Source organism: Sminthopsis crassicaudata, chromosome 3 (genome assembly GCF_048593235.1).
Source record: "Sminthopsis crassicaudata isolate SCR6 chromosome 3, ASM4859323v1, whole genome shotgun sequence".
NCBI lineage: Eukaryota > Metazoa > Chordata > Mammalia > Dasyuromorphia > Dasyuridae > Sminthopsis > Sminthopsis crassicaudata.
The window spans coordinates 459,055,457-459,199,635 of NC_133619.1; the positions used below are offsets into that span (position 1 = coordinate 459,055,457).

Genomic DNA, 144,179 nt, shown 5'->3' on the forward strand with positions numbered 1-144,179 from the left:
TATTTCCTTATTGTAGTCTTCACTGATAATCTTCAAAATTGTGTCTCTGTCTCAAGTTCTCTCTTCTTTAATCCATTCTCCACAAACAACCTAAGTCACTTTTTAAAGTGTAAGTAACACTGTATCACTGAGGAATATGCTATTGACTCCCTATTACCTCTGGTTTTAACTATCTAATCCTTTGTTAGGTATTTAAAGCTCTTCACAACCTAGACCCTTACTTCTTTCCAATTTTCTTACATTTTACTGCCCAATGTATTTATTATCTATTGCCCAAATATACTGATCTGCTTGCTATTCTTCCTACACATGATTTCATTTTCTATTTCAATGTCTTGTCATTGACTGTCCTTTGTATCTAAACTATTCTTACTTCCATTCACAGAATTCTTCTTTTCCTTAAAAGATCAGCACATGTAATACCTTCTTCTGGAGTCCTTTCTTGAACTCTCCGATTTAGTGCATTTTCCTTTAGTTGACTTTCATCTACTCTATGTGTATCATACTATATATATATAAAATCTAAAAGAAGAGATTTTATATATATATATATATATATATATATATATATATATATATATATATATATATATATATAATCTCATCTGTTAGAATGTAAACTTCTTGAGGGTAAGGACTATTTTCTTTCTTTCTTTCTTTCTTTCTTTCTTTCTTTCTTTCTTTCTTTCTTTCTATCTTTCTATCTTTCTTTCTTTCTTTCTTTCTTTCTTTCTTTCTTTCTTTCTTTCTATCTTTCTCTCTCTCTTTCTCTCCTTCCTTCCTTCCTTCCTTCCTTCCTTCCTTCCTTCCTTCCTTCCTTCCTTCCTTCCTTCCTTCCTTCCTTCCTTCCTTCCTTCCTTCCTTCCTTCCTTCCTTCCTTTCTTTCCTAGAATTCTTTTTTGTATTCCTAGAACTTAGCACAGTTTTTGGTATATTTGTTGTTTCTGTTCAGTCATTTCAGTTGTGTCTAAGTCCTTGTGACGAAGTCCTTGGCAAAGATACAGGAATAATTTGCCATTTTCTTCTTCAGTTCATTTTTTACAAATAAGGAAACTGAGGCAAACAAGTTTAAGTGACTTTCTCAGAGTCATACAATTAGTAAGTGTCTTGGGCCAGATTTAAACTCGTTTTCTTGACTTCAGGCCCTGTACTCTATCTACTGTGCCACTTAGCTCCTCACTTGGTACATAGTAAACACTTAATAATTGTTTATTGATTGGTTGATTGATTAAAGTACAAACCTATAAACTTGGCTTTATATCAAAATTTCAGAACATAAAACTGAAATTGTTGACCAAATTTCTTAAAATTAAGTTCTCTTCAGAAGAAAATATAGCATCTCTGACATTGGCAAGAAATGAGAACAAGAAATAAATTAAAATTGACAGTTGGCACGAAATTATGTACAGAAATTTACCACCATTATTACATTAGAACATTCTTGTGCCAGGTATCTAAAGTGGCAAAAATGTTATTTTTAAGATAATCCTATATGTGTGTCCTTTTTTGAAATGACCTGTTCAATGTTTTGATCATTTTTTAAAATCTAGAAAAGGAGACTACAGTACAACATGTATACCAAGTAGCTCTATTGTGGGGTTTATTCTACAGTGCTGTTTTGAGATTTAGATATTCAGAACAGAAACAAAGTGAATTGGCAGATAACATCATCATTTAATTGTGAGGATTAGATAGCATGCTGTTAGGAGAAGTAAATTTTCTTTTAAAGTGGTAGAAAAATCAACTCCTGCTCATTTCACTTTTTTCTTTAATTATTTTCTCCTTTCCTTGATACATTTTTCCATCATTGGCTTCTTTTTTTGTTTCCATTACTTCATTATACTAGTAATAACTGATAGTTCCATAGTACTTAAGCTTTTTTATACATCATCTCATTTAGTCACTCAACAACCTGCTGGGATAGATACTACTGTTTGATGCTATTGTTGTCCCACACATGGAGATTAACAAACTGAATCTCAAAAATGTTAAGTGATTTACCTGTGGTCACTTAAGAAGTGACAGAAATAAAATATGAATTCAGGTCTTCCTGGTCCCAATGCCAATAATCTGTCAACCATGTCATGTTGCTTCCAAATGAATTCTTTTTTACTCCTAGTCTCAACTCTATATTTAGGATAAAGGAGAAAGCGAAACAATCCTTCATCTCTTATTAGAATGGACTTTAAAATTACTTAAACTGTAAAGTGTGGATAATCATGCTTCTTCATGGTGAATTGCCAGTACAAGTCTTTTATTGCTATTTAGTCATTTCATCCTGTCTTACTTAGTGACCCCATAGATTTGCAGGTCCTCCATGCCTTTCTGGCCTCCATTATCTTCAGAAGTCCTTCCAAGTTCATGTTTGTTGTTTCCATGATACTCTCTCTCCATCGTCCCCTACCCTTCCCTTTTCCTTTTGCCTTCAGTCTTTCCCAACATCAAGGTTTTTTCAATTAGTTCTGTATTTTTATTTTGTCACCAAAGTAGTTAAGCTCCAGTTTCAGTATTTGATCGTCTAGTGAATAACCTGGGTTAATTTCTTTAAGTATTATCTCTCCTTGCTGTTTAAGAAATTCTCAAAAGCTTCTCCAGCACCACAATTTGATTGCAGTGATTCTGTGGTTCTCAGCTTTTCTTTACTTCTACTCTCATAGTCATTCATCGCTAATGAAATAAGCCATTTGATTCTACAGACCTTTTGTCAGCAAGGTAGTGTCTCTGCTATTTAGTATGTTGTCCAAATTTCCATAGCTTTCCTTCTAAGGAGCAAATATCTTTTATTATCATTATGGTTGTCGTCTCTATCTGCAGTAATTAATCTACAAATTAAATCTGTAAAAGCTGACACTATATCCATTTCTTTTTCTACTTTCCAGTCCATTTGCCAGGATGTGATAGGACTAATTGACAATATTTTAGGTTTTTGATATTAAGCTTCAAGACAGCTATTACATTTTCCATTTTCACTCTCATCAAAAGGCTTCTTATTTCCTTTTCCTTTTCTGCCATCAGTGTGGTATAACCTGAATATCTAACATTGTTAATATTTCTTTCTTGCAACCTTAATTCTGGCTTTTGATACATCTAGCCTGGTACTTTGCATACTGTACTTTGCATATACGTTAAATAAAACAAAAATAGTTGTTTTTTGTTTTGTTTTATTTTGCTTTTTTAATGAGACAACAATATACAGTCTTGTTGTATTCCTTTCCCAATTATAAACCAATCAATTGTTCCATGGTTGATTCTAACTATTGCTTCTTGGTCCACTTATAGGTTCCTCAAAAAAAAAAAAAAAAGGCAGAAATATAGTTGGGTCCTTTTATCTCTTTGAGGACTTGCCACATTTTGTTATGTTCTACATAGTCAAAGGATTTAGTGTGGTTAATTAAGCAGAAGTAGATTTTTTTTCCTGAAACCCTTATTTCCTCCATTATCCAACAAATATTGGCAATTTGGTCTCTAGTTCCTTTGCCTCTTAGAAAATCAACCTGTTCTTCTGGTAATAGTTGGTTCATGTATTGCTGAAGCCTAGCTTGCAGATTCAAGAATAACTTTAATATTTTGTGAAATGAGCACAATTGTTCAGCAATGTGAATATTCCTTGGCATTGCCCTTCTTTATGATTGGGATGTAAATGATCTTTTCCAATACAGTAACCACTGTTCTACTTATCAAATTCATTGGCCTATTGAGTTCAGCATTTTAATAGCATCATCTTTTGAAGTTTTAAATAGTTTAACTGGAATTTCATCACCTCCACTAGCCTTATTGTTAGCAGTGCTTTCTAAGGCATCTTTGACTTCATTCTCCAGAATGTCTGTCTCTAGAATAGTAACCACACCACCATGATTATTGGTGATATTAAGAATTTTCTTGTCTTAGTACAAGTTTAAATACAGATGCTAGTTGTTTCATTCCTCCCCACCCACTCTCTATCTCACCTTGATAAAAATTCTTCACTAAAGAAATTCCATATTGCCAGTGCTCCACTTAGTCTGCCTCATTCCTTAATTCCTATCTCTTCTTCCTTTTGCTTGATTCTGTCCATTGAACATATTTCTATCCTTGTCCATATTTTTTCCTAAACAAGACTTTGACTTCCCATGGATGGCTAATTTTTCAATTAGGCATTATATTTAATGTAAAATCTAGATATTTGTTGGTAATTTTATTTTAATATTTAAGTATGTTTGAAGTAGTTTTAAATATTTTTTTTTGTCTGAGAAAAGTCTTCCCTTGATTTGTTCCCTAAATCTCATTACAGGTCAACTCTTAGTATAGAAAAGTGGAAATTATTACCTGAATTGTGATGTGTATAGTGTGTGTATGTATTCATATATGTGTATACATAAATATATATATATATATGTATATATATATATATATATATGTGTGTGTGTGTGTGTTTCATACTTTAACCTTTTTTGATATTAATGACCACATATTCAACCATTATGCCGTGTTGTTTGGACCTTACAAAAATTTAATAATCCCCAATATATGAATTTCATTTTTTAGAAAATTAATTTCAAGTATATTGTACATATAATTTTAAAGTTAACAAAAATTGGGAGAGAAATTAAATCTCCTTCATTGTATACTTCTTTCTTTATATTAAGGAATTATTTACTTAATCTGACCAGTAGGATGTGCTATTATACATCAAATATCTGTACAAGTTTAACAATATTAGACATTGAAACATCCCAGACAGAGTAATTACTAAGAACACAACTGTAGGAAGAAATTTGTATTGCATGTTTTGAAACAAAAAAAAAGGGGGGGGGTGTAAAAAGATTTGAAAATTAGGCCTATATCTGTAAACTAAATGATGATGATATGCAATCCTTCCATTTTTATCATTTTTGTTAACATGTAAGACATTTATAATCCTATAGCTTTCATTTATTGTGTAGCCATGATTATTTGTTATGCCTGAAAAGGATATGTTATTTATTGCAAAGTTTGAATGACTGAATATTGGTAAAAAACATTGTCCAAATAAATTATGTCTTTATGCTAGTCTAACTGAATTGATAGCTTTTATACATTTTTAAAGCTTATTTTTTCAAATAATGATTATCTGTGAGCATGAATTGCCATTGCCAGGCTGATCAACAATCTATTCATTCACTACTCTTAGCCTATACTGGAGAAGATTGTTCCAGATGGGTTTTCTTCAGTTGCATTTCATGTTTCAAAAGTGTCCTAAAAAAAATCACAAAAATTAATTTTAGACTCTAATGAAGAGTTTTGGAATGGATTCTAAGGCACTAATAAAAATAACATTTTTCCCCTAGACTAATTTCTTATGCAGCTGTAGCATAACTGTATAAGACTCACACTGTTTTGATATAAAAGCCATTTTATTTTGATGTTGCAAAATATTTCTTGACCTACTATTATAAAGATCATTATTTAGACAATTTAAAGAAAATTATTCAATTAAAACTCTTAGTAACACAGAAGATATTGCATTTTAACAGATAAGTCAGAGCAAATGCATAAGAGGAATTTGAAAATGTACAATATGTTTTTAAATTATAAATGTGTAATAAATCACATCTAAGAGAACTGTATATATTTTCTGCACAGATGGGAATTTTAGTAGTTGCTAACTTTTTAATTGTTTAATTGAAAGGCAACATAAATTTCAAAGATAAGTGAATGATGATTAAATGTTTCATTGATTTATGACTTTGTGTAAAAACTTTGCAGAGTTTTGCAGTTTTATACAGTTATATAATGCTAATCTTTTTACTTAGAAATGACAGTATTTTAGAACTCAGTAACAGCTCAGTGACACATTGAAAATGTGTAAACATACAGCAAGTCATAAAAATATTTATTTTAGACCATTTAATTTTATTGCTTAACATTTCAACTGCCTCTAGATGTAAATAATTATCTGCCTAAATGTTATATTTTATATGTTCACATTTTCTGAAAATGTATTGTTTTGTAAAGTGTCAAAGATAATAAATTAAGTACTCCCTGCACTTGTTTCTGTGAAGCAGAAAGCTCTATTTTAAATTAAAAAAATACAAAAGTTTTTGTGTCTTATCATTTGTTATTTCATGACTTCTTGAAATCATGCATATTGGTATATTTTTGTGGGGAAGATTTTTAAAAAGTCACCCAGTTTATATTTGGCAGAAACACTTAGGCAATGGAAATTTGCTTTTTTTCTCCCTTTCCACTGAGAATACTTTTCCTAACCAAAAGCTTTTCATTGCCTTTCCAAGTCCTAATTCAGTTCACAGATCAAAGCTCTTTGAATAGCTGTCATTTGAAAGTCAGGCTTCTTGTCCTCAGTCCCTTTTTTTCAGACATTGGAGAAATCCAGAAATACACACAATAATTTAGAAAATATGAAAAGAGAACTTTAATTTCATCAGTTAGAGAAGGCACTTTTTGCTCACACTATCTTCAACCCTAATTTAATGATTTGGGGATCGGCTGTTTAATATTATTACATTCTAACTCCTAGTACAATGCTTAAAAATAGAAGGGACATTAATGTTCATTAAAATTAATCTAACTAATGTTTTCATCATGCTCAAGTAATCTTGTTTGTTTTAGAGAAAAATTTGTGCCTCCTATCAGATGCCTCATTGCTATAATAGGAGTAAATATGGGGGGGGAAGCTGTTAAAAATATTTGTGTTTTGATTTAAAAAGAGGTGTCTTAATTCATTAAATAATATAGCATACTCAAATTAAACCAAATGGTAGTAGGTATTTCTCCTTCCAAATGTTTTAATTAGAAATTTAACAAATTCCTGGAGATCATAAACTCATTAGATTCCAACTGCCTCACCAGTCATTAAAGTTGTAGTTACAGAGAAAATAGTCCAAAATTTCTGGAAAATAAATTGATTTTTAACAGGTATTTTGGGATAAGAATTTCAGGAAAGATCTTCAGGACCAGGCTTGTAAATTGTTACTATTCTTTGTAAATTCTCTATAAGCAAAGAATGAGTTCAGTGTCAAAATATAGAAAAATATCAGCAACATATTCTGATGTGACCTCAAAGTATCCCATAATGTGACCAGGAATTCTCTTTAAGTCTGTGAATTAGAAACATGATTACAACTTGAATTGATCTCTTTTCTATGTGTCAAAAATGGCATATCTATTGGTACTTTAATTTTAGGTAACATTCAGATGTTTTATATTCCTTTTGGATATTGGGGAGGATTTTTAAAATTTTCATTTAATTAGAAATCATTTTCCTTTGGGATTAGATATGTAAGTTAAATAATTACTGAAGTGCCAAATATAATAATTTCCATAATATATTCAAGCTGAAATATAAAATCAAGTATTATATTTTCAACTACACCATTCTTAATAATGGGGATATAAAGAAATACATAATCTCTTTTCTTTAATAAGTTATAACCTATTTAGAGATACACATGCAAAAAAGGCTAGATGAAAAGAATACATGATATGTATACAGGCAGTATTTGATTAGTGCCAAATGAATGAATATATGTAAGAATTCAGAGAAAGGAAACATTAGTGTAAGCTAGAATAATTAGAAAAAATTCATGGTGAAAGTAGAATTTGAGCTTTACATTCTAGCATGAATGTCATTTGGATAAGTGGAGAAGAGAAAGAAAGGACCTACTTGATAGAGGGAATGGTGGGAGAAAAGCAGATGCAGCATATGCACAATGAAGAGACTAGAATGCCTAGAGCAGAATGTGTATGCGTGTGCGTGTGCATGTATGTGTGTGTATGTGTTTATATGACTGAATAGCAGAAAAGTTGACTAGGATGAGTTTATGAAAGACCTTAAGTACTAGGGTAAAGATTTTGACATTAAAAATATAAATAAGGTTTTTAAGATGAGCAATATGATGTAAACATTATTTCCAGAAAATTAATCTATTAATGTGTAGGATAGATGAGAGTAAAGGAAGCCTATTGTATTAGACTGCTGGCTTACTTGAAATTGAACTAGCACTTGAAATCCCACTCTGATTTCAACAGTAGGGTGGTAGTAACAAGGCAAAAGAGAGGAGCAGTTGTACATATTCTCCAAGGTCTTTTTCAGCTCTAAAATTGATTCTGAGACCTACTACTCAAAGCAATTTAGTAATTATATCAACATTTACTAAATAATGGTACTATTTCTTTGGATATGTGAGGCTCAGAGCACTGGACTTTGAATCAGGAAGACTCATCTTCTGAGTTCAAATATGGCTTCAGATAAGTGTTACTGCCTGTTTGACGCTGGGGATGTCACTTAATTCATTTGCTCTGATTTCTCATCTATAAAAATGAGCTGGAGAAAGAAATGGCAAATCCCTCCAGTATTTTTACCAAGAAAATTGGAAAAGGGCATCACAAAAAGTTGGACACAACTTGCAGAACAATCTAACAGCAACAAAAAATTTCATTTCTTTATTTTCAGCCTTTGAGAAAGATTTGGAGTTATTAAGTGGATTTGGAATTTAGGAATGAGCCTTGTCTATTTATCTATTTATTTAGCCTATTAATGTATTTTAATAGCAAAGAAAGAGCCAGTCATTTGATATAATGAAAACGAGAATGTTGCCACTTCATATTTAATAACTTAAAATGGTCTTTTAAAAAAGATTATTTGATTCATAAGATAAAAGGTTTAACAAAAAGTTATTCAGAAAGTTATAGTTAAGTATCTATTATCTTCACATGGATGCAATTCCATGCTCTGAAATAGGTACCTTGAATTTTAAAGACCATCATTAGGTTTGGCAATTATTAATGATGGTTTTGTAAAACTATGGGCCTACAATTTACATTTCACTATGAAACTGTACTTGATTTTTTTTTTTTTTTAGTTTTACTCAATTGTGTTTAGAATTGGTTATTTGCCCCTTTGAAACAAAAGGATAGATGGTAGACTATGATATGATTAACTAGTACTCTTTAGGAATAAGTATGAGATATCCTCTGCCTTTTTCATTTGTACCCCTCGAACTCCTCCTCCACTCTCTTTAGTTTCCCTATGGGAACTATGCAGGAAAGTGTTTCAGAATGTGTGCACTTTTCCAATAGCAGAAATATTTTTATTAACATCTTGATAAAGATTTACTCATGGTAACTACCAAAAGATTTTTGAGGCCATTGAAAGATTATTGAAGCATGTAGATAAGAAGCTCACTGGTGAACACTTTTATATAGGTAGACTGGATGACACAGAATCACTTTCAAAATAAGTGAGCAGAAGCAAGAATACGGGTTAGGCTTTCTGTAAAATGAAAAACCAGACTTTTTTATTAAAGTTTTTTTTTTAATTTTTAAAAACATATGCATGGATAATTCTTCAAGATTAACCCTGGCAAAATCTTGTGTTCCAATTTTTCCCCCTTCCCTCACCTTTCCTAGATGGCCAGCAGTCCAATATATGTTAAACATGGTAGAAATATATGTTAAATTCAATATATGTAAACACATTTATACAATTATCTTGCTGCATAAGATAAATGAAATAAAACTAGGAAAAATGTGACAAAGAAAACAAAATGCAAGCAAAAAAAAAAAAAAAAAAAAAAAGAGTGAAAATGCTATATTGTGAACCACACTCAGTTTCCCACAATCCTCTCTCTGGGTATAGATGACTGTCTTTATCACAAGACCATTGGAACTGGTCTGAATCATCTCATTGTTGAAGAGAGCCACTTCATCAGAATTGATCATTGTATAATCTTGTTGTTACCCTGTGCAATGATCTCCTGGTTCTGCTCATTTCATTTAGCATCAGTTCTCTCCAGACCTCTCTGAAATCATCCTGCTGGTCGTTTCTTGCAGAACAATAGTATTCCATAACATTCACATATCATAATTTATTCAGCTATTCTCTAATTGATGTGCATCCATTCAATTTCCAGTTTCTTGCCACTACAAAGAGAGCTGCAACAAACATTTTTGCACATGTGGGTCCCTTTCCCTCCTTTAAGATCTCTTTGGGATATAAGCCCAGTAGAAACACTTCTGGATCAAAAGGTATGTACAGTTTGGTAGCTCTTTGGGCATAGTTTCAAACTGCTCTCCAGAATGGTTGGATCTATTCACGGTTCCACAAACAATGTATTAGTGTCCCAGTTTCCCACTTCTCTTCAAACATTCGTCATTATCTTTTCCTGTCATCTTAGCCAATCTGAGAGGTATGTAGTAGTGTCTCAGAGATGTCTTAATTTGCATTTCTCTGATCAATAGTGATTTAGAGCACCTTTTCATATGACTAGAAATGGTTTGTTTTTTTTTTTATCTGAAAATTGTCTGTTCATATCTTTTGACCATTTATCAATTGGAGAATAACTTAAATTCTTATAAATTTGAGGCAGTTCTCTATATGTTTTAGAAATGAGGCCTTTATCAGAACCCTTGAATGTAAAAATGGTTTCCTAGTTTATTGCTTCCCTTCTAATCTTGTCTGCATTGGTTTTGTTTGTATAAACACTTTTTAACTTAATATAATCAAAATTATCTATTTTGTGTTCAATAATAATCTCCAGTTCTTCTTTAGTCACAAATTCCTTCTTCCTCCATGGAACTGAGAGGTAAACTATCCTATGTTCTTCTAACTTAAAACCAGTCTTCTTACATTTTAATTACTACAGAGTATAGAAACCCAATATGTTCAAGTGGGAAGGGACCTGAGAGAGCAAGACCAGTAAAAGGGGTAATTTTGTAAATGTAAACATTGTAAATGGCTTGTCTTAAGGAAGCTAGTTAATGGCAGAATGAGGATTAGAAAGCATATCTACTAGGGAAGCAACAAGTTGGAGTGGAAAAAACAATGAATGATATCAGATCTTGGCTTTGATAACTGTAATTATCCCTACTAGTTATCATCTTGGATATTTCACTTTCCTGAGTTTTACTTTCCTTGCCTGTGAAATGAAGAAACAATGATGATGATGATGAGAATGATGATGATGATGACTGTTCCTACCCACTTCACAGAGTTGTTGGGAGAAAAGTATTTTAGACTTGATAGGAATGAAGAACTGTGAATTATTAATTATCTAATTGATTTCTATTTATCATATTACCACCACCCCACTTCTCCACTCCCATTCAATTTATTCAGTGGCTCCCTATTGCCCCCAGGAACAAATATACAAAATGCTCTGCTTAATGTTCAAAATCTTTCATAACTCATCACTCCTTACCTTTCTCCCCTATCTTTTTTCCCAATGAATCCTTTTGAATTTGCTATTAAATAAACAAGATATTCTGTCTCTCTCTATTCTGGGATTTCTGTCTTCCATTTTGGATGCTCTCCCTTTTCTGCTCTGACTACTGACCTACTTTACTTTTTTTTAAGTCTTACCTTCCACAGGAAGACTTCCCCAACCCCTCAATTCCAGTATCTTCCCTTTGTTAATTATTTCTATTTTCTCCTGTGAATAACTTCCTTTCCCTCTTCCTCTCCCTCTCCTTCTTCTCCCTCCTCCCCCCCTCTCTCTCTCTTTCTCTCTCTCTGTTTCTTCTCTCTGTCTCTTCTCTCTGTCTCTGTCTCTCTGTCTCTTCTCTCTCTCTCTCCTTCTCTCTCTCTCTCTCTCTGTCTGTCTCTCTCTCTTTCTCTCTCTCTGTCTCTCTCTCTGTCTCTCTGTCTCTGTCTCTCTCTCTTTCTCTCTCTCTGTCTTTCTCTCTTTCTCTCTGTCTCTTTCTCTCTCTCTCTTCTCTCTCTCTCTGTCTCTTCTCTATCTCTTTCTGTCTCTTCTCTCTCTCTCTTTCTGTCTCTCTGTCTCTTCTCTCTCTGTCTCTGTCTCTCTCTGTCTCTGTCTCTGTCTCTCTCTCTGTCTCTCTCTCTCTGTCTCTGTCTCTGTCTCTCTCTCTCTCTTTCTCTGTCATTGTTTCTCTCATTAGATTGTGAGCTCTTTAGGTGCAGGGGCTGTCTTTAGCTTTTTGTATCTTTAGTGCTTAAAAAATTGACACATAGTGAGTGCTTTATAAATGTTTATTGGTTGATTATTTTCCATTTTGCTAATATATTAGCTATATCAATGCATGAGATGCAGAATTTTATCTTATGGATTTTTTAAAAAAATACAAATATAAGGATTTTCTTCATCATTAAATTCTTATTAGGTATGACACTGAATTAGGTATTAAGAATCAAATAGCTTCAGAAGATATTCTTTGCCACTCAATGAAATCTTTGTAACTTATTCTATAGTCTCTCTGGTGGAACAAAAGACAGAGATACTTTGTATATGATGGTACTGGTAGAGTGTGTTCCTATTACTGTACTGAATGCAAAAAAAAAAAAAATACACTTGGAAAACAATACCCCCCCCCTAGTTCATTTACTTTTCAGAGTTCAGCCTAGTGGATATATTCAGTAATATATATTCGTTTATTACCAAAATAAAAAAAATGAATCAGTTAGCTTGTTTCCATTCCCAAGAACTGGCTTCCCTCATTAATTTTGATTCCCTAATCTCAGAGGATTTTATATTTCCTTGTTAATGACCACGTGTTTTAACAATGTGTAGAATAACAGAAAACCTAAATGGATATTAAAAAAGAAACAGTGTTTCCAAATAATGTTGTCACCTTTGATTTTTATTTTATTTTATATGATTGATTTTATGCTCCCTTTTACTAGATCCCCTGTCTCAATTTCACTTCCACAAAGGTTAGAAGGGCATAGAAAGGAAAGTGATTGAGATTTAAAACATTTGTAGAAATTTCTCAGCACATAGCTGAAGAAACAGAGGACAAAAGAAGTTGTGATTTAGATCAAGAACTTCTCTAGATTGAAACTTCTTTCATATTAGCAAAGTTGCCCCAAGTCCCCAGGAGATCAAATACAAAATTTCTACTTGAAAGCAATTAATGCATATTCACTCCTTCTTTATTTTATTCTACCTAACTCTATTTATCTCTCACCACTTTTCAACTTACACTCTTTCAATGTAACCCAAAACATGTTTCCATCAGGGGCAGCTAGGAGGCACAGTGGATAGAGCACCAGCCCTGAAGTCAGGAGGACCAGAGTTCAAATCTGGTCTCAGACACTTACACTTCCTAGCTGTGTGACCCTGGGCAAGTCACTTAACCCTAGCCTCAGGGGGAAAAAAAAAACAAACATATTTCTATCCTCATGCATGAGGCTCTCTCATTAATTTCTAATAATTTGCCTTGTTTCTCCTTCAAATCTTTCTTCCTCTATATGACATCATACCTCTCTAGTCATCCCTCGTGAACTCAAATCCACTTATTTCACTCATTATCCCAGGTATTTCAAGCTTCTCTGCTTTGAGGAAGCAAAACCTCTATATATGTGTTTTTGAGTCTTACTTTTCACTTTTTTAAAGATATTATGAGACTAAAGAGCAGAGTGATTTGGATTGTATGGGCACATTACCTGGATTATTGGCAAGTTATCTTGACCATAAAAGAACTTCTGCATGGGCCTTTTAAGGATGTTAACAGGGAGATAAAGTGAAAGAAGAGGAATAAGACCTACGTAAACTCTATATTTGCCTAAAATTTCAATGAATTAAAAAAAAAAAAAAAACTTCTGGGAGTCTTTGTTGTATATCATTCTCCCCTTAACAATCTGATGAAACTTATGGACCCCTTCTCAGGATAATATTTTAAATGCATAAAACAAAATACACAGGATTACAAAAGAAACCAATTACTTTGATTTAAAAAATCAGATCATGAACCCTCCGAAATTTATCCACAGATCCCAGGTTAAAAAGTACTGTTCAAAGCAATCAAAACCTAGCATCTTTCTTGCATTCAACCCATAGGAATGAACCAGTTCCTTTTCCTAGGCCTGTCTCACATACATTTTCACAGATATATTCCTGAAGAAAGTACAATGTCTGTAGAAAAAGAAAGTATTGTTTTCATATAAGCATCCCCACTGGGCACATGAAATGTATTGAAGTTGAAATCTTTTATTTCAACAAAGAATGAGAAAAAAAAAAAAAAACATATTTTATAGTTTCCTTGATACCTGTAATTGTCCAGCATCTAGAAAGAAAATTGAGAACCAAAGGTAGGAATCAGAGGTGACTTTCCAACCTGAACTCTAATATTTCTAAATTTATAGTAATGAAAAAAAAAATGACTTCAATACTTCAATACTATTTTTTTTGACCATTCTTTTGTTTGTTTGTTTGTTTGTTTTTGTCTTCTCACATTATAATATAAGATTTTTGAGGGCAGGGATTATCTTGTTTACTTGTTTGTATCCTTAGCACCATTGCCTGGAGCATAGTTAAAAGAGCAAAATAAATGCTTTATTTGTTATCTTCTGTAATTGCAAATAGAAAGTGTTTTATGTTAGGGAGAAATTTTATAGAATTAGTGTTCACAGTTCAATTTATGATGTTTTACAAGTTATTTCTTTAGTGCCATTTTTGTTAATTGTTAAACATTGTTAAACAGACAAAAAATGGTTTTTCTTCAACTTATAGGGTGATAGGGTCATAGATTTAGAATTAAGAAGTCATTAGAGGTCATTTTTATCAAACTCTTAGTTTTGTATATGAAAAAAATTAAACCTAGGAGAGGCAATTAATTAGGATCACATATATAAAGAGGTATTTGAGATAGCATTTGAACCCAGGTCTTTCTGATTCAAAATCTAACTCTGCATATAATATTTCATGCTGCATCTTTGTTTTGGAATTTATAGCTGAATAATTACAGAAGAATATATAAGCTAAGATTTTTAACTGTCTATACACGATTGTTTAGGGATATAATAGAATCACAGATTTGCATCTAGAAGAAAGCTTAGAGATCACAGAGCCTATTCTCTTTATTTTACAGATTAAAAAAAAACAAAATAAAACAAAACCAAAAAACTTAGATTAGAAAAGTTAAGTGATTTGATTAAGATCACAGAGAAAATAAAATTCAGGATTCAAATACTAGTCCTATGACTCTACAATATAGGATCTTCACAAATAATGGCAAGTGACATGTCTCCATTTTTTTGGTCATATACAAATCTTGACATAGGTGAAGACAAGTATTCTGTGTAACTGCTATAATTTTTATCCTGTAATTCTGAGAAGATGTAAACCTTTCTAATATATACTTTTCACTTTCTCCTTTCAAACTTTCTTCTTTTTTTCTTTCTATCTTATCACAATTAGTGATTGAACAAAACTGGTTTGAGCCAGAGGCAAGACTGAACCTAAGTTGTCCTGATCCTGAGGTCTGCTATTCACTGACTTCCTCACAAGATCTCTCATCCTTTTCTTCCTCTCTTCTACTTTCTGTTGTCATCTCTTCCTCACTTTCCTTCACACTTTTTCTTTCTCTGTGGGTGGTAGGGGTTATGGAGGAGAGCTGAGGGCACTAGGAAAATGACAATCTTTTTAAAATCCTGGTTTCCTCAGGTAGACTTAGACTAGACTGTTCATTTAGTCACTCTTATATAAAACCAATACCTTTTCATGTAAGTTTGTTAAGCAATTAGGTGAAAAACAGGTTTTAAATGTTCTAATTAATTACAATTATCAGTATTTCTTCTTGATCCCTTTAATGGAGTAGGAATGCTGAAAGACCATGAATTGATTTCAGTATTAGAGGCTTGTGGTAGAAGTAACACCTTGGAAGCAGAATAGTGCAATAAGGAATTCTGGATTAGAACAGGACAATTAGGACAGCTATATAGTCACATGAAGGAAATGGGTAAAAAAAAAACATTCAAAAAATCATTTTTAGTATGTTATTAGGGACATTAGAAACTCACAGATTTTAGAATTAGACAGGACCTCAGAGCATCACAGATATACATCTGGAAAAGATCTTAGGGATCCTTGTTTTGCAAATTAAGAAACTGAGGACCCAGAAATCTATTCTAGCCCAGACTTTTATGGGACAGTTTTCTAATATTTCCAATATTCACTTGAAAACCTCTACTGGGAGGAAACATGCTCTTTCAAGACAGCTCATTCTATTTTTTCATATTTCCAATTACTGCAACCTTTTTTTAACTGTTTATACTGAATTTTCTTCTATATGACAGCCTATCAAATAATAAATAATAGTCACTATCTCCCAGAAACCTTTTCTTCTCTAGGTAAAAAGATCAAGTTCCCTAAACCATTGCATGGCCTCAAGGTTGCCAATATCTTGGTCAGCACTCTTTGGCTTTCTATTCAGATTGTCAGGTCCATTCTGAAAATAGCCTAATCAGAACTAAACACAACATTATAGATGTGCTTTTTTTTTTTTTTTTTTTTTTTTTTTTTTTTAGGGCTGGGTACTATGTCTCTCAACATATGTTAAGATTAACTTGGGTTTTGTGGTTGTTACTTAACATTGTTGACTCATACCACATTTTCAGCCCATCTCCCTGTTCTATTTTTTATGCTACTCTAATTACCCTCTGGGTAAAGTGCAGTCTCACTAATCTGGTCTTCAAAAGCCTCTACAGTCTGGTCCTTATCTATCTATTAGATTATTTTCCCCTGTTCCTCTAAGGACACTGTCTTTTAACTAACAAAGTCAATTTATTCTATAAGCATGTCTGTTTCATTGTCAGTTTCAGGCATATAGTAGGCACTTAACAAATAATTATCTAATTGAATTTTTCCGGGACATCTTGCTTGATGTACCATCACTCTCCTCTACCCTCTTTCTCTCTCTTTGCTTTTTTTTTTTTAAATTCTAAACTTAGCAAACAAATAAAATGAGTGTTTCCATATGTGCATATGTGTGTATATACATATGTATATATGTATATATACATATATATATATATAATAGAACAGGAGAAGATTTTACATGAAATTACAAGTCTCTTATATACAGCATGCTTTTCTTTTTAAAATATATAATGCATTTCAACATGTAACTTTCAAAGCTGTCTTGTTTGTAATTCCTTCTGGCCTTCCTTCTGTTCTCCTTTATTTTTTTTTTTTTTTTTTTTTTTTGTGGAGAAAACTTATCAGTAGCCCCCCCCTCTCCAACATCTCCTCTCATTAGAAAAAAAAAATAAAATTTACAACAAGTACACATCACCAAGCAAAGTAAATTCACATTGATAAAAAAAAAATACTGCATGTGTCATTCTTCATGTTGATTTTACTTTCTTTCTTTTGGAAGGTAGGTTGCCTTCCTTATCAGAATTCTAAAATCTTGGTCATTGATTTAGGCTGTTAAGCCTTTCAAAGCTGCCTTTATTTGTGTTATAGTTGTGATATAGAAATTGTTCTGGTTCCATTCACTTTATTCTGCATAGTTAACATAAGTCTTCCAAAGTTTCTCTGAAACTTGTTATGGTACAATAACACTTCATTATATTCATATACTGTAACTTGCCCAGTTATTCCTTGGTTGATGAGCACTCAACTTCCAGTTCTTAAACACTGCCCAAAAAAGCTGTCCCAGAAATATTTGTAAGTATGTTTCTTTCCTCTTCCTTTAATAGTTTTTGGGGTATAGACCTACTAATAGAAGGAGTGGATCATAGAAAGTGCAAAGATTAGTGACTTTAGGAAGATTAGAGAGATCATTCTGAATTGTTTTCTAGAATAAGTACATCAATTCACAGCTGCATCAACAATGTATCCATGTTCCTGTTTTCCTATAGTCCTTTTAACATATCTTGTTTTCCCCTTTAGTCATTTTTTCCATCTAAAAGGTTTAAAGCCTCCCCTCTCTTTCCTACTTGCTTAGTTTTACCTTTCCTTTAAATGCTAATTCAAGTCCCAAGGCCCTCCCTGAATGTTGCAGACTTCAGTGATAAGGTCCTTTGAATTCCTGGAAAATTCATTTTTTGGGTCATTCACTGGCACTCAGCTTAAGCCATTTTGTTTAATCTTTTCCCGGACATGTGCTGTATCTCTAACTGAAGTACAGTAATACTCATAACACATTACATTTTATAAACTGCTTTCCTCACAATACTACTGTGAGGAACTATGAGCATTATTATCCCATTTTATAGGTGAGGAAACTGAGTCTCAGATATTAAGTGACATGGTATAGTTTCAGAGAAGGGTCAGAACGCATGATATTATGACTTAGTATTTGGTACTTTATGTTACATTGCTTTTTTTCAGCTTCTTCAGAGCAAGAAATTGGTCTGATAATAATCTTTGCATTCCCAGGGCCTGGCACAGTGTTCCCTATTCACATATAGTAGATACTTAATAGATGTTTATTGGTGAGGTTAACAATGATGATCTATGCAAGTAAGAATAGTCAGGAAAGGAATCCAGCTTGGAACTTTTATTAGATGTTGCATGAAAGCTTTAAGAGCAAAGAGTAATTCATTTCAGGCAAAAAAAAAAAAAAAAAAAAAAAAAAAGAAAGGCATATTTTGGTAACATTGAGTAGATCCATTTGAAGATTGCAGAAAAGAATAGTAGATGAACAAAAGTGGATTTGTAAAGTGGAACTATAAGGTGCCTTTGAATTTTGGACTAAGGAGTTTGGGCTTTAGCCTATCGATAATGGGGAGCCATGTCAAGTATTTGAGAAAGGAAGAGGATTTGATAATCCAAATATATATAATAGGTTTAAAGTAAGAGATAGTTAGAAGGCTAGTTGACTTAGTTATGAGATGTTAAGGGCTTAATGACAAGGTAAAAATGGATGCTTTGTTTTGTAAATTGGTTGTTTTATTTGATTTCTTTAGCAAAATACTCCAAGAGGATAATTAAGTGGACTCCTCTATTATTTTTTTTTGATCATTCTTTGTGCACCACGAAGTGCAAATCATAAATTTAAGAGAGAAAGAGATTATCATCTTCTAATAAAACTTTATGCTTTCTCAGGCTTTTTGACCATTAATAACCATTATATATGGGATTTCAAGTTGAAAGGCACTGTAGTCCAACCTTCTCATTTTATGGATGAAAAAACTGATGTCTGAAGAGCCATAAGTATACTCCGCCCTTATTATTTTACTTTAAAATTATTGTGCCAGTTCGATATCATAGAAATACCAAGTTATTTGTATCCTAGAACATTAATTCTTAGCAAATCTTGTTTGGCAGACTGGCTGATGGTGAAAACAGTCTGCCCCCTTGTGGATCAAAGGTGAAAAGTACATCCTATGTTCTGTCTACTTAATGACAGAAGCTGGATGCAAGATTTTAGTTCAGATGAAAACAAAATATTTGTAAGAATTGGAAAGCATTTTTGTTATGAAATATATTCCTTAAACTATGCCTGAATCTTGTTAGCTGAATTTTCAAGTATGCAATAGAACAACAATTATGTATTATGCAAAAGATTTTTATGTAAAGTTCTTGCATATAAACTGTCAAAGTGAGAGTATACAGAATACTTGAAAACATGCCAGGAGTCAGTACTGCTATTATTTAAGAATCATATGTAAAATAAGGTTTCATAAGAATAGGGTGAAGAATACTTTTCTCCAAGTTATAAGGTTTGAAAAAACTATTTTTAAGTGTATAATTAAGGAATATTATTTACAGAACTTTGAGTTTCATGTTACTGGGTAGAACATTTTTAATTATTGATTTCAAAATAAAATATATTTTGAAAATCATTTTTAGAGAAGCAATGAGGACTTGGGGGAGGCTTTTAATCTGAAGACAGGAATCTCAACAGTTACTATATTGGCTGTCCCCCATTTCTGGAATTATTCTTTTCTCATTGCCGCCTCCTGGCTTTCCTAGCTTTCTTCAAGTTCCAATTAATAACCTACTTTTTGTGAGAAGTCTTTCCTGATCTCCTTTAAAACTACGTTCTTTCCTTTGCTGATTATCTCCAGTTTATTCTGTCCACAATTTGTTTGTATATAGCTTTATACATTGCTTCCTCGTTTAGACTATGGTTCCTTGAAAGCAGGGACTATCTTTTGCCTTTGTACCCCTAAATCTTGGCACAGTGCCTACCTAGGATATTAGTTCTTAAAGTATTATTATTGGTATTTATCCTTCATTTTCAAAGAAGACCAATGACAACATGGGGTGATGACTTGTATGTGAATTGGATTTAAATGAGGATGAGTTGCACTAATTTGTCAGCCTCAATCTCTCTTCCAGAGTCTTTGAAATGCAAGGCAAGACAAAAGTCAAAACAATGGGCAATGGGATGCAGTAGATAACCTTGATATCTTTCAATACCACAACGCTTGTGTCAGCTTTCATGGCTATTGGACCAAACTGTTGTCATCTGCCCATTCCATTGAAGGAAGTCTTTATGTACTTGGGTAGACACTACACTAACTCACCAAATGGTTTGTGGCATGTCTGTTACTTTCGAACTGATTAAGCCATCAACCAAGATAGTTTACCAGGGCATGGCCACTATACATACTATAGTTTATCAGAACTCCAGGTGAGAGTTGAATGCCAGGTAGAGTAGACACCAAAGGTAGATGAGAAACCCTTGAACAAATGTAAATTCCATTGACAGATATTTGTTGATTAATTAATCTCCCCTTCTTTTCTTAAATTCTTTAGAAATAAGTTCATATTCAAAACTAGTTTTGTCCTTTGTCTGCCATATCTTTCTAAGGAATCCAGATGTTTCTGTGATTGAGGTGGTTTCTATACTTTTAAAAATCTCATCATGGCACTTATTTAATTAATTCCATTAGACTGGGAGGTCTTTGACCATTATATTAGAATGTTAGCTAACAAGACTTTCTTCAGATTTTAAGGATATAAGATGTTCTGGAGGCAGGCTAACTTTCTTTATTAATTATCTATCAGTATGTGTTATTTTCTATGAATTAGAATGTTTTTTAAAAAAGTTTCTTAGGAATTTCTTAATTTTCTAGTTGTTGTTGTTGCTGTTGTTGTTCTTAAACGTATCCACAAAATTTTAAACTAATTTTGGACTTCTTTGATTTGTCTGGCAGCCCCTCATTTTGGGATTTCTTTGGCTTGTCTACCATGCCCTCACCAGGTGCCTTCCTCCTAGTTTACTTGCCAGTTTTCTTCTGTGTATTGTCTTTCTGTATTAAATTGGAAATTCCTTGGAGGAAGGTACTGTCTTTCTTTTTCAGATTTGTATGTGTATCTCCAATACTTAGAATAGTACCTGGAACATGGTAGCATCTTAATAAATTTTTATTGGCTATTGGCAAAAATGAATTCAGCCAAAAGGCTTTCATTTTTTCATTTTGCACTCATTGGGCACTTACTGACTGGCAAGGAACTATATTGTGAGACATGGGAAGAAACAAAGATGGAAAACTGTTAAGGGACAAGTCAATTCTCCTAGAGACTCCACAGCTATGGATCATAACATCTGAAGGAGGTGCATCTTGCTGACACAGGTGTTGTGGACTGGGAATGAGATAAATTGGAGGCAGAAGGAAGAGGAGAGAGGTCAGACAATGCAATGGCCTCTCAGTCAGAGAGGTCAGAAAACAGCAACTGCCTCTCAGTCTCCTTGTATCATCCTCTCACAAGAGGAGATCCATTCTAGACTGGATCTCCAGCAGCCACTGTCAGGTGGCTTCCATGCATTCCAACAGAAAACCACGACTTGGTCTTGCCCTCTTGGAACTTACTGCCTTATTAGCAGAGATAAATATTGCAAGGATATAATTGAGTTTAAAATAAAATAGTGGTACAGTGAATAGAATATTAGACTGAAAATTTGGGAAGACCTGAGTTCCAATCTTCCTTGAGGCACTTAGTAGCCTTGTTAAAAATTTCCATTTTTATAATGTTGGTGTTGTAGAATAAATTGTTCTTCTGATTCTGCTCATTTCACTTAGCATCTGTTCATAGGAGTCTTTCCATGTCTTTTTCAAATTCATAATCACATACCATAACTTAGATATTATTTAATTAATGAGCATCCTTTTAACTTCTAGCTTCTTGATTCAACAAAAAGAGCTGTCATAAGTATTTTTTTACATTTTTTACTTTTTCCTTCCTATTTCTTAGCTCTCTCTTGAGTGTAAGCCTAGCAGCAATACAATTGGAAAATATTCTGGAAAATTATTTGAAATCGTATACAGCATGCCAATAAACACTGAATATCCTTTGATTCAGTGACATCACTGAAAACCTGGGTTTGACTCCCTGCTTCCTGTTTGCTATCTGTGCAACTTCATCCAATTTCCATTCTGTTCCTAATTCCCCCGTTGGTGAAACGAGCAGTTTGAGTTTGATGATCTATGAGGTCTCTGTGCTTCTAAATCCTAGTATTCTATGAATGAGAAATCATTCAAGATGATAGAATACCTTCCATGCACTGGTTATGGGTAAGCTGAAGTAGCACAGAGGGCAGTTTTTGCACTCCAAAAAGTTATTTTAGAATTCATTAAAAAGGGCACCTGTTAATTAGCAATTTGTCCATATCATATTTCCAGATAACATATTTTCAAAGGTGTCACTGAAGTTCAGTGGCTGGAGCCCTGGATTATAAAGGAAAACATACTCATTGAGTTTTAATGTACTCTGAGCACTGATTAATTGAACTTTGGCAAGTAAACTCAGGCACTGAGTTTGATTATCTTAAGATATGGAACAAAGAGATAATATTTGCTCCTCCCTTTACTTAAGCGTTTGGATGGCTTAATAAGTTAATGTTCAAAGTACTTTTAAGAACTTGGAAGAAAAATTATATTATGATTGGCACTCAGTCATGTTTGAAATGGCATACAAAACTTCCCTCCCTCCTGCTGCTCTGGCTGTTCCCTCCCCTCAGCCTCACTCTGAGCCTCACATCTTCCTGTTGCACCTGTCGCCATTCCCTGCACCTTGCTCAGTGTCCCAGACAGGTAAGAGCTTCAGAAGTTGGGGGAAGAGTGCTTTAAGGTCCTTGTGGCACAGGCCCCTCCCTTCCATAAAAATGGAAATTTTGCCAAGGGATAGGAGGAAAGAGGGACAGAAGCATTGACTGAAGGGGGCACGGGAAGAAGGAAAGGATTCTAAAAAAAGCCAGTCCAGTCCAGAATGGATCAAGGAGAATAAAGAGTAGCATACAGACAGCAAGGAGGAAATATTTAGTAAAAACACCTAAATCATCTAGAATTTTTTTCTCAATCGTAATTGCCTTGACTAGCAGTTGGAAGCACCAAATACTAGAGCACCCAAAAGACAAGCAGGGTTTACTTTACAAGTGTGATGCATTCAGCTTTTTGCCATTCCCATGCCTATAACATTTTGAATCTTTTTTGGTAGGAGTTAATGGAGTCAATCACAAATTCTGTGACAGTATCTCTTATGGTATGTTTTCCTCATATAATAAGCAGTTGTTATATTTAGGATAGTAACAAGTAAATTGCCCAGAAGAAACCTGTAAAATGAATTGTTTTTGTTATTGGGAACAAATTTCCTCTCTGTACAAAAATGTAGGGAATGTAGGTGAGAATGGTCTTCTGATTTTTCAAAAGCCCTAACTTGCCAACTGCTAATTCTCAATACCATAGTTAAATAGAAATTTTCAAGTGTCAGAAAATTTTCCACATTATATGCCACCTTAAGGGCAAAGTCCTTAACTTGTGGAAGTTCTGAAATTACTTCCTTTCCAAACCACACCTGTTAGATTTATTTTTTTTAAGTGTGTGTGGGAATTTTTCATTTGATTAGGCTTGTCTTGTGTGTTTAATGTTTCTGGTGAATTATATGCTGAAGAAAATAAATGGATTCAGTGGAAAGAGTACTAGATCTGGAGTCAGAAAGTCCTTAGTTTAAATTTTACCAGAGATACTAGTTGTGTGACCCAAGACTGCAAGTAAATTAGTCACTCTAAGTATCAGTTTTCTCATCTATAAAGTGGGAATAATAATAATATCTATCCACAGACTTGTAAGAATCAAATGAAATATTTCTAAAGTGCCTTGCAAATCTTAAACTATGTAAATGTTATCTATTATTATTTTTAAAAGAATGAGCTAATTAAAAGTAAACTGATTTTGCTTGGAAAAAAATTCTTAGGTAAGTATGACTTTAATTGGGTCATACAGCTATATAGAAAATATAAAATGTTATAAGAATGCAGAGTAGAATTTAGTTGACATTAGCTGCTACATAAGAAATGGGGCTTGGGCTTAAAAAATAAGAAAGATGACTGGAGAAAAGAATCTTACAATAAGCTGATCTTTTAAAATCAACTCTGCAGTGAGATTATATGAAGTAAAATATGTATCTTGGTTATAGGAAGTAGTCTTCAAAACAGACTTTTCTGTGGGCCTTGAGTCATTGTAAACATTGGGAACAAAACACTTTCTTGTTAGTAGACTTTAGAAAGAGACTGATTTTTTCCTTCCTGGTATATGTTATAAGATGGAACAGTTTTTCCCTTTTCTAGATAATAATAATAATTCTTGGGTTTCTTAGAAGCTCACATCAACTTTCCCCTCACCCTTTAGTAGTCGTATGTTTGGAGTGCTTTTCAATAGGTTTCCTACTCAGTGGAATGAGAAACTGGAAGCCAAGATGCCTTAATTCAGGAAAGCAGAATGATTAGATATAACTTTTGGATGAGGTCGTGTTTCTTTTCCAGTTTGATAAATCATCTTATTTCACAGCAGGTGATATGATTGCACACTCATCCAGAACTGAGAAAAATCCCGAGACTTTGGCTTGGACAAACAGAAAAATCCCTTTCTTGAGTTTGCAAGGACAAGTTCTATGGTATGTGGAAAATATTGAATATAGAATGGGTGGATTGATTTTCATGGGCAATATTGTTTTCCTTAGTTTATGTACATTTCATGGATTCAGAATGAAGAACCATATATATATATATATATATATGTATATCTATCTATCTATTTCTAAATAGATAAGATCATTAATCCTACTCAAATAGTTAAAATATAAGTTAATTTGATTTTCCCTTTTTTCCTAAGTATGTTAAGTAAGTTAGTCCTATTTGTAACTTACTAATCTATTTACATTTAAATAAGAGTTCTCCCTTCTAGGATGGATACAGACAAGTGTTGGATCTGGAGTTATTGTCCATAGGGAACTCTCTCTATCAATGCATTTTGGCAACTTGCCTGAATCTTACAGTCTTAGAGAGCTGCCTACAGCACTGAAGTAAAATAACTTACTCAGGAGTCACAAAGTCAGTATATGTGAGATAAACTACTTGATTCCATGATTTTTCTTGCTCTAAGGTTAGCTCTCTATCCACTAGATCATGCTGTCACCTTTTAATCATAAGTTAATTTTTTTCTATTTTACCACTGCTTCATAAATATTTAATGAATGGTGGTATTGCTACTAATATGACTGAAAAAGTAAGGTTCCTAATATCAGAATTATCTTGGCTGTATCTGACAGAAATGTTTTAACTATGCACATATGAGATTTCTATAGTAATACTCAGAAGGAAAGTGGGGAACATAATGGAAAGAAGCTGTTAAATAATGCCATGAAGTTATATAGAAATTTAAATTACTCTTCTGAGTGATCTATCTCTAGATATATAATCCATCAGTGTAATGTCCAGGGTAGTTTTCTGGGGGACCTCCAGATGAACCTTGGTCTTAGCAGGATAGACACCACTAGGATAGTTAGGAATAGAGTCTAAAGTCTTTTATTATCTCCTTCAAAGTCTGTATTTGTCACAGCCTGACCCAATCTTGATCTTAGTGGAGGAGTGCAGGAGGCAGGAGAGCTACCAGGAGGATAGTAAAAAATGGAATATCTCATTTCTGGTCCTCTTAGCCCTTAAATACCCTATTTACAATTATATCATTATATCCACCATAACACATTTCCTCAGGCAAATCATGTAAAGCCACTCTCTTCATTGCTCTCCAATTGTAATCTCTTTTCCCCCATCACGTTTCTTCTCAGCTGATTGATCATGTTGGAGTATTGAACCTCTAGAGACTCTCTGGATGTAACATTGGTTGCCATTATGCCCCAAGTGTTTTTTGCCTGGGGCCCTGGAACTGGGACTTGCTTCCTATTTCCTTGAGTCAAGATTCTGATGCTCAATAGAAGCCTTTGTTGTATTTTGGACATAGGGTTTTGGGTCTTATTCTCCCACCCTACCTCATATGCCAACATTGAGCTTTCAAATGCCCTACTTTACCACATTGGAAGACTGACAAGTCTCTCTGGAAGTCCCTTGCCAAAAGAGATCCTGTCTTCCCATGTTCAGATCTTGAGAAGTCTCCATCATAACCTATGCATAAAAGGTATTTGTGCCCACTATGGCACAGTGTCTTATGATCTTCTCTTAAGGAACATCCTTGTGTAGTCTTAGTATAATTTTTCTACAAACCTCATTAGCATTTTCTCTAGCAAGTTGCCTTTTCATAATTTCTGTTGCTGCATTTTCACCAATAATTGGTATGACAGTTGTCTGCAGAATTCCCACAAAATCAGCAAAGGGTTCATTTGGACCTTGTGCTATTTTCATGAAGCCTTCTCCTCTGTCCTATTTACCTGGGATAAAGCCCCATGCTTTGATAGCAACAGAAGCAATTTGCCCATATGCTGCTATAATTACTCTATAGTAGTAATTAGTAGAGAGTAATTAATCTGTACTAAAGTGTCTGCATAAGGACCTATACCTGCTAGTTGATTAAAGGTGACTGGTATATTAACTTCAGGTTAACTATTTCATTAGGCTTGTATTCTACAGAGTTCATTATATTCAGAAAGCCACAACTAGTTTTGTCTAGGTTCTAAACATATCTTTGCTATATAATTCCAATCACTAGGGATTAAAATTTCATAAGACAAATTCTCTAATACCATCTTAACATAAAAGATATAGACCCATAAAGAACACAAGCCTTTTTCAGATCTTTGATAGTTTCCAAATTAAAAGGAGTATATCTTTGGGGCAGCCAGGTGGCGCAGTGGATAGAGCAACAGCCCTGAAGTCAGGAAGACTGGAGTTTAAATATGGTCTCAGACACTTAACACTTCCTGGCTGTGTGCTGTGTGACCCTGGGCAAATCACTTAACCCCAATTGCCTTAAAAAAAAAAAAAAAAAAAAAAAAGGAGTATATCTTCCCTTGTGAAGGAGGAGGTGTCACTTTTGGTCAGTGATATAACCTGAATATGCTATGATTGTAGAGACATGAGAAATGCCCTAGGGTGGCTCAGTAGCCCAGAAGCTGCTTTGCTTTCCCTTTGCTTTCCCACATCAGTAATTTACTGCTATAGTGAAGTTAAGGTGCTTTAACATTCATCAGACTTGAATAGATCAAAGAAAATACAGAGAAGAATAGACAGAAATTTAGGCCTAGTGTTCGAAGAAAATATACATATATACACTATACATATATATATATACATACACATATATCTATATATACCTATATATATGTATGTGTATATACACATACATACACATTCAAGGAGAGAATACAGGAGTGTGAGAAAGGTCAAAGAAACTGGATGGAGCAGGGATTGAGTAAGTTTGAAGGGATGCTAATAACTAGAAGTCATAGACTTCCTTCAGCTTTGAGGGACATGGGGAAGCTGCCCAGAGTAGAGGTGAGATACACAATGATTTACAAGAGTATTTTCAGTTAAGAAAACCAGTGTCTTAAGAGTAGAGAAAACCTTACGTATTTAGAGAATTAGGACAGAGAGGTAGGGTTGCAGTCAGAAACCCATGGGAACCAAAGATGCCAAAGAAAAAGGGCAGAGTAACTAGAGTCCCTCACTGTACAACACATGGAAAGAATCAAAAGTCAGGAGCGATGACAGAGACTGGGAGCTGCTCAAGATGAGAAAACATTCTGGAACTAGCTCATGTTGTTGGCAGAACCCTTCTGTATATTACTGGAGCAGGCAATGAAAAAATGAGGAAACCAAATGCTTCTACCTCCATCCAGAGGGAGTATTCTTATTTCTGGGAAGGCTGAGTAAAATTAATCTGGATGGAAATACAACTTTCGATTTCAGTGATTTAGGAAATTCTTAGGTAAGGAAGCTATCTCTACCAATGCAAGTCAAAACCTTCTCTGCAATTTATCATCCTAATGATGATAAATCCTAAAGGATTTTCTAGAATACCCAGAGATTATGTGATTTGCCTATGGCCACATAACTATGGTGCATCAAATCTGGACTTAAACCCAAGTCTTCTTAGATTTGATTGATTGCCTCTTGAAAAGGAAACAGAAAAATATACTTTTGTGGTGGAAGATCAGGACATTATGAAATGTTTGCATGAATCAAAGTTTTTCTGAATTTTTCCTCTAAAAGGAATTAGGACATAACTGACTTCTCCCATCCACGTACTTTCCAACTCTGGTAAATATGTGCATGCCCCCTCTTTCTATATCTTTTAGTATTCTTCATTGTGCCTTGTATTTTGGATTTATTACTGGTCCTGGTCATAGAGAACATCAGGAGCCCTATTATAGAAGGTTTAGGACTTAGCATCAAAGGTACAAACTAGATAAACTAGAATGGTATTTTAGAACTGGAAGAAATTAGGGTCATTTATTCCAATCTTCTCATTTTAGGGTTAAGAAATTTGAGGTTGAGAGTTAAGTGATATATCCAAGGTGACAAAATATGTAGTAAGTTATACATGAGTAAAATAAACAATATGGAGACATGAGTCTTATGATTATAAAGTTCTTCTTTTAATCTATCTATAAAGCATATCATAAAAGGATTTCCTAGATGGGAAAGAGCAATGGAGCCCCTGATAACTTGTGCCCCTACCTTGGATGCCTAGATTTTCTATATCGTCTGTCCTGATATGTGCTGCTGGATATGTACTCACCCACCCTTATATGTTTCTGTTTATTCTTTGTCTATCTTGTTTTATGTCATTTATTTAACACTTTTTTTTTTTATTTGAGAAGCAATGTCCTTATTTCAGCTTTTCTTCTCCAACTCTTGTTTTGACCTTGCTAATATCATATGTGCCCTAAACCTAGATTGATCTTGACATTTAGAAATCAGTTTTTCAGACTCAGCTTTTATCATAACCATGTCTAATACAACAGATCTCTGTTCAGTCTATTCAGGGGTGTGTTGGTAAAATTTAACAAATGTTTTTCTAAATAATGAGCACATGACATACTTTTTTGTTTAATTCATTTTACTAAATTTTTTTCATCATTTCCTTAAGTCTAGATAATTAACAAAATAATTAAGCTGTGATTTGCAAGGTCTGATGATTTCCAAACTGTAAATTCATTCCAAAAATTTAATAATTAGCCATACAAATACCCTCTACTATACCATAGAATGCATCTATGTTTAGATTTCCCCAGTTTTTACCTGCATCTATGGACCAAGATGATCTTCCAGTTCTAGCCATTCTAAGTTAGTCCTAAATCCTAAATCCAAGAGTGAATGGCAATTAATGTACCTCAATTGGAAAAAAAATAAAAGGGATTTAATTTTAAAATTGTAGCAAGAAAAGTAGGGCTGGTTAGAGTATTCTCTGACAGGTAATTTATTTTTATTTTCTTGAAAGCATATTCTCATGCTAATCTAGTTTTCTCTTGAGGTACATATAGAAGGATATATGTCACTTAGAGGGAAATAAATCCAAGTCCTTATTCCTTTCACTTTCCCTTGATCTCAGATTGGGCAGACTTGATTTCTCATTTAGTCCCAGATGTGAGATAATAGGTGTTAGATCACTGTAGTATAATGCCACTGAAGCTTAACTCATACAAGATCATTAATCACCCTGGTGTTTATTATTTGACTATTTTTTTTCTCTGCTAAAGCCAAAGAGATGATACATAGAAATTCACACTCCTCCACAATCACTCTTTTTCATCTCTTATCTCCACCTTTTTTTTCCCTGATGGCAGCCCTAGCTGTCACCCCAAGAGCCAAGTTTCAAATTGCAAATGGTGCCCTGCCAACTTGTAGGAACATCTTGTAGCTTGCTTCAAGTCAGCCCTTGGTGGCAGTTGCTTTCTGGTGGTATAATGATTCATTTGGCTGTGGCTTTGTAAATACAAAAGTCTCATGCAGAACTGAAAATGAGTGATCTATAAAAAAAAAAGTCCAATTAGGTAATACTAAGTCCCTTTGGACCGAGGAAATTTTCTCAATAGAGTTGCTCCAAATGGATTGACCCAAAAAGTTAATGGGTTCCTTCTCACTTGAGGTCATCAGACAAAGGTCTCATGAGTAATTACTTATTTTGATATCATAGAGGAGAGTCTTAAACATGAGCAGATTGGACTAGGAAACACTCATGATTCCTTTCAGTGCAGTAGTCTTAAAATTCTTCAGAAAACTTCTATCCTTATCTATCTTCCATAAGTCCTTCTTGAACTATCTGATAATTCCTAATACTCTTTGCTTCTGTACCCTGCCATTCTCATTTCTAGGATCATCAGGTTAAGATAAATCAAAAAATTTTCTTAAAACTTTTTAATAAAAATTTTAATGTGTGAAGATAGTAAGACAGTAGGGCTTTGTAAAAGGAACTAATTGAAGTACACTACACATTGATGGGTTTCTCCACCATTTTGTTAAGCTGAAAAAGATCATCAGTTGTTCCACATCATGACTTGAAGGTGTGCTGATATACCATAGTTAAAGGTTGACAAGTATAGGTGAACATATTTTATTTATTTAGCAAATATTTGCTGAGCACTTACTATTTTCAGGGCACTCTATTAAGCATGGTGGAAGGTATCGAGATGAACTTGATTCCATCTATGAACTTAAGGGATTTAATGATCTTAAAATATTATCTAAACATCAATAAACACAAACATTCCTATATACAAAGAATCAAAAAGAATATTGCTCATGGAAAAAATGTGAACTATTACAAACCATTAAAAAACAAATATTAATCTTAACAGCATAGTAAAAAAATGTTTTTTTTTGGGATATTTTGAACTTTTTTCTTCTGTGTGTATAGATTTTATTGTGATTTAAATTTTTTTTGAATCACTAACTCACCAATTCCCTTCTCTGAGTGAATTGAAATTTTCCCTTATAACAAATATATTTAGAGCTCACATTCTTATAGTTGAGATGGATATAACTTACACAAAGTAAGGATGAAAGGACTACAAACCAAGTGCAATGATTAGGTGAAAAGTACTTTTAAATAATGCTTCGAAGAGGAAACTGAGGTAGAAATAAGGTTAAATATGTTGCTGAATGCCACACAATCAGTAGTGTCTAAAGGCAGGATTTGAACTCAGGTCTTGATGTCTTGCAGTCTTTCATTCTCTCTACTCTGTCACTTAATTGCCTTAAAAAATGGTGTTGATACTAAAGTTCAACTCAGGGACTCTACCACAGGAATTATGGCCTAAAGAAGCCAAAGACAGAAGGAAATGTTCCATATATACCAAAATATTTATTATAATTTTTTTTCTGGTAGCAAACAACAACTACCAAAAACTAGAAACAAAGTGGGTACCCATCTATTTGGTAATGTCTGAACAAATAATAATTAAGAAATATAATGGATTAATATTGTTATAGTGACCTAAAAATAAACGAAAGTAATTCAGAGAAATACGAACTGATGCAAAGTGAAAACTAGAAAAAAAGGAGAAACTATTCTATAACTACAGTTAAGACAAATAAAAATAATACTGAAAGGTATAAAAATTCAGATGAATTATAGTGACCATCTTTGGTCATGGATAAATAGTCTTTCTCTTAGTAGAGAATGGGGACAACATTTCTGTGGATTTTCAAAATATAAGGAGAGATCAGTTGTTTGGTTAATTTTGCTTTTTTTTTTCAGAGTTGAGGGAGATAGATCTGAGTGTAGTATAAGAGAGAGAAGTCATTGTTTTTTTGTTTGTTTGTTTGTTTGTTTGTTTTTTAAGAAAAGAAAAAAGATATTGATGGCCATCTTTGAAATTTGGAGAGCTACTTCTCCATGTTAGTTAGGGACATCTAATCCAATTCCCTCATTTTATAGATGAGGAAATTGATACACAGAATTATATGACTAACCCAAGTTTACACAGATGGGAGTAAGAATCAAGATTTGATTGTAGGCCCTTTGAATCCAAGGGGCAACTAAGTGGTGTAGTGGATAGAGTGAGAGGCCTGAAGTCAGAAAGACTCATCTTTCTGAGTTCAAATCCAGCTTCAGACTTAATCCTGTTCGCCTCCATTTCCCCATCTGGAGAAGAAAATGCCAATCACTTCAATACCTCTGCCAAGAAAATCCCAAATGAGATTGAGAAGAATCAGACATGATTGAAATAATTGAGCAATATCAGTGCTTTAAGATATGCTACATTTGGGACTTGATTACATTGTCATAGGGCTGTCTGTGTGGGTGTGTGGTGAGGGAAGTAGGATCAAGAATCTGCTAAATAGAATGGACATAACATATAAACAGAGGTTTCTGCAGTCTTTGGGTGGAGGAAAGGGAAGTCAGCTAATACAAAGAGACTGGTTGGAAGGCTTAGAGTCCCTTAGCCAGCACTAACAAACAGGATTAAATTCTAGCTTTAAGGCAATGGTTTTTGGTGTGAAGTTTTTGTTTTTGTCTTTTTCTAAATACTTTCTGCTTAGTGTTGCTGGGTTGGTCCATTCAGTCAGTGGACAATCAGTGTACAGTGGAGAGGACGTCAAAAATGTGGGTTCAAACTAAGAATTCTACCTTTGTGACTTTGGACAAGTCACCTAAAAATCACTCTGGGCCTCAGTTTTCCCCATCTGTATATGAAAACATAGTAGGTGACCTCTGAGGTTTTTGCTATCTCTAAATCTCAGGCATAAGCTCTGTTTGGAAAAAAGATCAGAGCAGGACTATAGATAAACCTACCTGATTGAAAAGGAGGATTTGATATTTAAAATACATAGTGTCCTAAAAGTCTTAAAGCTGGGGATTAAATTTGCATTAAAAAAAAAATCACTGATGTCACTTTATTTCCTTTAACAAAGTTCTATTCTGGTACTGACATTATGGGAATTCAGTCTTCCAAGGCTACATCAGTGAGTTATGTCCTCTGGTCTTGCCAAACTGTAATAGCTTTGAGAAGGGTCTCAAGAGAGTGTGTAATATAGGTCTTTCTCTGAAGACCTGCCGGACTAAGTTTGGAGAGGCACGTTATATTTTGGCCACCGGATGATTTTTTTTTTTTCAAATGAAATAACTTATAATGACTTTAGACTACGATGGAGAAGGGCTGTGATAAACATCTGTGGAAATATTCACTACTGGAGGTGAAAAAAGAAAGTGCCTCAGGAATAAGGGATAACCTATGAAAAGGTGCTGTGACCGCAGATATGATGTCTAGAATGAAAAATTTGGCCAGTGTGTCTGGAATATAATAGATAATAGATAAAAGTTAATATTTATAATTACATGCAAAATAAGCTTACTTAATGACAATTTACATGTAAAATGCTCAGTGAGTAAAAGAATAAAGAAATTTTATACTTAAAAGGGGTGGGAAGTTGTCACTTCTGTTCTTAGTGAAAAAAGGGGAGTATGGAGAAAAGGTATTTCATATGATTTGTGGCCTTGTAAGCTTCAGGGAAGTTTTGATTTGCAGTTAGGTGGCACAGTGGAAGGAATACTGGAATCAGCAAGATCTAAGTTCAAATCTATTTTCAGATGCTTATTAGCCATGTGATCCTAGGCAAATCATTTAACCTTAATATCTCACTTTACTCTTCTGTAAAATGGGGATGATAAAATGCCTCCCAGTGTTGTCATGATGATAAAATGAAGTAATATTTGAAAAATGTTTTGAAAACCTTGGCACACTTTGTAAATACTGGCTAATATTGTTATCATACTATACGTAATTCCCAAACCCCAAATCATTCTGATTTAACCAGTCCTAGAAGTCTCCTAATGTCTGTGCTACTAAGGGACACATAATATGGCCTCCACAAGGGTCACTTACTATTACCCAAACATAGTATTTCTTTTTCCCATGAAACCTCTTCTTGAATCATCATGATGTTATTTCTAGGTAATGTTATTTTCCAGGAACTTCACATAGCTAGTCTTTCATGCTATCTCTTTAAAAAATGATAGTTATCATTATCATGAATGTGTCCATTCCTCCACCATGAAATTACTATCATTTTTAGTTTCTGCTGTTCCACACTAATGAAATGTCCTTATGTAAATCTTAGATGTACCTGTTATAGGATGTTTTTCTATTATTTGGAAGGCTGATGCTTAATGTACTGTTACAAAGATATCTTTTACACACAGAGTCAAATGGTACCAAAAAATGTAGGAAAGTTAGGGGGAAAAAAGGAGAAGATAAATTTGTATGAGAAATACCCTAAATTTATATGAAGTTAACAACTGGTTCAAGGGAAAAATGGGAAAAAAAGGAAAACTTGTTCTTTGGAGTCAAAATTAAATATATCTTGTCACTAAGAGACTTGAGAAAGTTAAACTAAACAGGAAAAAACAAGAGAACCTGAGTCATAGAGGAACTACTCATTACTCATTAGACTTTAGCAGGCAGCTAAATGATGACATAATCATGAAATCTACTAATGTTATATAGAGATAAAGTGAGTGATTGATAAGTAAATACTAAAAGTATGACCTTCTCACATAATTAGTAGAAATTTCCCTGTCTTTTGCTTGCAATATGCCCTCTAGCTCACCCTTTTGTGGACTACCTACCTAGTTGTCTACTTTGTATTTACCTACTAGCCAAACTACCTTATCTAACTTGCCATAAGAAACATATTTACTGGAATTAATAAGAAAATTAATGTAGTTTTAGAAGACATCAGTATCTGCTTGTTACTTAACATATAACCACCAACATTTTGTAAATACTAAAATTCACAGAGAATAACCCATCACTTGAAAGATTAGACAAGTCATCAGCACATTGAACTCTGAGAAAGTAAAAGATATGAATTGTACCATTTTAAATTAAGTTTTTTTTTCTTCAAAAGAAAATATAAATTTTGTACCAATAATTGCAACTAAAATTATTCATATTCTTCCCTTTTTAATTCCTTATTCCTTCAAAAATGATCTTAGGAGGGTTAGCACAAATGCACATACAAAAAGGTTTTGGGCTTTGGTTGTTAGGGTGTTTTGTTTGTTTGTTTTTTGATAGGGCATTTTTTTAGAACTTGCTATTTTCTAGGCATTGGCAACATGAGCAGACAAGACTATCCCTACGTTTAAGAAACTTTTTTTTTTCCTGAGGTAATTAGGATCAAGTGACTTGCCCAAGATCACATAACTAGGAAATGTTAAGTGTCTGAGACCGGATTTTGACCTCAGGTCCTCTTGACTTCGGGGCTGGTGCTCTATCCACTGTACCACCTAGCTGTCCTGAGAAACTTACTTTTACTTATGGTGTAAGACATACTATTACTTGAAAAGATGAAAAGAAAGAGCTTGGAGAGAGTTAAAATAAGAGTGAGGGTCTCCCCTTTTTTTCTCTTTTCTTTTTTTGTATGGTAGAAATAAGAATATCCTTCCAAATTTCAGTACTCTTCCAGATAGAACATCTCTGTTTTCTCTTTACTTTCCTTCCATTACAATGTTCCCATATACTTAATCTGTTCTATATTGCACTGCCATTTATTCTTAAATCTCTTTCTCCCTTGCTTTGCTATAATTACACATTCTGTATATATTTTTATTTGTGTGTATTGTCTCTGACAGTAGAATGTAAGCTCCATGCAGGAAGAAACTGCATCTATTCCTTACTGAAATTTTCCTTCCTTTCTTCCTTTCTCCCTCCCTTCTTTCCTTCTTCTCCTTCCCTCTCTTTCCCTCCCTCTCCTCCTCTCTCTCTCCCTCTTTTCCTCTTTTCCTTCCTTCTTTCCTTCTTTCTTCCTCCCTTCTTTCCTTCCTTTCTCCCTCTTTTTCTCTCTCCCTCCCTCCTTTTCTTCCTTCTTTTTAGTTCAACTTATGAAGAAGAGTTTGCTCTTCTCCTTGACAAGGACTTCTGTCTTGTGGCCTTGATCCTATACTCCCACCTTTTATCTTTCATCTTCAATTATTCTCTCTATATTGATTCCTTTTCTGATAGCTACAAATTATTCCTATATCTCCCCCATCCTTAAAAATTTCAAAAACCTTCATTTGATTTTGTAATTCTTCCAAACTATTAGCTTATTTCTCTCTTACTTTTCACTTCCTAGTTTCTAGGCAGTATTAATTATTTGCTTATTGCTTGGACTTTGTCACTACCAACTCACTTCTTAAACCATTATAATTTGTATTCCATAATTATTCTGATGAAACTGTTCTCTGAAAGGTCAACAAAGATATTTACTAACTGAGCAATTTGATGGTCTTTTCTCTGTCTTCATCCTGCTTTGAATAATCTTTTTGTATTAATGCTGTTGTCCACCCCTTCCTGCAAAACATTTGTTTTTTCCCTTGGCTTCTGTGATGAAATTAGGTAAAAAAAACATTGTGCAAAGCACTAGAGCAAACAAAAGTGATTAAAATAGGTTCTCAAATTCTTAATTTATCAGTATTCTTTCTTCAGTTTGCCTCTGAGACAGTTTTTTTTTTTTAAATTGGGAGATTGTCCTTTTATTTTTTTTGCTAATTTTAATTTCCTTTGTATTTTTTTTTTAAAAAAAACTATTTTTATAAGCATTTATTATATCCCATTTTCACTACCCTTCCCAACTGAACAACTGAAAAAAAAAAAAAAAGAAAACCTTTGTAATACATAATAGTTCAGGAAAACAAGGTCTTTGGGCCACTCTTAGGTTACTGGGGTTTGGGTGTGGTGTGGATAGGTTCTTACCCTGTTCATAATGAATCTAGTAAGCCTAAGCCTGGCTCCCTCTAATTCAAAAGATTTGTAAAGCTACCATGGATCAACTTGTGGATCAACTAATTTATTGGCTTTGTATCAATCTAGGGCAGAGTTTCTTAACATGGAATCTATAAATGGATTTCATAGCATCCTTTTTTAATTGATAATTGTATTTGCATATTATTAGTTTCTTTTGCAAGTTTATATATTTTATTTTATGCATTTAAAAACATTATTCTGAGAATGGATTCATAGGTTCAACCAGACTGTTAAATACAGAAAAAGGTAAAGAATCCTTATACTTTATAAAACTCACTTTAAAGCAAAGCTGTCCTGGAAACAACTCATACACTACAGAGCCCTTGTAACCATGATAAAAGTGATATAGAAGAATAGCCTAGTCTATACTATATGGGACAGAAGCTGATTTACAACCTCACCAAATGCTGGAAGTTAATTGCCAATTTCCTTTGACATATTGTTTGTCAGATCATCCTGTGAGTCAAATAACTGCTTTTTTTTCTCTTTCAAGTTCTTGGGATCAATATTAGAGTTAAAACCAGGATTTATCTGATTTTTAAAAGAATAATTTATTTTTTATAATCCAGTAATCCCTTACTTTAATATGTATCCTGCCCATGGAAGGGTTGATTGGGAGTTGAAGGACCTGGGTTGGAATAATGTCCTTGCCATTTAATGACCCCAAGCAAGTAGCTTTTCCATTCTAGACCTCAATCTCCTCATTTGTAAAATAAATAGGATGGACTGCAAGTCCTTCATTGGCTTTTCCAGATATAAATTTATAATTTTATGATTAATCTTAGTTATTTGGGATTTTCTTTATTTGATCCTTTTGGACCTGGATGGAGGCCACAAATTATAAAATGCCTTTTATATGGATTAGTTGTAGAACTGGGGACACCTGATATTTCTTCTGTCCATATTTGTGCCAACAAGAACAAACTGGTATGTAAGCCAGACTTAACATTAAACAGTAGCTCATTAAAATGCTTATAAAAAAAGTCTTGAAATCTGGTGCATTTGATGTGGAAAGCTGCTTGTAGTGATTTGCTACTCAAAAACCTCATTCTTTTAAATTAATGCTCATAATTAGTTCTTCTGTGCCTTATATCAGTATTTTGTGTATTCTGTTTTCAATCTTGTATAGCCTGAAATTTTTCCATTGGTACCATCAGATGCTTTATTTTTTAAAGTAATGTTATTCATAATGTGCCTGTTACTCAGGCTTCTTCACAGTCTTACTTGTTTCTTCTTGTGGCAGATCTTCCTTTGAAGCAAGTGAGAGTTTCATGCAGAGATGAGATGTGTATTATGGAGAGAACAAGTTGTCTCAACCATCTCTTCTTCCTCTTGCCCCCATTCTCGAATGACTGTGAAACAATATTTTCCATTCCTTTGTTGATAAGAATCTTTTTGGGTGATTTTTCTATATATAACTTCCAGACTAAATGATGTTAATTGACAGCCAAAGTTACCACATCCACCCAGATTAAAAATGAGTCAAATGTTTAACCTGACAAGAACAGACCTTCACAAATTTATAATGATAAATTGATAATGCTCTCCAATCTCCTATCACAGTGGTGTCAATCTTAAATAGAAGTAGGGGTCAATAAGCCCTTTCTACATAAATATCCTTATGGGTCACATAAAGAAAGCCACATATTAGTATCATCAATATTTTATTGTATTTTAATCTAGTTCAAATTACATTAGGGAGTGTTGTTTCTATTAAACTCATGGTTTTGATATTAACATCTTGAACTATGTTCATTCCTCTAATCACAAGATATAAGTAAAACTAACCAGCTTTCCATCTTGCTTTCTGAAAGATTAAAATGATATTGCCCGAGGCAGCTAGGTGGTGCAGTAGATAGAGCACCAGACTTGAATTCAGGAGAACTGGAGTTCAAATCTGGTCTCAGGCACTTAACACTTCCTAGCTGTGTGACCGTTGGCAAGTCACTTAACCCCAGCCTCAGGGGAAAAAAAAATTTTATTGCCCTTTTTTCAGATTTTCAGTTACCAGTTCTAGAAAAAAAGCTCTAAATAGACAGTCGACAAGCATTTATTAACTACCTACCAGCTGTGTTAGACATTGTGCTAAGCACTGAAGTCACAAAGAAAGACCAAAAAAACAAAAACCAGTTTCTGATCTCAAAGACATCACATTTTGATGAAGTAGAAAGTTTGTGATATAATACATAAAAAACAAGATATATTGGCTTAAATTAGAGTGGACAACAGAGGGAAGGCACTAACTAGTGTTAAAAGGGAACAAGAAGAAATAGTTGCCAAAAATAATTCATTGTGCTTGTGTTCAAAAGGACTTCATTTAAAACTTTCTGAGCAGATTTTTTTCTGGTCTATTTGTATTATGAGACAGAGATTCAGCAATCTTCCTTGATAAGCTGCTTCACAGGATCAGAGATTTAGAACTTAAAGGGATCTTAGGGACCCCTCACTTCACAATTAAGGGAGCAGAGGACTGTAGATTAGCCAACAAGGACACTTGTTGGTAATGGTAGGATAATAGCAGCATTTGGTGGAACCAGCTCTCAACTGGCTTGCTTTTCATCTTAGAAATCACCATTAACATATCAAGGCTTGGTTTACTGTTGATTGTTGATTGTCCAAACTAAAGAAAGTATTAATAATGTAGATTAAAGTTAAATGTGTGTGCATTCATTTTTGTTTTTCTTTTTTTCCCCTTGGGGAATCTGTTTGCTAAACATTTACCAGCACACTCCAATATTGCTCTATAAATATCACATGAGCTCATCAGGTATGCAGAAAAGGGTTCAGGGAATAGAGGCATCTCTAGGACTAGTGACAATAGACTAATCATAATCATAATCATAACTGGCACTTCTATGGTGCTTTTAATTCAGGAGGAATACAAGAACTACTGGACTTAATCATCTCTAAACTCTAATATTCCAACTCTCAGATTCTATGACAGACTCAAAAACTGCCTAAAACTTTTTCTTGAAAATTTAATTTCAAATAACTTGTGAAGAGATGCCAGCATTCCCATCAGTGCTATTTTGTTTAGGATGCTTTCCAAGTAACTGCGAAATAATTTTTAAAAGGATAAAATGTCTTCTTGATTTCCTGTAATTAAGATTTAGTATTAAGTTTTATTAGATAGAGTACATTTCTAGAAATTGAGGAAAACGTGAAACTAATCAAAATTTTTTGAGATTACTTTATTGCCAAGCTAGTAAGAGCAGTTCCTACATATTCATCCCCTGGCTGATGGCTGGATGGCAGGCAGTAGGCAGCAGGATTGAGTGCTAAATTAATTGATGTGTCAAACTCCTAAAGTCTTAGTGATTTGATCTGTAAAATGCTGAAGAAAGTATAAAAGAGGAAATATATTCAAGCAATTAATTTAAAACTCAAAGCAGCAGAAAAGTGTTAGTTTTTTTTTTTTTTTTTTTTTTTTTAAGGAAAAAACAAACTAGGGTTAGATAATTGAGATTGTCAATAGCATCAGAAAAATAACTTTAAATTAACTGATAAATTAATTGAATAGTCAAGTGTATGGTTTATGGAATTTAGAAAATTGGGGTACAACTTAAAAAGGATTAATTAAAATATTGGAAGATTGGATTTATCAGGAAATGGAAAAAAGACTAGAGATATATGAGAAAAACTACCAAATTCTTCATAGAATTTGACCCAGAGGTCTCACATGTTGTCACATACCACAAAGAGGATAAAGATAGAAAGTCCTTATACATGTTGACATGATCATCTTAGTACTTTGTGTGATTTCAATAAACCTAACAACAAAGCAACTGAAAAAAAATTGGGTACCCATTGCTTTGGGAAAGGCTGAACTAACTAAAGCATTATGTAGAAAAATATGAGACTAATATAAGAAATGATTAATGTGGGGAATCTAGAAGAAAAAACAACATTGAAAGACATATGACTGATGATGCTGACCAACTTAAACAGAACCAGTAGAGTAGCATACACAATGAGTACAATAAAATAAAAATAGAACCAAAAGTTGGCTGCAGATTGATTGCAATGACCAGTCCTGGTTCTGGAGTACTAACTAATGGAAATACTCTCTCCTCTTGATGACAAAGTGAGGAAATACAAGTATTTAACTTTCATTTATTGTTAGAAGTAATCATTTGCCAGTCAGTTTAATAAGATGTTTTTTTTGTTTTGTTTTGTTTCGTTTTGTTTTATTTTTACTTACATTGAAGAAATGACAGGTATATAAGTATATATATATATATATATATATATATATATTAAAAGATATCAGTGGAACAAACAAAAATGTTAAATGGCTTTTGTTTTTTGTTTGTTAGTTTGTTTTGGTCTTGAGAAAAAGTAGAGGGAGTGATCTAATGCTGGTAATCAAGTGCACAATTGCCTTTTGTAGAAGAAATAGTAGAATTCCCAGTCAGAAAATCTAATTTCAGATTCTAGTTATGTTATTATCTAGTTATGTGCAAATGAATGACTAAGTTTCTTCAACAAATAGTTGTGGTAGTGAGGAGTTATTTATTAATAGCAATAACTTGCATTTCTATGGCACTTTAAGGCTTGCAAGATATTTTATATACACTAATTTATTTTCTTCCCTTATTAGGTAGGTGGTATATTATTCATATTTTACATATGGGGAACTGAAGTCCATAAAGGTAAAATGTTATGCTCAAAGTCACATTGATGGAAGCAATGCTATTTTTAAGACTTTCAGATTCAGTGTCCTGGGTTGTCTAAACCAAGTCTCAGGGAGATAGTTGAGATGCTGGTAGCAGTTTGAATTACTTGTTCAAGTTTGTAAGTCTTTCCCCTGGAGTACTTTGTTATTTCTGCTAAGTTAGTTTTTCCTCCCTGTGTGTGGCAGCTGGATAACAATTGGTGGGGATGACAGCTTACTAGACAATTGTTAATTTTCATTGTGAGCATGTAGCCTTTAGAAATCAGCAGTCACTACAAAATAGGAATTGATTTATTATTTTAATTTTTAGAATTCTAAATCTTAATTCAGATTTTCTTAAATCATTTAAAAAATCTTAATTATTAATCTTAAACCTTAATTTAATTAATCTTAAAAATACATAGATGAATTTTTTTTTTGAGAGCCCTGTTGTTAAACATTTACCAACACACTCCTGAGATGCTCTAAAAACATTGTTCAAGCTCAGCAAAAACATAGTAGAAAGCACAGTGACTGAAATCATTATAGGGCTGAAGGACTGGTGACTATAGAGACTGATAACGATGAAGACTGACATTTATATTGCACTTCAAGGTTTGCAAAGTGCTTTATATCCATTATTTCATTTGGGCCTTACCACACAGACCTTTTCCCAAAGAATTGCTTTCCTGGATGATAGCTAAGAGGTATGGACTGGAAGAGAAGGGAGAAAAGGAACAAATATTTATTAAGCACTTACTATGAGCCAGGCACTGTGCTAAGCACAGTGTTATTCCATGTGATTCTCACAATCTCCCTAGTAAGTGCTATTATTATCTCAGTTTTCCAGTTGAGAAAACTGAGATAGAGTTTAAGTGACTTGCTTAGAACCACACAACTAGTTAATGTCTAAGGCTGGGTTTACACTCAAGTCTTCCTGATTTCAGATCCGGCACATTTTCTACTGCACTGTTTAGCTCTCTAGGTAGAAGGCCTCGTGGACTGGTGGAGCCAGGGGAGATGGGCACAGACATTCCCAAAGGTCCTGTGCCAATCTGTCTGTTGCTAGCAATTGTCAGCTATTGATGCTGGTGATGAGGAAGGCAAGCCCCCTCTCCACATTGGGTTGGAAAGAAGGTCCTGTGATTTGAGAGGCCCTTCTAATTGCCAACATTCTGAGGGAAAAGGGTCATGAAGGCAATGAGTGGTGATTCTACTTTTCCTCCTCAGGGCCTTAGTTGCCTCAGCTTGGTTCACTTCCTTCCCCTGTGTCTGGCAGTTGGTTGACAGTTGGTGGGATAGCTGGACCCTTTCCTGTAGGAATTGCTTCCCTGGTGATAGCTATGAAGGGTGAGAATAATGAAAGTAACTTTAATCTTTTCCTTCATTATATATATAATATTGACTTTTAATTTTAAACAAATTTATTACATTAATAAATAAATGAAAAAAAAGTATTTATAAAGTACTATGTGTCAGATACTTTGCAAAGTATTAATAATATAAATTTAAGCAAACAAGACATTTCCTGGCCTCAAAAAACTTATATTCTAATAAATAACACAGGGACACAGTAAGAAAAAAGGCATGGTGGGCTTAAGCATAGAAAATAACATCTAAATTCACTGATTAGAAGCCAGTGTCCCTAGAATGGAAGTTGGATTTCCAGTAGCTATGAAAGAAGGAAAAAGAGTAGTCTGAAATTCAATGGCATGAAATGGAGATGGTTGGAAAGTAAAATTATATGTGGAAATTGTTTTATTCCTATACTTTAACAAAATACATATTATCAGCTATGTTTTATTTAGTCTTTTCTGAATACATTCATATTATCTATGTATAGATTCCTGTCCCTATTTCCATATTGTTAATAAAGTAGAATAAATCATAATAACATAAGGTTCATAAGATCATGAGTGGGAATTAAAAAGTGAAATAAGGGAAGAAAAAAATGACTTTATTCTCACCTTACATGGGAGATGGTCCAGGACAAGTGAACACCCCATATATGTTCTCTCTTACATAGAAATTAGTGACTCCTATAAATGGCTTGTGATTTTATTACATTTTAGGGAGTAATGATTGAATTAATGGTTTTCCTTTTTTCCCTTTTTTAATTAATAAAATCTTTGTAACATTATACACTATGTCCCTTCAAAGGAAGAATTTACTTCAATATGTTGGAATGACAGATATATATATATATATATATATTTTTCCCCTATATTTCCTTGATAGTATAATCAAAAGTAAGAAAATCATTCAAAATATATAAAACATTTACATCATAATTGTATCAGATATAAAGTATATATATAAAAGTAGACATCTCATTTAAAAATGCATATCAAACAAAAATTCCATTTTCTAATTTCCAATACTTGATTTAATATTTCATTTGAATAGTTTTCATTTGTTTCATAATATAGTTTGAAATATGACAGAATGAATCTGTCAATCAAGTTTTCAACATTCTTAATATTCTTGTCTTTCAATTTTCTTTGAGTTTTGTTAATTAATGATGTTGGTGAATAATTTATCTTCATCATCCTTATTTTTGCTTAATTTGGAATGCAAAACCATTTGTTTTTTTAATATAAAGAATTGGGTAGTACACTTTTTTCTTTTACTAGATCTAGAACCAATTTAAGTGACATAGTAATTATTTATTCTTTGAAAATTTGTGATTATTTCACTTAAGAATTTAGTTTAATCTTGCACTTTTTTCCAGGAAGATCATTAATATATTACCTGATTATTGCATTTAGGGTAATCATTTGTTGTTTTGTTGGTTTTAATATTTTATATTTATATCTATATACATATATATATTCATCTATTTTTAAGTTCTCAAAATTTTAGCATAATAATAATAATAGCTAATAATTACAATAATTTCTGCAAAGTTCTTTAGAATTATTATCTCATTTGATCCTTACAATAGCTCTGAGAGGTAGGTGCTATTATTATTATTCCCACTTTGTGGTTGGGGAAACAGAGGCAAATAGAAATTAAATTATTTCTTCAAAGACACACAATTAATAAGTGTTTGAGGTAAAAGTTGAACTCAGTGCTTTATGACTCCAGGCCTGGTACTTCTGGTACTCAATATACTGAACCACTACCTTCAACATATACTGTGAATTAATAATTGCTAATAAGTTTCTTAATTTCCTTTGTATTCATTATGATTTCCTCTTTTTAAAAGAAGGTATTTAGATCATTTATTTTCTCTCTCCTTTAAAAAAATGAAGCACATTTCTTATTTCTCAGTTTTCTTTTTAAAATGTTCTTAGTTTTATTTATTATATTTTTTTTATTTTCCTATCTCATCCATTCTTTCTCTGATCTTGAAAATGTTTCTTTTTCCTACTCTCCCTTTGTGTTTTTACTTTGTTCTTTTATCAAGTTCTTGAAATGCCAACTCAACTTTGAGTTTCTGTTTTTCTTTTATTATAAACAATTATTGTTATAAGTTTACCCAAGCATTGCTTCGACCACATTCTTTTAGATAATCTGTCATTGTTTTTATAATTTTCTTCTTTCATTCATGCATTACTAAATAAAACATCTTTTTTTAAGAAATTTTTTGTACATACATTTTATGCATTTTATCATGGACCTGTGATCTCATTGGTATAGAATTTTGCAGCATTGATACATATTTTGATCTTATTTTATACATGACTTTTGCTCAGGTTCTTTCATAAGTTCATCACATTATCATGTTTGGTTTCTCTTGATACTATAAGAAAAACAGGGGATGCTGTGATGGGTCACCCTTACCATATGACTAGCCCAGTTTTTTTTTTTTTTCTATCACTTAGTTCTTTGATCTTTTATTCCTGTTCTTTTTTTGAAATTCTTCATTGCTTATATGTCATAGCCTATTTACACTCATCATCTATGCTTTCATGATGAGAGGCATTGAGTAAGACTAATTCTATTATTTTGTTTTTCAAAGAATCTTGAATAATTTTGATGTATGGATAAGAGACACTGTTGGAAGAGAGCTTTTCAGTTAGCATTTTGTTTCAATGAATCAAATGCTTTCTTCATTAATGAGCAAATAAACACAATGGAATTTTTTCCCTATGTCTTTCAGTCAATTGTAATTTGTAATGTTGTGGCCCATTGAGGAAACTTGTTTGTGAAAGCTCTTGTTCCCTACCAATCTTCATATTGAAGAAGACTTTATTTAATCCATTTATAATTTCCATCAAGTTTTTGTACAAGTTGGATATTGAGACATTAAATTGGTGGTTGTTGATATTTTCTTGGTCCCCCATTGAGAATTTTAATAAACTCCAAGCTTCCCCCCCCACTACTTTGGTGACATTCACTTTTTCAATTATTTGGCACTTGGTCAGTGCTCTTTCAGTTGTGATTCCTTTAGCATGAATTTTTTTTTTTTTTATGTATACTTAGTCCAGGATAGTTATATTTCCTTTTCTTTGTTTTATTGATTTTTTTTTTTAATTTCCTTAATAAGTACAACTTGGATTGTGCTATTAGGGTCTAACTGTGGTAGCTCCATTATTCTGGATGGTGAAAACAATTTGATATGGTAATCTTTATTTTTTTTCCCTTTTCCCTTCTATTTGTTTTCCTCATTTAACTTTCATCCTAAAATGCCCTTGGGATTACTTTATTTAATTGGATCTCTTTAGAGCCAAGCTTTATTTAAATTGATTTAAATTTTCATTGCTTCTTATTGCTTTATGAAATAATACTGTTCATAAGTATCCATCATCCTTCTTCCTAATATTTTATGAACAATTTTATATTCTAAACTAGTATTGCCTTTGGCAGCCACCTCTTTTCATTTGGTAAGGAAATCAAATGTTTGCTGACTAAGGTGATTTCTGGTCTCTCTTGGTTTTCTCGTTGTGACAATATATTTTCAGTGATTAAACTTTATATGCAATTATTATAATAGATATTGATGTAATTTCTGAATCCACTCTCAATTCTCATTGCTGATTATTTATTAAAATTGCTCAGGATTGAATTATTTTAATTGTATACCATATCTTTTTCTCACATTATTCATTCTGCTTGCTTTTTGTTAAGCTTTGCTCTGACAAGTCAGTAGTTTGAGTATATCCAGACAATTCTTGAATAAATTTCTATATCAATAATTTTTTCCCATCTGTTAGGATATAATCTAGTTCACTTTTCTAAATATTTTTTGGTAATTGCCATTTTTACTACCTACCAATTTTTTTCTTAAAGTGTTTATGAGACAATTCTATGAAGCTTTTGTTTGGTTTACAAGTTTTTAGCATCCTCATTCCTTTCTTAAAAGATGCTTTCTTATATATTTCTCAGTATTTTCATGTTTTCACATCATTACATTGAAGTCAAATAATACCAGAGTTATTACTTTATTTGGATGCCTTTATTAAATCTTTTGTAAATTTTCTTTGCTTCTTCATTCTCAGTAACTGAAATAGATTCACAAGTTTTAATTATTTTCATGGTAGTATTTTTGCAAATATAATTGGTTATGAAATATAAGATAACCATATATATTATAAAATATTTATTTTTTACTTTGAACACATTATAAAACCAACTCTGTCAATTTTTATCTTTACCTTTCCAAGGAAGGATTCAAGGATCAATTTTTGCATTTTGTTTCAACTTCTTTTTTTTTCTTCCTGTATGTGTGTTTTATAACAAGAATATCAAAATTGATATAATTCTCCTAATAGTAACTGGTCCATTGGCTGGTAGGCAAATATCTCTAATATAGAGTACCAAAGGTCATTTTAAAGTTTATAGATAATTTAAAATTTATGTGATTCTTAACATCTTCTGTCCCCTTATCTTCCATTATGCCATGGAGACTGGAGATGAATAAGAGATTACATGGATATAAGGATGATTTATATTTTCCCATGTTTCCTTGTTTCCATGATCAAAAAACTCATCATGTAATGATTGGCCTTCTGGTGATAAAATTCCAGATTTAGCTGAACCAGTTCTCCAAAAGCATAATGAGTCTTTTACAGTGTCATGCTCAAACTGTATTCAGCATTATTTGTTGTTGTTTTGCAGTGGGTCAGGAACCCTTCCCGTTGCAGGCCCTTAGCAGAGGGTGGAGTTCTTGATTCTGGGTTGCAGGTCATAGTGTAGAGCTGGAGAACTTGAGGCCAGAGGCACCATCCTCCATACCCCAAGATTAGAGATGATCATACCAGCAATCTGCTACAAAATGAACAAGCAAAAGAGAAAGAAGCTAACCAAAGAAAGTAACTATGGGAATAAACAAAACTGGGTTTAATCTTTGGAGGAGAATATTGACATTAAAAGCCTCACCTACCCCAACAACTAATGTTGAATGGTCACATTCCTTGAAAATAATTCATGAAAGAATTCAAAAAAGATTTTAAAAATCAAATGAGAGAGACTGAGAAAAAAGTTTTAAAATTAAGTATAATCCAAGAAAAACAAGATTATATAAAGTCAGCAAATTAGAAAAAGAGATCCAGAGTCTTAAGGAAGAAAATACTCTGGAAGACAAAATCAGGCAAAAGAAAGCCAATGAAATGATAAGATCCAAGAAATAATAAAACAAAATAAAAAGAATGAAAAAATAGAAAAGAATGTGAGACATCTCATAAGAAAAAATAGATCTGGAGAATAGATCTTGAAAAGACAAGATAAAAATAATTGTACTATGATTTAAAAAAATCTTGATATAATAATCAAGAAATAATTTTTAAAAATAGATCTGAAATGTTAGAACAAGAGGGCAAAGCAGAAATAGAAAAAATCCACTGATCAGCACCTGAAAGACATACTACAAGGAAAACATATAGGAACATCATTGCTAAATTCTGAAACCCCTAGATCAAGGAGAAATTATTATGATCAACAAGAAAACAAAATTTAAATACGGCACAGCCACAATTAGACTCAAACTAGAGCTAGCAACAGCTACATTAAAAGACCAAAGGTCTTAGAATATAGAAGAGCAAAAAAGGCAGAATTATGGTGGAAAAAATATTATATCCAGCAAAGATAAGCACAATTTTGAACATTAAAAAAGGATATTCGAGGTAAATATCATGGATTAGTTTCAAGGGACTCAGGACAAACTGTTTATGTTTTATAACTGGAAACATAAACCATATGTCTAAGATTGTCTTTATCAATTGGGTACTTAGAAAGAAAGATTGGGGTAGAGCTGAATATGAAGTGATTCTAAAAATGCAAAACTGTGTACAAAAGGTAAAAAGAGTAATTATGTTATACAAATGATGTGCAAGAGGAAGAACTGATACAGGAATTGGAAGGGGAAGAAGGGCTATTTTTTTTCTAGTCTTATTTAAGAATGGGTTAAAGAGGGAACAATGTGTGTGTGTGTGTGTAAATGTCTTAAGAAATGAGGGGGAGGGAAGAGAATAAGGGTGTAAGGAAGGTATGTAGATTAATGGAAATGGGTCAATGAAGGAGGGAAAGAAGATAAAGGAGGGATCCTTAGAGGGAGGAATAGGTTAAGTAATGATAGTAAGGCAAAGTAGCAGGAAGAACAGAGGAATCAACAGGATAGGAAATAAGAAATTTACACAAACATAACAATTATCAGGAGTAGAATTTATTAGAAAAAAATCTCAGGGATAGTCAAAGTTAAAGCTAAACTAGATTTAATCAAAAGGGAAAAAAAACCCCAGAGAAATCACACTATAGATCAGCCATATTAATCAAATTGTTATAAACTATTTCAAATAACTTGGTAGTATAAGGTTGGAATATTGCTGTGGTATAGGAAATAATGAGTTGCAGATTTTGAAAAACATACAAAGACTTGAATGTATGAAGAATGATGTTATCCACCTACAAAAAAACAGAGGACAAACAAATATCATATAGCTTACATAGATGTATATGAATATGTGTGTGTATATTTATGTTGTTTGTATGTGTATATATGTATATATATACATATGTGTGTTTGTGTAGGATTATAGATAACTATGCATATATACATGTATTGGTATATATGTCTGTGTATGTATATATGTACATATAAATACACACATATGTTTGCACTTAATTGTAGCCCATTTGGGGGTTTGGAGGGGAGAAAAAGGGGGGAAATAAAGTAAAAAGTTTAAAGTAGAGAACAAAAAAAAAGCCTACAAGGAAACAAAGTTGGACAGATCTGAACATGAGTGGTATTTATCATACAGGCTTTCTTGAAATGGAAATTTATCATATATTTTGAATTCTCTATTATGTTCGGCTGTGCACATGAAATTTTTTTTTCTATTTGGTATTCAAGTTTTAAATTTTTTTTTAAAAACAAAAAACCCAGCAATATTGTAATGATGATTACAACTGTGAAAGACTCAGATATTCTGATCAATAAAATGATCCAAGACAATTCCAAATGATTCATAATGAAACATATTATAGACTTCCAAAGAAACAACTGAAAAACTCTTGACTATGAACTGACAATCTTTTTTTCACTTTTTTCCTTTCTTTTTTTTTTTTTTTCAACATGGATAATATGGAATATATTTTAAATGAGTTCACATGTATAATTGCTTCTATATTTCTTGCCTTTTAAGTGGATTAGTAAAGGGGTTGGAAAAAGGAAAATAATTTGGATCTCAAAATTTAAAAATACAAAAATAAATACATAATAATTTTTAAATAAAAAGTAGGTATATGGTTCTGTTAGCAAAATTAGTCAATTTCCCTTTGGCTTATCTTTTTTTTTTTTTTTTTTTTTTTTTTTTGAGGGAGAGAAGGGGTCAATTTAAATTGGTTTGTTTACATGACTTTTTGGCTTTTCAAACAATTTAAATTTTGTTTAAATAAACACAAGCAAACAAAAATAAAGAAAAAGCCAGTCCAATATCACAAGCTGTCATCCAAGAGACATATTATTTAACTTTTAAAACCAATGTGTTTTGCTTTCCTCTCAGCACCCTTCCTCCCCATCTCCAACTCATCTACTGCAGGAGGTAACAAAGATAGCAAAGTCAATAATTAACTAGTACTCTGGAAAGGAGAAAATGTTCCAAAGACTGCATGGCTGTGGAAGAAAGGAATAGGTGACCTTTTAGTCTTACGTTCCTGTGGCATAGTCCTTACTCTTAAGAAACTTCCATTCTGAACTCTGAAATAGAGAACATATCCTAAATAGAATGGACCAAACTTAAGAAATGGAGATCAAATAGTGATATAAATCCACCAGCTCTTAAATAGTTCTTGTTTTCTGGTTGCTAGGACAACTTTACAATTCTGTTTTAAGAGCCAAGCTTTTGGTGGAAAGCAAGCAAGCAACATGTTGGAAAGTGAATTATGATAAATGATAATATTTTGGCATTTATGGATTATTTATTTGATTTTGTCACAGGAATAAAAGACTCTAGGGTACAAATGTAAAAAAGTTGTGTATTAAAATAATTCAATCCGATAGCAATAACAAAAATAAAAACTACCTAAAGCAGCTTTTTGTTTGTTTGTTTTTTAGTTTATCCCTCTTGAACCCATGTCTTCTGGGTAGTTCAAAAGCAATACATTTTAAAGTTGTCCTAGAAATGATTAAACAGATTATAGGTATTCAGGGAAAAATATGTAATATCCCTTGCTTTCTACAATGCAATAAGCAGATTATGTTAATATGAGTGCAAAGAGAGAATACATTTCCTCCCTACTGTCCCTATGTGTTCTGGGACTTCTTTGTTTCTCTTCACACACTATGAATCTTGAGGTGTTTCCTTTCTATATGAAGTTTGAGGCTCCTCCCAAGGCCTCTAAACCCCTCAAATGATTTTTTCTTTATTAACCTTATTAACAATAATGATAACTAATTATTTTCTTTATCATTTATTTATTAATTGATTTCAGAATGCTTTTCCTTCTAGTTGCTCTGTGAACCATAATTGATAGTTATGCTTTTGGTCATTAGGAAAATTGCTGAGGATACATCATTGTCCACATCATTCTCCTTATGTTTTTTTTTTTATCTTTTTAATGTGTTGAAATTACATGCTATCACCAAATATTTTTTTAAAAGTCAAAGGATGTTTGTTTGTTTCACTTTGTGCTTATCTTGGTTAAAACAAAATAATTTGCTGTTCTTATCCTGGTTCTGCTTTTTATTCCCACATGACTTTGGACAAGTTTTCACATCTCTAAAATGAAAGGATTGGATTAGATGACTTCTGAGATCTTTTCTAGCTCTAATCCTCTGATTTTATGAGAGTGGAAATAGTAACAGAAAGCTAAACAACAGTGAACTTCATAAGAAAACTCATTTGATTTATTGTTTTTTATCAGCACATGTTTTTTGTGGGTCCACTACATGCACAGTACTGTGCAGACCTTTGGGTATACCAAGAACTATAAGAACTCTGTTCTATTTATATTGATTTTTTTTTTTGGCAAAGCAGTTAAGGCTAAGTGACTTACCCAAGGTCACACAGCTAGTGTGTTTGAGAATGGATTTGAATCCATATGGTCCTGACTTCAGGGCCAGTGCTCTATTCACTTTGCCATCTAGCTGCCCCAAGAATCCTGTTCTTGAGGTACTAAGCATCTATTTGAATAAACAGAATCCATTGGATACATAAGTTAATAGTCAATAAATACTAAATGTTTAATATGTACCAGGAACTCTGGTTAAGTGCTGGGGATACAAAGAAAGGCAAAACTGTCCCAGCTCTCAAAGAATTCACTACCAAGTGAAGGAAGACAAAATGCATTAAAAGAAACTGAAGTGCTGATGCCAGGATGGGAAATGATGAGACAACTCCAGGATTTTATAATTACATCACTATCCTTATATACCACTCTATAATTACATAAAGCTTTCACATACTTTTGTTGCTACATATTTTATTGCTACAGCAACTCAGTGAGCAACCAGTGAAGATATCACTGTCAAGGAGCCCTCCTTAAATGAAGAATTTGCAAAAATTCCCTGTTGTCCACTTTTCACCCTCTCTCATCATTGGGATATGCAGAGGATAATGAGTTTTAGAGTTAGTATCATTTTGCAGGATAATGAGTTTCCAAAGTTTATGAAGTACAGAAGAGATGAATAGGAGATAATGAAGAGAAAGAAAAAAGGAGAAAAGTAATAGTACAAGAGAGTATCATTGGTGGAGGTGGGGGTAGGGGGGAATGATTCATTATATATTTCTAAGGAATGTTAAATGAATCCTTGCAACTTGAGTTGCTGTATTTTCTAGAAAAACTGGATCCAGACTATGCAGGAAGCCCTGAATGTGTCAAGGATGAAGTGATCTCCTCCCGCTACAACAGGCATAATTTGTTCCTTGCATCCTAAACTGTATTCCTTGGGTGTCCTTAGGAATTAAGACAGACACCAGTCTCTATTAGACTATAAAACAGCTCACGCAGCTGAGACCCTTGTAGATAAAAAGGCCATACATATGCTTTTCATATTCTAGCCGTTCCCAAGAGGAAAAGAATGGAGCTTTTGCTATTACTTTACTCAACTTAACGGGGGAGGGGAAAGAAAGGTTTTGAGTCTTTTTCCAACTTTACTGCAAATCTCCCTTCTCCATGCCATGCTCCTTTAGGTGGAGATTATGGTTCTTTCTCCTCGTGTTGTACTGTTGTTATAAAAAGGGAAACTTCTGTATAAATTATGAACTCTTTGGATTCCACATGGATGTTTATTTCTCTTATAATAAAACTAGTTTTCATATAATGCCATGAAATTGTGAATGCCTATTGACAATATAATTCATCTTAAGGATGTCACTTTAATAGGATTTCTGGTATCTTCTACCAATGATTTTTTTGAAGTCCTTTAACTTAGATTAGTGCTATTTGTTAAGCAATGTTAAGATATAGTGGAAAGAACATTGACTGACTTTGGAGTCAGAAGCAATCGGGGGTATATGGCTTAGTCAAAAAGCAATTATTAAGCATCCACTATGCCAAGCTCTGGCTTAACAGCAGTATAACTTTAGGCATGTTATAGAATTAGCATCATAAGGTTGAAGAGCTAGAGGTAGAAGGGATTTCAGAAGGCATCTAATGCAATACTTTATTTGTAAGTGAGAGACTATGATGAAGGTCATACAAAGTCATGAGTCTTAATTTGCTAAGGCTGTAAGAAGAGGGCTGTGATATTTTCCCTGGCTACTCATTGGGTTATTGTAGCAATCAAATATAATAATATATGTGAAAGTTCTATGTACTTATAGTATGATATAGAAGGATTGTGATGTAAATTTAAAATCATATTTCTGACCATATCTACCTGATTTTCTTTTATATTTATTAGCTAACTGACTCAATGGATAAAGAGCTAGGCTTGGAGTAAGAAAGACCTGAGTTCAAATCCAACCTCAGATACTTACTAGTTATGTAGTCCTGGGCAAGCCACTTAACCTATATTTATTTTAATCCACTAGAGAGGAAAATGGCAAAGCATTCCAGTATCTTTGCCAAGAAAACCCCCACTGACAGTATGGTTCATGGGATCATGAAATATCAGATAGGACTAAACAACTGATTAAGAACACATAACATAACATAACAACAATAAAACAAAGCCACTTCTATTTAAGCTATTTCCAACTCTGTTATATAAAAGAAAATTAGAAATATTAACCATTCCTTGTTTTTTTCTTCTTTGACCATTCTTTAAATATCAGTTTCTTTAGATTTATTCTAAATTGTACCATCTTTAAGGGCATAAACAGAATGCTAGTCTTCTAGGAAGTTATGTTGTTAAGTTTTTTTCCCCCCATATTTCTGATATAATACACACAAATTACTTACTTATGGTCAGGCATATTAAGCAATGATAAGGTTAAGTAAAAATTGAGCTCTTTATGTCATAAAGGAATTGTTTACTTTGAGTTTTTATGAATGTTCAATTTGTGAAATTCTGAAGTGGCCTAGAAATCATGAATTCATAGGGTTGAGAGTTGGAATAGATTTTAGAAGTCATCCAAGCTGGACTTAGAAATTCAACTTCTTCATTTTAGAGATTTAGGAAAGTGAGGCTCAGAAAGAGAAAATACTTTTCCAGTTTACATAAAGAACAAGTAGCAAAGACACGATTTCAGGTAGGTCTTTTAACTCCAACGCTTGTGCTCATTAATTCAACAACTATTTATAAGTACTATTTATACTACATTGTGTCAGATGCCAAGTAAACTATAAAACTGTTATCATCCCATTCGGTTAATAATTGACTACTTCCAATTTCCTTATCATCTCTTTGGATCAGTGGCCAACCTCTGTCCCTTCCCTTTTTTGTTTTCCCTTTCAAATCTCACAAAACCTGCCATCTATCTTCACACTTTCTTCTTCAGTTCTCTCACTTGCTTCCATAGCTTAATATCATTTTCCCCAAGTATCCAATACATAGGCTAATGTGTTTAGCGATTTTTCAGTCATGTTTGCATTTCAGTTGTGACCCCATTGAGGGTTTTCTTGGCAGAGATATTGAACTGCTTTGCCATTTCCTTCTTCAGCTCATTTTATAAATAAGGAAACAAGGTTAAGTGGCTTGTCCAGAATCACACAGCTAATAAATATCTGAGGCCAGATTTGAATTCAAGAAGATGTCTTACCCATTGTTCCACCAAGGTATCCTAATATCTCTCACTAAAATTCTAATTCTGCATCACCAATTGAATGCTGGACAGCTTTCTGTGGATGACTTGTCAATTCTTCAAGCTTAATTTATCCAAATTAAAACATTAATTGTGTTGCTATATTCTCTCTTTCTCTAAATATCCCTATTTCTTTTGAGGGTTCCACTGCCCCCAAGTCACTCAGGTTTGTAACCTCAAAGTACTTTTAGATTCTTTCCTCTCCACCTTTTTATACAATCATAACAAGTTTGCAGATTGGAATGCCACTGCACCTTTCATATCCTTCCCCAAAGTCTGTGACCTCTCTACTTACAAGACAATCACAGATAAGCCCTTATTGCCTTTCACATATACAACTGTAATAACTTCCTAATTGAATTATCTTTCCCCCCCAGTCTCTCCTTCTTTTAGTGTGTTTTCCACATAAATGACAAAATAAAATCTCAAGATATATAGGTGTGACTATAGCAGTCCCTTACTAAAAATATTTTAGGGACAGCTCAAATCCTCCTTCTCCAGAAGGCCTTTCCCAAGTTGTCCCCACTGCTAGTGCCTTTCTTCCATTTACTTTCTCTCTTGAATGTACATAATTACTTATATGTTGTTTCCAGAGTTAGAATGTAAAATCTCTGAAAGAGATGGGGGAAGGGTTGCCTTTCTTTACACCCTCAGGCATGCAGTGTTCAATACATTCTAAGTACTTAAAATGCTTTTTATTGATCAGTTACAAATTCTTCAATTTGGCAATTAGGGACCTGAACAATCTACTTCTAACATACCTTGCTTTTTTTTTTTTTTTTCTTTTGTTCTCCTTAATGTTCTATTTTTTAAAGTACACATAAAGATAATTTTAACATTCATTTTTGTAACATTTTGTGTTCCAATTTTCTCCTTACTCCTTTACCTCTCCCCTCTGCAAGATAGTAATAAAAATCTGATATATGTCATACATGTACAATACTTTTAAATGTATTTCCAGGGGCAGCTAGGTGGTGCACTGGATAGAGCACCAGCCCTGAATTCAGGAGGACCCAAGTTCAAATTTGATCTCATACACTTAACACTTACTAGCTGTGTGACCCGGGCAAGTCACTTAACCCCCAGCCTCAAAAAAAAAAAAAAAAAAAAAAAAAAAAAAAGGTAAATGTTTTTCCATTCTTTTTGTGTTGAGAAAGAAAAATCAAGACAAAAGGGGAAAGAACCATGAAAAAGAAAAAAAAAAATGAAAATACAATGCTTCAATCCACATTCAGTTTCCATAGATCTCTCTCTCTAGATGCACGTAGCATTTTCCATCCCAATTCTATTAGAATTGTCTTGGTTCACCAACCACATTGTTGAGAAGAGCTAAGTTTATCATAGTTGATTATCACAAAATCTTGCTGTTGCTTACAATGTTCTCCTGGTTTTGCTCACTTCACTCAGCATTAGTTCATTTAAGGCTTTCTAGGCTTTTATGAAATCATCCTTTTCATTATTTCTTATAGAATAATATTCCATTAAATTCATATACCATAATTTAGCCATTCCCCAACTGATAGGAACTGAATTTCAGTTCCTTGTCACTATAAAAAGAGTTGCTATACTTTTGCATGCATGAGTCCTTTCCCCTCTTTTATGATCTTGTTTGGATACTATGACACTGCTGAATTAAAGGACTTGAACTATTTTATTATCCCTTGGGGCATAGTCCAACCTATCTCACCAGCTTCAATTCACATTAATTCTTATCTCATACTCTACATTCCAGTTGAAGAGGATAATGAAGATTCTTATACTTCAAGCATCCATCTTTAGAATCACTATATTTACACAGGCTATATCTCCTTCCCCCCAAGGCTTAAAATGTACTTGCACATCAACTCTGTCTCTCAGAAACCTTATCAGTTCTCATCAATGACATCACCTCCTTCCCAAGGTTCTTTTGGATTCTTCCAACTGTTGGTGTTTATTTTCATCTCAAATGATCAAGTATATATGTAATCTATGTACATATTATAGCTGCCAAACACTGTCTCTAAACAACTTACTGGAACTTACAGTTTTAGTAACCTGGAAGCACTGAGGGTTTGAATGACAAGCCAATAGTCATGTATAAATGCACCATGTATTATTATGTTGACAAAATTTAATAAATTGAAAATATAGCATAAAACAGATGTAAAGGTAGTCCTTTCTTATATTGATTTTTCATACCAACATTTGTGGTGAGAGCAAAGATAATACTGACCAGTCCCTATACTTTTGGAACTTTCTTTGTTTACATTTTATCTATCATACATTATCCTTTCATAATTTCTAATTATTTTTTAAATCATTCATGAACATCCTTCTGTAGTTCCATGTGATCTTAAAAAATCCACAGGGATTTAATTGACTTTCCTTTGTCTTGCACTATTTATTCAAAGGTATCCAGACTTTTTTAGCTGATCTTCCTTTATGTTATTAATATATTAATATTTTCACTCCTCATTTATCTGTTTATGTTTAGTCTTTAATTATTTTCTTTCTTTTGAGATCTTTGATAAATTCAAATTTCCCCTTTTCCTAATAATTCTTTAGTGTTGTATTTCTACTCCTTTCCTTTCGATGGTAGTTTCATAGTGGGTTAGTACTCAAAATTATCTCAGCCTTCTCCCATGCTGAGCAATCACATTTCACCAGCCTCAATCTCTTCCCTAAGTGATTTTTATGGGATAAAAACAGGTCCTACCTGGGTACTGTGTTCTGTTCTTCAGACTTAGTGAAGGGCCAATGAGCTATACATATGTCCTTCTCCAATTTTCTCTTTTCTTCAGTCAGTAAGCTTTTTTTTCTTTTTGGTTTTCTGTAGGGATGAAAAACAAGGTAAAGTTCGATTGCAAACCTGTGGATCAACTGCTGAGTACCTAGTAAGAGCATGATGATGGGTGGGAGAGTGATATGTTGAGTATGTTGAAAAATAGTCTTTTTTGTTCATATTGTTACTTTGTTGGGGTTTTTAGTGTCTAGATCCCAGTGGGTTCAGCTGAAATGATTTTTATCTTTTTTTGCATAATTCTATTTTAGAAAGGTTTGAGAGTTTGGGAGGATCAAAGAAAATGTTTAGTCTTTCATCTTATTTATCCCATGACCAAGAAATTCTTTTATACATATTTTTAAAATACCCATGCATCTAGTATTATTGATTTTTCCATCCTTTGTATTCCTAGAGTCTAGATAAATACTTAGGCCATATTAGGAGCTCAAGTAATTCTTTTTGGTTAATTAATAGATTGATTAGGCTGGAAATAAGAATATGGTGTGTTTATATATATATATATATATATATATATGTGTGTGTGTGTGTGTGTGTGTGTGTGTGTGTGTGTGTGTGCGTGCATGCGCGCACATGTGCCACACATATTGTGGTAAGAATTTATCTTTGAATATTTGAAGGCCTGTCACATGAAAGAAGAATTAGCCTTGTTTTGTCTTAATCTAGAGGGCAGAACTAGAAGGAACTGGTAGGAGCTACTTAGAGGCAGATTTAGGCTGCACACAAGAATTAATGGCTAAACACTTAGAACTGTCAAAAAATGGAATGAACTTTTCTGAGAGAAGGGGTGTTTTTATGGAGAAGTTAGATAATCCTTTGTTGAGTGATATTGTAGAGGAGATTTCTGTTCAAGTATGTATTCAGGAATAGGTGACCCTTGAGATTCCTTCTGAGAATGTATAATACCATGGCCATTTACTATTATCCACTGTACTATATGGTATGTCTATAGGATATGTCTCATTTACAATATGAAACTCTTCATTGTACTTGAAGAGCCCTTATTTATAGAGATCCCCAGGTAAGTGCACTAACTCATTGTATCTGTGAGGTTAACACCCTTACTGATAGACTCGAAAGTAAAAAAAAACTACTCCTACTTACTCTACACATGAATACTTTTATAGATGTCTCTCTCCTCTTTTGCTCTCATACACCCACATATATACACACAGAGAATTCTTTTCAAAAACCAATGTAGGCACAAAAGTAAATAGAATAAAAGAGTTAATAATTATTTCAATCAATTAGAAGTTCATGAAGTGGACAAATAAAGATTTTCTACTTGTTATAAATTTTTAAAAAAGATCTGAGAATATGCAATTTAATCTCCCTTTGATGGTTTATTTCTATCCGTTTTCCCTGACTACATTGGTTTCTCATACTTTTTTGACCTGAGCAAATTAAGATGCTTTAGAATCCAATGTAGTGCTTTTTTATGCTTTCACCAATAATATTTTACTATTGGTTCATTTTATATATTGTGTGTATGAGCTGAAGTTAAATTCACTTTCCTTTTTAAATATATATGTCATAGCTTAAGATCAGTGAGAATAGTATCTGGTTAATGGTCACAATGGTTACATAAAATTAAAGAAATTTCTGAATCAGATCTCTGTTTATATTTGTTTTACTCAAGCTGTTTTTTTTTTTTTTTAAAGCTGTCTTGATTAAAAACCCCTATTTAAACAAACAGATTTGCATTATGCAAGTACTGCATATTTCAGTTTTGCTAACCTTTTATTTTACCTAAGGAATCCCTGCTTATTAAATATTTTTATGTGCAGGTGACATGCTAAACCCTTAATTAAACAAACACAATTAACTTCACAAGAAGATTGCATTGAAACATAGACGAATGTTTAATGTTTTTGGCTTTTCACCCTCATCTCATTTCTTTTTCTATGAAAGGAAAAAAAATAATTATTAAGTGTAATCCTAAACTTTTACATGTTGATTCTTAAGATTCTTTGTCAACATCCCCTCCAGAAGCTGTTCTATGTGTCATATTCCTATTCATTCAGTTGTTTAAGATACCACTAGGAAGCTGGTAATCTTAGGCATAAGACTTTACAATGAACATTCTCCTTGAAGTCATTTCCTTTTGCATGGTTTTGTAAGTAATATTAAGAGACAGCTCTTTGCAAACAGTGATGTCAGTTAAGTTTATCTTTAGGACACTACCCCCACTTCTCCTTTTTCATATTTTTTGTCCATTTTAGCCTTCAGTGTCACCTTCCACTCCTAATTAAGTAGGTGGTACATACTTACTAGTTCTAGTAAATTTTCTAGTAAATTGCTGATGCCCCGAACTTAGTATTCTTTACCAAAAATTCCTGGTAAAATTGTTTTTCTTCTGAGGTTCTCAACAAGCAGACAATGACTTAAAACTCCTTCCAGGTGTCTTAACATTTTAGTAAGCAGAGGCTTGACTTTAATTTCCATTGGTGGAATTTCAGACTCCCTAGTAGAGATCAAAAGTTCTTTCCCTGGCATTCTTCCTATAATACCATGTAGTGTAGGCAGAGGAGTAGATGTAGGCAATCTCATCGAGAACAACGCATAGGGAGGGGTAAAGAAGAAGTGGAGGTGGAGGGAGGAAGGGTGAATCAAGGAACACTTTTTAACATTACTTTTAATAAGTATGTGTTTAATCATTTCAGTCATGTCCAACTTTTTGTGACCTCATCTGGGATTTTTTTTTCGGGGTAAAGATATTGAAGTAGTTTGCCAATTCCTTCTCTAGTCCATTTTACAGATAAGGAAATTGAGTTGACTTGCCCAGGGTCACATAGCTAGTAAGTATCTGAAGATATATTTGAATTCTAGTCCGACTCTAGGCCTGGTGCCCTATCCACTGTGCCATCTAGCTGATAAATCAGTGTATATGTAACAAAGCAAAGCAAAAAAAGTAAACTTGGATATCTTTAATACAGGAACATTCTACTCTCCAAGCTATATAGCTATTTATTTTGTGATAACCTCAGTTGACTGTATTACTGAAAAAGCCTAAGGCCACAGGTGGATAGTAACATAGGCTTGGGGACAATTTTCAAGCCTTGTCTGATGTCTACAAGTGCCTTGTCTTGGTGTTGTATATAGGTGAATATCTATTCTGACCACTAAAATCAGCATTTTATTGTGTAGCCACATAATGGAGCCAAGATAGCTATCATTTCGGATTGATTTTGGCTTGAAACTTAAGAAAATTTCTACAAATTAGTTTCTTTTTGGGCTAATGGAATACTATTTCTTTTCCTAACTGGAAAAGTTTAGGACTTTATATCTGTTAGGACCAGAATTTTGAAGAAAAGATTTGCAACAGCAGGACTTCATTTATAAGACTAGTATTGGGCATAGGACAAACACCCATGAATGAAGTCCTGTGTTACAGAGGAAAGCATGTCGGACTAAATGTCAGAGAATTCTAAAGTGGATTTAAATCCTGGCTTTGCTATTTACTATGTGACTGTGGTGTGGGTAAGTGGGTTAACCTTGCTAGGTTTTAGTCTCCTCATCTGTAATTGTATTGGATGAACTCTGGATTCAGAATAACTACATTCAAATGAAGTTTCTGATGCTCACTGTCTGTACTACTTGCCTCAGAACAAGTCATTAATATCCTTACACCTTGGTTTCATTGTAAATGAGAAATCTCATCTGTAAAATGAGAAATTAGGACTAGATAGCTTCTGTGTAGCTTCCAGTCCAAAAACTATGATTCATATTATCAACTTTAAGTGGTGCTATCAAGACTTGAATTTGAGTATTTGTTATAGTTTGGGGACTTATAGTATAAGTCATGTCACTGTTCTTGGTGAGACTGCCACTCATGCTAACTATAGAAACTTGAGCAAAATGGTTGGGATGGGGGCACCTGAAGGGCACCTCCTACACATGGAATATATTGTAAAAGTGTTCTCTTGTAGCTGACATGGCACACTTATTTTGAAAGAAGGCCAACTAAAATTTTTACCATTTTTATTTGGTAAGATCTGTTAAGACTATGTTGCAATTGAATTTGGAGCTCAATCTCAGTTTAAAAAAAATATTAATACTATTTGAATTCTTCAAGGTGACCTTGAGATTCTTTTTTGGTCTACTTTATAACTATAAAAACATACATACATAAATATACACCAAGATTTGTTGAAGTTTAGTTTTGAAAGGAATTGTAATCATTTTCCAGCTCAAATTTCCCCATGTTACAGATGAGAAAATTGAGGCCCAGAGAGTTTACATCATTTGTCCAAGGCTCCATAGTTAGTAATAGATGCTACAAGAACACAGTTTTCTCTTGACCCCTGTTCTAATTGTTTTTCTACTAATGGAGACTCCTCCCTGTTTGATTTTATTTTATTTAATCACATAATTGAATCAATGAATTTCAGTATTAGAAAGAACTTTAGAGGTCATGTATTTCAACCCATGCTTGTCAGTAAGTTCCTAAAATGGGAATAACTCATATTTTTTCCTCTCTTTATGTTTGGAAAGCATTTTACATATTTATCTAATTTCATATTACAACCACAACAGGTGACTATTAAACCATCTGTTGAAGACCTTCTTAACTTCTCTCTGTCATCAAGCAAATTGATATTCTCTAAGAATTAAAAACAACAACAACAAAACCCCTCATGTTATCAAGTTCTTTTTCCTGGATTGGTTCTTCTGTCATTCTATTTCTAAACCAATTGACTCTCTTGTCATCTCATTTGACTACTGCCAAGGTCCTGGGTCCTGGACACCTGTTGACTCTGGGGAATAGAAAAGTATGCTGATAGGAGTTGAGCCTGCTCCTAAATTGGGCCTTTCTAGATCACTGCCCTGCACAAAGATGAATATTTTTGTTCATATAAAAGAGAAGTATAACAAAAACACTGATGAATTGTTATAGTCTAAGTGAAAGGTGTAATATGTCTTTGATGAGCATAGATATACTAGAGTTAGTATGAGGTGAGAGAAAAAGGGAATGAGGGGAGAGAGAAACACACAGACTGAGAAAGTGACACAGACAATGACATAGAGACAGAGATTGAGATACATACATACATACATATATATATATATATATATGACAGAGAGAGAGAGACAGAGACAGAGAGAGAGACACAGAGAGAGAGAGAAAGAGAAAGAGAGAGAGAGAGAGACAGAGAGAGAGAGAGACAGAGAGAGAGAGAGAGAGAGAGAGAGAGAGAGAGAGAGAGAGAGAGAGAGAGAGAGAGAGAGAGAGAGAGAGAACATTTAACTAATACCTACAATTACCACTGATAATCTCAGGAGCTTCATGACCACATATCTTGACTTTTGCATGGGGTCTCTAATATAAAATACATGTGTATATGTGTGTGTGCTTGGGGTGGGGAGGGGTCTGGGGAATGGGATGAGAAAAAATATGATAGCATTTAACAAATTAAACTTGGGAACGGTTTCCCCACCCCCACCAAAAAAAAAAAAAAAAGCAGATGGTATTTTGAACACAAACTGTCATAGCACATGAAAGCATAAGAGTTCTGGCCGTTGCCAAGAATGGAAAAAAAAAAATAAGCTGATTTTCTTTAATTGCAAAAACTACCTCTCAGCTCTCCTATGGGCTTGAAAAAAAGGCACTGAGAAATGTGAGTGATCTGCAAAAAGGGATTTGTGTAACAAGCACCTCCAACCACAGAAGTCACATGGGACTCTTTCCGCTTTGCTACTTTTGATTGCTTGTCAAGAAGGTTATACTTTTAGTTCTCCCTGGCCAGCAAGGCTAAGCAATGTGCAAGCTGGAGTGACCTTTATGCACAATGTCTTTCCAAAGGCTTATCCAGCAGAACAACAATTTGGTGGACTACTGCACAGGCCCAGCTTATAGCTTGTACTCTACACCCACAGGTAGCCCACAAGTGGATAATAAAAGGATCCAAATGCTGGCAGACACAGTGGCCACTTTGCCCCGGGGACGAAAGCAGGTACGATGACCATTTTGTACTTTGGGGAACTTTCAATCACCAGGCAGTGGATTCCTCAGTCAGCATCTGGGCTCCTAAAGCATGAGCTTAGATGCTCAGTCAGAGCTTGGAAGGGAGAGTGGTGAGATAGGCAGAAGCATTGGGTGCGAATGGAAAACTGGGTACCCTAGGATTCTAGCGAAACATAAAGCCACGTGTGACACAGTATTTCTGTTCTTTATTGGAGAAATGCTCAGGATGAACTGAGATTCTTAAGCTCATGGGATCATGTAGCTCTTTCTCTGCAACCCCTGACAGCCTGTGTGAGCTGCTACTGCGCGTGTGTGTGAGTGTGTCTCTGTGTGTTTCTGTCTCCCTCTTGTTCCTCTTCCATCCCATCTGTACCATGCTAAGAAGCACTTTAAGATCTTAATCATATTAGGGTCTGGTTTCTGGAGCGTTCACTGAACTTTTACAGCTAATAATACAATTCAACTTTTATACTAGATTCTGGGTTATATATTTCTTCTGGAATGAGATGGTGCTTCAGAAAACATTCAGCCTAACCTCTTCAGAACTTTTTTTGCCTCATTCTGCATCTTTCATACTATTAAAAAAAGTTATTGTTAAATAGATTAGAAAATAAACTAATCATAATTCCTTTGCTGGTTCCATTATTACCAGTTATAATTGATAATCTTTTCCCTCCTTCTTCCCTTCCCCCATACCCTAACTTCATGTAGAGTTTTGTTTATACCTCTTTTAGATACTCATCATGTATAATACTTCTTTCTGTATGTGTTTACCCTACTACTAGATTGTAGACTATGAAGGGAGACCCACTGGTTTATAACAGCTTTGCATCTCACCCAGAGTGTACCAAAGCGTTCTACCTTGAACAAATACTTAGTTAATAAATTGGCAAAGTACAATCCCACTAACATCCAAAACAAAATCATTCAGGATAGAATCTTTTAAAGTAGAATATACTCAGAAACATTTCATGATAAAAAGTATCATTACTCAATTGTATATTAGTAATTGTATCTTCTTAAATGTTCTGTTTTTTTTTTGTAAAGTTTTAATGAATATCAAAGTACATGACAGATTCAAACTTTGTGGACCACTTTATCTTATTCATTGTTTGCTTAGGAATACTTAAGAAGAAAGTATAATTTGCTATAGTTTTGAGAAATAATTTTTCTCAATTCAGAAAAGGATTTTTTTTCTTTAATGGGTTTGATGTTATGACAATTGTAATCAACAACCAACATATGCATTTGACAAAACAATTTTTTTTTACTGTAGAATGAGATATAATGATAACCCATATAATTAATGCAGATTTCAAAAGTATTAGATATAGAGCAGAGTTGTAACTAACAATTATGTCACCAAGGTCAAGATGCATGAAATCTATTTTCAAATCAATTCTTTAAGACAAATTCATTTGAGGGTAGTGGTTTGCTTGGAGATTCTGGGATACAAGACCTGTATTGGGAAGAACCCTGGCACTTTAAACCTGTGTGTGTATGTGTCCAGGGCTGGGGGGTGAATAGCAGAAGAAAGAGAAAGAGATCTTATGACAATGGCCCCCATACACTGCATCTCAGGCATACACCAAGGCTACTGCTGCAGAAGAAGCATGCCATATGATAGTTCATATTTTAATGAGTTATTCTTGCTAAACAGTTCATGTACTTCTATGTTGCTGAATGAATGCCAGTGTTCTCTGATTTTTGGTACCCTAGGATAATGGGGTCAAACTCAAATAGATATGGCCATTAAACTATGTATAAAGATTCCAGCTGGCCACATATTGATTTAGAAAAAACATATATTAACATTAAATTTTATTGTATTTTTATTTATTTTGTTACTGTTTCCCAATTACATTTTAATCTATTGGAAGACAAGTGGGACTATGTTTGATATCTTTGCTCTAGGACAAGACTTTGATTGCCATACCCTAGTTGTACCAATTATAGAGTTGCTTTCTTATCCATAATGTATAATTTAGAGCAGCTGGTTAGAGCATCATTTTATACTTGGGAAATAGACCTCATCCTTTCTTGTGACTTTAATATTAGCGATGGTAGCTCTTCCAAATTTTTTCCTCTTTCATTTTTTTTTCCTCCATCAAGCTGGCACATTCTTCCCCGTATTTTCTTTAGCTAGTTCTTATTAATATGACATTTCATCATTATAGGGTGGGGACTTCCTCAGCAATGCTGACCATCATTTTCTTAGCACTACATAAAATTAGGAAGTTGTTCAAGAGAATGAGAAGTTAAATAACTTGCCCAGGATCATGAAGCCACAGACTTTTGGCTTCCTGGCCAGCTCTCTTATCTATGACACCATTTTTATTTTTGTGCACAGAATATGCATACATGTATTTACAATACTAACACCAATATGGACACCCATATGTACACATTCATCCTCATTCCTTCATCCCATTGTGTCTCTACTTACGTTTCTCCTTCTCTCATTCTCATCTAAAATATAATCCTCTCAACAGTTAAGCTCGTACCCCCAATATGTCTTTCTGGAAGAAATGGTTTTTAGTTTCTGATGGGAAGTGCTGAGAATAACCCTGTTTCTATGGTACTTCTTCATCCTTGAAAGACATAGGGCATGGAAATTAAGATCTGTAAATATGTCAAAATCTCTCAAGGAATTCATTTGACCAAAAAAAAACCCACATAAAGCATATACTAATATTCATGTTTCTCCAGCTTGTTACTAGAGGCCGGTCCCTAGTTTGGCAGGAGCTCTGATTAGCAGGCAGTATTATCCCTGGTTGGCTACCAAAAAGACAGGTGTTTCTCTGCCCACTTTGTTATTTTCAACATTTTTTGATGTCTGACATCAGCAATTCATACTTCTTGTTAGTATTGGCTTCCGTTTCTGTAAAACTGTAGCTGGCCAGCCCACAGTTTTCTTTCTTTCTTTTTTAAAGAAAAATCTTCTGAATCCTTTGGATGTTTGTCTTTATAATTCTTTAAAAATAGATATCATATGTGTGTATGTGTGTATATGTGTATATACAAGGATACCTGTGGTTGTAGGAGGTGTCAGACAGACACCATGGTCTGTACAGTTGGTATTTTACTCCTACTCCCAAATAGTTTTGGAAAGCACTTCAGTCCTTTCTTTGGAAGATGTTTTTAAGAGATGGAAGGAAAGGGGTAGTTTTCAAAAATGTGATAGTTCCCAGAGGGTCATGGTGTGTAAAAATCCTAGTCTTGAATCAGTATTCACTGAGCATCCCCCTAAAACTCTGGATTTGGAATCAGAGGATCTGGGTTTGAATCTCATCTATCCTTCCTCCCTGGAAACTATGAGGATTTTCCCCCAGATTATTCTTTTGCACAAGCATCTGGGCCTATCATCAGTCATCCTGACCTATGTCTTGCCACTGGACTTGGCGGACTCTGGAGGAATTAGCTAGTTTGATGACTTTGTTCATCTCTGCCTCAGTTAGATCCAATTCTCTTACAAGTTGAGATGTCACTTTTCTGGTGCCATTGGTTCTCTTTGAGATTGAAGCACAAACAATATCCCTCTTCCCAGCATTGTCACTTAAAACATTAATTTTCCTCTCAGGACCTCAGTTTCTTTCTCAGTAAAATGAGATGAAGTTGGACTACTCAATCTCTAAGGTTCTTTCCAGGTCTGAATTTTATGATCCCATGAGTCACTAGTACTAGCAATTAAACTAGAAGTCACAGTATTTCAAGCTATAAACTGCCCTTTCCTATTTTACCTCAAGGGTATTTTGTGGCTAATAGATACTCTGATAATTTTTGGTTATACTTTCTTTACACAGGCAATCATTATAAAAGGGGCTTCCCAAGAAAGGTTCTGAGAGCATGAGTGTAGGGATGCTGTCACTGTTTTCTACTTATAGACTGCCTCCAGGATAGTAAGCACTATGTTCATTCTTTTATGGTATATTTTCTGTCTTTTTTTTTCCTGCTTTTATTATAAGGCAGTGGCACATATAATCTATAGCATGTATTCTTCGTGTTTGAATTATTTTCAATTATGTCTGACTCTATGGCCTTATGGGGTTTTCTTGGCAAAGACACTACAGGGGGTTGCTATTTTTTTCTCTAGGTCATTTAACAGATGAGACAAACATCTTTAACTATCTTGCCCAGAGTCATATAACTACTAAGTGTCTGAGTCTGAATTTGAACTTAGGACTTCCTCACTTCAGGCCAGGCACTCTATCCAACTGTCTCATAGCATTTGTTCTGTATATTCAAAAAACACATAAATGCTTAACAATTTGAGGAGAAACCCCAAGTTAATTCCTTTCCAAAAAAGAGAAATAACCCTTTTCATTGAGTGCCATGGCAAGCCTGAGCTTATGCACCTAATTTTGCTAAAACTAAAATAGTTGAGACTAGATTAGACATTCTTATGAAATACTTTGCCCAAGTTCTCCTTTTGATTGCCAATTAGGAAAAAAAAATCAGTTCTGCTGTACTATTTTTGTAGGGTATTTTTGCCTTTGGCTAGGTTTCAAGTTTAAACTCTTGCTCCAGGTTTTAAAGTACATTGAAAGAAAAAATCATGAATGTGTGAATGCTAGTGAAGATGAGCAAGGGGGAGGAGAGGTGTGTGTGTGTGTGTGTGTGTGTATTTGTGTGTGTTGGGCTAAGGAAGAGTGGTAAAGATAGTAGAGAATATAACTCCAACTTTTCATTTTGGAATTAAATACACACCTGTGAATAATGGCCCCAAACAGTTTCTTGAAATGAATGTGCAGAGTTAGCTACAGGAAGCAACAATCTCTTGTTATTGGGCAGCAGAAGTAGATGCTGGAAAGAGGCCTAACCTCCTTTGTAGTTCCAGGCACTTTTTTTTTTTTTTTTAACATGTTCAGTATGAGGTAGATTCCATATACTTTTTTGCCAGTCTGTCTATTAACAAGCCTTTATTAAGTGCTTGTTATATGCCAAGTTGTGAGCTTGTAGCAAAGGTATTTGGATTCAGGAAAGAAGGCCACAATGAGCTGCATCATTACCAAGGTTAGCATAATTCTTGGTATATGGCAGGTGCTTAATAAATGCCTTATTTTTATTTTTTTTTAGGCAAAAAAAAAAAGTCACTGGGTTACAGGAAGATAATTGTGAATAAAATTGAACTTGGAGACTGTATCTTAGGAACTACTAAGGGGTTAAGATCTGACCAGGCTTCATGCACAGTTGAATGTGTGCCTTGCAGCCCTGCCAAATTGCTAAGCCTGGATTTCTCATATTAGATAATGTGTAATAAAAGACAGCTGTTGCCAGCATATGCTGTGCTTCACACACCAGCTTCTCATTCATGATTTTTGGTGCCATCACAATAACACTGAAAGATGGTTATAGATGGGTGGACAGTCTACAGAGTGTAAGACATCACAAGAAGGAGCCCAAAATAATGCTGTGGGGAAAGGCCCACAGGGAAACTATTTTCCCAAGTCTCAGTCCTCTGGTAGCTGCTCAGGTTCTCCTTATTCCATTTTAGCAGATTATTTAATAGGGGGACTCACGTGAATCATGGAGCAGTGCCAACGATACACTGTTAAAACCTGACAGATTAAAGAAAAAAAAGGTGGGTTTCATGTCAGGGCATGCCACATGTCAGAAATGTTGACAGTGTCAAGCTGCGAACACTTTGATTTAAATGTTAAGTGGTTAAAACGTTCTCATTGCTAATCTGAGTAGGAACTAATTTAGACTTTGACATAAGTTGATTTTCCTTTGCACCTCTTTTAACCCAGATCAGTCCATCAATGGATATTTATTGATATTTAGCCCTGTCAGCTCCTCACCTAGCTTTGTGCTTGGTATGTGTTTTATTCTTAACTAGTCAGTAGCTTCTAAGGAAAAGGGTTAGTTAGCACTGAAAAGGGTATTTTGAAAGATTGTGAAATTTCCCTTCTTAGGTATAGTTACTTATTTCCTAGAATCCAAATTTGATTTTCATTGACTGCAAAGGATGGACAAGATAATTTCTGGAAGTTCCTTTCACCTCTATGATTCTCTTCTAATTGGGGGAAAGTGCCAATTCTGCAAAAGGAACATACCAATTCTCAGAATCTCTGAATTGCATAGAATCTGAGCAGTGACCTGGCCAAGGGCATTATTTAATGCACGAATCTCTTCATTCTCTCTGAAAGTTGTTGATCAGCCTCTGCTGTAGTGATGTTGCTCTCACTAATTCACAGTGGAGTTCATTCCTTTATTACACAATGGTGGTTGCCAGGAATTTAAGGGACAGTTTATTATTCAATTTGTCAGACTAATGTAATCAGACATTGGAGAGATAGTGTGGTAGGAAGGGAGACATAGGATTTGGAGTCAGAGGAGAAAGATTTGAATTACTTCTCTGCCTTTTGGACTGTGAGGACTTAATCAAGCCATTTAATTTTTCTTCCTCATTTATAAATTGAAGTTGTTGGACTCGATCTCAAAGATCCAGAACTAATTCTGTTAACTTTGAATGTGATTTCTTATAATTGAAAACATTCTATTTCTTTTCTTTTTTGAGAAGCATTATTACATTGGTATAAATTATGGAAAAGACTGCTTTCAGTTCCCAATTTTGACTGGCTATGGAGCCATATTTTAATATAAATTCCATCTTTCATCCCTAACCCCATTTTTCTCCCCTATTTTAAATTGTTTGAATAGGATACTGTCATGTATCTGAGTGAAGTTAACATTTGTTTGTTAAGATTTCAGACAAAAGATTTCAGAAGCAACAAAATTGGGGGGACCTATAAGTGACTTACTTTGTCAGTATTTAAAAGGAGTAACTATTGAGGATACTTAGTCATATCAAGTATATATCCAGATGCCTACATCATTCATCTAGTCATTCTTTCTATAAACATTAGTTGGAGTTTATCAAATATGTTAAGAATAATAGATAGATTGAACGTGATGTTTAACCTCTAGTCCAGATGACCAGTTTACTTATTGCTGTTATTGTTGTTTGTTCTTTATTTTCTTTTTTTTTTCTCTTTTTTTTTATTATTATATATATATATATATATATATTTTATAATATTATCCCTTGTATTCATTTTTCCAGTTTACCCCCCCTCCCTCTATTCCCTCCCCCCGACGACAGGCAATACCATACATTTTACATGTGTTACAATATAGTCTAGGTACAATACATGTGTGCGAATATCACTTTCTTTTTGCACAATAAACATTAGAATCCGAAGGTACATGCAACCTGGGCAGACAGATATTAGTGCTAACAATTTTCATTCCCCTCCCAGTGTTTCTTCTCTGGGTACAGCTACCTCTGTCCATCATTGATCAACTGGAAGTGAGTTGGATCTTCTTTATGTTGAAGATTTCCACTTCCATCAGAATACATCCTCATACAGTATTGTTGTTGAAGTGTACAGTGATCTTCTGGTTCTGCTCATTTCACTCAGCATCAGTTGATTTAAGTCTCTCCAGGCCTCTCTGTATTCCTCCTGCTGGTCATTTCTTACTGAGCAATAATATTCCATAACCTTCATATACCACAATTTACCCAACCATTCTCCAACTGATGGACATCCATTCATCCTCCAGTTTCTAGCTACAACAAAAAGAGCTGCCACAAACATTTTGGCACATATATGTCTCTTTCCGCTCTTTAGTATTTCTTTGGGATATAATCCCAGTAGTAGCGCTGCTGGGTCAAAGGGTATGCACAGTTTGATAACTTTTTGGGCATAATTCCAGATTGCTCTCCAGAATGGCTGGATTCTTTCACAACTCCACCCGCAATGTATTAGTGTCCCAGTTTCCCCACATCCCCTCCAACATTTGTCATTATTTGTTCCTGTCATCTTAGCCAATCTGACAGGTGTGTAGTGGTATCTCAGAGTGGTCTTAATTTGCATTTCTCTGATCAGTAGTGATTTGGAACACTCTTTCATGTGAGTGGATATAGTTTCAATTTCTTCCTCTGAGAATTGTCTGTTCATATCCTTTGACCATTTATCAATTGGAGAATGGTTCGGTTTCTTATAAATTTGGGTCAGTTCTCTATATATTTTGGAAATGAGACCTTTGTCAGAACCTTTGTTTTTAAAAATATTTTCCCAATTTGTTACTTCCCTTCTAATCTTGTTTGCATTAGTATTATTTGTACAGAAACTTTTTAGTTTGATGTAATCAAAATCTTCTATTTTATGATCAATAATGATCTCTAGTTCTCCTCTGGTCATAAATTCCTTCCTCCTCCACAAGTCTGAGAGGTAGATTATCCTCTGTTCCTCTAATCTATTTATTATCTCCCTCTTTATGCCTAAATCATGGACCCATTTTGATCTTATCTTGGTATATGGTGTTAAGTGTGGATCCATATCTAATTTCTGCCATACTAATTTCCAGTTTTCCCAACAGTTTTTTCCGAATAATGAATTTTTATCCCTAATGTTGGGATCTTTGGGTTTGTCAAAGATTAGATTGCTATAGATGTACCCTTTTTTGTCCTTTGTATCTAATCTGTTCCACTGATCTACCGGTCTATTTCGTAGCCAATACCAAATGGTTTTGGTGACTGCTGCTATATAATATAGCTTTAGATCAGGTACACTTAGACCACCTTCCTCTGAGTTTTTTTTCATTGGTTCCCTTGCAATTCTTGACCTTTTATTCTTCCATATGAATTTTGTTGTTATTTTTTCTAGGTCATTAAAATAGTTTCTTGGGAGTCTGATTGGTATAGCACTAAATAAATAGATTAGTTTGGGGAGTATTGTCATCTTTATTATATTCGCTCGGCCTATCCAAGAGCACTGAATGTCTTTCCAATTATTTAAATCTGATTTTATTTTTGTGGCAAGTGTTTTGTAATTTTTCTCATATAATTCCTGACTTTTCTTTGGTAGATGGATTCCCAAATATTTTATACTCTCAACATTTGTTTGGAATGGAATTTCTCTTTGTATCTCTTGCTGTTGCATTTTGTTAGTGATATATAAAAATGCCGAGGATTTATGTGGATTTATTTTGTATCCTGCCACTTTGCTGAAATTTTGAATTATTTCTAGTAGCTTTTTAGCAGAGTCTTTGGGGTTCTCTAAGTATACCATCATGTCATCTGCAAAAAGTGATAGTTTGATTTCCTCATTTCCTACTCTAATTCCTTGAATCTCTTTCTCGGCTCTTATTGCCGAGGCTAGCGTTTCTAGTACTATATTGAATAGTAATGGTGATAGTGGGCAACCTTGTTTCACTCCTGATCTTACTGGGAAAGGTTGCAGTTTATTTCTATTGCATATTATGCTTACTGACGGTCTTAAATATATACTCCTGATTATTCTAAGGAATAATCCATTTATTCCTATACTCTCAAGAGTTTTTAGTAGGAATGGATGTTGGATTTTGTCAAATGCTTTTTCTGCATCTATTGAGATGATCATATGGTTCTTATTAATTTGATTATTAATATGGTCAATTATATTAATAGTTTTCCTAATATTAAACCAGCCCTGCATTCCTGGAATAAATCCTACTTGATCATAGTGTATTATCTTGGAGATGATTTTCTGAAGTCTTTTTGCTAATATCTTATTTAAGATTTTAGCATCAATATTCATTAAGGAGATTGGTCTATAATTTTCTTTCTCAGTTTTCGATCTACCAGGTTTAGGTATCAGTACCATGTCTGTGTCATAAAAGGAGTTTGGTAGGACTCCTTCATCCCCTATTTTTTCAAATAATTTATATAACATTGGGGCTAATTGTTCTTTAAATGTTTGGTAGAATTCACATGTGAATCCATCTGGCCCTGGGGATTTTTTCCTGGGGAGTTGATTAATAGCTTGTTCTATTTCTTTTTCTGAAATGGGACTATTTAAGCAATTTATCTCCTCCTCTGTTAATCTAGGGAGCCTATATTTTTGGAGAAAGTCATCCATTTCACTTAAGTTATCAAATTTATTGGCATAAAGTTGGGCAAAGTAACTCCTTATTATTTCTCTAATTTCCTCTTCATTGGTGGAAAGATCCCCCTTTTCATTTGTAAGACTATCAATTTGATTTTCCTCTTTCTTTTTTTTGATCAAATTTACCAAAGGTTTATCTATTTTATTGGCTTTTTCATAAAACCAACTCTTGGTTTTATTTATTAATTCAATAGTTTTTTTACTTTCAATTTTATTGATTTCTCCTTTTAATTTTTGTATTTCGAGTTTAATTTTTGGTTGGGGGTTTATAATTTGGTCTTTTTCTAGCCTTTTAAGTTGTAAGCCCAATTCGTTAATCTTCTCTTTCTCAATTTTCTTCAAATAAGCCTCTAAAGATATAAAATTTCCCCTTATTACTGCTTTAGCTGCATCCCAAAGATTTTGATATGATGTCTCATCATTATCATTATCTTGGGTGAAATTGTTAATTGTTTCTATAATTTGCTCTTTCACCCAGTCATTCTTTAAGATGAGATTATTCAGTTTCCAATTACTTTTTGGTCTATTTACCCCTAACTTTTTACTGAATGTAGCTTTTATTGCATTGTGATCTGAGAAGAAGGCATTTATTATTTCTGCCTTCCTACATTTAATTTTGAGATCTTTATGTCCTAATATATGGTCAATTTTTGTATAGGATCCATGAACTGCTGAGAAGAAAGTATATTCCTTCCTATTGCCATTCAGTTTTCTCCAAAGGTCTATCATACCTAGTTTTTCTAATGTTCTATTTACTTTTTTAATTTCTTTCTTGTTTGTTTTGTGGTTTGATTTGTCTAAATCTGAGAGTGCAAGGTTGAGATCTCCCACTATTATAGTTTTACTGTCTATTTCTTCTTGCAGTTCTCTTAACTTTTCCTTTAGAAAGTTAGATGCTATACCACTTGGTGCATATATGTTTAGTATTGATATGGCTTCATTATTTATGCTACCTTTCAGCAGGATATAGTTTCCTTCCTTATCTTTTTTAACGAGATCTACTTCTGCTTTTGCTTGATCTGAGATAAGGATAGCTACCCCTGCTTTTTTGGCTTTACCTGAAGCATAATAAGCTCTGTTCCAACCTTTTACCTTTACTCTGTATGTATCTCCCTGCTTTAAGTGTGTTTCCTGTAGACAACATATTGTAGGGTTCTGCTTTTTGATCCAATCTGCTATCCGTCTCCGTTTGATGGGATCGTTCATCCCATTTACATTTACAGTTAAAATTACTAATTCTGTATTTCCTGCCATCGTATTATCCCCAGATTATACTTTTTTCCCTTGACCCCCCTGATCCCCCTCCCCGATATTTAATTTGCAGACCCCCCTTGTGACGCGCAACCCTCCCTCTTTTTTTTTTTTTTTTTTAGGATCCCTCCCCCCTCCCTCCAAGTCCCTTCACTTATTCTCCTTTTCCTTTCCCCTTTTCCTCTCCCCCCTTTTAATGAGGTGAGAGAAAATTCTCTGAAAAACAAATATGTTAATTATTTACTCTTTGAGCCTCTTCTGATGAGAGTAAGATTCACACAATGATTCTCCCCCTCACTAAGTTCCCTCAGATATGGTGTATTTTCTATGTCTCTTCCTGGGATGTAGTTTCCCTCTTTTTATCACTCCTTCCCCTTTTTCTGAACCGACCTCCTTCCCTTTACCACACCCCCCTTTTTTTCTTTTATATCAGTAAAATCAAATTATCCTTGAGTATTTTTTATATACCCACAACAAAGTTACAGTTCTCAAGGGTTCTGTGTACCTTTTTCTGTTTCTCTTCAGTCTTGTGGATGTAGATCAAATTTTTTGTTTAAGTCTGGTTTTTTTCTTAGAAACATATAGAATTCCTCTGTTTCATTGAATGACCATCTTCTTCCATGGAAAAAGATGCTAAACTTAGCTGGGTAGTTCATTCTTGGTTGCAGTCCTTGATCTTTTGCCTTTCGGAATATCAGGTTCCAGGCCCTTCTATCTTTTAATGTGGAGGCAGCCAGATCTTGGGTGACCCTTATTGTGGCACCTTGGTATTTAAATTGTTTTTTTCTAGCTGCTTGCAGGATTTTCTCCTTTGTGTGGTAATTCTGCAGCTTAGCCACAATATTCCGTGGTGTTCTTTTTTTAGGGTCTATTTCAGAAGGAGTTCGATGAATTCTTTCCACATCTACTTTCCCTTCTGTTTCTATTATCTCTGGACAGTTCTCTTTGATAATTTCCTGTAAAATAGAATCTAGGCTCTTTTTTTGGTCATAGTTTTCTGGAAGTCCAATAATCCGCAGATTATCTCTCCTAGATCTATTTTCCAGGTCTATAGATTTTCCCAGTAAGTATTTGACGTTGTTCTCCAGCTTCTCATTTTTTTTGTTTTGTTTGACTGATTCTTGGGTTCTCTGTGAATCATTCATTTCTATTTGTTCCATCCTGACTTTTAAGGAGTTATTTTCTTCTTTCACAGTTTTTAGTTCTTTTTGTAAATGCCCAATTTCGTTTTTAAATGAATTATTTTGCTCTATTGAGTTTTTTTCCATTTCCCTAATTTTTTTTTTTTGAGAATTATTTTCTTTTTCCAATTCAGAAATTCTATTTTCTTGAGACTTTTTTATCTTTTCCAATTCAGAAATCCTACTTTCCTGTGTTTTTTTAACCTTTTCTAATTCACTAATTTTGTTTCCCTGCATCTCCTGTGAATTCTTTATTTTTTCCAACTCCAATTTCAGGACATTGTTATTTTCTATCATAACTTCCCTTTCTTTTCCCCATTTTTCTTCGATCTCCCTCAATTTCTTAAGAGCTTCTTCTAGGAGAGAGTTATGTGATGGGGGGCAGGAATCGTTCCCCTTTAGGTTGTTATCTGATTCTCTGCTGTCAACTTCCTTGGGGTTGGACACCCGCTCTTTCTCTGTATAGAAGGAATCTATGGTTTTTCTAGCTTTTTTGCTCATACTTAAAAAAAATCTTTTGGGGTCTGTCTCTGGGGTAGAAAATTATTTACTTCTTTACCAGCTTCCTCCCAGACCGGATGGATGCAGCGGCCCCTGCGCCTGAGCTAAGAGAGAGCTCTGGGAGAGAGTTCCCCACCCTCTCCCTGGGAGTGCCTCAGAGGTGATTAGCACTACTGTGCTTCGAGGGCGTAGAATAGTGAAGACAGCAAGAAGCCCAGCCTATGTGTCCGGGTGGGGAGTGGGTATCTGCAGCAGGTGACGTAAGAAGCCCCTGCGCTCAAAGTGGAAGTGTCTGCCAGAAACCGCGGTCCCTAGTTCAAAGGTTCCGCTTCTCTGGGACTTCCTGGAGCTGAGTTCCACTCCCTCCAGCTAAGCTAGGCAGTGTGTGTTGCCTTGGGCCGTATCCACCCACTTGTCAGTCTCTTAACTATTCTCAGGAGGTAGCTGAGGCCACACCCCCTGGTGCCTGAGTCACCCCCAGGGTCCGGGGAAAATCTAATCTGAGTTTTAAAATATTTTGGCTTTCTCTTCTGAACTGCTAAATAATTAGCAGAAAAGAGCTAACAGCCTGTGCCAGATTCCTTTACCTCAGTGGCTTCTCTGATCCCAGAGCCCTTCCCAGCGCAATGGGTGCAGTGTGCCCCTACCCCACCGTCTGTGCTGGTCTTTCTTATTCCTCCCCTGAGAACTGACCTTTCCTGTTGAAACTCCAGATTCTCTTCAGCTGGTAAGTCGTGCTTCCAGTCCTTGTGGTATCTATCAGTCCTGAGCTAATTTTGAGACTTAATTTATCTAATTGGTTGTGAGGGAGTGAGGACGTTCACTGAGTCGTGTGTTTCCTCTCCGCCATCTTGGCCAATATCTTGTTCTTTATTTTCAAAGAGGACTGTGATAGCTGGAAGGTGATACATAAAATTTGCAAGTGAATTGGATTTAAGTGAGGGAGGGCTAACTTGCTTAATATTGATTGATTGAATGTGATCTGGGCCTGTGATTTCATCCATGAAGGCAAATACCCTTATAGAAACTCCTTCCAGCAATGCAGATGGATAGAAGGCTGACCTTGACTTGTTTATATGAAAGATAAAGTTGTTTTCAGTCTGTGGAATCTAAGCTAACATTGCTGTGCCTTCATCTCTCCAGTATCCCATCATTCAAATTCTGCCTTTGCCCAGTCTGAGAGATAGATGGCCTTGGTAACTTAGGTCAAGAGTGACTCAGGGTACCAGGCATCAAGGTTCACTGTCTAGAAAGCTTTCACAAATTTAAGTTTGCTCATTTCACCCTCCAGTACTTGAAACAAGCTTGGGTTTAAAATTGGTGAGACAGAAAAATGAAGTGCTCAAATGTCAGATCTGGGGGGAATAAGATACCGACTTTCCGTTGCATTAACTTGATTGACTGGGTGCCAAATCCTGGATATTAGGCCAGACAGGAAGCCTGACTGGAATGAAAGCATTTGGTACTGGGTATTCCAGCATCCTAGGAATATTGCTTCCAGCTTTGGTGACAGGCTGTTCCTTCCAAAGAACAGACCGCCCAAGTGAGAAGGTTACTGGCACTGTTGTTGGGTCACACATGTCATGTATATTCCATTTGTGCAGGCTTTCAGGGAGTGATCTTATTATTATTATGCCAGTAAGCTCCTGTCATCTTCTCTCTTCCTTTTCCTTCCCTTTCGTCTGAGTTTAATGAACACTTTTTAACTCCCTGCTAGATGACTTAGCCATTGACCTTCAAATGTTTCACAGACTGAATTGGCTTTTTGTAATGAGATTTATTATAATGTTTGTGTTTTAGTAGGTAACATTAATTTCAATGTTGGGCCCCTTTTACTCATTGCCAATTGCAAAATAGACCCCCCCCACCAGATAGGGACCTGGTTATCCCCTTGTGAACTGGTAAGTAGGATCTGCTCACCTGGAGCTATGTTCACCTGGGTTCCAAAGAGAAAAAGTGCTTCTCTGTGCTTCTGGGATATCAAGTCTTGATGTATGACCAAGACTGCATTCAGTTAAATACTCTTATGCTTTTATGCATCTATGATCTTGTCAGTGAAAGCATGCATTCCAGTTGTAAGATCTATTCAATTAAACTGCTTCAAAGGTGAATAAAAAAGAGATTTAAGATCCTGAATCTTGGGCTACATGTGAATAAATAGCAAACATTTATCTAGTCTTTAAGGTTTGCAAAATGCTTATCTATACTAACTTATCTGATCTGACAATAACCTTGCCATTAAGTGCTGTTAATATCCCAGTTTTACAGAGGAAGAAACTGAGGCTGAGAAAAGTTAAATGTCTTGCTCAGAGACACACAGCTAAAAATGTCTCTAAAGCAGTGGTTTTCAAAGTGTGGTCCAGAGAATCTTGGGAGGGTCTCTGAAACCCTTTCAGAAAGTCTACAAATTTGGAATTAGTTTTTATATATCATATGGCAAATATCCATAAATATAACCCACATAAAACAAACTAACAAACAAAACTCTTTGGACAGATCTTCAATAATTTATTTATTTTGTTTATTTTTGATGAGGCAATTGGAGTTAAATAACCAAGGTCACACAGTAAGTAGTAAGTTCTATCTAGCTGCCCCAATAATCATTAAATCTATAAAGATACTAAGAACAAAAGTTTGAGAACCACTGGTTTAAAGCAATATTTGAATTTGTCTTATTGAGTGCAAGTATAGTACCTTCAGCTACCTAGCTACATGTGAATTGTGCAATGGCCCTACATGTACCATTCATAATAAATTAATATTTCTTTTTCTAAACAAGTTACACCTGGAGGCAGGAAGTTCATCTTCAAGTTTAGTGGAGGATAGGGCATGACTTCTAAGTGCCCTAAAGGACTCCTATCTACTAAGTGATGAGTGGGTGGTGATATGCGTAGCTAGGAGGAGTTCTCACACTAGAAAATCATAAATCTTTTGTGTATACAGGCATATAATATAAATATAATAACATAGAGGTAGCAGTGATGTCTTTCTGGCAGATTCAAAGAAAAATAGATGGCATATTTTCTTAGAAAATTACAAATTAACATTGGCCATGTTGCATTGTATTTTAAATTTATTTTATTAAACATTTTCCTTCTACATTTAAATCTGGTTTGGACTTCATATAGGCATGAGTTTTGGGGTACATTCTGTCAGCAGATGTGTGATTGAGATCTTTGGATTAGACTTAGAGTTAGAGATGCCTTTGTTCAATCTGCAACTCTTGACATTTCTACTAGCTATGTTACCTTAGCTAGGACTTTTTTTTTTTCCCTGAGGCAGTTGGGGTTAAGTGACTTGACAAGGGTCACACAGTTGGAAGTGTTAAGTGTCTGAGGTCAAATTTGAACTCAGATCCCCCTGACTTCAGAGCTGGTGCTCTATCCACTGCTCTAACTAGCTGCTCCCCCTAGCTAGGACTTTTAAGCTCTATAGGACTTAAGAAGTCCTCCCTGTTTTAGCTTAGTTCCCAAGTCATGGAAGAGTCAGGATCTATGATGGTAGAGGGAACTTTCTTACATATGAACTTTCTTACATAAATGACAACAGAAATATTTTGTGTACTGACAGATAAGCCATGTTGTTGTTATTCAGTTATTTTACTTATGTCCTACATGAGTCCTACATGTCATGTCCTACACCCCCCCCCCCCCCAATCTGGGGTCTACTTGGCAAAGATACTGGACTGGTTTACTGTTTGCTTCTGCAACTCATTTTGCAGATGAGGAAACTAAGGCAAATAGGTTAGGGGACTTGCCTAGGATCACATAGTTAATAAGTATCTGAGAGTAGATTTGAGCTCAGGAAATGATTCTTCCTGCACCACCCAGCTGCTCATATGTATGTATGTATGTATGTATGTATATATATATATATATATATATATATATATATATGTATGTGCATTTATGTGTGTGTACATTAGTATATTATAACATACTAACTGATGGCAGAGTAGATAGAGCATCTGACATGGAGCTGGGAAGATCCAAGTTCAAATCTACCTTCAAGTATTAGTTGTCTGATTCTGAGCAAATTGCTTAGCTCCTTGACTCAGTTTCCTCAAGTGTAAAATGGCAGTCATAATGACACCTACCATGCATTATGTACTAAGCACATAATAGGTTCTATATAAATATGGATTTCCTCTTCTTTGCCCCTTTGAATTTTATATACCTATAGCATATAAAATTTATATACTACATAGTATCTATCTATCTACACTATTATAAACTATAAGTATTTATATACTTATAGTATATATCAAAATCTATGATTGGCACAAAATTATTTTTTTTCATCCTCATTTTCATCCTCATCAACTTCCTCCACTTTTCTCTCATCCCCCCCCCCCAATTTTTATTAAACACACAGGCTCTATATAAGACGTCTAATGAGGATATCATGATGTTTAACATTTTGATTTTGCTATGGGTGTGTTTGTTTTTGGAACATAATTGTTGACTATAAATTCATAGGGATCACCTTTCAGAGGCTATTTTAAAAAAAATAGATTGGACAAGAAGTTCTTTTAGAGCCTGGAGAATTTTGTCACATTAATTATCATCCCAAAGGACAGAGGTATTATCAGCCACCTTAATGTTATGCTGTGCGATGAATATTTGAGCATTCTGCCTGTTTCCTGTTTCCCAAAATAAGGTTCTTCTTGTCTGTTTTTCTCACAAGAGAACAGGATAAACTGCTTTATATGAATGACTTCATAGAAGTTGGATCCAAACAAAAGTTGTAGAATTAGCTCCTGGATGATCTCAAATGTTTTGCAAACTAAGGAATGTGTTTATAGACTTAAAAGATTGACTACCTTTTTTACTTTCTTCTTCCTGTTTTCAGAATGCTTTGACCAGATCAAGTTCTTTGGGTGACTTCTCCTGGCCACAGAGGTAAAAAATAGGGGGAAAATGTTCATTTGCTTTTTGTCAACATATTGTATTGGATTATTTAAAACATGAAAAGGTACACATGTGCATCAATATGCAAACATACATGCACATCATAATTAGGATTGGTATTAGCCTGTTTTTAATCATAGCAGTTCTCCTTAATAATAATTTTGTGCCAAATATGTTTTGATCTTCATATGCAGTGTTTTCATTACAGAAGGCTGGTTACTGTGGAGAAGCAGGATAATGGAACATTTGGATTTGAAATTCAGGTAGGCAGTTTAAAAATTTTCTGGTCATTTCATGTGGTCATGATTAGCTTCTGTCAAATAATTGTTGAGATGAGCCTGGAGAATGAGAGAACCAGTCTTGGATGTGAGAGTAACAATTGGATTCGTTCTTGGGTGGGTGGGAAAAGGAAAACCCAGGTTGGGGATGGTTGCAATTGAAGAGTGAGATAATTTGAAAATTGCCCTTTACCTTAACTTTAACTTAATCTTGGGCAACTAGGTGGCATATTGTATAGGTGGATCTGGATTCAGGAAGATTTCTTTCCCTGAGTTCAAATCTAGCCTCAGACATTATTAGCTGTGTGGCCCTGGACAAGTCAGTTAACCCTGTTTGCCTCAGTTTTTGATATGAAAAATGAACCGGAGAAGGAAATGGCAAACTAGTATCTTTGTTAAAGAAACCCCAAATGGGGTTATGAAGAGTCTGACAAGGCTAAAAAATGATTGAACACCTTACCTTATCATCAAAGAAGACTGAAAAGCCTCTGATTAATGAAAACAGAGTTCATTCAATTTCTTTTGATGATAGCTTGAGAATTTGATCATAGTTTAGAACTAGTAGAAATAATTTTAGAATTCATCTTCATTTTACAAATGAGGAAACAGGCTTGGAAGGAGTAAATACAGGAATGTACTGGGACCAGCTCTAACTGGCTTGTGAGCACCTATTCTTACAGTTTCATTGTGAATATTTACATTTCAGAAAAAAGCAATTGTGACAGATCAAGGCTTGATTTCCTGTTTTGTTGATTGTGAAGACTTAGGAAAGTATTGATAAAGCAGATTAAATTGAAAAGATTTCACCTACTACTCTGATGCCCTCTTCCCAGCCCATTTGGTAAATATTTACCAGCACACCCCTGTGCTGCTGTGCAAACATTGCTTGGGTATATAGCAGCAGTGTAATAGAAAGCTTATGGAATGGAGCCATCACCAGATTGGGGGCCTGGAAATTGATAATAATGTTATGGTTAAAGGGGGACTCCTCTAGATCAGCATTATGTGGTGTCTCAAAGGGCAAAGTTTATTATAATTGTAATGCCAATTAATGTGAATTAAGTTCCAAAAGAAGTTAGCAAAAATAAAAAGAATTAAAAAACTAAAAAAACTAGGAGCAAGAAGTTAAATTTATAGGGGAAAAGGAGAAGAATCAGATGCTTCTTGTCACTGATATGCTAATTTCATGGCTTAGAGGTGTAATTGAAAAGTGGTCTGGTTTTGACTTTGTTGCCCATGCAGTATCCATAGTTCTCTGGGTAGTGCTTGTAGGCAACCTTCTGGAAGTGTGTTTGTGGGCCTGAAATGTCCCTAGGTCACTTGGCAGACACTCAATTTTGTTCTTCGTCTGAGGTAACTTTAAGGACCTCATTATTGTAGTCTCAGAAAGCCTGTTATCACTGACCAACAGGCAACATTTGTGGTCTTAGCATCCTGATCATACAGAGTAAACTGGGGCAGGTAGCTTAGGGGAAGAAATATATCATTTCCAACTAATAATAATAATAATAATCCTTTAAGATTATTGCTACATCCTTTCTAATGGCTGTAACATATCAATAATAAATAAGGATAACTGGCATTTATATAGCATTTTAAAGTTTGCAAAGTACTTTAAATCATGATCATATTTGAGTCTCAGAATATCCTTGGTTAGTGATTTACTCAGAATCATACAGGGATTTCATTAGAAGGATCATGAGTTGTACTTGAGTCCCTTGGTTACAAATTCATGATTCTGTACCATATTCATAGGGTGGCAGACTAAGAAAGAGCCAGTAGGGACTTCAGAGGCTCTTTTCTCCAGCACTTTTATTTTTCAATTGAAAAAACTGAGGCTCAGGGAAGCTAAGTGACTTTGCCCATGGTCACAAAGGTAATAGGGAGAATTTGAATCCAGGGTCTTTTCCTATAGCATCATTATTACAAAAATGTTAGTAAGCAATTTGATGTTAAGATGACCTTGTTTATTACTTCCATTATAATGATTTTTGGTAAACCATCAAAGGTAGAAAATACCAAAGACAACACTATGATGGAAAATACTTGTATGTAAATCATTGAAATGTTAGTGTGCTTCTTTGATTAAGGTGTCAGATACCTTGTTACCTCATTTTCCCAATCCTAGCAGACATTCTTTCCTTCTTGAAATTACATTGTATTACTTAGCAATGACTTGCTAGTGTACTCCTCCTGTATTAGGACAGGACCCATATTGTTTTTGTATCATCCAGCACCATGATAGAGTCAAAGTAAATGTTGATTGAATTAAATAGATGTGCACTGAGTAAAAACATTAAGTGTAGGGAATTTTTTTTTAATTTTATTGGTGGATAAAGGAAATATGTAGTGATAATTTATGTCCTATCCATTGCTTGCTTGCTGAATGACAACATTTGCAAGAAAAATGAATTTGATTCCAATGACACTTAATATTGTTTAATGTTTCACTGATAAATTAAATGATTGGCAGATTAGAGATTTTTTGGTAGGTGTTGAATTTCATTGAATTGAACATTTGAATATTGAACAGATTGATCTAGTTCTTGGATAAGGAGATTTTTGAACACAATGCTTAAACTTAAATTTAATTTAGAGATTCTAATGTGGGAGCCAGAATACCTGGATTAGAATCTTTTTTTGCTGCCATTTACTACCTTTGGGATTTTAGTAAATCACTCAGTCTCTATGGAATTTAATTTCCTTATGTGGTTTAAGTGACTATACACACACCCAGATAAGTGTTTAAAGAGTTTCCTTCTAGCCCAGACCCATGATCCTTCAACTTTTGTTATAGGTATTTCCTGGAGAAATGGAAAAAATGTCATTGGCATGGGAAAGTCAGTCTAAAAATAAAAAAAAAATGTTTTTTACAAAAACACCTTTTTCATATGTTAAAAAATACAAATGATATCAAATCAACTGCAGTGAATAAGCGTAGGGAAAAAGAATTAAGCCAATTTTAGTGAAAGAAGGTGGCTAACTTCATGTCACCATTGCTTTAAATTAGTGCAATACATAGTGCTTATTTGAATTGTGTTTGTCAGCTGTCTTGAAAAGGACATAACTTATAGTTTCCACACATCTGATAAATTCCCTGTTTTGCTACAAAGATACTATAGTTTATGTTGCTTTGGGGAGGGGTGTTAATGAACCTGACTTGTAACAGCAACCACAGAATCAGGGAAAATGACTATATAATTTTCTTGGAGAAAAGAGCATTCTTTTTCCTATGCATAAGTCCTTTATACAATGAATACCCACTGCATACATATTAAGATGTAAAACTTTAATCAGATCATCATGCTTAGAGAGAGAGGGTATTTGAGTGATCTTTTAATCCAACTGCCTCAAATTTCAATGATGAAAATTTCCAAGATCACTATGATACAAATTCCTAGCAGAACTATGTGAGAAACCATGTCTTCTTTACTAGATTCAGTCCTTTATCCTCTGATAAATAAAGGCCAGTTAATGGAAACTTCATTCTCAAAGACCAGGATCAGCTAATAATTTACAATTTGAATAGCTGTTCCTTCCTCCCTCCCTCTCTCCCTTTTTCCCTCTCTCCCTCTCTCTCTCTTTCCCTCCCTCCTTCCCTCTGTCCTTCCTTCCTTCCCTTCCTTCCTTCCTTCCTTCCCTTCCTTCCTTCCTTCCTTCCTTCCTTCCTTCCTTCCTTCCTTCCTTCCTTCCTTCCTTCCTTCCTTCCTTCCTTCCTTCCTTCCTTCCTTCCTTCCTTCCTTCCTTCCTTCCTTCCTTCCTTCCTTCACCTTAAGTGAGACTATCATTAACTCTTTTGCAAAACCTCATCTCTTCATATTAAGTGCACACTTGGGCACCTAGTCTTTGTATAATTTGGTTTAATTATTTGTGTTTGTACAACTTTATTTAGAGTTTAGTTTTTAATTAATGAATGAAATAATTTATAGTCTATTTGTTTATTCTGTTGGTCTAGGGAAAAAAAAGACAAAGAATTATATGTTCTTTAGTCAGTTCCAAGTATCTATTTCAACAGTTTACAAATAGCGGAAAGGAGAAAATGAAGTAGCTGACTCTGGGGAATCTTGTTAGAGAAACAGGTTCCCCCTTTTTCACTGTGCCAATACTGTGCTCAGGAGAGTTAGCATGATGCAGTAATTAGAGCATTGAACATGGAGCCAGGAAAATCTGGGTTTTGAATACTGTCTTAGTATCATCAATGTAAGCTTGAGCAAGTCACTTAACCAGTCGGGCTCAGTTTCCTCATACCTAAAATAGGAGATAACTATATCTGTAGTACCAACCAGCTTGTAGAGGGAGTATGGTGGTATGGAATGGCTAAAGAACTGGCTGGAGGTGCAGGCATTTGTGAGTGTAGCATAACATTGTATCTTTTTTTTTTAATCTTATAAATCAGGGTTGGCAATTGTTGATATGAGAACTCTCTTCACTAGTGCATATTGCAATCATTGTGCATCATGTTATGCTGTAGCCAGAAAGAAATCTAGTGATAAGTATCTCTCGACTTAAATATGATGTTCATTAGGAAACTGTATGTTGCTAAGTACATAACTGAACCCTTTTCAACTTGATAGGAAACTCCAGAATTTTCAGTCTGTTAGAACATAGAATCTCTCCATACCATGATCAAGCATCAGAATGGGACTCTAATGGATTTAAAAAGAACCTCTTGGCTAAACCTAAAATATTACTCTTTTTAAAATTTACTATATACATAGAGATTAAAGAATGGTTCTCTATTGTCTTGAAAGATTTGACTGTCTTTTTGTTCTTATTATTTCTGTATTGAAATGTTTGTGTTGATTGATGATTCTTGTTATATAACAAAATAAAATTATAAATATAAAAAGAAATTTCATAGAATGTGATGTAGAACTCAGTTGTTTCATTTTGATGTATTTAACTTATATTTAATAATATTTAAACCAATTGCTAAAATCAAAATATTTATTTTGATTCAATGCAAAACTAGATCTCATTAAACAATAAGAGGTGGGGAACTCATTAAGCTTAGGATGATGGGACAATGTGTTGATCCAACATATACTCTGTGTTTCTGTGACAAATTAAAATAATATTTTTGTCAAATTGATATAATAGGAGAAACATAACTTTTTCTAATTTAGTTCTCTGACTAATGAGTCTGTAGGTATTCAGGGCAGGCATAACAAAGCTTTCAGAAATGAAGATAATTGAGTCAATTACTATGCTTCTCTGTAAATGTGGGACAGATTGTCATTATTTGTGGAACACTTATTTAAAATAATTAATCTTTGCATATTTCTCTATATACCTACATCTTCTTATACTAAGGTAAGAAAATCCCCAGGTGGAAATGAACATAAAGAGGATGTCTTTCTTTTCTTGTTCCTTTAAGAAATAAGGAAAAGTGTATTAATTAAAAAAAAAACAAACATCCAATAATGAGTATTCTCTAAAGTTGGACTACTTGAACTACTTTTAACTCATCCTTCTATTCTAAAGTTTTGCAATTTGCAGGCTTTGTTCCCTGATGACACAATTTATGGTGATCCATAGTGACAAAAGATTGTCTAAAATTGCACACTAACCCTGGTTGTAATTTGGGGGGAGGGAAATTTACATGTGGTATGCATGCAAATTAAGAGGGGAAATTTTTGCTTTTAACAAATGAATTTGAAAGTTTCACATAGTAATCCTGAATCTTGCTTTCATATTCACAGACTTATCAAATGCAGAACCAAAACACCTGTTTGGCTGAGATGTACACATATATTTATAAAGTACAGGAAGAAAGTCCAGCTTACCGTTCTGGACTACAGACTGGTAACTAACTTATGCTGCCTTTTTAATGGGGTGATTTGGGTAGGGGAGGAGGTGACTATATGGACTTCCTTCACCAGAACACTATCTAGTAAATGTCAGAGGTTGGATTTGAACTCAGGTTTTCTCGACAAGTTCATCTCTTTGTATTGTATCCCATAATGCTTCTACATTTACTAGAACTATTTTAAGTGTTTAGCTAGGAGTACAAATTTTCTACAGAAAAGGTTGATCATATATTGCCTGTTGAATTAAAATGAATTTTCAACCTCTTTTTATTTTTTAATTGAGAAAAGCTTTTTGGTTTGTTTTGACCTACAAACTCAGGAAGGCATCCTTTTTCATAACACTAATTCTCTCTCTCTTTTTTTTTTTTTTTCATCCTCCAGGTGATATCCTTGCTAATATCAATGGAGTTAACATGGAAGGTTTTACTCACAAGCAGGTGGTTGAATTGATAAAATCTGCAGGAAACAAGTTAAGGTAACTATTTGGCACCTAGTATAGAAATATCTGTTTTCTATAATTATTTTTGCTCAAAGAGAGTAAAGGAGAAGGCAATAAGGTCCAAGTTTTCCATCAGGTATAAACGAATTTTTCCAGTTATTTCATTCAAATGAAATTATGAACATCATAGTATCAGTGCATCTTGAGTTCAGATACTTAGGTATTTAGGGTTAAAGATTTCATTTTCATTTGTAAAATATTCCAAACATAATGGACTTGACATAAGTTTTTGGTGGGCTCAGAGGAATTGCTTGGACTTTGATGGTTTAATTTGCACAGATGAAGCACTTTTTGTAGGGATTTTAATCCTTTTGTGGATCCTAGAATGCTATAGAAATTTGATGAAACATGTGGAACCCTTCTCAGAATTATGTTTTAAAATGCATAAAATAAAATACATAGACTTGCAAAGGAATAGATTATATTTAAATACATTTATCAAAACATGAAAAAAATTCATGAACTTCAGGTTAAGAATACTTGCTCTGTTGCTTAAAACAATAGAACCAATAATTCATATGAAAAAATTCTAGTTCCTTTCTTACATTATGAAAGGCAGTGTTGCAAAGTAGAGACAAAACTGGTTCTAAGACAAAAACTATTGTTCAGGTCTGTCTTTTGACATATAAGCTCTGAGATCCTTGTCAAGTCACTCAGCCTCTTAGTGCTCTAGGTAACAGTTTTGCTTAAAACAAAACAAAACAAAACAAAACATTAAAACTACATTTTTAATCAGGAAAATCTGCATTCTCATCCTTCTACTATTGCTTTTCTTTCAACTCCAGTTCATTTAGAATAAAAGAAAAACAAATGCCCTTTTATTCTAGAATCCATTTCAGATCTAAATACTTTAAAACTAAAGTTGATTTTTTTTTTTTATTGTCCAGGCATTTCAGTCATGTTTGAATTTTATGACCCCTGTTTGGGATTTTCTTGGCTAAGATACTGGAGTGGCTTACTATTTCCTTCTCCAGCTCATTTTACACATGAGGAAACTGAGGCAAACAAGATTAAGGGACTTGTCCAGAGTCACCCAAATAGGAAGTGAGAGTTTAGGGCTCTATTTGAACTCAGGAAGATGAGTTTTTCTGACTGTAGGCTCCGTATTCTATCCCACTGCACCATCTAGCTATCTCTAGACTAGAACACATCAAATCTAGTTTTGAACAAATGATTATTTGTTCTGCCTTTAAATATGTCTGGCAGAGAGCAATCATCCATCTTGCCCTCTCAATATTACTTCTTTTAGTGTAGAGTAAATGTTGTTGCCAAAATGTTCATCTTAGCACGAGCACTCAAATTCTTAGATTAGATAAGATTAATTGACATATAACTTTATTAATTATACAAAACATTTTATTTCTGTTTCCCTCTCAAGGAAGTTTTTCCTAGTTTCATCTGAAATTTTTAGAGTCATCTGAGAATTTGAATGTTATATTATTCTGTAGAGTCAGCACTAAGTTGAGGTAATTAAGTTAGGACTTAGCACCAAAATTTAGGGTCCATGGACAACATTTGAGATCATTTAGTTGTATAGAAATAGTTGAGTTTCTCAATTATTTGCTAACTAGTTAGCATAACAGCTAGTCAGCCAATTAATAATAAGTCATGTGTAAGTATTATTAGTTTTGTTAATAATTATAATTAGTTATAGTAGGATAGCACAAGCATTATTCCTCCTAGTAACTATATCATAGATAAGTTCCAGCACATTTTGTGCCACTTTCCTGGTATAAAAATGCCTTGTTTTGACTTCATTATTCACAATCAAGATTAGCATAAAGAAATTCTATATTATCTGATATGCTGTATCAAATGTTTCTTATGTGAAATGTTCCCCTCCCTCCCTTTTTTCTTAACACAGACTAGAGACAGTTAATGGAACGATGATTCTTAGAAGGGCAGAGCTTGAAGCCAAACTGCAGGTTCTGAAGGTAATTTAATTTAATGCCATGTAGCACATTTTTCATCCTTGAATGAATGAGATGTGCAATGAGGGTTAGAGAAACTGAGATAGTCCTTGAAGATGAAATGTGATGATGAGAGTCTAAAGTGCTGAATGGTGAAGAGTGACAGAATTCCATCTGCATGAACATCAAATTCTGCACACCAATACTAAATCACTATCTCTTCCTCCTTAGATGCTTATATTGAATGTGCCAAAATTGACCGAAAGAAACACAGCTTGAAAAACTCTGTGTGACTGTGTCTGACTGTGTGCATTGGGATTTGCTTTTTATTTCAAAAGAGTAGAAATGGATTTTGAGCGCCAATTTTAAGAGCAGCATTATGCAAAATGATGGTGTTTTGCTAAAGACAGAAATTACATGGCTGTTCTTGAATGACTGGTCTTGATGCTCTTTTTATGTTCTTTTACTATTCATACATTCTGTCCCCTGAAACTATCCTTTCATGGTTCTGTTATTGCCCTTGTACTAGCGGCCTCGGAAAATCTATAATCATGTTGAAGAGTAAGAATGTTAATATTGCTCTAGGACACATTGCATGGAACAGGACACACCATAAAAATCCCTGGGATTTGCAGTTTGAGGGGGTTAACATACAAATCTCTTGGATTTATGAGGCACTACCAAATCCAGGAGCATAGGATAGCACTCATTTGTATGCCAAGTCAGAGTCCCACATTCCACATGACTTAATAGTAGGATCCTAAATTCACCCTTCCATACAAATGGACCTTCCTCCCTCCTTTTCTTGCTTCCTCTCTGAGAATGAGATCTGACCTTTGCAGGTAGAAGTTGTGTCTTTTACCAGCTAATAGTAGTTCCTAGTGTTATACTGTAGAAATAAAGATATTTATTTTTCTCTCTCTTTGTCTCTCTGTCTCTGACTTTTTTGATCTCTGTATGTATTCTTTTCTTTCTGTCTCTGCCTTTGTCTCTCATTTTCTTTCAGTCTGTTTTAGTATCTCTGACTTTGTCTTTATCTCTTTTTGTCTCTGCATTTCTGTTTTCTATCTTTTGTCTGTCTTTCAATCTCTGTCTCTATGTATCTCTTTTTTTTCTGTCTCTGCCTTAGTCTCTCATTTTCTTTCACTCAGTCTCTTTTTCTGCCTTTGACTTTCTGTTTTTGTCTTTCTTTCTCTTTGAATAAGGTATAGAGTTCTTTATTAGGAAAATCTAAGGTTATCTTGAAACTTAGGTAAATCAAAGGACTCATTGAATGGGTACCAGTTTCTTTAGTACTTGATAAGACTCTTGATAAGACAAATGATAGCATGAGAAAAAATTCTTGAAATTTGCAAATGTCCAGTTCTCTAGAGTGGAGAAGTATAATAGGGTCTAGAAGCACACTGGCAATTTGTGTGTCTTTGAGGGTTAGAAATGGCTCATATTCAACAGGCTTGCCAGTGAAGCTATCCTCAGGCTTTCTCTCAAGTATCCAAGGACACAACCTACACTTGATGCTCAGATAATCACATAGTTAAATTGAGTGCTTTGAGTTGTTTCTACTTTAGCTGGGAGATGTCAGTCTATATTAGGTTCAGCCTATGTCTGGCCTTCTGCTTTCTTGAATCCAAATATCCTCTCTTGCCAGAAATAATGTACTAGAGTAGGCTTGACTTCCTTAGGGCCCTTGTAATTAGAATATAGTACATTTGAGCCTAGAACAAACTTTACTGCATATTTCCCAAGTCTTCCTAGGAAATATTGAATATGCCAAATTTCTCAGATGATTCCATAAATCTGAGGATGCTACGAGCTCAAGACTAAAGCCTCATTACAGTCTCTAGAACTTTCCCACTCCTGTGTCCCTATATTCTCTATCTCTTTTTCATCAATTTCAATTTAATGCTTTTTTGAGAGCTTAGCTCAAATCCTTTGAGAAACAACATGGCACAATGGAACGAGTCCTGGATTTGACCTCATAGGACCTTGGTTCCTTTCTCTGGATATCATATATTTCATTTGAAAAATGAGTTAGATTAAATAACCTGTGAACCCCTTCTACCATTGAGCTCTTCTAAACTCACATTCATAAACTAAAACACACAGTACAGTACATACTCAGCAGCATTTAATATCAAAATCATTCTCTAGTTATTGCACATGTCCATGTTTTATTTTCCCAACTTGAGTGTAAGATCTTTTAGGATGGTATCTAGGCCTTCTATTTTGTTTTATTGTATCTTCCATAGTACTTAGGATATTTCAGAGAATACAATTAGTGTTCACTATAGATAAATAAAAATTTATTAATCACTTACTATATACCAGCATATGTTATATGCTAGTGATGTAAATAGAATTTTTTTAAGAGAGTTTCTAGACTCAATGAGCTTACATTCTGGTAATGAGTAGTAAGCTAGTAATTGGTAGAGGGGAAGGATATTATTGTCAGGAAGATAGAGAAGTCCAAAGGGTAAGGAATGGAACTGGCAGTGAAGTAAACATGGCTGATGAACCTCAGAGAAAGGTGGTCCAGGAAAACAACTCCTTCATCGGAAGAAAGCATTCCCAGTATAAGAAGGCTACTTGATAAATGTTGGACTGGCTTCGAAATAGAACATTTATAATTTAGTTTTTAAATCAAAGAGGTAGCGAGGGTAATAGAAAGACCACAGATTTGGAGGTGGGTGACCAGAATTGGCAGTTGGTTCTTGTCACATGACTTGGAACAAAAAACTTGTGTCTTCATCTCTTAAATTGAGGGTGATAGTCTTTGTAGAATTAGTTCATAAGATTGTGAAATTTTTTTTTAATCCATATGGTGTTATTAAAAATGTAAGGTTCTATTGTTTTGATTTTTTTGTATGTGAAGCTGTGTACTTTTATATACCTTTTTAAAAAAAAATGTATATTCATTTAATACATCAGTAATAAAACTACTGGTTTTTCTTCCTTTCTGAACTTCCTTCTTTTCTCTTCTGTGTATTTTAAAAAATGTTTTATTGATGCTCATTTCTTTTATTCCCTTTCTACTGCTCCCTACCAATTCTCCTTTCTCTAAGAACTCTTCTTGTAAAAAATAAGTATGGTGACACAAAATAAATCAATGATTCATTTATTACAAAATAATTTGAAATGAATATGTATGACATTGTATGTCTTATTTACCAATTCTGGTCCATGACCATCATTTGTCAGTAGATGGAAAGAAGACTTCCTTATCATTGTTCTGAAGTTGTGACTAATTACTGCCTCAGCCAGAATTCCTATATCTTTCAAAGTTATTTCCCTTAATATCATAGCTGTTCTCCTAGTTTTGCTCATTTCATTTTTCACAAATTTATACAAGTCTTCTGAGGTTTCTCTGAATCTGTCACATTCATCATTTTTCATGGCAACATTCCATTATTGAGATATAAAATAGTTCTCTCAGGCCTCTACTTGATGGGCATTTGTTTAACATTTCCAGATTTTTGCTGCCATACAAAGTGAAGCTATAAATATGTTTGTACAGGTGGGACTTTTCATTTTTTCTTTGACTTTTTTGAGGTATATGCTTAGTAATCATAGCACTGAATCAAAGGGTTTGCACAGTTTGCTACCATTATGATTTCAGCTTTTACAACAATATCTTGTTGCAAAACATTAGGAAATAGATTTTTTTCTACAAGATCCTTCAGACTATCAATGTATCTTTTGACATTCAGCAATTTCAATACAAGGATGGGGTGATGTTACAAAGCATGTTAGAGAATTTGGTTCAGTTATAAGAATCAAAAGAAGTCAGGCACAAATAGCCTTCCCAGAAGTCTCATACCTAGATATCTTCTTCCAGAATATAGACTGAGCATTCTGAACAAGGAAACTTATCATATAGGAAATGACTAGTTACCAGTGTGGGAGTTATTCAAACCAGCTGTCTTTGTGCAGTAAAACCATCAGTGACTTAGAGCAAAGATCAAAACCTATGATAAAATAGGAAAGATAAAGTTGAGAAGGCACTGGGGACAATAGTAAGAGCTTCATTTAACCTACTCAAAACTGCCTTCAGTTCTTAAAAAAAAATTGAAAAAGTCAACAGTGATAATTTTGATTATCATTTTCTGCAAAGATTTAACTGATTAAAAACCATGGCCACAATGAATAAGCCAAAATATCTTCAAATGCTCTTAGCCAACAAACACTGGATCCCTTTCACAAGTGAAGATATATGAAATTCAAGGGCAAAAACTTCCAATTACCTCACCATTGTTCAGGTTTGAAAAATAGCATATTACTTAAGGCTTCAAAACATCTCTTAAAAATATCCAGATAACAGTAAAGAAAACTCCCATTTGAAGACCAGAAATAAAATGTTCTATATGTTATTGAGCTGTATATAATTTTCACTTAGGTAGTCTTAGAAATTTTATAATGGTTAGGTGTAATGTCCTGTTGTCTCTAAGTTATAATCCTTCTCTGAGAGGAGGTTTCTTTTCTGTATAATCTCTTTCTCTATGAGCAGATTTCTTGGGAGGCTTCTGGAGCCTCCAGCCAGAGGGAAGGTAGAATCTTGAATCCTCTTCTTCCCCTCCAAAAGTGTGGGATTACTGGATTTGCGAATCTATGGGACATCTTCTCCTTGACCAATACAGACTAAATCTTCCAGACTCTAAATTCTCCTTTTATCCTCCCAGAGAATGGGCTTGTAGGTACTCCAGGGGCTGGTGGGAACTACTTACAACCAATGAATTTGCTCCTTTTTTAAAGGTGTGTAAACTCCTTTTCAGAAGTTTAAAAATGTAAAGGTTTGAACTACAGGTGTGAACTCTGAGCTAGAGAATTGCCAAGTACCAACTTACCACTTAGTAAGAACCTAACAGTTAGGTACTAGGATTAGATTACTCCATGCTAGAAAAAGTTCCCGATAGGGCAAGATGAATGCTTTCTGCTAAACACCTTTAAAAGTAGAATAGATAGTCATATTTTCAGAATTAGACCTGGTAAAAATGAGCAGAAATCATTAGAAAGCTTGATATGAGGCTCATGTGGACATGTCCTGCATTTCCATAGATAAAACATTTTCAGTGTTTCTTTAATGATATGTTTATGCATCAGTGATAAGATAAATCAATGAATTTGGACATTATTACTTCATTTCCCCATAAGCTTGATGAGGAATTTGAAATGTTACTTAAGAAGACAAATTCAGGAAGAATGACTGGCCTAGACAAAGTGTATTCTGAGAGAATCAGTATGGGACCACAAATAGTATTGGGAGCATTGGGGACTCTTTTTACAAGACACCTTAGGGAAGGGAAGAAATCAAAAGAGTGGAAAAAAAATCATAGAATCCATTTACCCAAAAGGTGATTTAGAGAACATCAATGACTATATTATTATCTTTATAAAATATTTATGAAATCCACACATATCAAGGATATCCTTGATGAATATATGAGAAAGAAATAGGCAGGTTTTCATAAACAATTATCAGCAGCAGACCATATCTTCAATGTTATGCAATTGACTGAAATGTACAGATAATACAAATTTTTATTTCATTTTTTGATTACAAAAAATTTTGACTTAGTAGAATAAAATTCAGCTTTAAAGACTTGCTTCCAACAAGGACTCCCTTATGCCTCTATAAAAACCACTCCAGATCCCTTGATGAATGAGTTAACAGAGTAAAGGCTGTTCAGTGACCCTCTGATTATTAATGTCAAATGAAGCATAAAACATTGAAATGTGTGCTTACCAAAGGTATTCACCACTAAAATGGAGAATGCCCTACAAAAAAATCATAATGGATGAGGGAATTTTTGTAAATTATGAGTCCTCCCATAGGTTCTTGCTTGGGGATAATATTGTGCTGATTATTTAGAATTCCAGAATTGTATAGCATTTTCCAGATGAGCTCAGTTAACATCTTTATGCAAATGATTCCCAAATCTACAGATTCACCATAATATCTCTCTCTCTCTCTCTCTCTCTCTCTCTCTCTCTCTCTCTCTCTCTCTCTCTCTCTCTCTCTCTCTCTCTTTTTTTTTTTTTTTTCATACCAGACTTGCATGGCTAACTCCTACCATATAGCTCCACCTTGATTTCCTATCAGCATCTCAAATACAAAATGAGCAAAAATGGACTTCATTATATTTGTCCTCATACTCATGCCTGCTCTCTAATTCTGGTGGTCATCTCCACAATCACCCAGATTAAAAACCTTGAAATCATTCTTGTTTCTTTCCTCTTTCAGTCTCCAAATTCATTTAGCATCTTCTTCATGCCTAATAATCTTTGCTGTCATGTCAGTTCAACATCAACAACATTTCAAATCTTTTCTCTCCATTCTAACTTCCTAATTCAGGTCTTCATCATCTCTCATCTAGACTATTTCAGTAATTATGAATTTACCTACTTCCCTGCTCTAATTCATTTTTACACAGTTTCCAAATTAAAATGTGTGGTATCAATTTGAATTAACTAATAATATCTTTAGTCAAAAATATTCATCAGCTACTTTTTGTTTGTAGAATAAAATAATTTCTCAGCATTTACAACTATTCACAATCTCGATTCAGCTTATTTATTTTATTTTTTAATTGCAAAATTAAAATAGTACCCCTAATCTCATAGGTATTCTCATATACACTGCATGAGAGGATTGGATATAAAACTGTGGCTTTCTGTAGGTAGAACTAATCTACCTTCAGATTCTCTGTTTTATTTATATTTTAATCCCTTCATATCCTTTAAAATCATCAAAGTTATGAAGGAATATATTCTACTGCTCCTTTTAGAATATTTTTCCTTCCTCATTATATAGCCCCTTCCAGTTGCTTAAATAAATTTACTTTTAGATTTCTCTTGACTTTTGCATTTACCTTTCAAAGTTTTTATTTAATTCTGACCTTTTCATCATGAATGTTTAAAAAGTCTATATTCCATTGAAACAGGGGTTTTTGAACTGGGGAGTGAGAACCTTAAAATATAATAGATTTTGATAACTATTTTAATATAGTTTTTTGTTTATTAACTTAAGTATTTTATTTAATGCATTAAAATATCCATAGATTGTACCAGGCTGCCAATGGAGTCATTGACAAAAAAATCAGTTAAGAAACCCTACATTCAATATCCACTTTTTTCTAGTAGAGATGTTCAATTTTGTAGGATTAGTTTTTCTTAATTTTAAGTTCCTATCTCTTGGATATTGGTATTTCATGATCTTCTTCATTTATTTGAGTAAAGTGACAATGTCCTATGTAATTATAAATCTGGTTGCTTGATACCTGAAGTTCTTTCTAGAGTTATTTTTTCTTTTGATAGGGAGGCTCTGGATTTTGACTATAACATTTTTAGGACTTTTGATTTTGGGGGTTTCTTTTTAGGAGGTTATCAATGTATTCTTTCTGTCTTCACTTTGCCCTTGGTCAGATCTAAGCAATTTCTATTTATGATTTTAGAAACAGAGTGTCATCATTTTAGGGAACATAATAATTCTTAAATTGTCTCTCTGTAATCTGTTTTCCAGGTCATTTTTTTTTATATTGACCATATCACATTTTCTACTATTTTTAATTTTTTTGATTTTTCCCATATAGAGAATCTATTTTAAGTCACTGCTTTTGATTGCTATTGAATCACTCATTCTGGAGCTACAGTACAAATCGGTCCTCTCATTGTTTCTCGAACATAGCACTCATTTCATCTCTAGCCTCACCTCCACTTCATAGAAACAAACCTCTTCCTTGAAGACACAACTAACTGTAGAATTGCCTTCTGCATGAAGCCTTTCTTGGCATCTCCAACTGCTGGTATCTGCCCTTCTCTAACTACATTGAATTGACTTTGTATTTACTCTGTCCATATTTTTGTATGCACATGTTGGCTCTCCCAGAAAAATGTCAGCTCCTTAAGAATAAGTATTGACCTCTGAGATTGCTTGTTCCAACACCTTCATTTTATAGATGAAGAAACTGAGGCCTGAGAAGGTTAAATTACTTTTTTAAGGTCACACAATATCTGATCTTTGTAGAGGTGATTTTTACTCCAGTTTAGGAAACTAAGAAAGTACATTGGATAAATAGTTAAGAATACTGGAAAGCTCTTATTCTGTGCTCTTGGGTAAGTTGATTAATTTTCTCAGTTTCAGTTTCCTCTTTCAAAGAATGAGGAGAATTATCTTTTCTACCCACTTCATAGCAGTGGTGGAGATGATCAGTTAGGATCATGCATATGAAAAGCTCTTTGGAAAACACTTACCATAGAGAGTGATGTAAAAGGATGCTGTGACATGATTATTGTTAATAATGTCATCATTATTATCAAGTTTATTTCTGAGATGAAGAATTCTTCCTTTCCTTCAAACTGGAGGAATGTATCTATACCAGAATATTTCACAGTCAGGGAACTGATGGAATGATGTAAATATATGCAAGTCAGAGTCAGAAAGATGGCTTATATTTCTGTTATTGACATGAAAATATGAATCAAACCTCTGTATATAGATTGCATCAAAACAGGTGCAGGTTCTAGAGAAAAGAGGAGAATTTAGAGGCAAATTAACCAGAAACCTGGATAAAACTAGAAAATTCTCTGTGGCTTTTTTTAAATGCTTTAATAATATAATTTTCATCTTAAGTGATGACTTGTATTTTATTGCTTGATCTACAGAAATTTCTGAGTTCAAGTGACTGGAAATTTTTTTTTCCAAATTCAAATTCAAAGTCAAAATAAGGTAACTGGTAAACTCTGGTTTGCTCTGTCTGTTTAGTAAACTCAGAAGTAAGAGGCAGTATGGATCAGTGTATGGTGGAAGCTATGTCTTCTGGGAGATCTGACTTCAAGTTTTGTCTTTTCCAACACACATTAGTTGTATGATCATGGGCAACCCTTTAAACTCTCAGTATTTAAGACAACACTTTAGATTCTGAAGCTACAAATTAATTTCAGTCTGTATTAATGGAGATAGTTTCCACACCAGAAAGAAGTTCCCCATATCATTGAAATCACCAGTCCTAAGCCAAAAAGCAAACTACAAATTTCCCTTCTTGCCTTTTATAGCTAGCTTATTTCATTTACTAAGTCAGGAGGAGAAAGAGAATTGTGGCAGTAGATGCTCTTTATATGGAGAAAGGGCAGTGGAACATATGCCAAATTTCTCTGTGGACCTCATCATGATTGAGACTTCCAAATAAAGCTAGTGCTGGACTGTCAACAAGAGCTAGGTTTCAAGCAGTGAAGCAGGCTCATAGCCACCACCATCTTAGTCCAGAAAGAACTATGAATAAACCAAGCCAGACCTTTTATTGCTCTGATTAACAAGAGAGCAGTACCCACATAGTATATTGGCAGACACAAATCATGCTGTAAAGTATGTCACTGTTGAGTTACCTGACCTTGAGAAATTAAAGTTGATGGTGTGCAGAATCTATAGAAATGCAGGAATAAGCTTAATTGTTTTAATTTGTTATTTATCCCTCCTTTTTTACTTTCTGCATTCTGTTTTCTAATCTATACCTTCCCCTATACATAATTTCCATAAAAGACTTCTTGGTACCACCATGGCCCTTATTTCATTGATACACATGGGCCAATTGGTACTTTCATGGGCCAAAATATGATACCTGAAAAACCTATTTCTTCCTTTATTTAACAAGAATTTTTCCACATGAGTATGATGGTTTTGGTGCCAGAAAGTTACTTACCTAAGCTGATAATATTGTCAATTACACATATATGCATACTTTTAAAATAGGGAGGGGAAAGCTAATTATAAAATCTTACAATTACACACACACACACACACACACACACGCACACACACACACACACACACACACACACACACACACACACACACACACACATATATATATATATATATATATATATATATATATATATATATATATATATATATATATAAAATGCCTAATTTCCTTCAATAACCATCTCAAGCCTTTGTCTCTCCCCCTGCCTCTCCTCCCACTAAAGAAAGGTGTTTGGTACATATATACATGCATGTTGAAAAGCCTCTCTAGAATGGAAATTCCTTTAAGGCAGGATCTATTTGACTTTAACCCTTTGTGTTCTCAATGGCTAGCATAAGACCTTTCTTATAGCAGATGTTATTAAATGCTTTTTTATTAATTGAAGGCTCAGTTCAGTCATTTAATCGTAATAATAATGGGCTTATCATTGGCCAAGTTCTCTATAATCTGTAGTTGGTATAGATGAACTATAATATCCCTCTGAGCTCTATATCCTGTGATTCTTCAGATTTCTTCACTAACTAGTAACTTTTTTTTTTTTCTTTTCTTGTAGCAAACCTTGAGGGAAAAATGGGTGGAGTTCCGAGCTTTGCAGTTACAGGAACAACGCCTGCTTCATGGTAAATGCTGGTTTCCTGCTCAGAAACCACAGTCTCATCTCAATATTTGCACAGTCTTCAGCAGGAATTGATGCTAAAGTGTTTTAAGGTCTTTGTCATTTAAGGAAGGCTTACATTAGCACTGATGTCTTTTACCCTTCCCTGACCTGTGCATGCATTTTTATAGAAGAGGTATCTGGATAGCAATTTGGAAAACCATTTTCTATTCCTGACTCCTCAGTTGCTCTGTTGTATACCTGGGAAAACTTTTGGAAAGTGCTTCTAGAGTTCATATGTGATACTTGGACTTGGGGATCTACTTTTTTATATTTTATCTAGAGTTATTGTTCTTTATGGTTTCCATTTAGGGAAAAGATGAAAAAATCATAGATTCTTGTAAAGCTAGATTTGGAAAAGATGTTAAAAATATCATGTTGCATCAGAAAGAACGACATATTTTGAAGAAGAAAACTTGGGTTAAAATTATATTTACTACTTTTGCATTTCTCATATTTCAATCACTCTTAGCAATCTTCACACCTAAATAAAATATTTCATGTAACTTAAGAGATATTCAAAATAGATAAATATCATATTATTAAAACTATCTTTAAAACCAAACAATAGTAATTGCCTTGAAGGTTTTTTGTGAAGATCAAGTGAGGTGCCTATTGTGCTATGTACTTATCTCCATTCTTTTGAACAAGTTACTAGATAATCTTAAAAATCCTTTCCATTTTTAAATCCTATGACCAATTCCAACCTCCCCCATTTTTTCAAGTAGAAAATGGAGGCCAAGATATATTTACTTACTTGCCTATAGTCACATAATAAAGAATAGAGTTAGGCGATGAAATCCAGGTCTTTAAAGGGTCTTCAAGCTAATGACCACTTGGTTCTTGGTTAAATGTGAAGATTGCTAAGAGTGATTGGAATATGACAATTAGCAGCTTCAGTATTTCCTCATTTGCTACAGAATTCAAAATGAACTAACAAAAAATGAACATTATAGTCCTTCGAACCTTTCTTTGTCCAGGAGGACTTAAATGACCCATGAGTTATTTATGAGCACAAGACTTGTTGTCTATACCCATGGCCTTGATATCTAAAGACATCTGTTAAGATCTGGAGCACTGAGCTGTCTTGATTAACCTTTGTGATCTTGCAGGATTCATGGGATCTATCCTTCAGTGAGAGATGAATTTTCTAGGGTCCTACATATATATATATATACATACACATACACAAGCATGTATATTTAACTTTAGTATGTACTATCTTATTTTTATGCAGCAAATTTCTTTAAGTAATTATGCTTTAAGTAAATATTACAATTAGTTTCTATTTTCCCATAAATAGCCCCCAAACAAGTTGATCATGAACTGAAATCAATCTTAATAGAAAAAATTATATATAATACATATGGATACAATTAAGAACTGAGTCTATCTTTGTGTCTTGGCTTTAACTTTTTTGAAATGAATTTTATTAAGAATGTATATTTCTTATTAAAGAAGTCCCCTGAAGTACTGATCCAAAAGGGATGTGTGCTATGGGCACTCAATGAACATTGAAACATGAAATAAAAATGTCCAAAGATATATTTAATTTTATTATTATTGATGTTTACAAAGTTATGGATGTTACAAAGATATGGATGGAAGCCCCAATATGATTTGCATATTGGGAAAGATTCATTGTTGTATCATTCAGGAAACTTTTACTACATGTAGTACTACTATGCCAAGTAGTAGGGGAAAATTCAGGAAAAAATAAAAGACACAGACCAATTCTCAGAGAACAAACAGTCTAATGAGATGATAAGACATAAAAATAGTAATAAAAGTTTAGCTTATGGTGGTGTAAGATTTACAATGTGCTTTTCTAACAACCACCTTGTTAGGGGGAGATATTATCTTCACTTGTCAGGTCAGGTCATGATCAAATAGCTGGTAGTTGGTTAAAAAGTAATACAAAATAAAATATTACATAAAAGAGTTCAAAATGCTATTAAATAAGGTAATGTGACTCTGTGTGTGTGTGTGTGTGTGTGTGTGTATGTTAGGAAAGAAGGGTGGCATTTCAGAAAGGACTACCTTGAACAAAAATTGGATGGAAATAAGAAAGCTCAGGTTACTCATATCACCACTGTTTATACCCACATTTTAAAAATAAACTCTCAGAATTATTAGGTCATTACAATGCAGATGATATTCTCTACATTCTTTAATGGGTTTATCAAGAATGGAGAAATTAGACTTTCAAAGGTTAGGAACTGATCATTAAAATTTAGGTATTGTTCCTGGATGATTATGGGGTCATTCTAGGCTCTTGAATGAATGAATGAGGTAACTTTAAAGCCTAATTTGAATATTTACATTCCTCTATGTAGACTTTTAAAGGACCACTCACCAGAGATATATTATAGTAGAAAATGTTGTATTTCTTTATTTTTCTTCCTTCTTACTTTTGACAAACAGTATAAGTTAAAGAAATGATCATTCTCTTTAGGATATGATATCTTGGTATTAAGGAAAGGCCTGGATATGGAATGAGATGATATATCTCTGATGCTTACCAGCCATCACCTTCATCTTTCTAAGCCTCAGTTTCATATGCAGATAACACTCATACTACCTACTTTAGAGGATTGTTGTTCACTACAGAAATCTGGCTTACTGTTAAGTTTATTATGCAACAAATTTGCAGGCAGAGGGATTTCATAGCCATTCCATAGGATAACTGGCTTATTTTCTCATTTTTAGGTAATGCAGTCGACAGCTCAGGGCTGGAAAGTTTGCAATCAGAGGACTCTTTAGTGGAAAGCTCATCAGGACTGGCTGCCTCTTACCAGAACCGTAACAACCGCCTTTCCAGTGAAAGTAGTTGTAAGAGCTGGTTGAGCTCCATGACTGTGGAAAGTGAGGATGGTTATCAAACTTGCATGTCTGAGGATTCATGTCAAGAAACACTGAGCCGGCAGACCAGCATGGAGGATGAGTGTTTTTTCCTCAAGGATGGTGATATGTCACTGAGGAAATCTTCCACCAGGAGGAACAGGAACATCAGTACTGCCAGCAGTGGTTCCATGTCCCCTTTGTGGGAGGGGAGTGGCAGCAATTTTGTTAGCATGTTTGGGACTCTGCCACGAAAAAGCAGAAGGGGAAGTGTACGGAAACAACTTTTGAAATTCATCCCTGGCCTGCACCGAGCTGTGGAAGAGGAAGAAAGCCGTTTTTGAAAAGGGAGGAGCCCTCTTCAAATGGAGCTCATTCCATAAGGACTTGCAATAATCAAAATTTATGGGATAATCTGAACTTCAGCCCACCCAGGAGAGGGCTATGAAACTGACATGGGACCTCAAGGCAGTAGTGACCTTTATTTAAATGATTTATCTACCTTTTGTTGCTATTGTTATTGTTGTTTCTAAAGCACTCTAGAAACAACCAAATTCACAAGGGAGATAAGTCTCCTGACCTGCTCCTTATTATTTGGGTGACTTTGTGCAATTCATTTACTTTTCTGGGCTATCACAGATGAGGATCTGTAAAAAAGGGGGTTGGACCCAATTATTTAGATTATCCCACTTAAAACAAATTGTTGGGGATAGATTTGATTTATTAATGCACAAGAAAGTACATGCCAATGTGGTGTGGCCTATGTAAGGAAGGAAAATGTTATTATTTAGGTTGTTCATATGAAAAATTACCTTGAGCTTTTAGACTCAAATCAGAAAAAACAAACAAACAAACAAAAAAACAAACCTGAATGCCTCAAGCAATATGACTTCTTGGAATAATTTTTTCTCCTCACAGGCTGCTTAGTGAGTTTCCCTAAGACCAATGTATAATCTGGGAATACTTTAAAATCAAGGAATTTCAAAATATATTCAATACATAAATTAATTGCAGATTCTGGAGACTAGTACTTCTCCATGCCATAAAGGGACAGTAAAAGAGAAGATATTGGGCCAAATTTAGCTTGGGAATCAGGATATATTTTCTAACAAAAGGGGTTATCAAGACTTTGAAATGGGTTACTGAGAGTAATTATTAATTCTCTTTCTCCTGAAAGCCTTAAAAACATGAGAGATTCTCATCTTTCAAGGTTAGTTCAAGTGTGTTCTTTCTTGAAGATGGGATAAGGATTGGATCCCTTCACAACATATTTAGGTTTTATGATAATTTTCTCTCCATTGTCCTAAGGTCTAAGAAATTTGATCCCAAGACATTTCTCCTTGTCATCTCCTAAACTCTAACTTTACCTTTTTGAACATTCTTCTATCCATCAGGCTACACAGTCACTAAAGCTTCAAAGCTCCTGGGATGAAGATGATTATTATTTTCACCCTGGAGAAAATCATCTGAATTAGCAATAATAATTTTATTTTTTTCAAATAATATGTATTTCTTTGAGGGTGGGGTAGGGAGAAGAGAGAAAAAGAGAAAAGTTTGGGTCTACTACCACACATGAATAAGCTTGTAAAATAATCCAAAAGTTTCATAATTTTGGAGAAATAATGAAAATTTATAATTTTCCTAAAGAGAGAGTAAGCAGGTAGAGAGGAAAAAAAACCTGACAGCATTTATAATGAAAAGTCTTTTCCTACTATGGTATTAAAATTTTTTCTAAATTCATAGCAATATGGAATTTAGAAGAAAGAAATATAATTGGTTTTCCAATAAATAATATTTGATATTGCTTTGGTGCTATCAAGTTTTCATGGGGCACTCCCTCTACAATTATGCCACCATGAAAGGAAGGATTTAAAATTCACAGTTTTGGGGTATTGTTTAGACATGTCTTTGTACTCTATTTGGGAAAAATTTTATGTGAAAAGAAAGTTCCAATTGTTTCTGTTGTTCTGGTCATCCACAAGCAAGTTTTCTAACCTGTTCATTTTGAAAGCAATTGATAGCCTTATCTCTTACCAATAAATTATGCTCAGTACTAATATTTTGAGAGATGATGCCAAATAAGTCCTAACTGAGTGTGTTGTTTTTCTTTAGATGTAATTATTTCTCTTCGGGCTTGTGATAGACCAATCAGACTAAATGTTGGTACAAATGAATGCAATATTTCAACTTAATAGTACCTCTCTAAGAGCCAGTGGAAATATATAAGCCTTATTTATTTCAGGAAAACTGAATTTAAAACCTCATGTATCTTGATAGTTGTCTCATGAACAACTCACAAGAAGCCTGAAAATCAGCCCCCCAGTAATCAGCAGTTCTTTGGGCCTTACCATACTCTTTGGGAGTTGCAGAATATCATGCAATTAAAGTGAAAAACACATTTTGTCACTCAGCACAAGACAGGAAACCAAAACTTTGTAAGTAGTGAGAACATGAGCTAATTAATATGTGGGAAAGGAGGACTGTGGGCTTGACTTAACCAATATCTCTCTAAGGTCTCAGTTTACTTACCTTTTGATGATACAGTCAATATTTGAATTCCCTGGATCAATATTTAGAAAATTTCTGTTTCAGATCTTCTTAGAGTAGTGAAATGATTCTTTATTATTTATGATGTCAGATATACTTTTAAATTACTGGAATATATACAGGATGGAAATCATGACATAGGTAAGTTTCATTGTAATTGGTAATTATTTTAGGCTATTATGACTCTAGTGGCCCATTGTAGTACAGAGGTGACCTTGTATTATACTGGGCCAAGAAAAGAGATCATAAGCAAGTCCTATCAAATTTAAAAATACTTTGTGATTCATTAACTGTGAGTCTTTGATCCAAACACCAACTAGCTAAGTTTAGAGAGGCTAATGAGGGTGGCTACTGGGTGATGAATTTTTCTAGCTATAACCAATCTTTAGAAATCTTTGTAATACAGTTATAGATTTAGAACTGCACAGGAACCTAAGAATTGTCTTCCAGTTTCTTCATCTTACAGGTCAAGTGACAGGATAATTGGATCAGGAATTTAGAGCCGCAAATGACCTTAGAGACCATCAATCCTTTCATCTTTGAGATGAGGAAGCTGTGTTCTGGAAGAGTTAAATGGCATTCATTCACTCACATACTAAACATTTATTAAATGGCTACCATGTTCAAGGCACTATGCTACAAAGAAGAACAGTCTCTGCTCATAATGAAATGACATTTTACTTGGAAGGTGGGAATAGAAAATAACATATATAGCTATGCCAATAGAAAATTTATACAAAGTAATTGGGGGCTGAAAGGGAAAGGATATCCCTGATGTACAGTTACAATCAAGAGATGGAATGTCATTTTTAGGAATGTCATACCTAAGGTCAGCTATGTAGAAAAGTTTGGGATATGTGCCAATGAAATCACAGCTTCTTTCAGTACTGAAGTAGGAGAAAAGTTAGAAGTAAGTAGAGTAAAAAAAAAAGCAGTATCTAAAAATCTAATAAAACAGCACAAATACAGGAAGCAAGGGCATTATCATATTTGATACATTTGATACATACATTGGCCATCAAAAACTTTTGGGGAAGTGATAGAAAATTACTCAAGATCTAGATTTTCTAACTCAAAGCTCTTAATGGCATATTGGATCATCTTCCATTTCCAAAATATGTTCTACTGGTAAATAGTCAACAAATATTTAGTTAATAACTTTCTTTTTACCAGGTATTATGCTTAATTCTAGGAGTACAGCAAAGACAAGAACAGACCCTGCCCTTAAGAAGTTTACATTCTGGTGAAGATGACAACATATAAATGTATACCAAAAAAAAAGATATACCGAGTTGAGAGGTGATGTTGGGGTGGGGTAGAAACTGTTTTTGATAGTTTTTTATGCCACTTCTCAAGTATAAAACATTGTTGGTAACATTCTGTAGCCAGTTATGCCAAAAATATTTTTCCTATTATAGGTCATTTATATGATTATACATGTAAATATGGAAGAGATCCAGAAGCCATCTAATCAGTTGCCATTGAACTTTTTGGAACAGAGGGATGACCAAATCAGACTTGTACTTTATCTATCAATTTGGCAACAGTTTGGAGGAGAAAATTGAGAGGGATAAGACTGGAATTAAGGATATCAATTAAAAAATTATTGGAAAATCCCAGATAAAAATCACAGGATATAAACTAGGGTAGTAGCCATGTGAGTGTAGAGAGAGGGACAGATGTAAGAAATGTTGTCAAGATAAAATTAGTGAGATTTGGTATCTAATTGGGTATGAAGGAGAATAAAGGATTGAAGTTTACTCCAAGACTGCAAACTTGGATGACTGGAAGACTGGTGGTACCCTTGACAGAAGCAGGGAATTTAGGAAGAGGGGTCCAATTTGGGGAGAAGATAATGAATTTCATATTGAATAGGCTGATTCTGAGATATTTCTATCCATCCTGGTACAGATCTACAGCAGGCAATTGGTGATATGAAATTAGAGTCCAGGAGAGATTAAGTTTTGATATATTAATTATGAGTTGTTAGTGACTATTTGAGTTAGCATAGAGATTTATATAACTGCACCATGGCCAAATTGGGTAATGTAGGTATTTGTTTCCATATGCTAGTTTAAATTCATTTTGATTTTATATAACAATAGATTAGAATTGATCATAAATTCAGAAAAAGCATTAAATGGCCTAAGAATGCATAGTCAATTGTCCTTACAAGTCAACTCCAGAGACTAGCAATGACAGATTTTAAAGCTGACTGAAAAACAGACCAATAAAGTAATGAAACTTTCTCAATGCACAACCCAATGCCTTGACTTACCTCCCATTAATGAACACTAATACAAATAAGTGGGAACATTCAAAGTTTCATTCTTGCTTCTCTTTTATGGTGACAAACTATATACTAAAGCTAATGCTTCCTGCTCCAGATGTGGATGCATGGTTCTAGTTGTAACTAATTGCGATAGACCACTTCATGTTAATGAAAAGCCTTTTTTTCACTGAGGGAGAGGGAGAGGAAAAGAGAGGGAGAAATAGACAGATACAGAGAGAAAGAGAGACACAGAGACAAAGACAGAGAGAGAGAGAGAGAGAGAGAGAGAGAGAGAGAGAGAGAGAGAGAGAGAGAGAGAGAGAGAGAGAGAGAGAGAGAGAGAGAGATTGAAGGTAAGGCAAAAAGAGAAGAGGAGAAGGAGGAAAGATGAGAGAAGAGGTGATTTTTTTTTTTTAATGCTCTGAAAATAGGTCCAAATATATAGTAGCTAATTTTGACTAGATCTAACTGGGTCTGTTTGAAGACAGTGTTCTCATTTCCTGACCACAGTCTGTGACACTGATCTTGAGTTTCAGAATCAAAGAGACTGCCACTGATTAAAAAACAGGATGTGGGTGGGATTGTTAAGCATATGACTTCTTAGACTTGAAGTTGGCCAAACTGTAGTTGGAAAAATAACATATATAATTCTAAATCCTATAATGTTCAATAAAGGAAGTTATTATAAAGGAAGGCTGTTTCTGAATTTGATTTTAATGCTACAAAGTTTTAGCATCTTAGTTCTCTATCCTGACTCAGCATTAGTGAGGATAAGTACAGATAGATTTCTGTGAGTAATGTGGAAAATTCTATAAAAAGAATTATGAAAAATGCAAAGAACCCAAAAGATAGCTGTGCAGCTTTCCTTTCATGAATGTTTGAGGCTTCCTATCTTAGGAGATAATTTAATCACAGAAGTATAGAGTTTAGAGCTGGAAACAAGGGTGTGTGACAACTAGTTGGAGCCTGAAATCTGATTGTTAAATTTTCAGTGTGAGCATTATAGTTGGCAATCAGTAAACACCCAAAATTGAAACTTTATTTATTGTTTTGTTAATTGCCTGTGCTTTTAAAAGTGATGGAGAAAATGTTAATGATACTGCTTAAATTTTGGAGATCAGATTTTTAAATATTTACCAGCACACCCTTGGCTAGATGGGGCCTAACAGATTTACTTGCCTAAAACTTCATTTTATTAACAAAGGAACATAACAAAAGAGACCTGAGAGGTATAATGATTTGTCTTAGATCACACAGTGACTGATTTTGTTTTTTTGACTCCAGATTGCAATTGTAACTGAAGGATAGCCCCTCAGGGGAAAGATCAATAAGAATACTTGATTAGGATACCCCTGGCCCACTTCACTTTCTATTTTTCATCGTCTTTCTTTTTGTTTCTCTCTCTTTTTACCCCATATCTTCTTGTCTTTATCTTCCTTCCATGAATCTTTCCAAATTATTTTTTTCTTTTGGTCCTTTGGACCAAACATTTGGCAAAGCATGGTACAGACAGATAACAAATGAGAATAAAGGCAGTATAAATGGGAAGGGAGGAAAATATTTTAGTAAGAGAAATCTGAAGGGCTCTTTGTTTTGTTTCGATAAATCAATGGGACAGAAGTAATAGCTTGGAGGAAGGAGGGTGGTAATACCTAAATAGAAAAGAATGGAAGAAAGGGTGGGTAGATAAACAGAACATTTGTGTTTTATACACACACAAACACACACATACATACATATATATATATATATATATATATATACTTAAATATATCAATATATGTACATACATATATATATGTCTATGTACACATAGATATAGTCATATATCTGTAGTCATATCTATAGTAATATATCTGTATATAATTAATATTGATTAGACATATGTATCTATGTGTATGATTATATGTACTTTACACATATTTAACTGATATTGACTTTATACACATAGTTGACTATAAGGACACATGGATACACATATGTATTTATTCTTATTGTATTGTTTCTCCTCTGTACCACCCCCTTTGAATATGAATTTGAGAGTAATGATTGTTTCATTCTTTATATTTGTATTCTCAGTGCCTACCATAATGCCCAGCAGATAGTATGCCTTTAATCAATGCTTCTTGATTGATTGATTAGAAGTAGATATGTAGAACTAGAATAACTAGAAGAAAACATTGGAGTGAAGAAAAATAGCAAAATTAATTGACAGGAAAAAAGGATGGCACAGATTGGGCTCAGGAAAATAAATTTGTAAAAGATAGTGGTAAGATGAAAAATATCAAAGATTTAGGAAAGGAATAGAAGAAAAATGGTCAGGGAAGAAGATAAAATATAGCAATTTGCCTTAGTTTTAGTACCAAAGTCTACAGTAAGTAGAACCCAAGGAGTCTAAAAGAATTAAGGTAAATCCTTAAAGTAAAATTGATGGCAGTATATAGGCAAAAGCACCTGACATCTTAAACAATGGTTTAAAAGAGTGGATCTACCATATACTAACTTTGTGATTCTGAACAACTTCTCTGTATCTCAGCTTTAAAATAAGATTACTGATACTAAATATTTCATGGGGATATTGTGAGGGAAAGGCTCTGTAAATTCCTTTATTAATATGAACTCTCAATATTTATTTGAGAGGAAACAGCTTTGAAGTCAGGAAGACTGAATGGAAGTCCTATATCTGACTTATTTGGGCTCTATGGACAATTTGCTTAATTTCTCCATGCTTCAGATAGTTTTCTTAGACTGTCATTTGCATAGAAGATGCCCACCTTCACTGATAGAGAATTTGCTCACTTAGGTTTTTTCTTTACCAATCAAACAACAAGTCCCTTCTCAGTCTACTATCCCTGTTAGTAACTTCCCTAGAGCAAAAAAGTAGCAATAGAGATACTGGGTAAGTCTGGTTTCTCAGACACCTTCCTATGTTCTTAATTTTCTAAAGCAGGAATTTTGGAAATATTGGGAAAACATCCCTATTTTTTAGACATTTTCCTTTGGGCAGAGGGTGGAAGAAACAGCTGAAACATTTATGGGATTTTTTTAAATTTACATCATCACAGTTATCTTCTTTTTGTACCAAATAAAATTCAATGAATGTTTTATAAATGTCTATTATGTCAAAAATACTTTTGAATGCAAAAGATATCAAGGCTATTTAGGCTTTACTAATAATAGCTGCTTTTTATATGATGATTTAGAGTTTGTAAAGCATGAAGCACATGTGGTCTACTACTGTTCTCACAACTGTGAAATAGTATTAAGTACCCTTTCTTTTGCTTTTTTTGTTGTTAGGAGGGGTGGGAACTTGGGGAACATGATACAGAGGAGGGACAAGGCCCCTAGTCCTAACTCTGGTTTTAGGTGTGTAATGGAGATATTCATAGATACTTTAATAGGTACTGCTGCTGGCTTAATGTATTAAAATTAAAAGGTAAAGCTCAGATTTATTATAATGTTTTAGCATATTTTAGAAAAACCTGGAAAAACATGAACTGATGAAAAATGAAGTGAGCATAATCAGGAGAACATTGAACAGAGTAATAGCAGTTTGTGGTAATGAACTATGAATGACTTAACTGTTCTCAGCAATATATTGATCCAAGACAATTCTGAAGGACTTATGATGAAAAACACTTGCTAATTCAAGAGAAAAGACTGATGGAGACTGCATACAAATCAAAGCATAATTTCGTTTATTTTCTTTGCTTTTGTTTTTCTTTTTGTTTTTCCTTTTTTTCTGTGTTTTCTTTCACAACCTGACTAATATGGAAATGTGCTTTGCATAACTTCATATGTATAAAGCATATCAAAATTTTTGTCTTCTCAATGAGAACAGGCAGGGAGATAATTTGGAACTTAAAATTTTTTAAATGTTAAAAATTGTTTTTACATGTGATTATAAAAATATTTAAAAACAAAAAAATAAAAATATAATACTTCAACATAAGTTTACTTAGAGTTTCTCAGTTAATTCTAAGCAAAGAACGGAGGTTTTCTAAAGTTTATATATTTTCTATTTATATCAGAGAGAAGAACATTTTTTATTTGTGGCTACAAAAATAAAGAGAAAAATATAATATTTCTCAGGAGGAAAAATTTGCCTTACCTAAATATACCTGGAAGGTTTATATTTTGAGGAGTTACATTTCAAATATATACTTGGAAAGTTTGTAATGACATAATTGAGAGGTAGGAGGTTTACATGCCAAAATTGAAGGAGAGAAATCATGTCAGAGTTGATTGGGGATTTATCAATAAACACAGAGAAAAGGGTTATGGAAGTTATAGTTGCTTAGTGGTTCTTCAGCCCTGGTAGGTTTTTTTATGTCAGTTAAAGAATTTGGAATATGAACTGGTTCTAGGCAATAGTTGATAGTCTGAGACAACAATTCTCAAATTTTAGTCCTTGCACTCTGGCATCCCCAAAACCCCTTTTGGGGTATGAGAGGTCAAAACTATTTTCAGAATTATTCTAAGATATTACTTGTCTTTATCATTCTCATTCTTTCGTGAATATAGTAAAATTTTGTACAAATCATATGACTTGTAAAGGAAAGATTAAGCTGCAAAAATGAAAACTGAGTTAATGCCTCATCTGTAGAATTATATTTTTGCCTTACAAATGGATGAAGTTACAGATGTGGCCTGACTTGCTGTTTAACGTCTGTTTATCTGGTATCAGCACTAAATAATTATTAAAGAAAAATTTTTATGTCAATGTTGACAACACAAATGATGCTGAAATATTCAAGTGTTGAAAACTAAAAAAAAAACAAAAACAAAAAACAACAACAACTTTGAGGTTTATCCTGGGACTGATTTGGCATTTGCACTGATGGCACACAATCAATGGGTAATAAAATTACTGCCACCTTAATATGAAACATAGGTCAGCTAGGTGGCACAATGGATAGAATACTGGAAGACTCCTCTTTCTGAGTTCAAAAGTGGCCTTAGGTATTTACTTATCTGTGTGACCCTACCCAAGTCATTTAACTCTGTTTGTCTCTCTTTGCTCTCATTTGTAAAGTGAATTGGAGATAATTGAGTATTCTTGACCAAAAAAACAAACCAAAAGGGATCTTAAAGAGTTGGACATGACTGAAAAATGACTAAACAACAACATAAAACTGTAGCAACTGTACAGGGTATCCATTGTATTTTTTGTAGTATACATTCAAAGCTAATCAATCAATGTCAGTTTCACTTAAGAATGTCCTAAATGAAAAAATTAAAATGATTAATTTTATTAAATCTTGGCCCTGAAGTACTTGGCTTGAGTATTCTGGTGATGAAATGGGAAGCAGGTAGGAAGTACTTCTGCTGCCAACTGAAGGTTAATGGTTCTCTCATCTGTGTGACTGTGACTTGTGAGCTGAACTGGCGGCTTTTTCCCATGCAACACCATTTTTTCTCAAGAGAACGACTGACAGACAAACAATGATTATTCAGACTTGGATATTTGGCAGATGTTTGCTCAAAAATGAATGTAGGGAGCTTGTCACTTTGAGTTCAACCAACAGTATTTGTTGCCAATGATAACATTTGAGCCTTCAGGCAAAAATTAGAATTTTGGAAAACTTGTGGAAAACTATGAGCTTGATAACTTCCCAAAACTGAAAGACTTTTCTGATGAGATTGGCCGTGTGATTAAGGAATGGGATCTTTTGCTATTACATAGTGAATGTGTTAATGTTTGGAAAATGTAACTCAGTAAACCTATATTTTCCAAAGGAACAACATAAGGTCATGCATGGATCCTTTCATAGTACAAGACAGAGCAATGGATTTTAATGTTAACAATTAAGAAAACTTCATTGGTATGGTTTCAGATTCCACTGCAATTAAACTTAAAGAAACTATCCTTTATTGAATTTTGGTGTCATACCAAAGAAAAATATCCAAAATTATCTGAAAGGACTATGAAAATACTTCTCTCTATCCAATTATATATCTGTAAAAAGCAGAATTTCCTTCAGATTTTTCAACTTAAACAATACATAGAAACAGATTGAATACAGAAGCAGACACAAGCATCCAGTCTTCTATTAAGCCAGGCATTAAAAAGATTTGCCAAAAGATGTAAAACAATGTTACTTTTCTAATTATAAAAAATACATATATATAGCTATGTTTAATAAAATATGTTAATATTTAATGGGATTATTATTTGGTGTTTTAACATGTAATAGGTTTATTATTATTTTATGTTTTAACATAGGTGTTATTTTTTATGAATTGATGAGTACTTCAAAATGATCATTTTTAATTTCTATTATAGTACGTATAAAGAGACATGGCTCTTTGGAATACTTAATTTTTAAAAGACCTGAGACCAAATTGTTTGAGAACCAATGGTCAAAGATAAGGTTTGCTCTTACAATTTCTGGAGTTCAGGCTTAGATAGCTGGGGAATGTGAAGGAAAGGCTTTCCAAAAGGAGAACGGGCTAAAAAGCAATCATAGAATTTATTACCAATACTCACATTTGCGGGAATGGTAAGAACTCTGTGGTAGAGATTCTGGAGCTGGATTGGTACACTGACTGCCCTGATGGCCTCTCCTATATACTTTGTTTTGTCTCAGAATTTCTCTGAGAGAGATTGAAAATGTTTGAGGGGGTTGAGCTGTGGGGTGTGGTTGCCTGCCTTAGGACCTTTGAGGCTCTATCTGGTATTCTGTAGGGTGTCAGTCAAAGGAAAAGCTGGTCTAGGGATTTTTATAGGCAGTGGTATGCCCATTTTATAGAGAAAACTGGGACTCATAAAAGTTAAGTGACTTACCTATTACACACCTAATAAATGTAAAAAGGCAAGATTTGAATTTGTTTTTTCCTTCATTTCCATCCTGTTAACATCTTTGCATAAACTTGTTTTCTCCTCTGACATTGCCACCATCTTGATACAAGCCATCATCATTTCACATCTAGATATTGCAATAGCCTTTTATTTGATCTCCCTGTGTCATCTCTATATTTTCAAATTCCATTCAGCTGTCAAATTAATCTTGATAAGGCTCTGGTCTGACTAAAATGCTCTCCTTTTTTTTTTTTTTTAATCAACTGTGGTAGCTGTCTATCTAATATCTGTGATCATCTTCACAATCTAGTTCTTTCCTAACTTTTCACATCTTTTTACATCTTACTTGCCTCCTTGTACAGTCCACCAATGTCTCCTTGCTATTCCTTGCACCAGTCACTTCATTTCTGTGCATTTTTGTAGGCTGTCTTCTATATCTAAAATGTCTCCTTTACCTTTTCACTTCCTGGGTTCCCTGGACTACTTTAAATCAAAGCCAAAATTCCATCTTTTGTAAGGGTTTTTTTTTGATTCTCCTTGATGACAGTGCTTACCTTCTGAGATTAGCCTAATTTAAATTTTAATAGCTTGTTTGTGCATAGTTTGGGCTGCTAGGTGACACAGTGGATAGAGTGCAAAGCCTGCAGTTAGGAAGACTCATCTTTCTGACTTCAGATCCAGCCTCAGACATTTATTAGCTATATGACATTGGGCAAGCCAAGCCCTTTAACCTCACTGGCCTCAGTTTCCTAATCAGTGAAATGAGCTGGAAAAGGAAATGACAAACTACCTCAGTATCTATCGAGAAAACCCAAAATTGGGTCATGAAGAATCAGATCTGACTTGTCTCCCCCAATAGAATGGAGCTCCTTGAGAGCAGACTATGTCTTTCTTTGTAGCTTTTGCATTTAGCACAGTTTATTGAATGGGGATATTGATGATATGTGACATGGTCAGACCTGTACTTTTTAAATTAATGTTTCTTGACTTCCTGTTTCCAAGTGCAGAGCTCTGTCCACTATAATATTCAGTTTACACATTTCCAATGTTTTGGTTTTTTTCCTCCATAATACTGCTTCTTTTTATTTATCTATCCGAATAATCATATTTGTTCAATATCTTCTAATTTGTCCAATTCTGGAGCCTTCACTCAATTGTTAGTAAATACTTTTTTTTTTTTTGATTTTTTTTTTCAAGGACCTCAAATTTTTTTCATTTGGCATGCTGCCCTAAGAATTAGGCCCTTTATAGTCAAGGCAAAACTTCAGAAATTAGGCTATATTGCCAGGTGTTTCAGATGAGTGACAAATTTATCTTTAGGGAATTATTGGATTTTAGCTTGTATGTATAGAAACAATACTGACTTTTATAAATCCAAACAATGACAAGTTATGTTGTGTCACAGTTCCTTTCTAATTGTCCCGCCTCAGTTTCTCTTAAATTGTTCTGCCTCAGTTCCTAATTGTTCTGCTTTAGTCACTACCCTTCCCTCATAATCATTAGAAGTGATATAATTTAGGGTGGGCTATGCTAAGATTATAAACTGTAAATGTTTAATCCAGATAAGGAGAAAGATCTCCTATTTTAGACATCATGACCCCAGACCTTCCCTATTTATCAGAATGTCCCCTGCCTCCCCCCATTGTGTCATTGTTCTTGATCCCAATTTATCAGGATGTCCCCTGCCTCCCCCGACCCTGTCAGAACCGGATTGATAGTCCCTTCCTGCTCTCAGTGCTCTGACTCCACCCCTGCCTCAGTCTACCCTGGTAGCTTGGAGACACGTGTATATATATTTCATGGGAACCTCACATTCCCTGCTGGATGCTGGATTCTTGGAGATGATAGTCTCATTCAATCCTGGGACCAAAATATAGATCCATTTGGTCCTAGCACAATCTCTCCCTCTCAAATAAAATATTAGAAACTCTCTAATCTCTATCTTGCCTCAATTTCTCCAGCATTACAGTTAATCATAATTCCACATTTATGTTGAAATACTTGGAAAAATACCTTCTTAGTCATCTCATTATCTGTGACAGTAAAAGTGGGTCAAAAGCTACTTACTTTCATCTTTGAAATCTAAAAAATAGAAAAAAATTATACATTATTATCAATGATACAGGGAGCAATGCTTCAGTAATTTTAGGAAGTAGTCAGACATGTATGCAAAGTTTATCACAGACAGAATTCTAGAACAAAGGGTAATCCATTTAATGGAAAATGTAGATTTTGAATGTGTACAGGAAGATAAACACAAAGTAGTTAGATAGCAACAAAACAAATAATTTTGTGAGGGGGTGGTAGTAAGCACTAAAGATAAAGAAAACTACAGTTTGCCTCAGTCAAGTAGAAAGTAAAGTATCTGAACAGATCTTTGATGTAGTAGGGGAAGTGTAAGAAGCAAGAAGTGTAGTGGCAAATCAGGAGAACAAAAAATGAATGTGCTCATGGACAGTCAAGCCATGAATTTCATAGGCAGATGAATGAAGACTCCTTGATTTTTACTGTAGTGTAAGGAGTTCAAAAGAAAAAAAACAAAACAAAACAAACTTCTATTTTTCTTCTATTTCAAAATTATCTTGGATGAATGGGCTTACATGTATAAAAATATTTTAGTTTGTCCATTGTATTAAAAAAAAAAAAAAAAAAAGAAAAAAAGTACCAAACAGCAACTTTATAAATGGCCATTGTGGCTTAGAGGTAACTCTAAGATGCAGAAGATTTTGTCACTAGTTTCCCAAGCTTTGCAAGTCTCCACTAGTTGGAATGGTTTTCCTTATCTATTGTTTGGGAACCATTTTAGTTCACCAGGAGGAATAATAAGGTTGGTCAGTTACTAATGTTTTATTTATGAAAACGATAGAGCAGATAAGGGAAAATTGGTGGCACAGTTGATAGAACACTGGCTTTGGAATCAGGAAAATTTATTTTCATGAATTGAAATTCAGCCTATGACTTTGGACAAGTCACTTAATCCTGTTTCACTCAGTTCCTTATCTATAAAATGAGCTAGAGCAGGAAATGGTAAACCATTCCAGTATCTTTACCAAGAAAACACTGAATGGGTAACAGAGTCAAATGCAACTAAAAAGATTGAACAACAAAAGCAGATAAAAGTACATACTGAAAACTCCATGAGGCCCTCTTACTTCTATGAAGTGATAGTAAAAAGGGAGTGATGATGATGGGATTACATAGTTTTGAGATCATTTATAAATATCTATGTAATTGTTATGTTTCATGTCACATTTTTGTCTAACAACAACTTTACAGGGGAAAGTGAACCACATTTTTGCTTAAAATGACAGAAGTGACAGTTGATTACATAGATAAGACACAGGTTCTCCTCAGAGAAGTGGATTATGGAATGAAAGTTAATTTAGTTTTATAACCTCCAACCAAAAGACAAAGGGAAACATCATTTTATGTAGCACTTGATAATATCATGTTGCTATTTTCAGTTTATTTTTCAGTCATTTCAATCATGTCCAACTCTTTCTGACCCATTTTCTTGTTAAAGATCCTGGAGTGGTTTGTCATTTTTTCCCTCTCTGGCTCATTTTACAAATGAGGAAACCAAGGAAAACAGGGATAAGTGACTTTTCTAGGATCACACAGCTAGTAAGTGTCTGAAGCTAGATTTAAACTCAAAAAGATGAGAGTCTTATTGACTTTAGGACCAGCATTCTATTCATGGCACCATTTAGCTGACTTTGTAGTTTTCATAAAAAGTTTTTTTTTTTGTTTTTTTTTTTGTTTTTTTAGGTAGTTATCATTTAAAGAGATTTTTTTTTTGTAAAGGATAAAAAGAATTCTCTATGCATTCTCCCCACAATTAAAATTTTTCAATCTCTGCAAATCATACCAGATGCCATTACTTGTAGTGCATTTTAAAAACATCCTCTAATTTTCCTATAGAATTGTCCCAGACAATTATTTCAGACATAGAAAGTATAAAATAATAATACATAAATTAAAATTACATATAACAGAGCAAGCACATAGGATTCATCCAAGTATATAATGTATATTCTTGCATCAGAATTACACCCAGGAGACTGTAATGCCAGAGAAACTGAGCAAGATAGTAATTAGAGAACAATTTAATAATAATTTATTTAAAAGGGAGAGATTTACTGGGACCAAATGGATCCATGGTTTGGTCCCAGGGCTGAACAAGACTATCATCTCAAAGAATCCAGGAGTGAATGTCCAATACAAGATTCTTTTATAGGGTAACAAGACCTATGACATAATGGGGGAGGTACCTGGATGGGGATGACCTAATAGGGGGAGGGAAACTAGGATGAGGATGACATAATGGAGGCTCCTAATATTCTAATGATGTTTAAAATGGATAAAGATCTTTATCCCATCAAACATTAAGAGGGAATGGTTATAACCTGAGGCAGAGTAATTGAATAGGACAATTAGGGAAACTGGTTCCGGACATTAAAAGGGAACTGTGGCACAACAAGACCAGATACATGTCACATGTAATTTATACAAATTATATATAGTAACATATATAGGGTTTTTCATGTATTCTCTACTTTGGAGATACTGGCTGCCAGTATAAATTCTTTACCTCTTACCCCAAGTCTACTAGTCTACAATCCCAATTCAGGATCCATGAATGTCATTACTGTTACTCCCTATCATCTCCCCAAACAACAAATAGAAGCTCTCTAATAATTAAAAAAAAGAAAAAAAAAGTGTAGTTAAGTAAAATAAATCAGTACATTTGAACATGTCTTCCCTTTTTGGACATAGTCAATGTGCAAAGTTTTTTGTTTGACCATTAATATTTTTTTTATTTTTTCTCAAAAGGGAGAAGAGTCTGTTAGGGAGTGAGAGGAGAGGAGAACTAGTGATAGGATTGATTAAAAAAAAAAAACAGGAAAAAAGAAACAAATGTACAGAAAAGAATGGAGGAAAATACGGTATCAAGCAAGACAGATTTAAAAATTTACATTTTGAGTTTATTGTGTACTTTATGAACAGTTCATAGTAGAGAGTTGCAGTTTCACAATATTTTCTTTTCTATTTTATATATGGAGATGCTCATTTTAGCTCATTTTAATGAGTTTAGAATTTAACAAATAAGAAAAAAAATAAAAGCAAACTTTTTACTTTGCTTTTCTATTCTGCCGCATCTCTGCTGAGACAGAAAGCATACTTAATCATCAATCTTTTCAAGTTGTGATTAATCTTTTCACTGATAAGTATTCTTAAGTCTTCCAAAGGCATTTAATTTTGCAATTTTGCAGTTATTGCATAATGTTCTTCTGGTTCTGCTTACTTTATTCTGTATAAGTTCATATAAGTCCTTCTGGGTTTCTCTGATTCCAATATAGTAATTATTTCTTATGTTATAATATTACTTTATACCATAATTAATTTAGCCATTCTACATTTGATGAGAAACCATATATGAAAAACAATTTTCTTTGGGGGATACTATATTACTATGAATCATGGAACTAGTTGTTCTTCCTTTTCAAAAAGGACCAAAAGGACATTTAAGTTAATAGTGTGTCTAATTGGTTTTAATCAGACCGATATGAAATTGGAATGCTTTGCCAGATTAGACACAAATAGTCCATTTGAACATTTAGGGTAGCTTCTCTAATTTTGTACATTTTACATTACATTTGAACTAATTCAATTCTGTTTTGCTCATAGAGCACAGCACCATGTTCCTTCATAGGTCCTTTTATATTGATTTTAATATTTATAATACTCAGAGAAGTTTAGTCATAAGATTTCTACTTTGAACAATATTGCTATTAGCGTATGCAATGTTCTCTTGGATCTGGTAATTTCATTCTTCATTTTTTCCTTTAATTCTTTTCATGTTTTTCTTTTTTTTCTAGTAAATTTATTTATTTTTTAATACATATTACTTTATGAATCATTTTGGGAGAAAAAAATCAGAGCAAAAGGGAAAAACCATGGGAGATTAAAAAAAAAAACATAAAAAAGAAGAGAAAATAGCATGTGTTAATTTACATTTAATCTCAAGTGCCTACTGTGTATTGAGCCTTTGCTGATCTGATTCATTACTTTGGTGCAACCATAGATTCGTAAAAGTCATGCTAGAAGAAACTCTGGTAAATCCTACTAAGTTTAATAAGCTTCAAGTGTGGGGCTGATGTCTTCCATCCTAGAACTGGCCTAATTTAGAGAGAGAGGTTCATTACCAGACTGGCCAGTGAGTGATGAATTTTTCAGTTGTACCATCTTTTGGAGGCCACCTATCCAGTTGCAGAGAAATTTAAGTTTGGTTCATTGAAGTTAGTCTTACAGACTCTTGAAATATTAAAGTTTGGTATAGATATCTGCAAAAAATTCTAGAGAACATAAAAAGATTTTGTAAGTGATACTCCCTTCCTTTAAGGAAATTAGAGATTAAAAGAGGAATTAGGCAAAGGTCCAAATTAGGATGATATAAATAATTTTATGATTAACATTTTTAATTCTAATTACTCTCCATTATATTTTAGTAGTCCTTGAGACATTAGAAAAAAAAAAAAAGAATATGGACTTTCGTAGGATTTAAGTGGAAGAAAAAAGGAAATGAGATAGCTAATATAGTTTGGGATTCCTGAATTTTAAAAAAGGGAGGATTTCACTGAAATGTAATATTGAACAAATGAGTACCAGGAAGCTGTTAAGGCAATTAAATGATAAAGTTAGGGTATTTATAATCAGAGCAATTCAATGAAATATCATAGTTTTTGTTTTAGAGCTTAGTCAAAGATCTAGTTTAATGGGTTTACAAAATTTGTTTTTCCTCTAACCCACCTCTTTCCAAAAAGCTAAGAGTATAAGGCTGAATCTTTTATATATTCTTTCCTTACTAATTCTTTCCTTATTAACCCTATGACTAGAGAAATATTTTTTCCTTCTTTTATAATCCAAGGAAGCTTCTAGGATAGGAGACAGATAAATAGATAGATAGATATCAATATATCTATCTATATATACAATATATATACGTGTAGAGACACACATGTATATGTATGTGTAAGTATATACACATATACATACATAAACATGTATTTATCTCTCTAGATATCTATCTGCACACATTTTATAGTTATTTAACTGAATCCATTTAGGTGTTTGTCTATACTTATATGTCACTACAGGTAATTCACTTAAGTATGAGGAAATTATACTTTTCCTTTATAATTAAAAATGATAATACACAGAGAAGTTTTATTATTTCTATAATAGATAATGATAGCTAACACTTAGATAATATTTTAAAATTTGCAAAGTGCCTTATATACTATGATTTTATTTGATCTCACAACAACTCTGTAAAGTAGACACTATTGTTATTCCCATTTTTATAGATGAGGAAATTGAGACTGGGTGAGATTTATTGTTCAGGGACACCTAAGTCTTGTCTGAGGCAGTATAGAAATTCAGGTCTTTTGACTGTAAGTTCCACTGATTATGTCATCTAGATTCTTAGTGGCTGTCAAAAAAGTTAATGGAACTTTGGGCCAGGGGTATGCTGATAAATGTTTAATAACTAGCTCTATGGAAATAAAAAAATGCACATAATACTTTAAAGTTTAATCTGCATTATTGGCATTTGCTCCATCACTTTCTTATGCCTAAAAAATCAGCAAAACAATAAATCAAGAGCTGATTTCTAATATTTGTTCATTTCTTAGATGCAAATGCTCACAATAATAATTCAACTATTTCCTCTTGCAAGCTGGATGATCTCATTCCAACCCATCTCTGCTTTCAGCTCTATTTATCAAAACACAGTCCCTAAAACAAGGTTAGTTCTAGTTTTTATGTAGCTTTTTTGACAGGTCTAAAATTCATTCTAATTGCCATATTTTAAGAGGGATGCTAAAACTTGTGCATAATTAGAGAAGGAAGCAAAATTAATGATGAAACACAGAAGTGTTTTATTTGGCTGGAACTATTTTGCCTAAAGAAAAGAGAGAGGTCATGAATGTGACATTAAAATATTTGAAAAGTTTACCCAAACTAGAAAACAGAACAAGGACCAATGGATATAAGTTGTAAGAGGTAATATAAAGTTCAAAACAAAGAAAACTTTGAAAATAAGAACTGCTTAATAAAAGGAATTGCAGTGTCATTTATTTAGTTGCTCATCATTGAAAGGGTTTAAGAAAAGGCTAGATGACCATTTGTCAGGCATGTTGCATAGAGTATCAGTTTGAAAATACGATTAAATGATCTCTAAGTTCACAGCAAACCCTTAGATTCTATAATTTCTTTTCATAGTGGGAATGATCAGGGAAAGATCTCCTTGCTACAGTACACTCCAAGAAACATTTTTGAAGCTGGCCCTTTCTGTGACATCTTTGTTCTGGCCACTTGGGACCAACTCAGCTCTGAAAGATCTGACTCTGGAAGAATAAAGTAAGCACTGGATTGTTTCTTGATCCCTATGATAATAGTGTGGAGAGATGGCTATTTTAGAAAAGACAACACTGAGGCAAAAAGAGCAACCTAATCAGCGGAACTTTTTTTTAAAAAAAGCAACACACTCAAGACCTCTATCTTTTCCTCTCTGCAGACAGCAAAAGGACTTGTGGAGCCCCTCCCTGAATTTCCTGTGAGCAGTAGAAGAATACACTAAGCCCAACAAAAATTTTCTAAGTACTGTCCTGTGTGAACTACATATTTTATTTGATATAAGCAGAAAGAGAAACCATATCACTACTGACTTCCTAGTATTCTATAGCAAGGAAACATTTCAAATGTAATGAGAAATAAAAGTTCATGGAACCCACAAACATTTATCTATGTTATGCATTTAGAAAAAAGAGCTATGGCACACCTTTCCAACCAAAGTCACAAGTTCTTTATGTGTTAACCATAACAAGGGGTTTGGCCTGAACAAATCTATTTTTGTGAACAAAAAGATAAATAAATATTTCACTTATCACTGTAGTAGTGAAGATGTCTTTATTATTACGATTTCTCAACTACTTGGTGAAATTATTCCCAGGGGTTAAACTCATAACTCATTAAAACAAACAATGTACAACTTAATGGTTTCAGGTGTTTTTTAAGTTCCACAAGAAAACTACTCTATCTTTTGAAAGTAAAATATGGTTCCTCTCTTCTTAATTACTTTTCAAATCTTAATTAATCAAGTTTATTCTTATGACAGAATGTATGTCATCATATTTTTTGATTTACTGCTTAAGGTATAGCTCAATTTGGTTTCTAGAATTAAAAGAATCTCCAAAAGCATTGGCTGCATGGACCAAAGGGAAAGGAAAAAAAAAAGTATACCAAGCATTCTGAGGGCAGCACAGGTATTTAGTAGCTACTTTACCTTTTAAGCCACTAGAAATTCATTGACTGTATTTGTTTGTGCAAAGTGCTGTTGCCACTGAGATTCTTTAACTAATTTGTCACTTCATCACAATGGGGAATTCCCTGATTGGTGCAAATCTAACTCAAACAACTGTCTTATCCTCTTTTCCTCTGGCCCTTGTTCTTGCACAGAGGAGTGTATTGGAAACTTCTCTCTAAGATATTTCAGGGGAGACCAGTGATGAATGTTCCTCTGTTATTCCTTGTTTTCCTCATACTGTTCTACTTCTTTTTTGATCAGACATTTCCTTAGAATAATAAAGATTGTAGGGGGTTAAATGATTAAATGATTCAAAGTCTGACTTTGTTGCTCCCTGTGTGACTTGGAGCAAGTTACTTAGCCTATTTGAGCCTACCTTTCCTATCTGTTAAATTAAGGACTTCTAAATCATGTCTAAAATCCCTTCTAAGAGGAAAGCAAGTTTTAGCTAAATGAAAGCAAAAAATTCCCAATGACTGGATTATTTAATAATGGAATGGGCAGGGAACTTCTTTTCACTGGAAGTGCTCAAGAAGAAGATATATGAACACATTCCCAGAGGTGTAGCATAAAGGATTTCCTAATGGAATTAGAGATTAGATCTTCACTATACTATTTATTGTGTGCAGGCTATAAAGAAATATCCATTAGACTATTTGTTCCCATCTTTTCTCTCTATTGTTCTGTGCATTACTAGCAAATTTGATTCATCAGAAATGTAGCTGTGCCAAGATTAATAACATACAGCATCACTGGGAGAACATTTGTGTTAAAAAGATGGAATTTTTTTGTGCCAGGGAACAGATTGGGATCATTAAGAGCCTTGTACAACTTCCCCATTACTGGTTGTTTCAAAAAGTTCATTAGACTTCTGAAAACCCAACTTACTTCCAGGAAGTAGCTCAGACACAGAGAACAGAACACTGTTAAGTTTCAGTTATCCTAGAATATTCAGTGAATGGATTTTTATGATTTTTCTTCTTGTACTTTTAATTAATGCTTTGTTTTATGAATAACTATGCATTTTCGTTCAATTTCTAGAAGGCAGTGACAATGGATTTTTGAAATGCTAGGAATGGATCATATCTATTGGAACACTCAAAAATTACTCCCTGAATTTTAAATTTACTTTTCTCTTTATTTTTCTGTTTCATCACTAAAGTATTTCATCAGTTAAGGTATGAACTGGTTCAGTGAAGTCATATCATCTAGCCCTTTAAAGTTGGCTTTTAGGAATTAATATCACTAATTAGTTTGTGGTCTGATGATAGAGAATTGTGTATAATTCCATTTTTATTTGAATTAAATTGATTATCTGTAAAAGGCCTGAACTCTGAAAAGGTGTACTTTAATCAAGGGCAGCGGGGTGCTTATAGTTAAGCAACTACTCAGTGTGAGATAATAGTTCTTTAAACATATACTTAATGTGATATAATTATGTAATCACTCTAATTGGCATATACTTAATGTGATATGGTGATGTAATGGTTCTACAGTTGGCACATGCTCAGTGTGTTGTAGTGATCTAATTGTATTGAGGTATTTAAAGGAGTTTCAAACATAGAAGAGTCTCAGACACAGAGGCAGAGAAGATTCAGGACTCCATCTTTGATCAGCCTTGTGATGGCTCTCTTGCCTTCATCACTTCTCAACCCAAGACTAAGGCCTGTCCAGAGATCCCCCAGAAAGCTAGCCCAAATATTACAATTATCCTTGTAAGCTTTTATTACCCATAAAATACCAAAATTCATACTTCCCCAAATATTATTATGATGATTACTATTAGACTTGTGGTTTCATCAATATAGGGAGGCCCTAGTGAGAAAAGTCCCCCTACAAGTACAAATAAACACCTATTCTGCAACTTCTAGTCTTGCAATCTTTCTTGGCAGACTGGTAGTTCAACAAAAGATTTGCCTGGGGTCACATGCCAGTATGTATCGGAAGTGGGACTTTAAATGAGATATTTGTGGCTATTTAAAAAGTTCTTTTTCTACTAGATGTGATGAATCTCCTGCCAAACCATCAAATTTTATCACTGAAAAGACAAATAGAATCTATGATAGAAACTAATCAATTCTATTCAGAAACTATCAATTCTATCAAAACTAATCTAAGGAAATGGTTATACAACTTTTTAAACAGGTTTAGCTGGAGAGAATTCAGTACATCAGAATGTAGTCCATTCTATCATATAACAGATCTTATTGTTGGAAAGTTTTCTTTATTGGGCTAAAATCTATTCCCATTTACTTTTTATCTATTAGTCACAGTTCTGCCATGCAGATCATCTTTATAATGTCTATATCTATTCACTTTTCCTTAAGACAGCCTTGCAAATGTTGAAGATGATTGGAATCCCTGCCCTCCAAATCTTTTCTGGATGAAACAATCCCAATTCAATCAACTGTTTTTCTTCTGGCAAGGTTTCCAAATTTCTTGCTATCCTGCTTTCTTTGGATATATTCCACCTTTTTTTGGTTACACATTCATCCAACAAATATTAAGCACTTATTGTATACAAATCATTGTGCTAGATACTAAAGCAGATACAAATTTAGCTAAAACAAGGTCTCTGCCCTTGCAGAACTTACATTCTAACAGAAGAGTATATCAAATGAGGTTTGATTAATGAAAGTACAATATGGCTATTAACTCCTTCAGTTTGGGAATCTAAAAGGGCATCAAATGTTTTATCAGCTGTACCAAAATGTTATTCATAATTACATTGTGTGATCCAGTTATGTGAATTACTCTTAAGATAGGCCTTCCACATCCCACAATTAGGTAATGTAAAAACAAAATGAAATTAAAAAACCAGACAAATCATGCATTTATTACTTTTTAAATTCATTTGGTTGGTTTCCTATTGTTTTTTCTCAGGGATAGACTCTTGCTCAACAGCCTGTGGTCTTCCTTTATCTGTGACTATTGACTCTAGTTTATTTAATAGTTCATTTTGGAATTTATCGTTACCATACAAGTAAAAGGACTTTTCTACTGTTTATTATCTTCAGTCAGAGATTAGAAGGAATATACAATATTTTTAGTGCTATACTATTATTTTACTAACATCACTGGCTTTATCTGTGAGGAAATATAAAATTGAGTATTAATAACCCCAATCCTGTATGAAATACTGCTTACTAAGTATGGTACCTGGTAATTAGTCTTTGTTTGACTACTATCTACTTCAATAGGACAACTTCCAAATCGCCAATCAGTTTTTTCTTATTGTGCAAAACTATGTTCTTCTGGTTAAACCCTTACTCCTGTTTCTTTTCCAAAATGAGGTTACCTCAACTGCCCCAAAATTTCTTTCAAAATGATTTAAAACTGCACCAAAGTGAATTTTGAGTGGGAAAAGTTAGGAAAAATCACAATGAATCCCTTTTCTAGGCCAGAACAGTTGGGGACAGAGCCAAGATGGTAGAGAGTAGATGTGTTTCAATCTGACTTTCTCTAACCTTCTCTCAGCCAAAAGCAGATTAAATCTCTGAACTGGTTTTGGAGTAACAGAACCCACAAATATTTGGAGTAAAACAAATCTCCAGAAGAAGATACTTTGGAAGAACTTCAGAAAAGGTTTGTTTCAGTCCAGCATGGGGAGAGGCTGTGGAGTCCAAACCACAGTTCAGAGAGCTTGTGGGCAAGGACCTGGGTTAGGGAGCCAGGGCATTGTGGTGTTCTCACACTGAGAAATCTACTGTGAGTCTCTCTCTTTTTTTTTCCACTCAAGCCAGTGCTACAGAGATTTGCTGTAAGACACCCAAAGCAAATATAAAAGGCAAATTGTGAGCTCCTGAACCCCAGAATGCAGGACTTGGCTATGCCTACCCTACCCAACATCAGAAGTCAGTTGGAAACATTGGCCCCAGGTCAAACTAAAGTAGCTGTTGCCTCTTTGCCTCAAGAGCAGATCTCAATCCTTTAAAAAAAATGATCCCCCAAAAGCAAGAAAAACCTCTGACCATAGATAGCTTTTATGGAGAAAGAGAAAAATAGACATCACACCCTGAGGTTCCTAACATCAAATCAGCTCCAGATAAAGCCCCAAAGAGAGATGTGAATTGGTTCCCATTTCACAGGGCTCTCTTGAAAAAATCTTAAAAGGATCTTAAAAGAATTAGAAGAAAAATGAGGAAAGGAAATTAGATCTTTGCAAGAAAGTATTGAAAAGGAAAAACAGAAATTATGTTAAAAATAGATATGATGAAATAGGAAAAGCAAATAACTCCTTACAAAATAGATAAGAAAAAGAAACCAATTCATTGAAAAACAGAATTTGTGAAGTGGAAAAAAAAAAATCCAATGAATAAAACAATTCATTTAAAAATTCAATTGGTCAAATACAAAAATAGCTAAAAAAGGTAACTGAAGAAAATAATTCACTAAAAATTAAAATTGAACAAATGAAAATAAATGAATCAATAAGACATTAAGAATCAGTTAAGCAAAACAAAAAAAAAAAATGAAAAAAAAATAGAAGAAAATGTAAAATACCTCTTAGGAAAAACAACTGACCTGGAAAATAGATCTATGAGAGACAATTTAAGGATTATTGGACTTCCTGAAAACCATGATGGAAAAAAAAAAAGAGAGAGTCTTTATAAACATCATCTTTCAGGAAAATATCAAGGAAAATTACCCTGATGTCCTAGAACTGGAAGGTAAAATAACCATTGAAAGAATTCACTAATTACTTCTTGAAAAAGACCCCAAAATAAAAACTCCAAGGAATATAGTAGCTAAATTTCAGAATTAGGAATCAAGGAAAAAATATTGCAAGCAGCCAGAAGGAGACAATTCAAATATTGAAGAACCACAATCAGGATTATCAAGGACCTTGCAGCTTCCACCTAAAAGGATTGAAAAGCCTGGAATCTGATATTCTGAAAGGCAAAGGAACTTGGATTGCAATTGATTCTTACTTGCACCAGCTAAATTGAGCATAATCTTTCAGGGAAGAAGATGGACATTCAAAGATACAGGTGAATTTCATTTATTTCTGATAAAAAAAATCAGAACAGTTTACAAAGATAGACAGAAAGGTTGGGGAATTGGCTAGAAGTGTAAGACAGTAGAAGAATCAATACCAGATTATGGAAAAGTGGTGATCCCCAACATCCAGGGATATTAAAGGGGCTAAAGGCCTGAGCAAAAAGAGATCCCAAATACTCCTGTATTAGTACAGGGGACAGGAACAAATACTATTTAACAGTTTTGTTGTCTAATAGCCAGCTCCAGATCATAGTTCCAGGGAAAGAAAGGTTGTGGTAGCTAGCGAACAGGGGTCCTATTTGTATAAGAAGCAAAGCACAGATCAGAAGAGTGATAGTATTCTCCATGGATTATAAAAGTCAAGTTATGAAAGAAATGAGAATAAATAAGAATGCAAATAAGAGATGAGTGTAGGACTTCAAAACCTTTAGGAATCATTGCATTCTCTGAGACATGATAAGTCTATTGTAGGACTTGAAAGCCCTCAGAAATCACTGGATTCTCTGAGAAATAAGACTGGTGCAGGACTTCAAAACTTCAAAACCTGTAGGAATCATTGGATTCCCTATCATATAAAAAGATTGTTGCAGAACTTCAAAAACTTGTGGGGATCATTGGATTCCCTAATATGTGAAGCAATGGACAATAGATTGGTTTTGGACTATCTCTTGGTTGCTGAAGAAGGAATTATGTGTTACATACCCTCCTTCTAGGACTTCTGGAAATCTTTTACAAGACCGTGTTGATTTATATTGTTTATTATATCACTACTTGCATGTACAATTCATGTTTGTTACACCACATCGAGCCTGCATTGACTGTGGGGAGAGTCATCACTAATAGCCTATGCATTATTGCTGTGTGCTTGTGTAATACCTCCCATGCTGATGGGTTTGTGCATACTTGTCTCTAATAAGATCCTTCAGCCCAGAAACCCGCTAGCAATACCCACTTCCCTTTGGTGCTTTTCATCTTCCTTCCTGAGATGTCAGGGGGGTTGTGATAACCTCCTTTTTGGTATTTTCACCTCCATTCCTGAGAAGTCAGGGAAGGTGTGATCATCTCCTTTTGGGAGTTCTCACCTCCCTGAGAAGTCAGGGATGGCGTGACCACCTGTGCTCTAAAACAAAAGAAAGTGCAACATGTAAAAGGCTAGAACTCATTGGATGTACTTGACCTAGATGCAAGGTAACCAGCACTTAGGGCTAATTACCAATTGGAAAATTTTCTATTAACATGTTTGGAGGATGACTTTACTCAACTAGATGCTGGCTCCATCTGTGGGTGTGATGAGAGAAGGGAGGAGAGATCAGTGTGTGGAGTAGGAGGAGGAAGATTCATTTTTTTGGAGTGGAGAGAGAGGAAGGAGCTGTGAAGACTGCTAGATCTAATCCCCAGAGAGCTATCCCAAAAGACCAAGAATAAAGATTTTTGCTTATCCTGACTCTGGCTGATTCTAAGAGATCCAGGGTCTCAACAAATTAGAATAAAAACCCTCAAGAAAATTAAGTTAAAAAGAAAGAGAGAGATAGAGAGAAAAATAGAGAATGCTTCAATCTGTATTCAGATACAATCAGTTTCATCTCTGGGTATGGATAGTATTTTTCATCATAAGTCCTTCAGAGTAATTGTGGAGGATTGTACTACTGAGAATTAAGAATGTCATTTATAGCTGGTCATCCCAGAACACTGCTATTATTTTGTATATATTTCACTTTGTTTATGGAGACTTTCTAGGTTTTTTTTTTTTTTTTCCTGAGATCATTTTCCATTCAGCTCTGTTTTTTTATCATGACTACTTGAAAATCCTCTTTCATTGACTTCTGAAGGATTAAACTCAGTTTTGCTGGGTAGGTGATTTTTGATTGCAATCCTAGCTCCATTTTCAAAGTCCTTTTTGATGTCTTTCATGACCTGTGCCCAATTCTTATTTTTCTTGGAGGCTTTACATGTAAGAGCTTTGACTTTGTCTTCTTCTGAGTGTATGTTTTGATTCTCCTTGTCACCATAATAACTTTTAATAGTAAGATTTGTTTGTTTGTTTGTTTGTTTTTCTGTTCATTTTCCTAGACTATTACTCTGCTTTTAACTTTTTGTTAAAATAGGGCTCTGTTTCCTGGGTGGAGGATGCACTGTCCCAAACTTCAGGGATTTTATGCAGCTGTTTTCAGAAATCCTTTTAGGAATATGACCACAAACATTCTTTTATGCCCTGGAGCCTTTAGGATTGTCTCCCCTCACCCCCCTCACTTGTAAGATCCAGTGTGCTGGCTGGGGCTGGGGCTCCGCTGAATAGGGCTGCACTGTGATTGCACACTAGACTCCCATCTCATTGCCACAGATCCTCTCTTGCCCTCCGAGTTCTGGGCTGAGAGGTCCCAAAGCCTATAGCACTGCAGCTCATCTCATCTTGCTGATGTGAGATCCAGGCTGGGTCTGGGGCCAGGACCATGCTGGAATTGTGTACTGGAGGCCCTCTCTGGTTCCCCAGTTCTTTTCTGCTAAACTCCCAGGTCCTCTTTGGTGTCTGGCTGAGAAATCTGGAAGCCACCAGGACTGCTGCTGATTTGGAGGTCCACCCAGGGCTGGGGCTAGGTCCAGATTTGTACCAGCAGGCCCTCTCACTGGGATTTCACCCTGGACTCTCATCCTGTTGTCATAGAACTTTTTTTGTGGAGCTTCTCAATTGCCTTCAGTTGGAATTTTTTTTAAGGGTGTTCTGATGCTCTAAAATTTGTTTAGAGTCATTTTTTAGAGGAATTTGAAGCAGTTTTGGGGAGAGGTTGAGCAAGTTCCTGCCTTTATTCCTCTTGGCTTCGCCTCCTGAACTTTTTTAAAAGAGCAAAACATTTATTTAAAAAAATTAAATAAGGGTGGAAGGATGAAAACTAGGGGGGAATTAGAGTTACAGAAAATATTATGAGCATATCATTAATAGTTTGGGAAAAAAGACAGAAATATCCAAGAAAATAAGTTTTTAAAGATGAAAAATGGCTAATTGTAAGAGGTTAGGAAAAAAAAAAAAAAAACAAAAAACAAAACAACTTCCCTGAAGAAAATAGCTCCTTACAAAATATAGTTGGTTGAGCAGAAGCTATTGACACCACAAGACATCATGAAATGAGAAATGATTTTTTAAAAATCTAAATATTAAAAAAGTACATGTGAAATACCCCAAAGAAAAACAATTGCCCTAGATATATATCAAGAAGAGATAATTTAAGAATCATTGAAAATCATGATCAAAAACAGGTCTAGATATATTTAAAAACATTAAAAAGGAAACCTGGAATTAAAAGGGAAATTTTGGAACCAGAGGGCAAAGTAGAAATCAAATAAACTAAAACAAAGGGAGAGAAGGATAAAATAGAAGGTCTATTAAGTGGTCACAAACCATAAAGACTCTTGAGGACAGGGCAAAAAAGAGAAGGATGTATATGAGAGAACAGGATGGAGAAATGTTGAGGGACAGGTCAATTCTCTGAGAGCTTCCACAGCTGTGGATCATAACATCTGAAGCAGTTGCAGGGCAGCATTTGCTGACACAGGTGTTGCGGACTGGGAATGAGATAAATTGAAGGCAGAGGTAAGAGGAGAGAGGTTAGACAATGCAACGACCTCTCAATGAAGAAGTCAGAGAACAACAGCAACTACCTCTCAGTCTCTTTGTATCATCCTCTCACAAGAGGAGATCCATTCTGGATTGGATCTCCAGCAGCCACTGTCAGGTGGCTAGGGTGTATTCCAACATATGACCCAAAAAAAACTGGAATTGTTAAGGGACAGGTCAATTTTCCAAGAGGCTTCAAAGCTGTGGATCATAATATCTGAAGGAATTGCAGGCAGCTTTTGCTAACACAGGTGTTGTGGACTGGGAACGAGATAAATTAGAGGCAGAGGGAAGAGGAGAGAGATTAGACAATGCAAGAGCCTCTAAGTCAGAGAGGTCAGAGAACAGCAACTGCCTTTCAGTCTCCTTGTAACATCCTCTCACAAGAGGAGATCCATTCTAGGTTGGATCTCTAGCAGCCATTGTTAGGTGGCTCCTGTGTATTTCAGCAGCTCTCCCATGTATTCTAACAGAGAAATGGATAAACTTACTCATAAAGTGGAAGAGGATAGCAAAATACATTCGAAACCAGCATCCAGCAATATGTTGTTTATAAGAAACGCATTTGGAACAGAAAGATACAACTAAGGTTAAAATAAGAGGCTGGGTAGAATCTGTTATGCTTCAGTAGAAGTTTAAAAAAAAATACAGGAAAGGAGGGAAAGGTATCCACATGGGCAAAAAATATTTGTGGCAACCATTTTTGTAATGGCAAGAAACTGGAAACTGAGTGGATGCCCATCAGTTGGAGAATGGCTGAATAAGTTATAGTATATGAATGTTATGGAATATTATTGTTCTATAAGAAATTATCAGCAAGATGATTTTAGAGATGTCTGGAGAGAGTTACAGGAATTGATGCTAAGTGAAATGAGCAGAACCAGGATTTCATTGTACACAGCAACAGCAAGACTATACGATGATCAATTCTGATGGACGTGCCTCTTCTCAAGAATAGATGATTCAGGCCAGTTTCAATAATCTTGTGATGATAAGAACCATCTATACCCAGAGAGAGGACTGTGGGAACTGAGTATGAATTACAATATAGCATTTTCATTTTTTTTGGTTGTTTTCGTGAATTTTATTTTCTTTCTCATTTTTTCCTTTTTGATCTAATTCTTCTGGTGCAGCAAGATAATTGAATAAATAAATATGCCTATATTGGATTTATGTATATTTTACTATGTTTAACATATATTGGATTACCTGCCATCTACAAGAGGGGATGGAGGGAAGTCGAAGAAATTGGAATGCAAAGGTTTTGCAAGGGTTAATGGTGAAAAATTATCTTTGCATATGTTTTGAAAATAAAAAACTTCAATAAAAAATTGACCATGTATTAAGGCACAAAAACCTCATCAACAAATGCAGAAAAGCAGAAATATTAAATACATCTTTAAAAAACCATAATGCAATAAAATTTTATGTAACAAGGGATATTTAAATAATAAATTAAAATTAATTGGGAATGAAGTAATCTAATCCTAAAGAAGAAATAGGTCAAAGAAACAATCATAGAAATAATCAACAATTCTATTAATGATAATATAAATATTAGCAGTAATGAAGGAATATATTGAAATATGAAATTTAACAAGTCTGAACTCTCTAAGAAAAATAAAACTCAGAATCAAAATTTGCAAGTAAATTCTACCAAACTTTTAAAGAGTAATTAATTTTAATATTACATAAACTTAGAAAAATAGTTATTAAAATGAGCTCTACCAAATTCTTTCTATGACACAAATATCATTTGACATTGACCTAGGAAGAAAAAAAATAAGGAAAATTATAAAACAATTTCCTTAACGGATATTAATGCAAACAATTTAAAATAAAATGCTAGCAGAGGGACTATAACATTTTATAAATATCATATGTTATGACCAGGCTTGATTTCTATTAGGAATGTAGGGCTGATTCCATGTTAGGAAAATTATAAGCATAATTCACTCTATTGATAAAAAAAGAACAAACTAAAATCATATGATTATTTCAACTGATTTTGATTTTTTTTAACAAAATGCTGTACACATTACAATTTAAAAAAAACTAGACAGCCCAAAAATAAATGGAATTTTTCTTAAAATTATAAGTAGTATCTATCTAAAACTAAAAGCAAACATCTGTAATGGGGATGAATTACAAGTTTTTTCAATAGTCTTGGGATAAATTCAGAATGTCAATTATTATTATTATCAACATAGTACTGAAAATGCTAGCTTTAACAATAAAATAAGAAAAAGAAATCAAAGAAATAGAAATAGGAAATAATGAAACAAAACTATCACTTTTTTGCAACTGATATGATTTATTTGGATTATTTGGAAAACCTTATTATTTTGGAAAACCTTAGAAAAGTCAACTACAAACCTACTGAAATATCTGACTTCGGTAAAGTTGTAAGATATAAAATAAAACTACACAAATACTTAGTATTCCTATAGATAATCAACTAAATGCAATGGGAAGAGATACTTAAAATAATTATATATCAAATTTATAAGAATACAAGTCATTCCTTAAATGATAAATGATAAAAGGATATCAAAAGACAACTTTCAGATGACAAAATTAAAACCATTTATAATTATATGAAAAAATGCTCAAAGTCACTATCGATTAGAGAAATGTAAATTAAAACAATTGAGGTACCACCTCACACCTCTCAGATTGGCTAAGATGACAGGAAAAGATAATGATAAACATTGGAGGGCATGTGGGAAAACTGGGACACTAATATATTGTTGGGGGAGCTGTGAAATGATATAACCATTCTGGAGAGCAATCTGGAACTATACCCAAAAGACTATAAAACTGTGCATACTCTTTGACCCAGCAGTGCCATTACTGGGCCTGTATCTGAAGGAAATCATAAAGGAAGGAAAATAACCCACATGTGCGTTTCTAACAGCTCTTTTTGTGGTAGCAAAGAATTGGAAAAGGAATGGATGCCCATTAATTGGGGAATGTACAAGTTGTGGTACATGAAGATAATGGAATACTATTGTTCTATAAAACTGATGAACAAGCTGAGTATAGAAAATCCTGGAAAGACCTGCATAAACTAATGCTGAGTGAAACAAGCAGAACCAGGAATATATTGTATACAATAACAGCAAGAATATGCAATGGTCATCAATGAAAGGCTTGATTCTTTTCAATGGTTCAATAATCCAAAGCAATTCCAATAGACTTTGGACAGAAAATGTCATCTGCATCCAGAAAAAGAACTAAGGAGATTAAATGTAAATCAACATGTGTTATATTCACTTTTTTTTCTGTTTTTTTTTTTTTTTTTTTTTTTTGCATCCCATGGTTTTTCCCTTTTGTTCTGATTTTTTTCTCCCAACATGATTCATGAAGCAATGTGTATTAAAAATAAATGAACTTACAACAATAAAAAAAAATACCATCTGCATCTGGAAAAAGAACACATGCAAGATTCATTTCTCTTTTCTGTTTTTTTTCTTCTCCCATGGTTTTTCCCTTTTATTCTGATTTTTCTTTCCCAATATTATTCCTAAAGCAATGTGTGTTAAAAATCATTAATTAATTAAAAAGAAAATATAGGGGAGGGGGGAATCAGGGTGGTAAAATAAGTAGAGTGCTATTTTTGTTAGGAAGGTGTAGCTTCAAATCCTGAGTCTGATAGAAGCTGTTCAATAACTGCTTATTGATTGATTGATAAAATAAAATAAAATAATTATACAAAGACAGATCATATAAATACTAGGGATTGTACTTACCAATCATCCTGGCCCTCCTCCACCCAGAAATTATATAATAAATATAATAATTTATATATAATGAATAATTATAAACAAAACACTTCTCACACAAATAAAGCCATATCTAAATAATTGGGAAAATGCTAATTACTCGTGAGTAGGATGAACCAAATAATGAAAATGATACTATTACCTAAATCAATGTACTTATTTAATGCTATAGCAATCAAGTTTTGAAGGAATTATTTTATGGAGCTAAAAGAAATAATGAAATATATCTAGAAGAAAAGTCAAAAATATCAAAGGAATCAAAGAAACAATTAAAGTATCATAGCTGTACCAGATCTCAAACAATGCTACAAAGTAGTCATCATTAAAGAAACATGATACATGATAAGAATTAGAGTGGTTGATATATGGAATAAATTAGTTTCACAATATACTGAAGCAAATGATTATAATATCTTAGTTATATATCCAATAGTTTGATATAGCCAAAGTTTGATATTCCAAAGATCACAGGTATTAGGGCAAGAACTTTCTATTTGAAAACAAAGCTGCTGGGAATACTGGAAAGGATTCTGATTGAAACTAAGCAAAAGCTAACATTTCAAACTTTGTATCAATATAAGCTCAAAATGAGTATTTATTTACACATAAAAGATGATGCCATAAACAAAGTAGGAAAGAAAGGAAGAAATTATTTGTCAGATCTATTGATAGAAGAATAGTTTATGACCAAATAAGAGAAAGAGAACTTCACAGGAGGTAAAACAAGAAACTAGTATGTTTGTGTGTTTCAGAATCTTGCAGAAAGTTTCTTGAATAAAGAATTCTTTTCATTTTTTGTAAAGAATTGAGTCAAATTCTAAATATCAGAGCCATCTCCTGCTTGATAAATGGCCAGAATTATGAACAGGTAGCTTTCAGAGGAAGAAATCAAAGCAATGAATATTCATGAAAAATGCAAATTAAAATGAGTTTGAGATACGATTTAATGCCCAGCAGATTTATAAAAATGGAAGAAAACTAAAATGACAAATGTTGGAAGGGATATGGGAAAGTAGTCTTTTCTTTTCAGTGAATGAAGGTAGAGTGCAGGAATGGAGAGAATTAGGATTGAAAATACAATTTTGAAGATGAGATTATACAAGTTAAGTGTTTTGTAAAATAAAAGAAAATCTTCATGTACACACCATTGGACTTTAAGTTAGAAGACTTGAGATCAAATCCCAACTCCAGCAGTAAATCAGTATAGTTATAATCAAAACATTTTAACATTTCGCATCACAACTTCCTCTTCCATAAAATGAAGGTAATATTTGTACTATTCACATAGTTATTTTGATAAGATTTGTAAAAATCATTCTTAACATCAATCTACTTTAGGGACTCCATAGTCAAATCAGTGCAGAGTATGCTTTTTCATCTAATTAGATCACATTCTGTTTATATTGTCCTAATATATTTGTCTGCTCATAAATCCTCTATATCTATCTAACTTGTTACAGGAATATCTCTAGATATTTAAACATTTTGTAGGTACCAACATAGCATTTAGCTTGTATATCTCTTACCACATATTCTCAGAAATTTTTAATTTAAATTTAAATTTTAAAACAGATTAACAATAATTTGTGAGAAATTGTGAACAAGAAAATTTGTGGATTGTCATTAGTAATTTCACAAAATTTATGTAACTGGAGCTTCCTGGTGTCTAACAAACCCTGGCTCAGGAACCCAGAGATAATTTTCCTAAGTCTAGAGTATGATGTTTGTAGCAAGCAATTGTTTAAACTATGTCACAAGCCACTACCTGCAGCTAAATTATCCTAATTATGTGCACTGGAAGCAGATATATATTCTATAACTTATATTACATATAGCAAACCAATTATTCAAGTCAAATGTGAATATAAAGCACAGAACATCATATAGTATTGATCTTATGCAAAGTATACACATTCTATTAGTGAGCACATTCTGGCAACATGTGGAGACTTCTTTATTCATAACTTTTAGGTCATCATAGATCTGCCTAGTAATTGTCAAAATAGTACTTTAAATTTTATGGTGACTTGCTGTCTATTGTTCATCATAAAAGCCTCATACCTACTGACCTGTGGTCCCAGTCTTGACTCAAGGATGATCTATGCTATCACTTTCTCTTTTATGAGATCAGAAGATCACAGATCTAGAGGAAGGCCACTTATGGCTCATCAAATCAAATCCTTTATCAAACCAATGAGGAAATCAAGGCTCAAGGAAATGAAATTATTTGCCCAGTTTATAAATGTAGTAAGTGGTACAATTAGGGTTTGAACTCTGGTCCTATGTTTTCAAGTTCAGTGCTCTTTCCATTGTGTCATATTATCATCCCACAACAACCTCTAGGTAGACAGGATCTCTAAGTGAGTTGTATTCCCTTTTCTGGATTTAGCTATCCCTTGTCCCTTTTGGAGAGATAGATTTCCTTTCTTTCCCCACCACTGCCTTCAGCTATAGCATTCTTGGGAGGCTTTTTTTTTTAGCCTTAAGATAGAAAAAACATGAAACTTTTTATCCTCTATCCCTTCCATGTTCTTTTTTCCAATGTCAAGTGTCCATCTGCACCTGGTGAACAGATACTTCTTAGTGCTTGGATGGCTAACAATCACTCTTGTCCACCAGGTCAAGAAGGAGTCAAACTAAATCTATAATACAACACAGGTGCTAGATAGTGTCTTTTCAGGGCTCTGATCTTTTCATGGATTTTTCTATAGTCTGTCAGATTGGCTCATTATACACATTCTCTCTCTCTCTCTCTCTCTCTCTCTCTCTCTCTCTCTCTCTCTCTCTCTCTCTCTCTGTATATAATGTATGTATGTTTTCTAGGATATCAAGTTTTTATGCCAGAACTTTTTTGAAGGAAAAAATTTCAACTTTGATCAAAATTGTTTTAGCAAGAAAGACATCATTAAGAATTTAATTTTAATTAAAAATCTTGATTACTATAGAAGGATTCTGATTCTGGTTTCATCCCAAATAATTTACTAATAATCACAAATTAAAAAGATGAATGTTATTATATATATGAATATATATGCATATATATACATATATATATATATATATAAGCTTTTTATTTTCAAAACATATGCAAGGATAATTTTTCACCATTGACCCTTGCAAAATCTTATGTTCCAATTTCCTCCCCTTCCTCCCACTCCCTTTCCTAGATGGTAATTCAATATATGTTAAACATGGTAAAAAATATATGTAAATCCAATATAGGTATATATATTTATACAATTATCTTGCTGCATAAGAAGAATCAGATCAAAAAGGAAAAAAAAATGAGAAACAAACCAAACAACAACAAAAGAAGTGAAAATGTTATATTGTGATCCACATTAAGTTCCCATAATCCTCTCTCTAGGGGTAAATGGCTCTCATTATCACCAGATCATTGGAACTGGCCTGAATAGTCTCATTGTTGAGAAAACTCACATTTATCAAAACTGATCCTCATGTAATATTGCTGTTGCTGCGTACAATGAAATCCTGGTCTTGCTCATTTCACTTAACATCAGTTTGTGTAACTTTCTCCAAGTCTCTCTAAAATCATCCTGCTGATGCAAACCAAAAAGACTTAAAGGAAAGCCATCAATACATAATAAATATGACTTTATTGCCAATGGATGAGCTTTGGGGAACATGATTAAGTATACGAGAATCAGCAGGTATGGCTGAATCGCAATTTCTAATTCTTACTCCCTAGCATCGAGGAAAAATCTCCTTTGATGAAATCATAGATTCATTGTATTATTGCAGAATTGTTATTTTTAACACTGTATGTAGGTATACAGACACCAGAAGATGTATGTGTTATTTTTTTGTTGCCTGTTCTTCAGAATTATTAAGCTCTTCCATTAAGCTTTTACTTTTTTATATCCTATCTATTGTCCTTAATAGCATTAATCTGATTATTTTAAACATTTGAGTCATTTCCCTCCTCCTTTCCCTACCTCAAACCAGATTAAAGTCCTCATTTTTAGGTATGCAAACTTCCTCTCAAACACTGTGTGTGTGTGTGTGTGTGTGTGTGTGTGTGTGTGTGTGTGTGTGTGTGTGTGTGTGTTTGAGAACATGCTGTCCCTTGCTAGAAGACTAGTTTTCCCTCTTCTTCATTTGTTTTTCACTTCCCAACTATATGACATCAAATTTAATCTGGTGGTTTTCACAGTTTTTTAGTCATTGTCCCCATTTAACCTTTGATAATCCTTCACATCAGCAGTTGTAGAATCCATAGAACTTTAGGACTGGAAGAAATCTTAGATATATAATAACTAGCTCTATATAGTGCTTAAATTATCTCGTCTCATTTCATTTTCATAGGTCTGTGAGGTAGGTCCTATTATCATCCTCCTTTTATAAATAGGGAAACTAAGTGACTTTCCCAGACTTATATATCTAGCTAGTAAGGATCTGAAACAGAATTTGAACATTTTTTATCTTTTTATTTTCAAAATAAAGGCATCATTTTCAACATTCACCCCTGAAAAACCCTGTATTCCTAAATTTTTCTCCCTTCCTTCCCTCCCCCTCCCCCAGACAGCAATCAATCCAATATATGGCAAGCATGTGCAAGAATTGTGAACTCTTTGAGTCCAACATTGTAAGCACTTCAACACATACCTGCTTTATATAATCCTATTTCTTCATTTTCTAGATCAGTAAAATGAGACCCAAGGAAGTGACATAACTGTAGACAGTAAGGATTAGAATGCAAAGGGACTTAAGAGATCATCTAACACAAACTATTCATTTTATAGGCAACTATGTTTGAGATAAAAGGGAAACTTCATCCAGGTCTCCTAGGAAGGCATAGAGAAATTGGGATTTAGCTTAAGATTTTTCAAATCTAGTACTATTTCCTCTATCACAGAATACACATATCTAAACTTTTAGAATGAAAGGGCACCAGAGCCAAGGAGAAAATTCAAGCATCTTGATACCCTTGTTGTTGTTCAGTTCTTTAGTTATGTCTGATTCTTCATGACCCTGTGGATCATAACACATCATTACTAATCATGATGTTTTCTTGGTAAAAATACTGAAGTGCTTTGCCATTTTCTTCTTTAGCCCTGATACCCTACTTATCCTTTAAACTTTCCACTCTGCCAAATGATCATTTCAGACTCAAAAATTAAGCTTTTTTAAAACTTGTAAATCTCCAAACTAAGTCTGGTTTCTTCCTTCTGTCTTTGTGGCAGAAACTGAAAATAGAATTAAGGAAACTGAATGACAGAGTTGGGGTTTATTTGCATATGAGCTTGTTTTTGCATACCTTTATAGGTCCATGAAATCTCTTGTGTCTAGATTAGAGTTATCTTCTTTATTATTTGGTAGAAAACCTAGGGAATCCCCCAGGGATCTTCTTCAAGTATGGTCAGTAATAGTTGGCTGGATATGGATTTTTCATGAATTTCTATATGTTGATCAATGCAAAGGAAGAGAGAGAGAGGAAGTACCTAGGGTTGAGAAGTGATCAGAATATAAGACCATGGTATAGGATAATCAGTTGTCTTCTATAGGGTCTTTCTCTAATAGGAAGAGAAGCAAAACCCAAATCACAGAAGAGACTCACAATCCTGAGTCATAGGATCAACTTTCCTTGGGTAGTATACTCAAAGAGTCAAGAATCAGAGGAATGATAAATATCCAACGGTCTGGAAGTAATAACACTGTTTTCAGTAAAGTGAGTGATCAATAAATTGTATCAAAGTCAGAAATCCAGATGCAAGAAATACCATAGGTTTGGTTATATAACAATTACCAGAGAGCTAAAGACATCGTACTTCATTCATACAACTGGAATATCCATTGCTTTACAAATCATATTGATATTTCTTGTTTTTTACTAATGTATAGCTAATTCGTGATTAGTATAAATAATGAATTCCATGAATAGGCTACATGTACTTGAATTTTCACTATTTTAAATTATAATTATGTAAAATATTCTCATTTGTTCTAATCCAATGGAAATATGAATTCAAATGAGATAATTTAATCAAATTTACTATTTATATTACAAATAGGGAAATTAAGTGATATGTCTAGGGTCACATACCTAGTAAGGATCTAAAGCAAAAATTGAACTTCCTAGCTGTATTTCTCCACCATTCAAAGAACTATCTCTACAATAAAGAATTTTAAAAATGAATGTATGTATATAGACATATGTTCATGTGTGTTTGTGTATATATATGTATATATATATATATATATATATATGTGTGTGTGTGTGTGTGTGTGTGTGTGTGTGTATAATATGTAATAATCAGGAAACTTAACCAACAGGTAGAAAAAGTCTGAATTCAATATGCAAAATTCCATATCTAAAATGCCTGACTTCTATAAAGAAGTTGAGGACAAATGTCTTTTTATGTCTCTTCTTTGGGGTCAAATGTGGTCATTATGATTTCACAGCATTCTGTTTTGATTAATTTTTTTTGTATTCAACAATGTATACATTGTTGTAGTTACTGTGTACTTAATTCTACTTCATTTCATATACATTTTTTCTATATTTTCTTGTATTCGTCACATTTTACATTTTTCCAAAACAATGCCATATTCTATTCATGTTCCACTAACTTGTTCTTTTTATCAGTTTTTACATTTTATTTTTTTCCAATTTATATGTAAAATCATTTTTTAATGTTTGTTTTTTCTTTTCTTAAAATTTTGGGTTCCGAATTCTCTCCCTTTTTCCTTCTTCCCCCTCTTTGATAAGGTAAACATTTTGATATAATTTATACATGTGGAGTCTTGCAAAACATATTTCCATATTACCCATGTTGTGAAAGAAAATATAGCCAAGTAAAGCACAAGAAAAATATTTTTTTTAAAGTATGCTTATATTGCATCCAAACTCCATCAGGACTTTCTCTGGAGGTGGATACCGTTTTTCATTTTAAGTCCTTTCATAATTGTCTTGGATCATTGTAATGCTAAATCATTCAAAGTTCATCATCATACATTATTGCTGGTTGTTGGGCACCATGTCTCTTGGTTCTGTTCACTTCACTTTCCATCAGTTCATATAAATCTTTCCAGGTTATTCTGAAAACATCTTGCTCATAATTTTTTTCAGTTTTTAATTATTTTTTTTATACACATTGCTTTATGAAACATGTTGGGAAAGAAAAATCAGAACAAAAGGGAAAAACCATGGGAGAAAAAAAAACCAGAAAAAAGAAGTGAACATAACATGTGTTGATTACATTCAGTCTCCATATTTCTTTTTCTGGATGCATATGATGTTTTCTGTCCAAAGTCTATTGGGAGTGCTTTGGATCACTGAACCACTGAGAAAAACCAAGTCTTTCATAGTTGATATCACATATTCTTGCTGTTATTGTGTACAATGTGTTCCTAGTTCTGCTTGTTTTGCTCAGCATCAGTTCATGTAAATCTTTTCAGGCCTTTATAAAATAAGCTTGTTTATCATTTTTTAATAGAGCAATAATATTCCATTACTTTCATATACCATACCTTATTCAGCCATTCCCTAACTGATGGGCATCTACTCATCTTCCAATTCTTTGCTACCACAAAAAAGCTTTTACAAACATTTTTGCACATATGAGTCTTTTCCCTTTTCCTTGGGAT

At 33.9% G+C, this 144,179-nt stretch overlaps 2 protein-coding genes across 5 annotated transcripts in view; both read left to right on the forward strand.

Annotated features, from left to right (window-relative positions):
• The window catches only part of ACVR1C (activin A receptor type 1C), a 116,594-nt gene extending 116,396 nt beyond the window's left edge, over window positions 1-198 (forward strand). For all 3 annotated transcript variants that reach the window (XM_074303406.1, XM_074303407.1, XM_074303408.1), the window contains one exon: window positions 1-198. This exon is cut by the window's left edge and continues 4,209 nt beyond it. The gene's annotated coding sequence lies outside the window, so the exon portion shown is untranslated.
• A 24,272-nt stretch (window positions 199-24,470) lies between these two features.
• On the forward strand, window positions 24,471-104,054 carry CYTIP (cytohesin 1 interacting protein). Of its 2 annotated transcripts, XM_074303411.1 has the most exons (9): window positions 24,471-24,566; window positions 63,574-63,650; window positions 81,378-81,427; window positions 81,645-81,699; window positions 87,417-87,519; window positions 87,906-87,999; window positions 89,888-89,957; window positions 100,245-100,311; window positions 103,056-104,045. In XM_074303411.1, exons 2-9 carry the CDS (start codon window positions 63,606-63,608, stop codon window positions 103,529-103,531), a joined length of 960 nt encoding a protein of 319 aa, XP_074159512.1. In that variant the 5' UTR covers window positions 24,471-24,566; window positions 63,574-63,605; the 3' UTR covers window positions 103,532-104,045. The 2 variants fall into 2 exon arrangements, with proteins under 2 accessions (XP_074159512.1, XP_074159510.1); XM_074303409.1 differs by lacking the exon at window positions 24,471-24,566 and having other exon boundaries at window positions 63,419-63,650; window positions 103,056-104,054.
• The last annotated feature ends 40,125 nt before the right edge of the window (window positions 104,055-144,179 follow it).

Coding starts and splice junctions, on each gene's coding strand:
- CYTIP (XM_074303409.1), top strand. CDS start 63,486: ATGTCTTTCCAAAGGCTTATCCAGCAGAACAACAATTTGGTGGACTAC. Junction 88,000..89,887: donor TCTGCAGGAAACAAGTTAAG/GTAACTATTTGG, acceptor TTCTTAACACAG/ACTAGAGACAGTTAATGGAA. Junction 100,312..103,055: donor GGAACAACGCCTGCTTCATG/GTAAATGCTGGT, acceptor TCTCATTTTTAG/GTAATGCAGTCGACAGCTCA.